Source organism: Bubalus bubalis, chromosome 1, assembly GCF_019923935.1.
Source record: "Bubalus bubalis isolate 160015118507 breed Murrah chromosome 1, NDDB_SH_1, whole genome shotgun sequence".
Taxonomy (NCBI): domain Eukaryota; kingdom Metazoa; phylum Chordata; class Mammalia; order Artiodactyla; family Bovidae; genus Bubalus; species Bubalus bubalis.
Genome location: NC_059157.1, coordinates 68,309,823 through 68,454,001, shown reverse-complemented (window position 1 = coordinate 68,454,001; position 144,179 = coordinate 68,309,823). Strand labels below are relative to the sequence as shown.

At 37.0% G+C, this 144,179-nt stretch overlaps 1 long non-coding RNA gene across 1 annotated transcript; it reads right to left on the bottom strand.

Annotated features, from left to right (window-relative positions):
• Positions 1-33,809: 33,809 nt before the first annotated feature.
• On the bottom strand, positions 33,810-90,390 carry LOC123332864. Its single transcript, XR_006549993.2, has 3 exons — positions 90,177-90,390; positions 62,332-62,453; positions 33,810-34,129 (listed from the first exon to the last, which is right to left on the bottom strand). It is a non-coding gene; the product is annotated as an uncharacterized LOC123332864 (long non-coding RNA).
• Positions 90,391-144,179: the final 53,789 nt, after the last annotated feature.

Sequence of the window (144,179 nt, the reverse complement as noted above, 5' to 3'; positions counted from 1 at the left end):
TTGCTGCCTTAGTTCCACAGACTAATTTGCCAGAAACTCCTTCATATACTGAAAGTGAGACTCTTATAGTTAAGAGTGAGGGCTTTCAAGAAAATCACATGGAGTGGTTCCAAAAGGAGGGACTCCTCTTTCTGCCTGGGAACCTCCAATGGAAGCTGGTTAACTCCTTACATGCCACCACTCATTTAGGAGAAAAGGCCCTCCAAAGGTTACTAAAAAGGTCCTTCAGAGGAACAGACTTCCAAACGACTATAAGGCAAGTGGTCTCCTTTTGTCCCACTTGCCAATTAAACAACCCCCAAGGAGCTTGAAGACCCCAGCTGACCTAGCCCATCCAACGACTTGGGACCTACCCAGGAGAGGACTGGCAGATGGACTTCACCCAGATGCCAGTTTCTCAAGTGTATAAATACTTATTAGTCATGATAGATATATTCACAGGATGGACTGAAGGCTTTCACACCCGGACTGAGTAGGCTGAGGAGGTGGTAAAAAAAAAAAATAAAAAAAACACTGCTCCATCAAATCATTCCAAGATTTGGTCTGTTCAGGTCATTATAAAGCGATAATGGGATATCATTTACTTCTAAGGTCACCCAAGGGGTCTCTAAAGCATTGGGCATTACTTATTATCTGCATTGTGCCTGGAGGCCTCAGTCTTCAGGAAAAGTAGAAAGAGCCAACCAATTCTTAAAACCGGTGATAAAAAAGTTAACCCAGGAGACCTCCCTGGGTTGGAAGGAGGCTTTACCAATAGCTCTCCTCTGCAACCGTATTGCCCTTAAGGAACAGGTTGGTCTTAGCCCTCATGAGATGCTATATGGGAAACCTTTTGCTTATGTCAATGATCTCTTCCTAGATCCAGAGGCTCAGACCCTCCAGTCTTATACCATGGCCATTGGACAAGTCCAACAGGATATACACTTGCTGGGTGTCACCCAGGACCCAAAAGATTCTAAAGAGTCACCAGTGTATGCTCCAGGAACTCAAGTCCTAATTAAAGTCTGGAAAGATGGTCCCCAAAGGCTCAACTCCAGCCCACATGGAAGGGCCCCTACCCTGTAATACTTTCTACCCCCACAGCAGTAAAAGTACCAGGACATGACTTCTGGATTCACTACTCATGAGTCAAGTCATGGAAGAAAAGAGAAGAAGCACTCAATACATCTGTGAACCCCTGGGCAATCTCAGATACCTATTCAGAACTACAAATGAGTGCCATTCTAATGAACACCCCCAAAATTAAGTTTCTGGGAATAAGATTTCTCAGGATAGCTCTAAAGAGCCAACACAGCTTGGCAGGGGTTGTACTCCAAAATAGACAGGATATAGATCTCCTGATCCCTGAAAAAGGGGAGACTTGAGCCATCTTGAATGAGATGTGTTGTTTATGGGTAAATACCTCTAGCTACTGTGTTGATCACAATAAACTGTGGAAAATTCTGAAAGAGATGGGAATACCAGACCACCTGACCTACCTCTTGAGAAACCTGTATGCAGATCAGGAAGCAACAGTTAGAACTGGACATGGAACAACAGACTGGTTCTAAATAGGGAAAGGAGTACGACAAGGCTGCATATTGTCACCCTGCTTATTTAACTTATATGCAGAGTACATCATGAGAAACGCTGGGCTGGAGGAAGCACAAGCTGGAATCAAGATTGCTGGGAGAAGTATCAATAACCTCAGATATGCAGATGACACCACCCTTATGGCAGAAAGTGAAGAAGAACTAAAGAGCCTCTTGATGAAAGTGAAAGAGGAGAGTGAAAAAGTTAGCTTAAAGCTCAGCATTCAGAAAACTAAGATCATGGCATCTGATCCCATCACTTCATGGCAAATAGACGGGGAAACAGTGGAAACAATGGCTGACTTTATTTTTTGGGGTTCCAAAATCACTGCAGATGGTGACTTCAGCCATGAAATTAAAAGACACTTACTCCTTGGAAGGAAAGTTATGACCAACCTAGATAGCATATTCAAAAGCAGAGACATTACTTTGTCAACAAAGGTCCATCTAGTCAAAGCTATGGATTTTCCAGTGGTCATGTATGGATGTGAGATTTGGACAATAAAGAAAGCTGAGCACTGAAGAATTGATGCTTTTGAACTGTGGTGTTGGAGAAGATTCTAGAAAGTCCCTTGGACTGCAAGGAGATCCAACCAGTCCATTCTAAAGGAGATCGTCCTGGGTGTTCATTGGAAGGACTGATATTGAAGCTGAAACTCCAATATTTTGGCCACCTCATGCGAAGAGCTGACTCATTTGAAAAGACTCTGATGCTGGGAAAGATTGAGGGCAGGAGAAGAAGGGGACAATGGAGGATGAGATGGCTGGATGGCATCAATGACTCGATGGACATGGGTTTGGGTAGATTCCGGGAGATGGTGATGGACAGGGAGGCCTGGCCTGCTGCAGTTCATGGGGTTGCAAAGAGTCAGACATGACTGAGCAACTGAAGTGAACAGAACTGACCCTCTAGCTAAGTTAAAGAAAGTCTCACATTCCTCAAGAAAAACATCCTAGATCCTACAGGACCTCAAAGAATGAGCTGGAGAATTCTTGGGGTTGCTACAATCTCTCTTTGGGGGATCCTGCTCCTGGCGAGGGGGAATTTGGAGTTGCCTAATGCTCCTACTAATTCCTGTTATCACCATATTGATGCCGTTTATGATTGCTCCATGTATTATCAATTGTCTAACTCTTTTTGTCTTTGTGCAGGTCAATAAGCTACAAGATGCAGTGCCAGTTCAACAAGGATATGTAAAACTACAGCCGACCACAGAAAATCTCACTCACCCTTAGATGAACACCGCTATAAGGACTCTGAGGCTTGTGACTAGCAAGAGGGGGATGTCCAATTCCCCTCGCTGTCCCAGTTCAGCAAGAAGTAGCCAGAGAGCCCTCGACACCCCTATTCCCAAAGAATTGGGCCTTCCATCTCTTCAGGGGAGAATGTTATGTAGCTAGAATAGGAAAAAGGAGTCCAAAATGTCGGTGGCTAAAAGACAAAGAAGGGACAAAGCCCACGAAAATAGAACAAAGGAAGCTTGAGGACCGAGGTGAGGACCTCAGATGAAACAAACACCCCTCCTAGCTAGCCCAATTTACATAGGGCAGGCTCAGCATGGAGGATACAAATGGATAAAAGGAGGAAGCCTAGAAAGATTGCGGCTTCCCTTCTCTTTGTGTCTTTTGGGTCAGCCCACTCTCACGCCTTGAGAATGTATTTTCCTTAAAACTGAGCTCTAACACAGGGCTCTAACACTGGTCTGTCATCGCTTCAAATTTTTGTTGCAACAAGACAGAACCAAGGAAATTACAAACTCCCCTGACAATCTGAATCAGAGAAAAACCTACAATGTATCTAACAATGGCAAATGGAGAAGTTGAGGTTAAAAGAGAACAAGTTACCTGCCTTTGTTGCAAATTAAAACCTTAGAGTCAAATTTTGTCTTTTTTCACTCCAGGGCTTTGCCCTCTATCTTACACTAATGTGTCTGATGATCTCATCTCAGAAGCAGAACATACTAAAGGATAAGGCTGTGTCTTTATCTTTTTATCCCCAAAAGGTAATTTACTGCTGAATTTAGTTTGTCGCTGCCAGACTGAAATCTGAACTGAATGAAAGATACTATATATACTGTTTGTGCATTCTTCTAAGGGAGCTGTGTTTTTTGACTTAGTTTCTTTAGTCACTGAGAACATTATTCTAACTGGCATTAACTTTAGAAACTATGAACCCTCCCAAGTGACCAATAAGTGTAAAAGCATTAAGTACCACCTGCTCAAGTCATTTATCTATTATATTGAGTATATTGATTGCTAATACCCTGAATTTCCTAAGTCTCATGCCATTTGAATTGAAAAGATCATAAGTAATTTCATCAATTCATGAGAATCTAACTAAAGGTAGGAGAAAGTTCTGTACACAGGTTACCCAGATTATAGTTATCAAGAATCAGACAGCTAAATTTTAACATTTCTGATCTACATAAAATTTATGAAATTAGATATCTCTTCCTACCTTTACTATGCATGCTACTATATTAATATTTTCTACAGTGGCCAATACTTCCTAAGGAGTTATGTACATATTAATCTCCTGACAAATATTTGCTATAATTCTTCCTATTTCATATTATTTATGTTTTATACCTTGTTTCCAAATGTATTTTTTGAATTTTTGAAATCCACTGTCATAAAACAATATGTTTGTTCTTATCGTAAACACAAATTATATCAACATCACTCATGTAGGTTTTAATTTCTCTCCTTAGAAAGTTGTCATTTGCCAACTTTAATAGTTGAGGTTTTAATAGAATCCTACTAACAAATCCCGCGGACGGAGGAGCCTGGTAGGCTGCAGTCCATGGGGTCGCTAAGAGTCAGACACAACTGAGCGACTTCACTTTCACTTTTCACTTTCATGCATTGGAGAAGGAAATGGCAACCCACTCCAGTGTTTTTGCCTGGAGAATCCCAGGGACAGGGGAGCCTGGTGGGCTGCCGTCTATGGGGTCGCACAGAGTCGGACATGACTGAAGCTACTCAGCAGCAGCAGCAGCAACTATTTCAAAGCTACATTTTTTTTTTTAATGTACACATCCACCCATACAGTTGAGCCAGCCATACAGTTGAAGCATAAGAGGTCCAAAATATGGCTTTTATAAGCAATATATATTTCTGTGCAGATGCTCTGCAAAGCAAAGATGATTTTTAAGAGAGAGAAAATATTCAATTATTTTTTACATTTAATTATGCTATATTTGAAATGTCATATTTGGAGAGTAACATTAGGTACTCTAGTGCACTTGGACGACCCAGAGGGATGGTATGGGGAGGGAGGAGGGAGGAGGGTTCAGGGTGGGGAACGCATGTATACCTGTGGCGGATTCATTTTGATATTTGGCAAAACTAATACAATTATGTAAAGTTTAAAAATAAAATAAAATTAAAAAAATAATAAAATATTACATGTAAAAAAATAAAATAAAATATTAATGTTCATTTTTATGTGCATGAAGCACCCACAATTTCCTCCATCCATACAAGCTAGAAAAAATTAAATGCACTTGACCACTGAATAACATGGGCTTAAACTGAGAAGGTCCATTTATATGCAGAATTTTTTCCATAAATGTTCAGTAGGTCTTCTGTATCTGCAGGCTTTGCATTCATGAATTCAAATAACTGGGGACTGAATTTCAACCGGCGTAGGTTGAATCTGTGGATGCAGTGGCTTCCCAGGTGGTACCAATGGCAAAGAACCTACCTGCCAATGCGGGAGACACAGGAGACACAGGTTTGATCCCTTGGTGTGGAAGATCCTTTGGAGTAGGAAATGACACCCCACTCAAGAATCTATGCCTGAAAAATTCCATGAGCAGAGGAGCCTGGAAGGCTATAGTCCATGGGGCCGCAAGTTCAGACACGACTGAGCAACTGAGCACATGGATGCAAAACCTGTGGCTACAGACAGTGGACAGTTCTATACCAAGTCACATAAGGGAATTTAGCATCCATAGATTTTGGTATCTGAGGAGGCTCCTATAACCAATCCCCCATGTATACAAGGGATAGCTGTACTAAATTCTATTAGCCATTATAAAGATGACACAAGTTTAAAGATGTGTGAAATAAATACAGATTGTAAAAGGAGAATAAGTATCAAAAGAATAAGAAAATCTGGGTTGCAGAACAAGTAATAAAACAGTCACTCTTCACAAGGAGATAAAGATAGAAATACATTATCTCTGCTCAGACTAGGATGCACACTAGGAATAAAAAGGAAATCTGATGCAAAGTTCAAAGTTTCAAACAGAGGTAAAGGAGGTACTTATGTTACTAATTCAAAAAGACACATGAGGATGGAAGTGCTTCAGTTTTATCAATTTGAAACACGGGTGAAAGTGAGTGGTGAGAGACAGGAAGTAGGGACTACGTGAAGGATACAAGCATAATGATTTGGGCCTGGTGTGATCAGGACCCTGGTGAAGGTCTAGGCACTTAGATGAAAAAAGGCAATATATTTGGAAGTTTTTTTTTTATGTGTGTGTGTCAGTTCAATTCAGTCGCTCAGTCGTGTCCGATTCTTTGTGACCCCATGAACTGCAGCACACCAGGCCTCGCTGTCCATCATCAACTCCTGGAGTTCACTCAAACTCACGTTCATTGAGTTGGTGATGCCATCCAGCCATCTCATCCTTTGTCATGCCCTTCTCCTCCTGCTCCCAACCCCTCCCAGCATCAGAGTCTTTTCCAATGAGTCAACTCTTCACATAAGGTGACCAAAGTACTGGAGTTTCAGCTTTAGCATCATTCCTTCCAAAGAACACCCAGGACTGATCTCCTTTAGAATGGACTGGTTGGATCTCCTTGCAGTCCAAGGGACTCTCAAGAGTCTTCTCCAACACCACAGTTCAAAAGCAGCAGTTCTTCAGTGCTTAACTTTCTTTATGGTTCAACTCTCACATCCATACATGACCACTGGAAAAACCATAGTCTTGACTAGACGGACCTTTGTTGGCAAGGTAATGTCTCTGCGTTTTAGTATATTTAAAGATATCATTATATACTGAAGAAGCTCTGAGGTTATCAAAATAGAGGCATCAAAAATTGATCTATGATAGATAAATTCATAAATGAAACAGATTGTCCAGCATTGCTGATTTTACATTTGATATGCTCAAATACTACAACATTTATTAAGAATGTTTTGGAAAAAAAAAAAACTCATGCAATGGAAGTATTAACAAGGATTGTTAATGTAAGGCAACTTAAAATTGCCCATAATGAGAATTTTCTGGTCCAAGATGGTGTAGAAAGACTGAACTCTCCTCTTCCTACAGACACTTCCGTGCAAAGCTATTCCTCCTAAAGAAGAAATGAGATCTGATTGAAGAGCTTATGGACAACAGAAGATGGATGGACCACATAAAGACAGGTTGGAAAGGCAAAAATATAGTATTTTGGGGAAATTTTCCCCAGTACAGTGACCTGTGTTAGGGAGGGATATCTTGAGGAATGCTGTGCAGACTTACTGCCCAGAAAGTGAAAGTCGTTCAGTTGTGTCCGACTCTTTGCGATCCAATGGACTATACAGTCCATGGAACTCTCCAGGCCAGGATACTGAAGTGGGTAGCTATTCCTTTCTCCAGGGGATCTTCCTGACCCAGGGATCAAACCTGGGTCTCCTGCATTGCAGGCAGATTCTTTACCATCTGAGCCAGCAGGGAAATTTATAAAAACAAACACAGAATGTCAAACAGAACGAAGAGACAGTAATATCTTCCAAATGGAAGAAGATTAAACCCCAGGGGGAAAAAATGAATGAAATAAGTAATTTACCTGATAAAAAGAGTTCAAAATAACGATCATAAAAATGTTCACCAAACTTGGGAGAAGAATGGAGGAACATAGAACTTCAACTAAAAGTATGAGAAAGAACCATTTAGAGCTGAAGAATATAGTAACTTTAGTGGAAAATACACTAGTGGGAATCAGCAGCAGATTAGAATAGATTAGCAATCTGGAAGACAGAATAGTACATATCATCTAATTAGAATAGAAAAAAAAAAAACTAAGAATAAAAATTACACCATCATCTCATTAGATGCAGATAGATCACTTGACAAAATACAATGACCATTTATGAAAAAAAGTCTCAATAAAGCTTGTATAGCAGGAATATACTTCAATGCAATAAAGACTGTATAGGACAAACTCACAGCTACCGTGATACTCAGTAGTGAAAACCAGGACAAGGAACAAAGTGTAGATGTTCATACTTACCATGTTAATTGAATACAGTCCTATCTGCAGCAATCAGACAAGAAAAGGAAATAAAAGGCATTTAAAATGAAAGGAAGAAGTACAACTATCATTATTTATAATGAGGTGACACTATATATAGAAAACCCAAATGAGGCCATCAAAAAACCATTTAAATGAATAACTGACTTCAATAAAGTCACAGGAAATAACTGATATAGAGATTAATGCATTTCCATACACTAAAGACAAACTATCAGAGAAATTAAGAAAACAATCCCATTAACAGTTGTATCAAAATGAATAAGTTACATAAGAGTATATTTAACCAAAGAAGTGAACGAACTATACTCTGAAAGCTTTAAGATAGTGATGAAAGAAATTGGAAATGACACAAATAAATTAATAGATATATTTTGATCATGGATTGGAAGAACTAACATTGTTAAAATATCCATACATTGTTGATTACAAAGTAATCTACAGATTCAAAGAAATCCCTATCAAAATTTCAGTGCTTTTTTTCCCCCACAGAACTAGAACGAATAATCTTAAAATTTGTATGGAATAACAGAAGACCCTGAATGACTAAAGACAATCTTAAAAAAAGAAAAACAAAGCTAGGGATGCCACACTCCCTGATTTCAAAATATACTACTAAGGTATAGTAATCAGAACAGTAATGTACTGGCATAACAAAAGAATAGAGCGCCCAGAAATGAACCCACCCTCATATGATCAAATAATCTATGACACAGGAGACAGGAATATGCAATGGGGAAAAGACAGCTTCTTCAATAAGTAGTGCCGGGAAAACTGGGCAGCTACATGCAAAAGAATGAGACTAGACCACTTTCTCTTACCATATACAAAAGCAAACTCAAAATGTATTGAAAATTACCTGAAACTATAAATTTCTTTGAAGAAAACATAAGCAGTAAACTTTTTGACACTGGTATTAACAACACTTTTTTGGGGTATGTATTCTCAGGCAAAGACAACAAAAGCAAAAATAAGCAAGACTACATCAAATTTTGCCCAAGGTAAGAGAAACCCAAGTAAGACAGTAGGTGTTGCAAGAGGGCATCAGAGGGCAAACACACTGAAACCATACTCACAGAAAACTAGTCAATCTAATCACACTAGGACCACAGCCTTGTCTAACTCAATGAAACTAAGCCATGCCCGTGGGGCAACCCAAGATGGGTGGGTCATGGTGGAGAGATCTGACAGAATGTGGTCCACTGGAGAAGGGAATGGCAAACCACTTCAATATTCTTGCCTTGAGAACCCCATGAACAGTATGAAAAGGCAAAATGATAGGATACTGAAAGAGGAACTCCCCAGGTCAGTAGGTGCCCAATACCCAGCTGTGGATGTGACTGGTGATAGAAGCAAGGTCCGATGCTATAAAGAGCAATATTGCATAGGAACCTGGAATGTCAGGTCCATGAATCAAGGCAAATTGGAAGTGGTCTAACAAGAGATGGCAAGAGTGAATGTCGACATTCTAGGAATCAGCAAACTGAAATGGACTGGAATGGGTGAATTCAACTCACATGACCCTTATATCTACTACTGCAGGCAGGAATCACTCAGAAGAAATGGAGTAGCCATCATGGTCAACAAAAGAATCCAAAATGCAAGTACTTGGATGTAATCTCAAAAACGACAGAATGATCTCTGTTCGTTTCCAAGGCAAACCATTCAATTTCACAGTAATCCAAGTCTATGCCCCAACCAGTAATGCTGAAGAAGCTGAAGTTGAATGGTTCTATGAAGATCTACAACACCTTTTAGAACTAACACCCAAACAAGATGTCCTTTTCATTATAGGGGACTGGAATGCAAAAGTAGGAAGTCAAGAAACACCTGGAGTAACAGGCAAATTTGGCCTTGGAATACAGAATGAAGCAGGGCAAACACTAATAGAGTTTTGCCAAGAAAATGCACTGGTCATAACAAACACCTTCTTCCAACAACACAAGAGAAGACACTATACATGGACATCACCAGATGGTCAACACCGAAATCAGATTGATTATATTCTTTGTAGCCAAAGATGGAGAAGCTCTATACAGTCAGCAAAAACAAGACCAGGAGCTGACTGTGGCTCAGACCATGAACTCCTTATTGCCAAATTCAGACTTAAATTGAAGAAAGTAGGGAAAACCACTAGACCATTCAGGTATGACCTAAATCAAATCCCTTATGATTATACAGTGGAAGTGAGAAAAAGATTTAAGGGCCTAGATCTGATAGAGTGCCTGATGAACTATGGAATGAGGTTCGTGACACTGTACAGGAGATAGGGATCAAGACCATCCCCATGGAAAAGAAATGCAAAAAAGCAAAATGGCTGTCTGGGGAGGCCTTACAAATAGCTGTGAAAAGAAGAGAAGCGAAAAGCAAAGGAGAAAAGGAAAGATATAAACATCTGAATGCAGAGTTCCAAAGAATAGCAAGAAGAGGTAAGAAAGCCTTCTTCAGCGATCAATGCAAAGAAATAGAGGAAAACAACAGAATGAGAAAGACTAGAGATCTCTTCAAGAAAATCAGAGATACCAAAGGAACATTTCATGCAAAGACGGGCTCGATAAAGGACAGAAATGGTATGGACCTAACAGAAGCAGAAGATATTAAGAAGAGATGGCAAGAATACAAAGAAGAACTGTACAAAAAAGATCTTCACAACCCAGATAATCACGATGGTGTGATCACTGACCTAGAGCCAGACATCCTGGAATGTGAAGTCAAGTGGGCCTTAGAAAGCATCACTACGAACAAAGCTAGTGGAGGTGATGGAATTCCAGTTGAGCTATTCCAAACCCTGAAAGATGATGCTGTGAAAGTGCTGCACTCAATATGCCAGCAAATTTGGAAAACTCAGCAGTGGCCACAGGACTGGAAAAGGTCAGTTTTCATTCCAATCCCAAAGAAAGGCAGTGCCAAAGAATGCTCAAACTACTGCACAATTGCACTCATCTCACATGCTAGTAAAGTAATGCTCAAAATTCTCCAAGCCAGGCTTCAGCAATATGTGAACTGTGAACTTCCTGATGTTCAAGCTGGTTTTAGAAAAGGCAGAGGAACCAGAGATCAAATTGCCAACATCCGCTGGATCATTGAAAAAGCAAGAGAGTTCCAGAAAAACATCTATTTCTGCCTTATTGACTATGCCAAAGCCTTTGACTGTGTGGATCACAATAAACTGTGGAAAATTCTGAAAGAGATGGGAATACCAGACCACCTGACCTACCTCTTGAGAAACCTATATGCAGGTCAGGAAGCAACAGTTAGAACTGGACATGGAACAACAGACTGGTTCCAAATAGGAAAAGGAGTACGTCAAGGCTGTATATTGTCACCCTTGCTTATTTAACTTATATGCAGAGTACATCATGAGAAATGCTGGACTGGAAGAAACACAAGCTGGAATCAAGCTTGCCGGGAGAAATATCAATAACCTCAGATATGCAGATGACACCACCCTTATGGCAGAAAGTGAAGAGGAACTAAAAAGCCTCTTGATGAAAGTGAAAGTGGAGAGTGAAAAATTTGGCTTAAAGCTCAACATTCAGAAAATGAAGATCATGGCATCTGGTCCCATCACTTCATGGGAAACAGATGGGGAAACAGTCTAAACAGTATCAGACTTTATTTTTCTGGGCTCCAAAATCACTGCAGATGGTGATTGCAGCCATGAAATTAAAAGACGCTTACTCCTTGGAAGGAAAGTTATGACCAACCTAGATAGCATATTCAAATGCAGAGACATTACTTTGCCAACAAAGATTCATCTAGTTAAGGCTATAGTTTTTCCTGTGGTCATGTATGGATTTTTAGAGTTGGACTGTGAAGAAGGCTGAGCACTGAAGAATTGATGCTTTTGAACTGTGGTGTTGGAGAAGACTCTTGAGAGTCCCTTGGACTGCAAGGAGATCCAACCAGTCCATTCTGAAGGAGATCAGCCCTGGGATTTCTTTGGAAGGAATGATGCTAAAGCTGAAGCTCCAGTACTTTGGCCACCTCATGCAAAGAATTGACTCATTGGAAAAGACTCTGATGCTGGGAGGGATTGGGGGCAAGAGGAGAAGGGGACAGCAGAGGATGAGATGGCTGGATGGCATCACTGACTCGATGGACGTGAGTCTGAGTGAACTCCGGGAGTTGGTGATGGACAGGGAGGCCTGGTGTGCTGTGATTCATGGACTTGCAAAGAGTCGGACACAACTGAGCAACTGATCTGATCTGATCTCATCTGACATCAAATTTAAATAGCTTTTGCACAATGAAAGAAATCATCAACAAAACTAAAGGCAACCTACTGAATGGGAAAATATACATATAAATGGTATGTCCAATAAGGGGCATAATATCCAAAATATACAAAGAACACATAGAACTCAATATCATAAAAACAAAGAATCCAGTTTAAAATGGGCAGAGGATATGAACAGACATTTTCCAAAGAAGACATACAGGTGATCAACATGCAATGATAAGATGCTCAACTAATAACACTAGTCATAAGGGAAAAGCTAATAAGTATAAGACATAATGCCACCATGAGATTTAACATCATACATTTAAGAATGGTGATGATCAAATTGGCAACAAATAAAAAGTCTTGTAGAGGATGTGGAGAAAATGGAACCTCCATACACTGTTGTTAGGAATATATTCTGGTATAGCCGCTATGAAAAACAGTATGGAGTTCCCTTGGAAAATTAAAACCTGAACTCATATGCTACATAAATCCCAATTCTGTGCATTTATCCAAAGAATATGAAAACACCACATCAAAAAATATATGCACCCCAATGTTCAGTGCAAAATCATTTACAATAGCCAAGATATGGAAGCACCCTAAGTGTCCATCAAAAAATGAATGGATAAAGAGTAAGTGGCGTATGTATACAATGGAACATTACCCAGCCATAAAAATGTAAAATCTTGCCATTTGTAACAATATTGATGGACCTAGAGGGTATTATGCTAAATGAAATAAATCAGATAAATAAAATATCTTGATTTCACTTATATACGGAACCTAAAGAACAAATGAAGAAATGTAACAAAACACACAAATTCATAGATACAGAGAAATTGGCAAGGATCATATAGCATGTAGAGTAATGAGGGAACATACATTGCAGAATATAATATCCTGTACTTTAGGAGGAAAAATAAAGTATTAAAACATGGTGTACAGTGCATAATGTTAGACAATCGGTCAAGTTGTAGTCAAATGAGTGTGTGTGTGTGTGTGTGTGTGTGCAAGCACAGTTGTGTCCAACTCGTTGCGACCCCATGGACTGTAGCCTGCCAGAATGCTATGTCCGTGGAATTTCCCAGGCAAGAATACTAGAGCAGGTTGTCATTTCCCACTCCAGGGGATCTTCCCAACCCAGGGATCAAACCCGCGCCTTTGGTGTCTCCTGCATTCACAGGCATATTCTTTAACACTGAGCCACTGTACAGAAGGGCTTCCCTGGTAGCTCAACTGGTAAAGAATCTGCTTGCAATACAGGAGACCCCAGTTCAGTTCTTGGGTCAGCAAGACCCCCAGGAGAAGGGATAGGCTACCCGCTCCAGTATTCTTGCCTGGAGAATCCCAATGGGGAGAAGAGCTTGGCAGACTACAGTGCATGGTGTTGTAAAGAGTTGGACAGGACTGCGCGGCCAAGTACAGCACAGCACCATACAGAAAGTGCTAAATCAGTAGATTTATGAAGATATGTCTTAGTTCCTAAAGTTTATTAAAAAGTTAAAACTTCAGAGTGGTGATATTCTTGAAATTACAAGAATGAAATAAAGAAAAGTCAAAAGTGGAGCTTGAATTGAATAAACAGAACAAAAGGTCCAGCTCAGGAAAAATAAATAAATAAAACTACTCTGATGACAATCCAGATTTATTTTGGTGTGGATGCTTTGTATTAATTGAGTTAACTTCATGAGCAGTCATAAAGGGTCTCAGTCTTAGAAGGGTCATGGATTTGGTGAAATTTTCTGGTGTTGCTGTCTAGATAGTCTTACTATCTTAACACAAAGGGCTCCATATTGCCATCAAAACCATTATGATGAGAAAAGCGGCCTTAAAGTAAATAGTAATAGTAAACAAAGCAACACATGTACTATCAAATTTTACTTTGGTGGATGACTTGAGTTTGAGAGCAATTTGAAAAGTGAGGAAATAAAAGGGATTCACTGATAAATCAATGGACCAGATGGAGGTGTGTGTTCCTGGACATGATAACTGCTTATCAGTTCTCATTGCCACAAAGTAGATTATTTTAAGAGTGCAATAAGCCAAGAGTGGAAGAATCTGTTTCCAGATACATCCTGCCTATCACCATTACTTAATGACAGAACCTCCCACAGGAAGTACAGTAATAGTGTTAACAAGCAGAGGAGAACTCTGACCTAGAATTCTGAAAGTTTGAAGAGACTTAGCTAAGGGACTAGTGATATGAATTCATTAACTGCCATCATGAATCTTTTATAACCATAATGACAAAAGATGAAAGATTAAGAAAAAGATATATGTATTTTTTAATTTAGTTTAAAGCATAAATAAAACTCTTACCTTCAACCCCCTATAGTGATGTACTGTTTCTCAAATTCAAAAGAATATAATTACTTATTTCCATTTTAGCAACAGACCACAGAAAAGCTCATCTATTTTATAATATCTTATGAGAAAATAAAACACTATTCAGCTACATAATCCCAGATAAAATTAAATTAAGCATTAACACACCTTATCTCCATTCAGTTTGAAGTTAAAAAAGAAAACATCTTTAGAAGACATTTCTTTTTTTTTTTTTTTTTCGTATTCAAGTATATATATATATTTTTTTTGAAAACATTTTTTTTTATTTTATTTTATTTTTAAACTTTACATAACTGTATTAGTTTTGCCAAATATCAAAATGAATCCGCCACAGGCATACATGTGTTCCCCATCCTGAACCCTCCTCCCTCCTCCCTCCCCATTCCATCCCTCTGGGTCGTCCCAGTGCACCAGCCCCATGGAGTATTATTCAGCCATTAAAAAGAATACATTTGAATCAGTTCTAAGGAGGTGGATGAAACTGGAGCCTATTATACAGAGTGAAGTAAGCCAGAAAGAAAAACATGATACTGGATGCTTAGAAGACATTTCTTTGTAAACTATTTCATAAGGTTTTAGTTACTCCCAATGTTTCCCCATGTTATTCCAGAGCCAGAGCCGAACAAATCCATGGACAAAAACAAAAGATATGTGACCCAGAACAAACCCTTTAGCCTTCAAATTCTAACTACTATAATCCTGTTATCTCTAAACAGATTTTCAGGAACTTGAATGACAGAGAGAGACCTAAGTATTAGAAACATACTTTGTAAGTTTAATTTTTTAATGGATTTAACAATAATTTTTTAGAAAAAAAAATGTAGAAACCCTGTAGTGATGAACTTTTGATAAAATTCTTTTATCCTGAGAAATCAGTTATTTATTTCAAAAAAAAAAAAAAAAAAAAAGACATACCAGCTAAGCAATCAACCTGTGATCAGTGTCATCATGGCAGAAATACTATCAAATTAAATCAACTCTTCAAACGAAAAATTTTCACCAATATCAGCATGCGTGTTCAACATTCTTAGCACACCCTTCTACAACTTCTCATATAGTAATTCAATTCTTCACTCACAGTGCCTATGATATCTCTATGCATTTTTCAGTTTGCCTTCAAATTTCATTTTGATATTGACATTATGCACAATGTTAACATAGCTTTAGCAAAGCTTAAATGGGAGCAGAGAAGTTTAAAAAACAAATCTTCCCCTGAAATATTCAGACTTACCTTCAACCTGATCTTTGAAAACCAGTGAACCCTGGAGAGATTGTTTGATACCGATTTGGGGAAGGCTACAGATTATAAAGTAGTTTAATGTTGAAAGGGAGCTATAGCTGGGGTAGGAAATGGCAACCTACTCCAGTATTCTTACCTGGAAAATTCCATGAACAGAGGAGCCTGGTGGGCTACAGTCCACAGAGTTACTAAGAGTTGGACACAACTGAGTGACTGAACCTTCATGCACATGGGAGCTATAAGACTACTAGTTTTTATAAACTGTATGTGAGAAGCAAAGTCACTTTATTGAAATAACCAGTTTCTAGAAATTTCCATCATATGTAGGGGCCCCTTAGTTATATAATGCAATAATTCATGAAAAAATAAAGAGGAGCAAAAGAGCTTCACTAAAGTTAACAAATATATTAGTATGCAATGAAATGTCAGCCTGGGCTACAATACAAAACCAAGAAAAATCAGCCTTATACATTCAATTTATAAAAATATCCAACATGAGAATTCTAAATTGTATTAGAAGTAATTTTTATAATCTTATAAGTTAAAAATATACCTGGAATAACAAAATTAAATGTCAACAGATTTTAAAAGATATATATCATATAAAATATCTTATCTGACCACAACAGGATAATGTTAGAAATCAGTAACACAAGGAAAACTGGAAAATTCACAAATTTGTGGAAATTAAACAACACACACTTACACAACTAATGTCTCAAGGAAGAAATCGTAAGGAATTTAGAAACTACTTAGAGACCAATGGTGGGTTGGGAAAATCTCTTGGAGAAGGAGAATAGCATCCCACTCCAGTATTCTTGGCCTGGAGAATTGCATGGACAGAGAAGCCAGGCGGGCTACAGTCCATGGGATCACAAAGAGTCAGACACAACTGAGCAACTGACATTTAAAACTTAAGGAATAAGCTAAACCCAAAGCTAGTAGAAAGGAGGAAATAATGAAGATCAGAGCAGAGGCAAAAGAGGGAATAGAAAAACAATAGAGGCAATCAATAAAACCAAAAGTGAGTTCTTCAAAAAGATCAACCAAACTGGCAAAACTTTAGCTAAGAAAAAACAGATAGAAGTTTCAAACTACTGAAATCAGAAATGAGAATGGGGACATTGTTGTCCAAACTTCAGAAATAAAAATAATTATGAGAGAGGACAATGAATAACTATATGCCAATATATTAGGTAACCTAGGCAAATGGACAAATTCCTAGAAAATGGACAAAATCTGCTAAGACTTATGACTAGTAACTAGATTAAATCTAGTTAAATAAGCAAAATTCTCCCAACAACAAAAAGCCTTGGATTTGATGGTTTCACTGTTACATTTTACCAAACTTTTAAGGAACTAATAACTTTTCCAAAATAAAAATTGGAGAGGCTAGAACATTTTCTAACTCATTCTGTGAGGCTAGCATTATTAGGATATAAAAGCCAAATGCGCTGCACAAAAACTACAGACCAATATCCCTTATGAACACTAATGGAAATATCCTCAACAAAATATCAGTAAAATAAATTTACCAGCATATTAAAATAACCAAGTGGAATTTATTCCTAAAGTATAAGATGGTTCAACATACCAAAATTGTTCATTGTGCTAAAACACATTAATAGAATGAAAAAAATCATCTGAATAGATGCATAAATTACAGTAGTCAAAAGTCAGTACCCTTTAGTAATAAAAATCACACATGCTAAGAAATAGAAATAGCTAACAGAAAACAACTAATACCTAATAGAAACTAACTGCCTCAAAATAATAAAAGTGACACATGAAAAATCCACAGCAAATGTTATGCTCAACAGAGAATGACTAAAAGCTTTTCCTTCAAGGCCAGGAATAAGACAAAGATACCAGCTTCTACCATTTCTATTCAAAGAAGCTGAACAGTCAGAGGAATCAGACAAGTTGCTCTCATTGTTTAGTTCCTAAGTTGTGTCTGACTCTTTAGGACCACATGGACTGTAGCCTACAAGGCTCCTCTGTCTATGGGATTTCCCAGGCAAGAATCCTGGAGTGGGTTGCCATTTCCATCTCCAGGGGATATTCCAAATCCAAGGATGAAACCCATGTCTCCTGCATTGGCAGGTGGATTCTTTACCATTGAGCTACCAGGAAAGCTTGAATTAGGCAAGAAGAAAAGGAAGTAAAATATATCCAAATCAGAAAGGAAGATGGAAAATTATCCCTTTAGCAGATTATGTGATATGGCCCTAAATCCTAAAGATCTATGAGAAAATAATGTTGTAACTAACAAACTGATTCAGCAAAATCAATATACAAAAATCTGTTACATTTGTATACATTAACAATGAACAGTCTAAATAAGTAATTATAAAAACAATTTCATCTTGAATATCATCAAAAAGAATGAAATACTTAGGAAATTAACCAAGGAGTTGAAATACTTGTACAATGAAAACTACAAAACATTAAAGAAATTAAACAATTTTAAATAATTTAAAGATATAAATAGAAATAAATTAAAAACAAATAAACAGAAAGACATTCCATGTTCAGTGTAAACACTACCAAAAGCAATATACAAATTCAATTCAATCTCTATTAAAATTTCAATGAAACATTTTGCAAAAATAGAGATTCATCCTAAAATTCATATGGAGCTTCTAAAGAACTACTAATAAACAAAATAATCTTGACAAAGAACAAAACCAATTGACTTACACTTCCTGAGTTCAAAATTTACCACAAAGCTCCAGCGTGGTACTGGCTAAAAACAGATGTATCAACCAACAGAACAGAAACAAGAGCCCCAAAATAAGCTCTCTCATAGGCAAATGATTTTTCACAAGAAGACTAAGATCATTCAACAGAGAAAGGACAGTCTTTTCAACAAGTAGTGTTGGAAAAACTGGGTATCCACATGAAAAGGAATAAAGTTAAACCCTTAACTAACACCATATACAAAAATTAACTCAAAATGAATCAAAGACATAAAACTAGAGTGAAAGAGAAATCAACTCAGTAATTGGTTTAATAACTCCTTTCAAACAGTGAGCTTCTAAACAGTGCATGTATGATTGTTCAATAAAGCAATATGTTCTGATTTGATCCATACACCTTGGAAGAATACATTGTGTCTATTCAATATTATAAAATTTTTGCAGGATCCTTTTCCAAAATGTGAGACTGCTATAATTTCAGCTTGTAGTGGTGTGTTAACTTAGTGTTTCAGCCATTTCCATAGAAAACATTTATATACTCCACTACTAGAAAAATTTAAAAATTACCAAAAATTAACATCTTTCAAAGAATTCATCAGACTGACCATATCAATGATCAAAGGATTAGGCAGAGTCATTGTGTCTAATCAATGCATTAGTGCCAAAAATAAGACACATGACACTAACTATAGAGTAATTGATCATAATTAAACATTTGTGTTTTCTGGTCTTCCGGCAAGTAATTTATAATGGTTTTTAGGTTATGCTGTTGCAACTTTCTCAGTGTGCATAAAGAACAGCAGTAGACTGCTTAATGAATGATTTATCAGACTCTGAGATGCCTACCCTGTGATGATTATAATTTTTTTAATTGATTTCAAAATTTAGTTGGGAAATCCAGGGTGTGCATTAGCGAGATTGCACTAATGGGCAAGAAAGCAGTTCATGTTGAATTGTTATACCTGGTTTTTCTTGGAACCAGCACAATGAACATGATTCATGTTTTGGAGGATATGAGGTCACAGACAAGATACTGTGAATTCAGTGCTAATTCCTCTAGGACCTTTAATTGTACAGTTAATCTTCATCAGTATCTTTACCCTAAAGATAACCATACACTTGCACAAGTTTATCAAAACTTACTTCAAAGCGAAAGAATATTTTTATCTATTTTTGGGATGCTTTTACACATTTCGTGATGCCAGTCTATAATGTAGAGTTTCCTTTCAGAAAATGTGTTTTAATACACTGCCAACTAGTAAAAATTACCATCTGGTCATGTTAAAAGCAGTTCTTCCCTCTTTTTCATTTCATTTTCCCCCCAATCCACTCAGAATCAGATTCTTCACAAAGCTTTGACTCAAGGTCAGAGTGAAGTAAAATAGTGCACTCTTTTCCCTAGTAAAAAGAGCTGAGTCGTGTATACTCTACACTACTGTACACTTAAGCTTTCTTGTTAAATTAAAAATTGGAATCTAAAACATCTAGGGCAAACCTCTTCCTGATTACTGATGACAAAATGATTTTGTTTGACTCGACTGCATTTCTATTGCATTAGAAATGCACTGCATATAACCTCCCTCACATCATAAGTGCTAGTCGAATATCTGATTTTAAGCTGGAAAACACTTCAATCAAATTGCAGCTAAAATTAAACTAAGTCTATCATTTCCAGAGTAACCACTGAGTAGTGCTTATGAAGGTCACAAGACCTGCTTTTCTCTCTAATCTTAAATGCTGAGGACTTAACATAGGTACATTAAGATGCTCTTACACTGATTGGATTTGCTGGCAAGGCTGAAGGTGACTAGGAGGCGACTCCATAGTCAAGTGTCAAAAGTGTGATCCAACTTTCATATTCATCCTAGAAAAAAGCCAACGATAGCAGAGATTTTTTACGCAAAACACAAGATGTGGTTGAAATTATAAAGGTAAGAGAGCAAAATCCTAGAACTAGTGTTTAGAGCTGAAAGACTTGGATTTTAAGATTTAAAAAACAAACATTTCATATACTAGTTTGTTGCAATATATGCTTAATATTAATGTAAACATTAATAATTTAATAATAAAAATAAAGTATTGATACAAAGTGTTATCTCATAGCCTCTCATCCATAGTAGGCATTCAATACCTACAATCTAATGAATTATGTTTGTGAGTAATAATGAGAAAGAATAACACTTGTTTAACACATAACTTGGAACTGACTTTGTCTCTTAAGATTTATATGAGTCATATTTCAATCTTTACAACAACCCTATGATGTAGATAGATAGATATTCCCTTTTACAAATGAGGAAATTGAGAAACAGAAAAGATAATCAATTTTTTCCAAGTTGATTCCTTTCCTAGGTTCTTCACCACAAGAGGAGATGTTGTTGACGAACATGTGGGCCCTTGCCTTCAAGGATCTTACATTCTTTGGAGAATAAAATTACATCGCAAGAGCTACAATCTTTTCAATAATTTCTGACATTCAAATGGAAAGGTTTAGCTAATATTTGAACTAGTTTAATGTTATTATATCAAAAGTATTAACCATCATGTTTCTACTGCTGCTGCTGCTGCTAAGTTGCTTCAGTCGTGTCCGACTCTGTACGACCGCATAGACGGCAGCCCACCAGGCTCCCCCGTCCCTGGGATTCTCCAGGCAAGAACACTGGAGTGGGTTGCCATTTCCTTCTCCAATACTTTACATGGTGAATGCAGTTGTAAAATTTCTACACAAAATGAAAACATGAATTTTAATTTACTTTCAAGTTACAATATAGGCTTATAATTTTCTATCTCATTATAGTATTTGTCCCTATACTTTATAGCCTATTTTCTTAAGATAATGGAGAAAAGTGGGAGAGAAACAATTACTGGTGAGAAATAAAAGAAAGCCAATGAAGATATCTATACTATTCTGGAACTTTTTCTTTTCTTAAAGTGACTTAAAATGTACATGTTCATCACAATCCAATTTGGATTTTAGTGACTAACGATGCTTTGAGTCTTACATTTTATCATAAACATGTTACATATAATTCATACCAGTAGTCAGGTGCCGTCCAGCTTTGTATACCTTTGAATAGAGAAATTCACCATATTTCATGTGAAATAAGCTGTGTCTTCTTCCATATCCAAGGGTACTTATGCTTGGAAGATGTTCAAAAATAATATAAGGAGATCTGAGACAAAACTTTTCTCATCCATTTTTATTCATTGCACCACAGTGCTTACAAGTTCAAAAGTAAGTGTGAAGATGCATACTGACCAGGAAAAATTGTAAAGACATATATATTTAGGTTCTATTGAAAATCAAATTCAAAAATTCTCATGGACACTCTTAAAGATAGTTAATGGAATAAATAACATTTGGTTGATTTTGACAACCAAAAATATTTAAGTATTTTCTTTTTTTAAGAGGTGACATTCTTATGAAAGCAGAAGGAAGAGGGGAAGATTATGTTCCACATACTCCTAAAGTTCATCTACTTCAGGATTCTGAGATCTCATTTCCTAAGAGAGATGTAAGCACTTTATCAAAATTTAAGTCCATAATGACAATGGCCTTTGCCCTGTGTAATCTGGAAATTTGAAAAGAGAAGATTTCAATTTATGTGATCTTTCCTCTGGCCAATGATAATGTAGAACTATTTTAAGGGTTAGACAAGCTCATAAAACTTTAAACCTTTGTAACTTTAAAATTTTTACTAATAAGATTATTCAATATTTATAGCTTTCTCTTAATGTTTCTATGAATATGTTTAGGAAATAGAATATCTTGAAAAATCACGTGACAAACAACACTATGCACCTCAAGACAGGATTAAATGACCCACATTGCAAATTCTGGATTAAAGGATATCAACATCAATCTGTACAAAACTTCTACTTTTGAAGCAATTAAGAATTTAACAGAAAAAAAGTATAACTTTCAATACTTAAGAAGTAAAATGTGTGTGTTATGGCTCTTGATTTGATTTTTAGGACATCAGGGCTCATAAGATGAAATGAACATGTAAGTTGATGGGAAGAAAGAAACCCAGGAAGCACTCGCTTTATTTTGGACATCCAATAGGCAAGGCATTTTCACACATATTCTGTCCTCAGTCTTCATTAATAACTCTAAAAGCTATATACCATAAGAGAATTTTAACATGCTCTCATTAGAGTATGTAGGACCCTGTCCTCAGAATTATTTACCATTTGCAGTCACTTAACTGAATAATATTCAGTTATAAATTTCATCATCTATAGGACACCTATCTCAAGTTCCACCTTAGATCCTGTTCCTTTCTCCCTACATATTCAAAGAAATTGTCTTAGCATTTCTCCTGTCTTTCTAGTAGATAAGATAATTAGCATATAACTAAATATACAAGGTCATTATATATGATAATATGTTATATACCATTTATATATACAAACTTTCCCACTTTCTTAAAAAGGTTTCAATCTCCCTTTTATTCCTTACTAGTTACTATCCCACATCTCTCCTCTCCTAATGACATTTCTTGAAAATTTTCACTCTATTCACACCTCTGTTTTCTTTGCCATGGTTCTCTTGAACCTATCTTTCTAGGCTGATTTAATTTCCCTAATTTCATTGAAACTTCTTTTATCAATGTCATCAATGATAAGTGCACTGCTAAATCCAGTGTCACTTTCAAGTCCTCACATTACTGGATTTATCTTCAACAAATGATCTGAATTCAGTTGATCACTTTCTCCTCGAAATTATCTGAATATCACCTACTTGTTTCTTCTTAGTCTCAGCTTCATGTTTTCTCCTATAACCCTCAGCTAAAACTGTTGCTGATTTTGTGTACAGTCTTACCAACTGTTTTTATGTGTAAGATATCATTTTTTTTTTCAGAAATTGGAATATATATCACATACTGTTGTATTTCTTGCTTTTCTTTTATAATTTCTTGACAGTATAATCATCTTTCAACAATATTGATCTTAAGACTGCATCTCTAAACTGATAAATTCAATGAGAAAATGTTAAAGTAACCCCAATGATTTACTCAGAGCTTTCGGAATCTTTGTGGCTGTGTACATGAATGTTTCATTGCTAGTAAAACTGTAACAAGAAGGAAATGGTGGAAATAATCTATAACAGGAAAAATATATAATGTGATCCATCTTATTCAATTCTTACCTTTTTCAGATCTTTGAAAACAGCCCATACTACATGCTACAGTGTATATATCAACATGACAACTTCATTATTTCAAATGTCTTTATTGTGAATATTTATTGATTCTGCTTAAACTGCACCTAGCATATTTCTATTGGAGAAGGAAATGGCAACCCACTCCAGTGTTCTTGCCTAGAGAACCCCAGGGATGGGAGAGTCTGGTGGGCTGCCACTATGGGGTCGCACAGAATCGGACATGACTGAAGCGACAGCAAAAGCAGCAGCAGCAGCAGCAGCATATTTCTACTCAGATATTCAGATACATCTATTTCCTTAAATTTTAAGTTATCTTAAAATGTATCTAAGTGGTATAAAATATAGCTTATAGAGAGACTTGCTAGTGGTGCAAAAATATTTTTATGCATTTTCAAAAGGGAGGAATTTCTATTCTGTCTTATGAAAATTTTGCTTCTCCATCTTATCAACTGAAAACCAACTACACATATGCACCTCAACACTTTTATATGCAATGGCTTACCCTTTCATTAATGTTCTTTAAGGGTAATTTGAAAGGGATAGTTAGGGAGTTTGGGATGGACCTGTACACACTGCTATATTTAAAATGGATAGCCAACAAGGGCCTACTATATAGCACATGTAGCTCTGCTCGATGTTATATAGCAGTCTGGATGGGAGGGGTGTTTAGAGGAGAATGGATATAATATGACTGAGTCCCTTTGCTGTTCACCTGAAATTATCACGAAATTGTTAATCAGCTATAACCCATATACAAAATTAATTTTTTAAATAAAAAATAAGGGTAATTTGAGATCAACAATTCTAAAAAGCACAAAATATGAATATACATACACATATACATATACATTTTCTTCTTCAAATTCATTGCTTAGCTACCTATTTAGTGTGTGTTTGGACCTATCTTCTAATTTGTGATCTGGCTACTTCAGAACCTAAATTTCTATTATACTGCCAGACATTATTGCAAGACAGAGTGAGGTCAGGCAAGAGTTAGTTTCATTAATTTTTGATTTGTTGTTTATTACCATATTTTTTGACATGGTTGCTGCTGATCGTATCATATAATTCTAGGCACAAAAGTAATTAGCAATTATTTAATAGTACATGCAAGAGTTATTTAATGCAATGTTCTATAAAGAAATCAGGAATAATTGAAAACACATAAACTAAACTATAGGAGGAGAACTCTTACCAATAGGTAAAGGTAAAGTAACTTTAGAGACAACCAACTAAAATCATGCCATATAGCTAATACATCCTCAACCACCCCAGTCTACAGTATGAAGTACCCATTCCACAGATGTGTGGCTAAGACTTTTCATGCAAGTCATATATGAAATTTCTGCCTCTGCTGTTCCTCCTGAGTCCATTGTTTCTTTTTTTTTTTTTTCAGGTGCATGCTAAGATTTATTTATTTTTTTTAATTTTTTATTATTATTTTTTTAACTTAAAAATATTGTATTGGTTTTGCCATACATCAACATGCATCCGCCACGGGTGTACACGTGTTCCCCATCCTGAGCCCCCCTCCCACCTCCCTCCCCATACCATCCCTCTGGGTCATCCCAGTGCACCAGCCCCAAGCTACCTGTATCCTGCATCAAACCTGGACTGGCGATTTGTTTCATATATGATATACATGTTTTAATGCCATTCTCCCAAATCATCCCCCACCTCCCTCTCCCACAGAGTCCAAAAGACTGTTCTATACATCTGTGTCTCTTTTGCTGTCTTGCATACAGGGTTGTCATTTCTAATTCCTCTCATATATTGTGTAGTCTATGTCTTACAATGTTCTCCATCACAATGGGAAGTTCCTTGGATGTGAGATTTTTACTGTGAATTAAAATCCTCATTACTTTTCATAATAAAAATTGATTTAAAATTTTTTATTGATGTGTAATATATTTTCAGAAAAATTAACATGTAAGTGTATAGCTCACCGGTCTCCACAAACAGAACACACTCAGACATCCAAAGCCAGGTCAAGAAATGAAATATTATCAGTGACCTAGAAACTCCCTTTTTGCCACTTTCAGTCAGAAAAGAACTCACACTTTTCTACTTTATACAAATGAAATTATGCAGGATGTGTGTTTTTTACATTAATATCCAACTTCTCTGACTCCACTTTCTACCTGTGAGAGTCATTCATATTGCTGCCTATGGTTGTAGCCCATTCTTATTGCTCTGAAGTATTACATTGCCTGAATGTGCAATGATAAATGTATATATCCCACTTTTGCTGGGCATTTGAGTGGCTTCCAACATGTTGCTATTAGAACACTGCTGACACAAACATTCTAATACATTTTTATTTTGAAAACATGTAGACATTTCTTTGGGGTTACTAGATCATAACACATGAAACATGTAAGTTTTAAGTATCAAGTGGTTCTTTTTTTATCATTTAACTTTTACAGTTTGTGTTTCTCATCTCCCCATCTGTACAGATCTTGAGATAGTCCCCATGTCTCCACTGAAAACTCACATACAACAGCTATAAATCCCCATTACTTTGACAGTGGTGCTTCTATATGATATACTCTCAGAGTTACTATTCAGTACTGATTTTCAAAGTAGCATTTAGTGTTTTATGGCCCCAAGCTTTTTAGGTGGTCTTTAGCACAGCCTCCAGCTGGTGCCCAACAACAAAAAAGCCTCCTTGTTATATAAAAGTCAGATCAATTCTACTTCCTGTCTTATATTATTAATTGCCTTTTCTAATTATAGTCAGAGAGAATTTCACTGCTTAGCTAGTTTGTGCTAATCAATTGTTAACCACAGATTCACCAACAATCTCAGTGTAATCTTTACACAGGAACCTTTTACAGTCATGTTAGCCTCCCCTCTTTATTGAGACTACATCAGAGAGGATGAGTAATTTTCTAAGCCACGTTATTTTTATAGCTGTTGATGTTAAGGGGCATATTGACAAAATTAAATGTTAGTAAGTAGCAGCAGATGAATAATGTGAAAAGTCTGATAGACGGAGAAGTGCATTTAAAAATAATTTAAATAGGGACTTGTGAAATTTCTTAGTAGTTATAAATAAGGGGTAGATAAAATTTCTCTTCAAATATGTAAACATCTTAATCATTTACATGTGCTATTTATTTTTATATAAATAATCTGAAAAGGTATTTGATCCTAGGAAATTAGGGAAAGGTCAACAAACTGTTAAGTTGGTACAAATGTTTTTAATTAAATTTGTATCTGAGCAAATCTTATTTACCTAATTTACCAATATTCATTTATCATACCCAATTAGAAAACAAAACAATCTATGACAGTGATGGTCTGAATGTATCTCCTAAAACTCATATGCTGATGTCCTAACCCCAATGGTGATGGTATTACCAGGTGTGGCCTTCAGGAGGTACTTAACTCATAAGGATGGAGCCCACCTGAAGGTGATTAGTGGAGAAAGCAATGGCAACCCACTCCAGTACCCTTGCCTAGAAAATCTCATGGATGGAGGAGCCTGGTAGGCTGCAGTCCATGGGGTCGTAAAGAGTTGGATACGACTGAGCGACTTCACTTTCACTTTTCACTTTCATGTTTTGGAGAAGGCAATGGCAACCCATTCCAGTACTCTTGCCTGGAGAATCCCAGGGACTGCGGAGCCTGGTGGGCTGCCATCTATGGGGTCACACAGAGTCGGACACAACTGAAGCGACTTAGCAGCAGCAGCAGTGTCCTTATAAAGGCTCAAGAGAACTCCATAGTCCCTCCTGCCACGTGACAGAAGTATGTGATCCAAAAGAGGATCCTCATTTAACCATGCCAGATCCAGGATCTTGAACTTCTAGGCTCTAGAACTGTGAGCAATAAATGCCTTTTCTTTATAAGCTACCCAGCCTGTGATATTCTGTTAGAGCAACATGAACAGACTAAGATACACAGTTCTTCTGAAGAAGGAAATGGCAACCTACTCTTTTTCCAAATGTAAAAGATACATTAAGACTTAAACAATGTTTTCAGCTACTGTAAAAAAGACTATCATTTCACTTGTTATTCTTTATTCAGATTATAAGGATATAATCAAGAAATATGCTAAGGCACCACAAAAATAAACAGAGCTATTACTGATTTATCAGATAGTCCATCTGTATAAACATATATCTGTGTATATGTATGAAATCAACAAATTCTTTCCTTATGCTATTGAAAAAATATTATGTGAATTAAGACTAAAAAGTTACTGAAAATAAATATACCTATAATATATTAGTTTCTCAAAAATTAGTTCTTATTTATACTACAGAACTACAAAACATACTAATGTTTGCAAGAAGTCATTTGTGAAATTAAACTCAAGGCATTGAAAATATTACAAATATTTATATAACAAACAATACAATGATTGTAACTACAGTAAAGTTTAAGACATCATTTTGCCAAATTACATATGAATTAGTTAATGGGATTACTGGGCAAGCCATAGATTGAAAATTGAATTGTCTGTTGTAATCAACAGTATTTTGACTTTTAGAAAGTTATTTTATTAATGGATTTAACCCTCAGTAATACGTCCACATTGGGCTTCCCTGGTGGCTCAGGGGTAAAAAAAAAAAAAAAAATCTGCCTGCCAATGCAGAAGACACAGGTTCAATATCTGGAGAATCGGGAAGATCTGGAGAAGGGAATGGCAACCCTCTCCAGTATTACCGCCTGGGAAATCCCATGGACAAAGGAGTCTGGCGGGCTACTGTCCATGGGGTAGCAAAGAGTCAGACACGACTTAGTGACTAAACAACAACACTTCCATGTTAGTTACCTCAAAGTATAGCTACTCTCAATTCCTCATGTGCACTTACCATTCAAAATACTGGGAATACAATTTTCCCTCTTATTATGCTGATAATAATTGCAACAGTAAACATGATTTCCCTTCCTAGCTGCTTGTTTCTGAACTAAAAATTATTTTTCTGGACCTATTCTCTCTTTCTCCCATACACCTTAACATATGTTTTTGTCTACTACATTCTTCATTTACTGAGTGCACTCACTTCTCTCCTGTGTTTAAACATCTTCATACACTCCTTTCATCTCTACATTTTATGATCACCAATTACTTTATATTTTACAATAATAATGACCTCACCATGGCTAACCCTGATGGCCTTTGAATTTTAGCAGACTATGAGCTCTCTGCAGTATTTGATATTCTCCATCAAACACTGCTCTTTCCCCATATTTTCTCCTTTAAAAAAATGTCCCCTCTCTTCCACACATACCATATTACCACTATTTTTGTCCTCATCCTCCTAATGACACGTCAGCCCATTCCTGCCACCTCAATTGGTTTCTCTTTCACCACTTCTTTCTCTAAACCTGAGCCCTTTCGTTTCATCTTCTGCTTTTAGGTTTCCTCTTTTCCTCTACCTCCGAGAGTTTGAGTATTACTTCTATGTGGTGACTCAGATACCACTCTTATCTAGAACTTCACATCAGCATTTCCATCTGTGGCATAGCTACTTTCATCATATCCTGCTGTCATCTCAGACTAATCTAAAATTGAACTTAACATCCTCTCTAATTGTTCTCTTCTCTTACTCTCCTGATTCTCAGAATTTCCACTATGTTCCCAGACAACATTTTGACTGCTCTTTTTCCTATACATTTATATTCAGGTAATACATTCTATCAGCTACCTTGTTGTTATTAACAAGATCTCACAACTCTTTTATTCTTTTCATACCAGTCCTCCCTTTTTCGTTCCTAGACTCCCAGGTCTTCTGTAATCTAATCACGCTTTCCTGTTGCTCTTTAGAAAGAAACTCTTGCCTTATTAATATTTCTCCAAGTCACATTTTCTCTTTCACTGACTACAGATTCCCTAACCTTGATCACCAAATTCCTTGGTAGTCTGGGCAAGATCAACAGCAATTAGAACTGGCAAACACAGACAAGTCTGCCATTATAAGTGGCCACAACTCTACACACTGCTGCGTGAACAACTCCTTAAATGTTCATACTTTGCCTGGGCCGTATCTCAGCAATTAAATACCTGTGCTCCCCATCTTGCTGCAAACTGTCACAGGGCCCAAGATATATCATCCAAGAAATGCCCCTGAACTTGACTTCATAAAACATCCCCTAGTCATAATGGAATGCAAATTCACCTTCCTCTCAACTACTCTAACTCACTGAACTGGACAGCAATATTTTTTTTTTTTTTAATAGGTGCAGCTTTATGTTGTTACTAAATGCTGGTCACAGAACACTAACTAATCTGCATGGTATTGCTTTATCGTTTTCTTATTAGAGAATTTGCCTTTGCAGTGTCAACATTTTCAGGCTGAAATATTTTCATCCTTATGTAACCTTAACAGAATTTTTATATTAATATGAAAGTAAAAAATTTTATTAGATACAATATTTATTAATTATAATACTTATCACCTTTATATTCTCTGCAAATAGTTTAACTCATTTTGTTTCTCATTTAAGGTAAACACTTTTATTACCACTTACTAGAAAGGTTCTAAGATGTTCAAATATTAAAGTTCATGCAATTAGAAAGGGATGGGGACAGAATTTATACCATGTAGTCAGCCTCTAGAGACTACCTTGTTAAATGCTAGAATATGGTACACTCAAATAACAGTATTATTTTTAAATGATATACAATTTTAATTTATATAACATACAAAATATATAAAATTACTGTGTATGTGTGCTAACTTGCTGCAGTCAGGTACAACTCTTTGCAGCTCTATGGACTGTAGCCTGCCAGGCTCCTCTTTCTATGGAATTCTCTGGGAGAGAATACTGCAGAGGGTTGCCATACCCTCCTCCAAGGAATCATCCTGACCCAGGTTTCGAATCCATGTCTCAGGCCTCTGTCATTAGCAGGCAGGTTGTTTCCCACTAGTGCCACCTGGGAAACCCATACAAAAGTACTACTATTATATAGTTGCCTCTAAACCTATCAACGGAGAAGGCAATGGCATCCCACTCCAGTACTCTTGCCTGGAAAATCCCATGGACAGAGGAGCCTGGAAGGCTGCAGTCCATGGGGTTGCTAAGAGTCGGACACGACTGAGCGACTTCACTTTCATGCATTGGAGAAGGACATGGCAACCCACTCCAGTGTTCTTGCCTGGAGAATCCCAGGGACGGGGGAGCCTGGTGGGCTGCCGTCTATTGGGTCGCACAGAGTCGGACACGACTGAAGCGATTTAACAGCAGCAGCAGCAAACCTACCAAATGTGAGTTAATCAGCTTTATGCATCTTTTGCTAAATTAAATTTTAGTCTTGTTTCTATTATTGTATTTATTTTAACAAAGTTGACAGTTCATTCTGTGTACAGTCTTGCATCTTGCTTTTTGATCATATAGTTTTATAACTACATACTATCATGTGGTGTCATGCAGATTTAAAATGATTTTTCTTGATATCTGGAAATGTAGGTGTGCTCAACGATATAGCACATGGAAAGTATCTGGAATAATCCCTGACACATAGGTTTTCTCATATCAATATTTTATGTTTTTTTTTTTTTTTTTTTTTTTTTTTAACGTGGAGTTGTGTCTTCTAGCCAGAAGAATTGAAAATAGATTACCCCATGGGTCGTGTATACAAAGCTGTATCATCTCATTTGCCATCATTTCATATGTCACTGGATTTTAAGTAGGATGAACAAAGCTAGTACTACAGGAGCCCCATTTAATGGGCTACCATAGTTAGTACCAGACAGACTTGCAAGGCTTGGGTTGTTTGTCTACTCAGTGATTTTCTAACTAAAATGTGCAATGGAGTTACCATGAGGACTTGTTACAAAAGGGACTGCTGGGATCCACGTGCTGAGTTTCTGATTCAGTAGATCTGGGGAGGGGTCCACAAATTTTTGTCTCAGTGTTACACAGATGCTTTGGGCCCAGACATCGCACTTTGAATGCCACTGATCTACAAATTTTAATTTCAGACAAATGATGACAGGTACTAAATGTAACTAAAATGCAAGTTTCTGTCTAGCTAATCCCTAACATAATCAAATGGAGTTTCACTTTTCTGTAATTTGCTTGGAAGAGAATAATCATTTGTAAAAATTAATAAACAGAAACCTCAATGAACTAGATCAGAAGAGGGAGGTCTCATGCCTTTTGAAGACAGAAGAGCCTAACAGGAAGAAGAAAGACTCCTCTTACTTCCAGTCAAGGGTTCAACCATGGATAAGCTCTTTGTTTACCCTGTCTCTCCCAGCTTCCTTCTCCCCTCTATGAAAGTGTTCCAATCCCCTGGCTGTGATGGGACCTGCATGTGGGTCACCAAGGTAGCAGTCACTGTGTTCCAAATCTCTGCTGATCCCAAATAAACCTATCTGTGCTGGAGAAATGCCTGGCAGTCTGTTTCAAGTCAACCAAATTGAACTGGTCACAAAAATACAACTTGTTTTCCTCTCAAAAGGCCTTTCATTTATGGCATTTTTTTTTTTTCTTTACTTTTCCTTCAACATGGTGTCTAGTGTTCCTGCTCTACCAACATTCCCTTGCTGTTTCCTCCACTGAAACACAGTCCTGGTCAACATTTAAAACATTTTCAGAACTTCTCATTCATCCTAGAATATTTTAACTTTGTACTCCCATAATAACCTGGTATAGGGCTTCCCAGGTGGCTCAGTGGTAAAGAATCTTCCTGCCAAGGAGGAGACACAGGAGACGTGGGTTTGATCCCTGGGTCAGGAAGACTCCCTAGAGAAGGAAATGACAACCCTCTCCAGTATTCTTGTCTGGGAAATCCTGTGGACAGAGAAGCCTGGCAGTCCATGGAGTCACAAAACGGTATGACACAACTTTGCAACTAAATAGCATCAGCAAACAGTCTGGTGGTCTCCTTTTGTAGTACTTAGCACATTTTGCTTTTTATTGATCTTTTCTATGCATATTTCATAACTGTCTTTCAAATGCCTAAGTGTATCTTAATAATTTTTGCTGCTAAAGTATTTTACTCAAAGTAGCCTTTTGATAAGCATTTATTCAATAAGCATTTATTGGACCCACAGGGGACTCAGAAAAAAAAAAAACAAAAACAAACATATAGCTGACTTAGCATCATATTCCATTTCTATGAGTAAGGTGAATCATCTAACACTGGGCCATAAATATCATTTTTCTATGGCTCGAACAGTTTTGCTTTTCCTTTTATTTGCCTTGTTTTCATAACATAGCAAAAGAAAAATGAGAGAAATATTTATTTCAACATGCTATTTTCTATAATGTACTCTGAACCAGTGGGATTTTTCAATTATACAGTTTTTTTCTATGTGATAGAAGAAGTTGAAGGATTTCTAACCTTATATAGTAACTCCTTTTGTGAATGCCTGTGTTTTATCACTTGGTCATGTCTGACTCTTTGAGACCCCATGGACCCCACCAGGCTCCTCTGTCCTTGGGATTTTGCAGTCAAGAATACCAGAGTGGGTTGCCATCCCCTCCTCCAGGGTATCTTCCCAACCCAGGGATCAAACCCAGGTCTCCCAAATGCAGGCAGATTCTTTACTATCTGATCCGCTAGGGAAGCTCCTTGTGAATGCATAAACTATAAAATTCAATAATCTAAAAGTATACAAGAAGAAGTAATACATTAGTATCTAGATGCTGTATTTCCCCCGATGTAGCCATATTGCCTAAAATATTACAAAATTGGACAACATAGGTTTATGGAATTAATTGGAATATTTATTTAAAATCAGAGAGCTAATTTTTAAATGAATTTTTGATAATCTAACTAAATAATTATATGCTACCTTGAAAATTCAAATTTACGCAACTTCCTCACAAAAATTGTGGACAGAGTAGGATGGGTTTAGTTACTCATTCTTTACAATTGAAGCAAAGGAGAAAATGGGAGGCTAACTGCTTGTCTAAGGTTTGCCATTAGCAACTAAACTAGGATTTGGGCCTAAGTTGTTTCTGTTACTCTTCTGCTTCAAGTGCTTCTTTTGTTCCAGTTTGTGATGGCTGTTCTCATACCAATGTCACTAAAAAGCAGTACTTTATCATTTTATGACGGTGGTCAAAGGTCTCCGACTGAGATGACAGCTCATTAACATATGTTGATGTACAAAATATATTACGACTCGATAATTTGTTTTCTTTTTTTCTAATTGAGTTTCATGATCTCCCCAGGATATTCTTATAAGCTCTGTTCCTCTAAACACCCCAATCTAAGGATGTACATTTTACTTAGTTATTTAGTGGTCAAAGTCACATCTAATTCTTTGTGTTTTAAGCATTAGAAACATAGGGATTCTTTGATCAAAAGAAAGGTTTTAATCTCAAGCAGACATTTGAAATATTCTCCATTTAAAAGTCAATTTATTGTCAAAGTTGCTTGAAGAATAAATTAAAGGATTAAAAATGTTTCGGCCAAGAATTTTACATTTGCATGAAGTGTACAAAAATAAATTATTTATTGAGGTTAATTTCATATGCATAAGAATAGCTGTAATTTCTAAAAAAAATATTTGCTGAAAACATGCTACAAGAAGTAAGACAGGCTTTAGATCTTTAAATGCTATATGAATGATGAAAAGTAAAAGCATTCTTCAGATTCATATATTATTAGACATGTTTTCTTCCAGAACTGGCATTCCAGATGAAGAGAATGTGTGCTTTAACCTTGGGAATAAATAATGCATTTACTTATTTGATTAAAGTTTGCACAGTGAATTTAATAAAGACTTTATACTATCTTCTAATGTATCATAAACTCAATTTTCTTACTTACAAACAGCTTTAAGACAGAATTTAGAAGAAATATCCTTTAGAAAATTGTCTTTCCTTCCCCCACAAACAATTCAAATAAACCACATATATTCTTTGGAATGCTTCATTTATATAGGCACGACACTCTCTTGGCGTGTCTTCCACATCACTGAGAGAAAGAAAAACCTTATCATGGAAATGCTGGGTATCCATACCTGACATAACAGCAACAATAAACATGAGTTGTAGGTTTTCACTGAATTCAACAAAAGGTTCTCAGTATTTATTATATGTCAAAAATATTCCTTCACTTCAATAATAGCTTGTAGAGCAAGTGAGATTTTATTCTCATTTTGCAAACTATATATTCTATGGGATGCACCTTTTAAAGTTGGAATTTTGAATGAGAAATAAAACAAAAACCCCTTAGAGAAGGCAATTTAACCACATCTATGAGGCCTTTTAGGCTTTCCTGAGGAAGGAACATTTGCACTTATCTAGACTTGAAGAATGAGTAGGAGTTATTATGTAAAAAGAAAAAAAAAAATGGAGTGAAGAATAGGGAACAGTCCCAGTGAAGAAGAAGCTATGACGGTCTATCTCTGATAGGAGATGATCAACACAGTTATAGATTTGAAATTATTCTTGACTATGTGGGAAGCAGAGCTCATGGTAATATAGATTTCTTAGGTGTGAATAAATTACACCCTAATGAAGATGCAGGATTTTAGGGCAGCAAGAGAAAGAGGATCAGCATGGAAAAGGGACTGAGAAAGCATGTCCTGCAGTGAAAACTGAAGCTAGGAGACTGAGTGTCAGGAGATAGAAGAAGAATATTTCTAGATGATGGGTGGGGTCAAAATAGGCCAAAACAGCAAGAGTGCAAGTAAAATATAGACTGATAAATGTCATCCCTTAACTATTCTGACACCACTAAAGACCTGAGGGCAGCTTTTATGGGGTGCTTTAAAGATCTGGGGGTCAAGAAGAGAGGATCAGATGAGCTACTTCAACAGTTGGTAAGAAAGGAAAAGTTAAGGCAGGAGAAAACTGGGTCCCCAACACAGGAAGAACTGAAAGTTCTTATATAACTGAGATGGATTCATCTCCCTTATATAACTGAGATGGATTCACATCCCTTCATTTACTCACTATTAGTCCTTCAGAAAGTTACTTTCTCTAAGCCTCAGTCTCTTAAGTTCTATGTTGATAATAGATGTAACTTCAAAGTTATTATGAAGATTTATAAGACAATGTAAGGAAGATAACTGTACATTTCATTAACAGAGAAAGTATTAAATGCATTAAGAAATACTGGTTGCTACAATGATTAATGTATTATTATCAACTTCTATTATTAAGAAGGGGGGAGAAAGAGGTGTGCTATTGCTTTGTTACTTTTTAATAGAAAGATTTTAGAATTGCTTCAATACTATGGGAGTGAGAATAAATGGGGATAAGGAGGAGATAATCTAATAAATGCTGACTAATCTGTGAAGTCTGTGGGCACATTAATAACATCCAGAGTATTGACAGTCAAATCATCAAACTACTTGGCTTAAATACATTATTGCTTCAAAACATATTGATTCCAGTGTCTATTTTAGTAATAGACTGCCTCTCTGATTGTCTATGTGTGTGTCACTCTGGTCACCAAAGTTAAAGAAAAAAACAAAAAACACCACTGCATATCTTACGTACATAGAAATATCATGTGAAACTTATATTTTAAGTTATTTGTTCAAGATTCTATCTCTTGGTTTCTAAAAACTTTTTAAATCGTTCAACGCATCATTCTGAGTATTTTCTGTATGCCAGGTACACTGCAAGGTACTCAAAATACTTCAAGTCAACATTACTTCAATGTGATTATGAGATGCTTAATACTGTTTCCATTAATAACTACCTCCAATCACTATCAGGAATGGCACCTTACTTAAGTAATTTCTTAAAATCATTTTCATCCTGTTAACTCTAAGGATTCATTTAGGGAGCCTAAAAATAAGCTTGTTTTTAATGGATGGTGACTAAGATAATAGAAAATACAAGGTTATTTCATGTACCAGAGCTATATTATTCTGTTTGTGCACCTTTTTGCCTGTAAAACAAGTTATTAGAACAAATAAGTTTGTCACAGGCGTAGTAAGGAACACACAATACACAATAAACTTTTAATTATTGTAGTTACTATAGTACACATTTTTGGACTAATATATATACAGTAAGTCCAGAGACACCTAGAATTATTTGGAAAGATGGGTCACTGAGCCCCAGTTATTGAAAAAAAAATGACTTATGCACATCTAGTTGGTAAGATATGTGAACTGAATTCACTTTCATACACAGAAAAACTCAGCAAGTAACTGAGATTTTTCTCAATATTGGCATATAGACAAGTCTAAAAAAGTCCTGGGATAAGATCTATCTCAAGCTGGCAGTATATACTGGCATGTGCCTCATCCTGCTGACAGTCATTTCATTTTGAGATTTTCACAAAAAAAAAAAAAAAGAGAGAGAGAGGAAAAAAAAGGATAGTTAAACAGGTTCCAAGTTTAAATAATTATATTGTTATCTTTCTTCAAAGAACAGCTAGCAAATTAATTTGAAGTAAAAATTCTACTTATGATTTCTACCCTCTTTCTTCCACCTACTCAAATTGCAAAAACTAGAGCATATAAATGAATAAATACACATATACATACCCAATAGAAATAAGAGATATAGCCTATGCACCAAGACCTGATGACCATAAGCAGTATGTGGATAAAAAAGTTATCTGTAGAGACATGAGGTCAATTTAAATACATATTACTAAGTCACTTCAGTCATATCCGACTCTGCGATCCTATGGACTGTAGCCCACCTGGCTTCTCTGTCCATGAGATTCTCCAGACAAGAATACTGAAGTGGGTTGCCATGATAACATCTAACTCAAAAAGCTCAAGGAGCGAAGGGAATAAAAGCTACTAGATAGGAAAACAACAATTCTCTATTTTTCTTCAGGAGAAAATGTAGTGAAAAACTTTAAAAACAAAGCTACTTTTATTGTTTGGAGGCATAGAAAAGGATTAGGAAATAGGCATTAATGTTTGTTTGTTATGTGTCGGGGACTGTGCTTTGCACTTTACATAAGTTATTTCATTTAAACAGTACTTTGAGGTTAGTGTTCCTATGATTTATGGTTTTCTCTTATACTTGAAAACCAAGGTTCTGAGACTCACTTATGCCATACTGGTTAGTAGTTCAGACATGATTCAAATCTAGACTTGTCGACCATACATCCATGTACCATCCATTCCACGATCACTGATTTCCAACTCCAGATAAATCTACACCAGAAAAACTATGAAGACTGTATGGAAGTCCAGAAAAAATAAGCCAGAATTAAATTAAAAGAAAATTGCTCATCTAAAAAAAATCTACCTTCACAACTTGCAATTTATCTTTATTTTGATTGCTATTGTGACTATTTTATGAGGAACCATGCACAAACAGGTATGCATTCATATTCTTTTTGCATGTACAACAGTAAAAATATATTCCTTAGGCAGAGTGCTAATGAGAAGCTATCTCACCTTCCTGAAATTATGATTCCACCCAGGCAATTTTAGGCATGGTCTCTCTGTCTTAATAGGATTAGTTAATTACCCATTCATGGAATGAATGGTTTGACTGATTCTTAAGATGAACTAATTAAACTCCTGTCTCTATAATAGCCAACTTAATATGAACATATCTGTGACCTCTTGGAGAAATAATTAAGATTTTTCAATTTAAAGAGCAACAAAATGTGAGGATATAACTATTGTACTAATGTCATTATCCTACTGGATTTCAAGAAAAAAATTACTTTCTTACCTCTATGTCAAAAGATACAGCATTAAAGTCTTTTTCAAAGCACCACTTAGTTGTATGAAATAAGATATTCTAATGGATTTATTTCATTTCTTGTTACTTCATTTTTCATAAGAAAAGTACAGGAATAGATATGTGTTCTAAGAATTCCAAGCCTTTTCTACTTAGTTAAATTTTAAATCTTTTAAAGTATTGGCCTTAGTTACCTTTTCTCATTGATAAAATGGAAAACTTCTAGGAGATATTTCCATATAGTTGAAAATATTTATGTCTCATTAAGATACATACTGCTGCTGCTGCTAAGTCGCTTCAGTCGTGTCCAACTCTGTGAGACCCCATAGATGGCAGCCCACCAGGCTCCTCTGTCCCTGGGATACTCGAGGCAAGAACACTGAAGTGGGTTGCCATTTCTTTCTCCAATGCATGCACGCATGCTAAGTCGCTTCAGTTGTGTCCGACTCTGTGACCCCATAGCTGGCCGCCCACCAGGCTCCCCTGTCCCTGAGATTCTTAGGCAAGAATACTGGAGTGGGTTGCCATTTCCTTCTCCAAATATACATACTACATTAACAGAAATAAACAAGGAAAAAAACCTGCTACATAAAATTCATTAAAGAATGATTTGTTTAGTTTGCTGCTGCTGCTGCTGCTAAGTCACTTCAGTCGTGTCCGACTCTGTGAGACCCAATGGACGGCAGCCCATCAGGCTCCCCCGTCCCTGAGATTCTCCAGGCAAGAACACTGGAATGGGTTGCCATTTCCTTCTCCAATGCATGAAAGTGAAAAGTGAAAGTGAAGTCGCTCAGTCGTGTCCAACTCTTCGAGACCCCATGGACTGCAGCCTACCAGGCTCCTCTGTCCATGGGATTTTCCAGGCAAGAGTACTGGAGTGGGGTGCCATTGCCTTCTCCGTTGTTTAGTTTGGAATGATCCAAAGACTCACAATGAAGCTGGGCACTCATAATTATACCAATCACATGGGCAAAAGATCCCTGTGCAGGCTGTATATCTGCATTATTAATATCCAATATATGCCTCCCATTTAACTTTTGCATAAATGGTAACTATAGAACAAGCTCAGCACATTCATTGCTTAAGAGACAATAATCACTGAAATACAAAGTAGCCACTGCATGTAAACGGATAACCTACATGGCTTGTATCCACCACACAAAGAGTTTAAAAGGTGTGGGTTCTTGAGCGGGAGTGAAAATCTATGTGTTGTAGAAAGGTATGAACTTGACACTTTGGAATTTGAATTATAAAATATATTTCACACTGGACTAGAGTTTGGATGGAAATTTCAATTGCTTAAGATAGGCAAAGAATAAAGATTGCTGAGTAGGTAACTGTAGATGAAAAATAAGTTAGCAATTAGATAGAAGTATGAATTTCTTATAGCCTCCATTATACTGGAAATAATTAGCCACATGATTTTATGATTGAACAATGTATGCATAAAAAGGAAACAAAAATTCAAGTTTGAGATTATATGCATAATACAATAACATTTAACCAAATGCAACAAACGGTGATTTGAAGGAATACCATCATCAGAATGAACAACTGAATCAAAAAATAACAAAATGTATTCCAATATCTACATGAAGAATGAGGTAAGTAAAGCTATGTTTGTAAAGGAATGATGCAAAGGTTTTATTTTCAAAATATAACAGTTTCTTTCCTTTTCCTTCCAATTAATTCATTAGACTGTGCTGAATTTCTCAAAAATATCCCCTGACTTGTGGAGTCGGTGGCCCTGAGTAGTGGATCACAGAGATGACTCTGTTGAGGTTTTCAAAGAGAACCTGAAATGCAAGAAACCATCATAGTTTCCTCTATTTATGGTTCAGCTACATCTCTTACACTATATTAAATGCTACTTCTGTTTCCAACATACTTTTAATCTGATATACAGGTGAGATTTTTTTTCTAAAATTGCCTTCTCTAAACCAGGTGAATCATTTTCTTTGAGCCACCAGAGTAACTTGGGAAATAGCTCTGTACCATAGATCAGTATTACGGGCTGAACTATCTACGCTCAAAATTCATATGTGCAAGTAAATCTATTTGGAGAAAAAGTCTTTAAGAGATGACTAAATTAAATTAGAGCATTGGGTGCATTTTAATCCAATTTAACTGACATCCCTGTAAGAAGAGGAAATTTGGACTCATGGGGATATGAAGAGTTTACGTGCACAAAGTGAGAGACACAGGAGGACAAAGCAGTGAGAAAGCGCCATCTATAAGCCAGGAACATTGTGGCCTCAGAGGAGATCAGTCCTTGCAGCACCTTGATCTTGGATTTCAACTAGGAGAAAATAAATTTCTCTTGCTTAAGCCCCCTGATCTATGGTATTAAGCCCCCTGATCCACGGCATTTTGTAATGGCAGTCCTAGCAAACTAATATCAGGGTAACTTTTGTGGACTAAAGAACTTAATGGATCTCCCAACTATGCTAGCATCATTTTCAGTTGTCTGCTTTATTAGTTTTAATTTATCTTTCTTTATTAACTATTATAATAAATTTTTCAAGAGTTTCAGAAATTAAAACAAAGAAATTCAAAAAACTGTCAGTCACATTTTTTCTAATTTTTCCATTTTTCATACAGAATTATGTGATATCAGCTCACCCCTTGGAAACATAAAACCCTATCACTTTGACCTCATCTCCCACTCTCTCGCTCTCATATTCCAGATCTTAATTCTTTGACCCCCAAAGTCCCTGACATATTTCATCTCCCCTATAAATTTTTCTCAGGGTGTTACATTTTCCTTCATAAAATCATCTCCCATTTATAATTATACAGTTTAGATATTTTTGTTTTATAGTCTGTTCCTGTCACTAAGTATAAGTTCCTCAAATGCAGGTATCAGATCAGACTTAGCATTGCATATCCCCTACTTATGAGAGTGTTGGTCTGTAGTAACAATGATAAATATTTGCTGAATAAATGTTGTTCAATAGGTATTTCTGTGATTACTGAAAGTGTGAATAGGACTCCAGGCAAAAACATAGCAGTTAATCACATTGTATGAAAATCACACTACAAATATAAGGTTGTAGCAATGAAGTACTAAAATTGGGTTATGCCTAATTTCAAAATTAAACAAGGTCTACATTTAGTGATTGGAGAAGGCAATGGCACCCCACTCCAGTACTCTTGCCTGGAAAATCCCATGGACGGAGGAGCCTGGTAGGCTGCAGTCCATGGGGTCTCTAAGAGTCGGACAGGACTGAGCAACTTCACTTTCACTTTTCACTTTCATGCATTGGAGAAGGAAATGGCAACCCACTCCAGTGTTCTTGCTTGGAGAATCCCAGGGACGGGGGAGCCTCGTGGGCTGCCGTCCATTGGGTCACACAGAGTCGGACAAGACTGAAACGACTTAGCAGGAGCAGCAGCAGCGAACTAAACAAATCATTCTTTAATGAATTTTATGTAGCAGGTTTTCTTCCTTGCTTATTTCTGTTAATGTAGTATGTATATTTGGAGAAGGAAATGGCAACCCAATCCAGTGTTCTTGCCTGGAGAATCCCAGGGACGGAGGAGCCTGGTGGGCTGCCATCTATGGGGTCGCACAGAGTCGGACACGGCTGAAGCGACTTAGCAGCAGCAACATTCAGTGATACAGTGTCACCTTTCCTCGTCTCAGTTGCTCTCTATCAGGATGACATATGCAAGCCATTGATGCAATGATTTTTATTTTTGTCTTGAACATTACATGTAAAGTAAAATTCTTACATTTCTAATAAGAAATTCTCTCTTAAATGATTATAAATTTGAAGGTGAACTAATCTTTCATGTAAGTAAGAGATTAACAAGCAGGGATTTTCTTTGAGCAGCATATAAATTTAAGAAAGTTGTAACTAGCAGTTTGGTAAGAAACATAAAATACAGTATTAAGTCCAGTGCAAATTTAGCTTTAGAGATGAAATATGGGAAGTTAAAGGCAGGGAGGAAGACAAAGATCAAATGCAATCATTTATCTCAAATTAATCTTCAAGGATGAAATAAAAATCCCTTTTACCAGTGTTTTTCCAAATTGACTCTACTTTCAGGAACACATCAATAAAATAACCAGAATCATCACACTGCACTAATTTATGCACACAGTCTGATGATGGTTTTGTTTTGCATATGAGACTGCATAACCTTCCTCAGATGCTATTTTAAAAAGTGAGAAATTTCATATAACTTATAAGAGTGGATATCCCATGTCCTGACAAACCCTATTTTTAAGTGTCAACAGAAATACTGACTGAAATAACAATTCTATTGGGAAAGACTTTAATTAGATTATAGACAGGAATCAAAGAGATACTGCTTTAGAAGTCAGAAGGTTGTCTTTCTGCACATTAAGCAGCTTGACTTTGCAAAATAAACACCACTCAATGGCATTGACTTTAACACGGACACTAAAGTAAAAAAAACAAAAAAACAAAAAAACTTTCTACTTAAGAGTTTATGCAGGAAATTATGTGGGTAGTTCCAACAGACATTCCTACAAAATGGCCTGTGCATATTTTATTAAATTACTTAATTATAAATTAAGGAAAATAATCACCAAAACAAACTAATTATGTTTTAGGCTTTGTTTTCCTTCTTAAAATGAATATTATAAACTGATCGGGTTATTAGAACAGGAATTTCAATAACAGGAACAAAGAAGTTAAATAAAAAACTTTAAAACTATAATTAACTGTAATTTTACTTAAATATGTACCATTTAAAAATATTCTGGTAGAAGTATAACTTCTCTTTCAAATTTGGTATGACATAATTCATATATTTATATGTAGATATTAATATCAGTTAAGATAATCAACTCCATCATAAATTCTTTACAGTAAATGAAAAATCAATTTCATAGTGTTATTAAGATGTAACCTGCATAATATCCTCCATGATGGCCTAAAATAACATTAAGGCCATAATAGCAACTAGAGTTATAACTGTAAAGAAAAAAAACCCTATTTTCTCAGAAAGACTCAATATGTATTGTCTAGTCTGTTTTTTCCTTACTTCTGGGCCAACGTTAGTGTGTGTCACTGGTGATAACTAATAGACGTGTCATTCAATATGAATTCAAACAATGAATATTAATTGAGTGACTGCTATGTGCAGTCATTGTTCAATAAGCAAATAAATCAAGAATACTTGCCCACTTGAATCTTATATTTTTGTTTTATATTCAAGTTAAGTGAATATAAACTTATATTCACTTAAGTTTATATAAGTGAATAAACTTATATAAGTTGTGCCTGACTCTTTGCAATCCCATTGACTGCAGCACATCAGGCTTCCCTGTCCATTACCAACTCCCAGAGCCTGCTCAAACTCATGTCCATGGAATGGGTAATGCCATCCAACCATCTCATCCTCTGTCATCCCCTTCTCCTCCTGCCTTCAATCTTTCCCAGCATCAGGGTCTTTTCCAAAGAGTTAGTTCTTCGCATCAGGTGGCCAAAGTATTGGAACTTCAACATCAGTCCTTCCAATGAATATTCGGGACTGATTTCCTTTAGGACTGGTTTGATCTCCTTGCAGTCCAAGGGACTCTCAAGAGTCTTCTCCAACACCACAGTTCAAAAGCATCAATTCTTCAGCACTCAGCTTTCTTTATGGTCCAAATCTCACATCCATACATGACTACTGGAAAAACCATAGCTTTGACTAGACAGATCTTTGTTGGCAAAGTAATGTCTCTGCTTTTTAACATGCTGTCTAGGTTGGTCACAGTTTTTCTTCCAAGAAGCAAGCATCTTTTAATTTCATGGCTTCAGTCACCATCTGCAGTGCTTTTGGAGCCCAAGAAAAAAAAAGTCTGTCACTGTTTCCATTGTTTCCCCATCTATTTGCCATGAAGTGATGGAGCTGAATGGAGAACAAATAAAGAACAGAATTCCAGCAGCAGTCCATGGGGTCGCAGAGTCAGACACAATTTAGCAACTGAACAACAACAAAAATATTAACTGTATAGTCTACTAAGATGATTTCTAATGATAGATATTTTTACATTCATTTCAGTGATCTAATATCTTTATGATATTTCAAAGAAAATGCTAATGGATTTTCACATCCCCAAATTAAAATGTTAAGCGCAAAGTAATTATGGTTGACATAAAAATTACTCACAGGAAACTAAAATGAGTCATTTTAAATGGCTTTCCAGTGCCATTAGGGCAGTCTGTTTCCAAACGCACACAAAAAGCCTAACAATACAGGCAGCAGATCTCATGAGCTTTGTTAAGGTAAAAGGCATCACAGAAAATCCCGTAAGTTATGTGTCACTCCAGAAATATAAAATGTAGTAGAATGGACACCATATAATTTTCCTCTGATCACAATGATTTAGTTCCAAGAGATGGAAATCCCATCTCTGTGAAATCAGGCAGCTCTTAATGATCAAATTTACCTTGGTAACAAGTGCTAGCTTTTGCTCCAGCTAAATAAGGTGTCTTGGGATAATGCTGTCACCTGAAGGAAGGTAAACACAATATAGTTAACTCCTGAGTAGTCAAAACACTAACACTGACTGAGTTCATACTGCATAGTAGGCAACTTGTTAAGCACGGGTATATAGGCTACAGCGTGAAGGATTCTAGTTTAGCAACACTCAGCCATCGCTATAGTCCTTGATTTAGACAAACCACTGTGGAAAGCTCTTCTTACAGACTAATCTTTCCTAAGACAGTCATTTGAGATCATGGCCTAACTTATAGATGATAAAAAGCTGTTTTTAACAGTTATAAAAGGGCACAGTGAGGGCGTGTGGCAAGGGCAGGAGACTAAGATTGTCGAGGTGACATTCTGTGCTCTAAACTTCAATTATCGCTTCCCACACAGAGAACCTACTCTGAGTCAGATTTGGATTGCCAGCAAACAGTGGTCTCATAAACCCAAAATGTTAACAATAAAGAAGTTTATAGAGCACACTTTGAGTGAAAACAGCATATTTACAAGCATTATCTTTTACGACCTATACAACCACACTATAAGATCATTCCCATCTTCTAAAAAAGTAGGAAATGGAAGTCTGGAATGGAGTTACAGCTACTTTAAATTGCTCTCAGACCCATGCATACAAAATGGTTTTCTTGTAAAGAAATTTATATTATACTCAGAATCTTATTGTAAAATGAATTCTGTAATTCAATTAAATAGTCATCTTAAAAACAGGAACATAAGTGGAAATTCCTCACTGGCACTCATGCAAATCAACAAAATAACCATGTTAAAGCTACATCTAATCTCTTGCTGTATACATTGCATGTTGGCTACAGCCACTGCTAAGTTATACATTTACAATGACAAACCATGAAATTGATTTGTTTCCATTTGTACCAGCAAAAAACTAAATAGGGAGAGTGCAAAAGGGTGAATTTATTTTATTTCCACAGTGCTTCCTTCTGCTGCCATCATGCAGTAGCATTCCTTTTTCTAATTTGGAGTGTTCCATGATCTTAATTTTCTAACTTCTAATCACCTTGCTTGAAAAACAACAAAATAAAATGGATCACATATACTTAAAAAAAAATTCACTTATATCATGATTAAATTTTGTTTTTATTTATACTACCACCTAGAACACCTGGTTTTCTGCTAAGTTTTCTCACAGAACATTAGCTCTGCATTATTCTTCATAATGTTTGCAAAATACTAGGCAAAAAACATTAAATATGGTCTTTTTATAGTTTTTCTCAGAGCTTTACTATCCACAGCATATGATGAAATTCAAAGCAAACTTAAAGTACACAATTTCCCCTAAATTTATATAGTTTGCTTAGGAAACTGTGTTTGGGCTGAGGAGAGAGGACATACATTAGCTTCAGTTTGGGAACTTCTCTGCTAAGGCAAGTTTGAGGAGAAAGTGGTGGAGAACCACACCATGCAGCATTTCCCTTGGCCTTAGTATCTCAAATGAGGGTAAATTGTGAATCCAGTTTAGTCCTCTAAGTGGGAGGAATTGAAAGGATGGGTGATTTATGGTTAAAGAAGAGACACGCTGCCTGCTCAGTCTTGTGTCTCTGCTCTGTATCCTAGAAAATGAAGATACAAGCACTGTCTTATCCATATCAGGGATACAGTACAGATCTAGCTTCAAGACTGTATCAAGCAGTGTTGCCAAAATCTTGGCTCCCTGTCTAATAATGACAAAAATATTGGAGACAGAGTTTTGAGGAAATAGAAAAGGAGTAGCTTTATTATTTTGGCCAGGCAAAACAGAAACACATCAGGCTAGTTCCTCAAGAACTGTGACTCCCTTTCTAGGGAATAGGGAGAGGTTTTACATACTCTTGAAGGTTTTGCATTTTTTTTCTTTTTCAAAGTTTCAAAATGACCACAGCTGGCATCAGACAACTTCTCTATGTCTTGTGCCTCTGAAGTTGTCAGCCCATGACCTTTTTTCTGAAATGTAGAATGTTACAAGAGAGTGTAGGGAAAGTATGCCAGGTGTAGAGTATAATCTACATGGAGTCAGAGAGTAATTAGCTTTGTGAAGGACAAGTCCAAATACAAATGTTTGTTAGTAGTAACAGCTAGAGAATAACCAAGATTATTTAACTCTTGTAGGCCTGTTTGGATGGTATGTGCCAAAGGCTGTTCACTCATTTCTGTTTTTGCTGCAACAGAAGCCCTGAGAGTGGCAGGGCTGGGAGGCCTGAGCAGCAGAAAACTTATATGCCTCAAATGGAAAGGCTGCAGAAGGAAGTTCAGACATGGGAGATCCACTTACCACCTTTCCCCTCTACCTAGAAGGTACATGGCACATGCTTTCCTCCTGACATGCTTCTTTTATGCTAACTACATGGACAGAGAGGGTATGAAGTACGTGGGGGAGACAAGTGTATCACAAAGTACTTGAGATTAACAAGTCCATGTCAGCAATACCAGAAACCATACTAGAGAAACAGCAATGGAGAAACAAAAATAATAAAAGATACACTTTGCTGAACAAAATATACTACAAAAAAGATTTCTCATCTTTGGTTAATTACATTTTTGTTTAATGACAGTACTGTAAATCAGACTCAAGGTAATTTGCTAACTTTTACAAGGCATTTCATTGCAAAAATAATGACTACATGCCTTGCTTATACTGTTCAGTAATCTGTTCTTGAATTGAAAATAAAAAACAAATAGAATCAGAATCTGAGTCATTTTTGTTTGTTCTTGTTTTTTTATTTTTTAATCTTGTTTAGATGTGAGAGCTTTTAGACTCTATGACTGTTTCAAGGACTCCTGTGTAGTGTTTGCATATTAAGTTATCTGAAATGGTAGAAAGCTTTCTACATTTCTAGGCTTAGAATCTTTCAAAGAAGTAATTGACATTACACTTGGAGTAAAAAAAAAAAAAGTTCTGCAGAAGAATGATGGAGCACAGAGGATTTTTAGAGCAGTGAAACAATTACTCGGTACAAAACGATAATGGTGAGTGCATTTGCATACATTTCTCAAATCTATAGAAAGTAAAACACAAATGGTGATCCCTAATGTAAACTATGGACTGTGGTTACTAATAGTGTATCAATACGGGTCACTTGCAATAAAAATCTCACGCTAATGCAACAACAACGCAGTAAAAATAGGAGAAACTGGGCTGGGAGTACAGGGTAAATGGGAACTCTGTACTTCTCATTCAGTGCTTTTCTGTCAACCTGAAACTGCTTAAGAAATAGTCTATGAAACAAGTAGAGCAGATTTTTCCACCTAGTCGTACAAAATCTGACACAAGTTTGGAAAGTGCCTGACGAGTGTACTTACACTGCTTTTCTAGATTCTTTTTCATTCAACAATATAAATTCATTCTTTATGTTGCAAAAGCATATCTCCAGAGAAATTTAGTTCAATAATCATAGTAAAAACATTTTCACCTCCAGCGTCAGAATCTGCTCTTGAGACCCAAATAGCTCATGGTATAGTTGACTTAAACACGTTTGATACAAAGAGAGACACACCAGGGACACATTAACTTCACTTTCTCCACCAAACCCCACGTTATGATAGTCCCGTGAGGCATTGCGATTTTGGTTTAAGACCTGTTTCTGGGACACGATGGACTTAATGTATCAGATCTTTAAGTATAAGATATTAAAGTCTACCCTTTAATATGCTGTCATCTGCAGTTATCAAAAGATCGATTCTGTTTTTTTTAATAATATCTTGCACTTCAACTTAATATGAATATTATCTAACGTTCTTATTTCACTTTGCTTGAAAAAACACAATGCTCAGATTTCACCATTATATTTACTAAAAAAAAGTAGCAGCAAAATGTACATAAAGCACAGTAGATGTAAAATTGTTTAGGAAAAAAGATTGGGAACTTCTCATTGCATGAAGGTTCAAACTGAAAAGGCAGTTGGTGCACCATGCATGAGTAGATGCACTAAAAACTCAAGAAAAGTCCTTTAAAGAAGTAGCTTTCATGTATTTGTAGTCTAAGTACGAATGCACAGTGTGTAACTTTTTTCAAAGCAGAGCATTTGCTGCCATGGCATTTCTACTGCTGCTGCTGCTGCTGCTAAGTCGCTTCAGTCGTGTCCGACTCTGTGCGACCCCATAGATAACAGCCCATCAGGCTCCCCCGTCCTTGGGATTCTCCAGGCAAGAACACTGGAGTGGGTTGCCATTTCCTTTCTACTGCACTGAAGCTCAAAGCTCATCTAGGCTAATTTGTCTCCTCTAGAAGCACCACTGACTGTAAACGTACTACATTTAAAAAGAAAATAGCACTCTGAAGATGTAAAGGGATCTACAAACTATGGGCCCACAGACCACAATAAACAATGGTCCATGCTTTACTTTTTATGCTGAGAGCTAAGAACGGTTTTAAATTTTACAAAGTTGTGAGAATGAAGAAGAGGAAGATAAGGAAAGAGAGAAAGACTAAATATGGTCAGAAAGCCTAAAATATTATTAATTGTCTAGTCCTTTACAGAAAGAATGTGCCAATCCTAATAAAAACATGTCTTACCAGAGAAGGACTACTCATTTCCAATCATTTCAAAATTAAAAGACATACGTACATTTTCCTCTATTCTGTATGATGTGTCTCCTAATAAGATTTCCCTGAAATATGTTCTTAGTCTACCCACAAAACACACTGGACTAAAACTATATCATAAATAGAATTTAGTTTATATGTATATCTATCTTTCACTTATAATTAAGATATAATCTCATACATGTAATACTACTTTTTTTTTTTCAGCACAGTGAACATGTTCTCTCATGATACGTGCTCTAAATGTACAAACTATATGTTAACATGTGGGTATGTGGGGCGTGTGGAAAGAAAAAGAAAGGGATTGGACAGCCTGCAAGAGAAATCTGACCTCTAATTTTTTTTTTAATGAGTTTACTGTTTTGTTTTTTATTTGGCCTTTCTTTGTACAAAGGGAATTATCAATTTTAGGATGAAAGTTTAAATTTGGGGGACAACTCTAATTCAGTGCCACTATGATTTAGAGACTGTACATTAATTTTGTCCATTTTTTTGTGATGTAGCTACTGGCACTGAATTCTAGCTGACACTTAATGTAACTTTAGCATTAAAATTCTTTCTCAAGGACAAGCCATTTGTTAATAAATGATTTAGCATACAAAAATGATTAATCATAAGAACTAATGCAGTATGCATAAAGTTCAGATTACAAACAAATTAGAGTTAAACACAACTGTAATTTATAATAAGTTCAAATAGCTTTCAGAAGAGTCATCTCTGGAGTATGAACAACAAGAATTTATTTTTCTGCTAATTTGCCGCAGCAACGTTTCCTAGCCCAGTGAATGAGTGTTCATATAATACTCTATGTATTCAACATTGACATACAAAGTTGACTGAGAAACCAGCTTTATTCAGAAAGGGACTATTTTCCAAAACACAAAAATTAAATGTTTCTGAATATTTTTAAGATGATGTAAGGCTAAAGGGGAAAAAAGTACAAACTTTCCACTAGCCCATACTTAGTGAATATTTCAAACTATGTCAAAGCAAAAGTTAGCAGACATCATGTCCTTGAAGCTTTATATTAGGTGATGTGTTAAAGCAGTATTCTTAAAGAGATCTCTGAGGAGTTATGGGTAAAAGGTACTATGGAATGCTTCTGAGATAAATTCTCAAGCACATCAGAAAGAATATCTATTTATTTGCAAGGAAAGTAAAAATTATTAGAAACTAATAGAACTTCCAAAATGGAAGAATCCTCAGAGTTAAAGCATACCAAAGAAAGATATCTAAGAAATGGATGTTGGGGGCGGGGGTGGTGGTGGTGTGCAGAGATAGTGAATGGCAGATAAATATATTAAGAAATAAAAGGAGAAGGGGATGACAGAGGATGAGATGGCTGGATGGCATCATTGACTCGATGGACGTGAGTTTGAGTGAAGTCCGGGAGTTGGTGATGGACAGGGAGGCCTGGCGTGCTGCGATTCATGGGTCACAAAGAGTCGGACGCGACTGTGACTGAACTGAACTGAACTGAACTGAATGCCCTAGGCTGTTCTTGAATAGTAAATCTGGGAGGAACTTGAGCTGGAAGGTGAATAAATCATGTACTCATTATGACCCCCCCCCCCAAAAAAAGAAAGAAAAGCATTCAAAGATAGCATGTAATTATTTCAACAAAAATAAGTAAATATGCTCAAACTGAAAAATATGATTTGAAACCAGTTCAGTAGTCAAGTAGAAACATAAACAGGTAACACTCGGCTTTTGCTTTTGATAAGTGGTCTTTTAGATACAAAAATACAAAAATGTTATCTTTGTATAAGAATTATACATTTATCATTCTAATCTTCATGGTGCATTATTCCAAAATAAACATTAATCACTTTGAAAACAACAATAAAGGCTATAAATACTATACGGAAAGAAATATCTTTATAGACGTTGACTAGACTTTAACCTTTTGAATTCCCAGGTGGTGCTAGTGGTAAAAAACCCAGTTACCAATGCAGGTCCAATCCCCGGGTTAGAAAGATCCCCTGGAGAAGGGCATGGCAACCCACTCCAGTATCCTTGCCTGGAGAGTCCCATGGACAGAGGAACTTGATGGGCTACGGTCCATGGGGTCACAAAGAGTCGGTCGTGACTGAAGCAACTTAACACACAGACATTAATGTTTACTGTAAGGTTTAGATTTGAACGTGTTTGTGGGCTGCTAAAATCTGTTTCCATAACATAATTCACTCGTGTGAATTAGTGGTGTCCAACTCAGTCAGTTGCTTAGTCATGTCCATCTCTTTGCAACCCATGGACTCTAGTCTGCCAAGCTCCTCTGTCCATGGAATCTTCCAGGCAAGAATACTTTAGTGGGTTGCCATTTCCTCCTCAGGGGATCTTCCCAACCCAGGGATTGAACCTATATCCCCTGTGTCTCTTGCACTGGAGGTGGATTCTTCACCACTGAGCCATTGGGAAGCCCACATAACTCACTTGCTAAGCAGCATAATGGAAAAAAGGATATTCAAATTAGATGCTATGGTATAGAAGCATCTTCTATTCAAAAGAGAAGAATTTGCTTAATCAGTTGAGTATAAGTAGGATTACATCTCAGAGGAATAGTATGATTTCAGGACTCATGGAGAGGTTATCGTCGAGTGAGGGCGGTATGGACATTACCATGCAACGTGATGATTCTGTTATGAGACTAGTGCATCATCTTAGCACTACAGGGCAGATTTGAGCAGGGAGAGCTATACTCCATGAGAGGAACCATGGAAACTGCAGATGGAAGGACATATTTGAGCTGCACTAAATTTAAGCATTTGCATGGGGCTACGGCAAAACTTCCTGTATGTGCAAAAATAACGAAGGTGTAAAAAATATAAAGTGTCAGGAAGTATTTCAGTATCAATAGAGCCATGATTGGCAGTCTCTTCACTAAGAGAGTTTAGAAAAAATTCTGGCCCTGCTATATACTTATTATATCACAATCTCTAGGGGTTAGATTTACAAATCTAAGTTTCAAAAACAACAACAGCAACCTGAAAGCTCCTTATTTTGACCATATCTGTATCTTAATACAGTGAGAAGACTGACAAAATTTCACTAAACATAATAACTAGGCCCTTATCCCATTCACCCTTAACTGTGCCATATGGATTTTGTACCAAACCTCCCCTCGCTGAGGTTACCTGGGGTTTTTACTAATACCAATGGGCAATTTTAATTCCTCATCCATATTGACTTCCTTCCATTCTGGCTTCACATGCCATCAGAGTGACCATCTCCCATCAGATACGATTAGAGTTCCTCCCCTTCAGAGTGTTTTAATGACTTCCTCTTTCTCTAAAGATCACTCTAAAAAGCTTCAAGTATTTTGCTACCCTCCTCCTTCAATCTCCAGCCAGATCTAATGTCATCCTCCCATGTGCTTTCTTTGTTCAAACTACATTAGCCTTCTCTCTTCTTCAAATGCTCACTTCCTGCCTAGGCTCCTTGTAAGAGAGAAAGAATAGTCTGATGGTGACATCTTTTTACTCCCCAAGTTTCAGTAATCATGTTGATAATTAAAGCATTGTTTTAAAGTTTTAATGTCTATTATTACTTCAGTCGTGTCCGACTCGGTGCGACCCCATAGACGGCAGCCCACCAGGCTCCCCCGTCCCTGGGATTCTCCAGGCAAGAACACTGGAGTGGGGTGCCATTTCCTTCTCCAATGTCTATTACTACTAGGCTTTAATTCTCTACCTTGTACACTACAGTGGACATAATTTTAATTTACATGATTATGCTGCCATCTTCTTTGTCAGAAGAAAGAAGTAAACTATAAACCTCTTATAGTTTCATCTAAACCAAGGGTAAGCAAAATTTTTGGTGAAGAGCCAGAGAGTAAATATTGTGAGCTTCATGGCCCAAGGCAAATTTGAGCAATTGTCCTTGTCAAGAGACAGATACTTTGAATATTTTACATTTTATACTTAAAATGTAAAGAATATACTTCTAGCTCATGGGTCACATAAAATCAGGCAGTAGAACATATCTAACCTGATGGGCTATAGCTCACCAATGCCTGACCTAGACACAGTATTTAAATATGATATATAGCCTACAATTTTAAAAGCTACACCTCTAGCTAAGTCAGCTTCTTGATGCCTACTTCATATTTCCACTTGAATTCTAACAGGTATCCCAACAGGAAAAAATAAGTTAAATCAATCAACTCAGGTACTTACCTATATCTCTGCCACTTGAGATCTATCCCATGCCATCAAACTTCCCCAATCCAATAAAATATGATAACCCCATGCCCCTAAATCCAAAATCCAATGCTTGATCAATAAATCCCATCAGCTCTACCTTCAAAGCAATTTCCAGTCTCAACAAACCTTGTCCAACTTTATTGCTACAATCATAATCCCAACCACAAGCTTTCACCTGGACAGGTATAATAGTAAGCTAAAGGACCCCTCTTCAACCACTGTTTTATCCCTCCCCAATAATACATCCTCCATGTAGATATAAGGAACTGGGCAAGAATAAATCTAACCATATCACATCTATATATTAAACCTTTCAATAGATTTGTTTGGCATCTGAACATTGCCTACAAGATCCTAATTTTTCTGGTCTTTTGCAAGGTCCTATCTTCACATGTCTCCTGTGCCCTTTCTTTATTCCAGCCAAACTAGCCTTCTCAAGAAAATAGCAAGCTAATTTTTATTTCAGAATCTTTTTGTATGTTATTATTTTTGCTTAGAACACCCTGTATCTTTGAAGGACCTGCCTCGTTCTCTTCATTCCAATCTAAACTGAAACACCATGTCTTCAGAGAGAGAATTTCTTGACCTCTGTATAGCTAGCTATAGTGAATGGATATGAAGAGTTTACTACTAGGAAGAAGATTAGGTGTGATAATTTTTTTTTCCTCCCTCTCTGTACTTATCTTCTTATCCCTCCTCTGGCTTTCTACTCAATTATAAAATGCATATAATTTCATGTCCTTTGAATTTCTTCTTTCTAAATTGAGAGATTAATTTCCTCAAAAACCTTTATTTGAGAGGAAAAGAGGCATAAGGTAAGACAAAATAGAGTAAATGTTTGCTTGGTATAGGGAGTCACCTTTATATGGAAGGATAATTCCACCAGGAAACAAAAACAAAAACACTGCTGGCAATTCCGAGTTCCCAGATTTGAAGCCAGTGAATTTTCCCATGTTCAAGCACCCTTGACCATAGAGATGAAGGGTGTACACTTAAGGCTATTAACTCATTATGACTGTCGACAACTGAATATGGTGTTGATGGATGTGATAGTGATTCAAAAGAAGTTCTATCAACATTTCCCAACAGAACAAATGCCTTCTCTAATTAGCAAATTCAATAAAACACCTAAAGCTGATGAAGAATTTGTTATACATTATGTTCCATTTGCACTGGCTTACCATGTTAGAAAGCTGTCAAATTAATTTAAAAAGAGATATTCAGTAATAGAAAAGAAATCATTTAAAATAAAATTTAACATTACATTGACATACTAGTTTGTAGTTGACTGCAAGAGCAGTAAAGAGATGTCACTGACTCCTAAGTAGTGACCATTGTGTAATTTGAAAACTCTAAGTGAATTACCAAAAGAGATCTCAACGTCCTTTTATAGTTTCCACTTCACTCCAACAAAAGTCAAACTCATTGCCACTGCAAGTAAGACTCACTAGTGTCTGTCCCTTCCTCGGATCAGTTCAGTCGCTCAGTCATGTTCAACTCTTGGCAACCCCATGGACTGCAGCACACCAGGCTTCCCTTCTGCCATTTATTACCTCTTCTCCTAATTCCTCACCACATGCATTTTGCTCCAGCCACATATTTTTGTTGTTGTTGTTGTTCTTACATAACAACATAACATGACCCTTGTACCCTTGCAAGGAATGTTCTTGCCCCAAATCTGTGTGCTCAGTCTCTCTCTGCCTTGCACTTTCAACTGCTATTTTCTCTGTGAGGTAATTTCTAACTACCCAATAAAAATAGCCTCTCAGAATTATCTGGTCTCCATCACAGCAATATTTTTTACCATCTAACTACCCATACTTCACATATTTACATGGCTCATTGTCTGTCATCTGTCTCCCCACATTAGAATTCAAGTTTCATGATGACAGGGCTTTTTGTCAGTTTTCTAAGCTGTTCAAAGTAAATATAAAGCTTTGTTGAGTAGAAGAATATGCACTCTGAGATATCAAGGAGCTTATACATAAATAAGGAAAGATGCAAATTAACAAGTATAGTGTATATTGAGAAATACTGATCTGCTTGTATATGGGGAGCTTGGTAAATTGCAGGAAGCTATGTCAAAATAATTGAAGAAGGCAATGGCACCCCACTCCAGGACTCTTGCCTGGAGAATCCCAGGGATGGGGGAGCCTGGTGAGCTGCCATCTATGGGGTCGCATAGAGTTGAACACAACTGAAGTGACTTAGCAGCATGTCAAAATAATAATGTAGAATCTGGGAAGAGGCAGAGGAGGTGACATCTGAGTTAAGGGATATAAGGAAGAAAGACATAAGGAAAAAAGAAAGAAAGCAAGATCTTACAAACGAGCATCAGAAATGACCACAGGAAAAATAAGTAAAAGAAATATCATCATATAGAAAAGTGTAAGATATATTGCATCCCAATTATTATGTTATATACATTAACTATAAAAACCAAACACAGTTTATACTTTGATAAAGCTAAATTGATAAACAGGTCACACTGTGACATGACCAGATATAGATCTGCATTTCTAAATTTTCAGAAAAAGCCTTTTGCCAAGACACATGATGATTTAGGGAGGCAAACTCACTAATGGATGAGGCACATAACCCATAAAGTTATACCGAGCTTGTGATCACTGTGTCCAGCCTTCATCATGGAAAGGTGCCAGATTAATTTTAAGTCTCTTGAAATCTAAGTTGGCAACTTTGAAGTTCATGTGTAATTCATGAGTTTTTTAAAGGACACCTCATAAGTGACAGAGAACTGATTCTTTACACTGAGGTAGGTATGATATTATAGGTTGAAGAGGTAGAAAAAAAACAAAAAAAAATTAGAATTAGCAGTACTTTCTGCCGAAGATTGACATACCCAGTCTCGCATACAAAGCTATTTTGAATCTCTTGACTTCAATATCTAGGTTCTTTAGTTTGTTTATCCTTAATCAGTACATAAAGAATTTAAGTTGCTTTTAAAGCACAGTCTTAACACTTCATACCACAAGTTGTCTATGAGGATGACTACAAAATAAAGTGGACTAAGGTAAGTGCCTGCTTGGAGAAAGCCACTTTCCTCTGTCTTCTTCCAATTTAATTCCATTTTTTTGTGGCAAAAGTTCTACTAAAAACTTCATATGCAAATTAGCTTAAGAATTTACATCATATTTTACTATTAATAGCATATGTTAGAATTACATATTTCTAGCTTACATATTTCTCACACCTGCTCCTATCACTTCTCCCTTTTTTCCTGTTTATACCACTTACTTCTACTCTATCTCTTTAGCTATTTATGGGCTCTTTATTCCCAGTCTAAATTCTTTTTTCTCTCCATGGATGTGTCTGGAGAAAGCTAAAGCTAACATATCACATAGAAGATAATGTCTTGTAAACATCTATTCTTCAAGTCAAATTCCATAACAAATTTCAAATGCAACAAAAAGTCAAATGAAATTTAAATTCTAAACCAGGTGCCCACTGTCTTTAAATGTGTAAAAATAGAACATTAAAGTTCCCCAATAAAAAATGCTAAAGGCTCATGGAAAAAATGTTTAAAATAATTTCTCCCTAAATAAATTTATTGTTTTAGAGTTGAAGGGAACCATCATAAAATGAGATTTACCTTGAATATTAAAATAATTAATGAGAATTAAAATATACTTTATTATGTTACACGGTAAAATACTTTTTAAAACACTGGGAACAAATGCCATCTGAATGTTGGGTAATGTTTTATAATTTCAGTAAAAAGAAGGGCATCAATTAGCATGTTCTTCCCCCATAAAAATGGAATATTTTACAGCTAGCCTTTTTTGCCCCCATGACAATGACATTTATGATCAAAAGAAGGTAAAGAACACTAAAAAAAAAAATGTACTGGTAGGATTATTGGTAGGATTTTAAATGTTGTTGAGGTGGGCATTTACAGGTTTTTTAATATTAGGATATATGCATTTATATTTTAAGTTTAAAACAAAACTAAAGTGGATATACATAAGTCTGCATTCATTCATTCATTAGGAGTCACTCAGTCGTGTCTGACTCTTTGCAACCCCATGGACTATACAGTCCATGGAATTCTCCAGGCAAGAATACTGAAGTGGGTAGCCTTTCCCTTCTCCAGGGGATCTTCCCAACCCAGGGACTGAACCCAGGTCTCCTGCATTACAGGAGGATTCTTTACCAGTTGAGCCAGAAGGGAAGCCCTAAGTCTGCATTGGACTAAATTAAATTCTGACATATGTATTTTTGTATGTATATACACATACACACACCTTAACTAGAACAATGGGAAATTCTTTACATTTGATAAAATAAGACTTCAATTCCACCACTACTTAGCTTAAACTAACTGTGGTGCTGGAAAAGACTCTTGAGAGTCCCTTGGACAGCAAGGAGAGCAAACCAGTCAATTAAAAAGGAAATCAACCCTGAATATTCATTGGAAGGGCAGATGCTAAAGCTCCAAAACTTTGGCCACATGAAGCTAAGAGCTGAATCATTGGAAAAGATTCTGATGGTGTAAAGACTGAGGGTAGGAGACTAGGGTGAAAGAGGATGAGGTGGTTGGATGGCATCACTGACTCTGTGGCCATGAGTTTAAGCAAGTTCTGGGACATAGTGAAGGACAGGGAAACCTGGAGTACCGAAGTACATCAGGTCACAAGGAGTAGAACACAACTGAGCAACTGAATAACAATTTAAGGTCAGATTTCCTGAGATACACAAATAAACATCTTGTAATGTTCACTGCCAAATGTCTGAGCTTACCTCTCTTAAACAACATCCAATTATAAGATGTAGATATTTTACCCACATAACCCTGAGGAATATAAATCTCAGTGGCATTAAGCTCCTTCAAGGTAATTATTCATCACCAGTAGAGATTCTAAGATATTATTAAAACTTACGGATAACATCTCTGAGATATTCTGATTAAAAGCTATACTTATAAACTTCAACTCAAAGTTGGATATTACCTTCATTTACTGATAAAATTACATAATCACTGAAATTTATTGAATGAAAGAGAAAATGAGAGAAACAAAATAACCTTTGCACACACTGGGAAAAGATTTCAAGGGAAAAAGAGAAAGATACAAATATAGAGAGACTCTTTAGCTCTCTATCCATCCATCCTCACAAAGTTTACTCTGATCATTCTAGAGAAAAATATGAATGTGTGATGAATGCAAAACACAAGTGATTAGCTTTGTATACATATGATGATTCAAAAATAATATACTTTAACAACTTGTAAAATAGGACAGCCAGATAATTTTTCCAAAATTGTGCCTCTTAACTAAAATATTTCATGATGAAGATCATAAAAACTAAAGATTATAAATGTTAAATATTTTCAGGTTTTATTTTTCAAGTGCTCAGTATATGACACAAAGTCTGGTCATGAAAATGGAAGATAAAATAAATTGATTTGTCTTCAAAAGTAATATTGTTATATGAATGATCTCCGCTTACATCCTCAAAATTTCAGACTCTCTTGTATCTAGCTTTAGGGTGACTACTCGGAATTTTAACATGTATATTTTAATGGAAATCAAACTGATTAAAATTCTAGGTGCACTCATGATCATATATTAAATATTATTACTGTATTTAAACCCTATTTTAGCTACAAAAATAAGAAAAGTAGTGCTAAATCTAAAACTCTTACAAACTTGTTTTTAGAGACAGACTGACATGTTTATTCTTCTATCATTCTTAAAATGTACCAGAAAAATAGCATGCCTTTATTATGTACCTGAATAAACAGAACTCCTTTACTTAAGCCATTAAGAGAGAAATACATTTTTATTACTTACCTAGCAATATTTTAAATGGCTTATTTGTTAAAAGTCAAAAAAATTTTTTTAATTTTTAACAAGCATTCATATTGCCAAACTGCCTCACATTGCCTTTAAGCTCACTGGCATCTCAGTGACTATTTAAATAAATTACATATAAGTTACACTTTTACCTTTATACACACCTCATTATTATTTGAGCATATTTTGGGGGAAAGAAAGAAAATGTGATTTTGAGTTTGGAAAAAAATGTCTCAGTTCTGAATACAATAACTGTTGCCTACACGCCCTAAAATTCTCTTCCCAGTCAAAATTCCCACAATTTTACCTGTTGTGTTTTGGAAGTACACCTATACATATCAAGTATTAGTTTAGTTTTATTTTGATTATCCGCAAAGTCAATGTGTAATTTAGTGTTTGGAAATATATATGTATACAAACATCTTATAATAGTTCCTTTAAAGCCAAAAAATCTGAATGTTTATGCTACTTGCTTTTATTTGCATAGCAGACATATTTTCTTTAAAAATGATGTATATTCTACCTTAACTTAAGGATTGACTTAATTCTCACTTCTTATGCAGCCTGTAATGTACTACTGCTTAAGCAGCATAGAAATGGGCAGAGTTTAAGTCCGAGAGTGTCAGTCTAAGGATCAGCATCCACTATTCCCTAAGTAAAGTGTCATGGAAAGATGTCAATTGGATGCTTTTCTTGATAGATTAAAAGAAACTGACCAGGGACACCCACCTGATTCCCACCCACTCTCTCCGTTCTCTGCTTCTTATTTGACCTTGATGCCCTGAAGGGGATCATTAGCCAACATTCTTATTTAGAATTCAGAATGCATTTTCTATAACATCCATTATAAGTGGTGGTTGCATACAGTTGAATTAATATTATGATGTTTCATATACATTCTAGAGTAAGTGGATTTTTGTCTTCTGTCCTCAAATTTAATTACCATTCCTAGCATGTTTTTTTGGGGAAAGAATATCCAGGTTTTCCAATGACTTACAAATGATTAGAATAAAATCTACTAATAATATGGAGCCCTTGTATAAAAAATACAATTTAGCTTACTTATTATCCCTAAGAAATTTAAATTTACATGAAAATAACTGTATTAATTTTACATGCACATTTGTTACAAAAATCATACTTCATTGACACTTAACCATAATTCCGGACTTTGGGGGTCCCAATAATTAAAGTTTAAGAGTGAGCTGTAACCTTAACACAGATTTGTAATGTATTATTTTCATATCAAGAGTGAAGTACTATGAGATTTTTTATTTAAAAAGATAACTAGATCAAAATTCCAGTTTTAAAACTTTTATTTTAAAATCCTGCTTATTTATATGTACCAAAGTGAAAAAAAATTAATATTTGATGAGGCTTACTGATCTAAAGTATAATATGCTGCTTGGGTTGTACCTGAAATTAAAATTTGCTTATCATGCTTGAGAAACCTGCTTCATTCATTCAAGCCACTGTAAAGGAAGCAAAATTCCCTTAACCATAATATTAAAGCATTCCATTATGTTTTCTATTAAGCTGCTTTGTCCTTTGAATCCTTGCTTGTTTTGATTTATACTTTTAAAAGAAATTAAATTACTTAACTTGCATTAACCATTAGATGCTTCAATATAGCTGAGCGTGATATTGATTTGGGTGCATGTTTTTTACAAATGATGGTCACTATCAAAGGAAAGAATATCCAGGCAATCCATATTGAAGAAAGAATAAAAGAGTGTCGATAAATAAGAGAGATGATACGTATTATTTCTCAAATATTTGAAATATCCGATAAGCTATTAACCAGTGAGGATAAGCCATAATCCCTGGAAATAATGGCCACAGAAAGGTTTGGCAATCTCTTGTAATACTGAATGTACTGTTGGATCACCACTGCAGAGAGACAGTTGTCCCGCTACATTTTAGTGATCTGACACATTGCCAGAGAAATAAACAACTCTCCCAGCCAACAGAAATGCTGCCTACAGATTCTTGTTTTAAACCTTTGATTAAAAAAAAAAAATGTGTGTTAAGTATGATTTTCTTACACTATTTTTATCAAAAAAGAAAAGCAAAATAAGATTGTAATTAGATGTTAATATAAACACTTAATGAGATAAAAGAAAAAACAAAGTCTATTTCACTATTAAAATTTATATATACCTAATTGTATATGACACAAACTTTATTTTTGAAAAACATCTTCCTATTTTATTTCAAAAATTAATGAAATTATATATTATAAGAAAACAATGCTATTTTTGAACAATCTTTTCAGAATAGTTAATACTCTTACTTGAATATGCACAATATGTTATGGATATTTTGGAAACCACAGGACTAACAGAGGTCAACACCACTATGAACCACTATAAAGTTTCAGTTTTATCTAGAGCAACACCCTCATGCATTTCCTGCTCACACATTTCAAGGCTTAACAAATGCAGAAGAATTGACAAAATGGAATCTCCTCCAAGACAAAACGGATTCTCCTCCAAGACAAAACAAAATTCATAGGGGTCACTCCTTTTATTATATAAAAAATTCAATTGCTATGTGTATCTGAGTAGGCAACACACCTCTAAAAATAACGCCTATCACAAAACACATTTCATAGACACCAGCTTTGGCATAAACCACTCCATGGAACTATTCATAAAACTGGTATATCAAAAAACCATATTACAAAATCTATGGTGTTTTTCAACTCTGCAAAGGATATGTCAGGACACAAAAGACCTGAAGCTCCTCTCTACCATTAATCTCTTCCATATACACTTGGCAAGGCAATGAGGAATGCCAAATTTTCTACTTAATTTCTAAAGAACATCATTCTCTTTAAAGACTAGATTCTTGAAATTTTAAACAATTAAAGCATAAAAGTCACTCAAGGAAAGAAATCCAAAAGCTTCACATCAAAACTATAATACCTTTAACTAATAGATTCTTGTGGAGTCAAATAAACACGCACAAATATAGCTATATATATATATATATAGCATCTATTGTAACACAGCCAGTCTTGAAGCAATGACTTCAAATTTGATAACACCAACTCACACCAAATTCTAGTTCAATTTAACTGCTTTCAGAACCATTATAATCCACTTGGACAAAAAAAAAAATTGGGGACAGATTACAAGAAGTCACTTAAAACATCAACCCAAGGTCCATGTAATCTCAATGTGAAACTCACATCCAGTGCTCAGAATATGAAAACATGCTCACACCTACCTTGGCCTTGTCCATTCCCCTGCTGACTCCAAAAGATCACAGTCATTATCAGCAGTCCTGGAGTCCATGTCCACATTCTTCTAGTGACACTTCCCTGTCTTCTGGCCATTGCATTTTAAATTCTGCATATTGAGAGGCATGGGTAATGAAAAGTATAATAAATTGCAGCCTTAGAGAAATGTATTATCATTCTCATTCCATATCTAATATTCACTGTGCATTTACAAATCATCCTGCTTACAAGGAGATAATTTGAAAATCATGCTTCTATTTTGTGTTCTCACTATAATGATTAATATGAAAGTTCATTCATCTTGAACCTCATATTCTCAACACTCACTTGAAAATTTTTCACTATCAGTTTGCAAAACAGGCCATTAAACCTATGAATGCTTAAAAAGGACTTCCAAAATAACTACTTGAGTACAGTCAAGCAAAAAATTATACTTGGACACTATTTATAAGTAGTTATTTAAGTAAATTGATGCATTATAACACTGTACCATTTCTATGAACATATACAAATATGACTTTTCAATGCATTTACATAAACATTGCATATATCATATCTCTGAAGTTCAGAGTAAAATGATACTCTAGTTAGTCATCAACTTTAATGGCATAAAGAGATTCATCATGTACACAAAACTAATACTGCATGCTTACAATTGAGAGTAAAATTAATTGTGGAAACCACAAAACATTTTCAATTCCAGTTCCGGATATACACACCATTGAAAGTCATACACATATACATATAATGATAAAACACACTGGAATGTTCATTTTGACACTGTTTTTAGTACTAAAAATGCTTCAATACTCAAAGGGATATTATATGTTTGTAGCTGAATCATATACAGCAGCTAAGAAGAATTGAGTTGTCACTCTTACCAAGATGGATCAATGTCAAAAATAAAAATTTAAACAAAAATAGCAAGCTGCGAATTGATAGGTTCGATAATGTATCTTTTATATATAAACATATATAAATATAATTTTAATGATTGTACATGTTTACATGGTTACATAATAAGCCATAAGGATGATCAACACCTTCTAAAATTAAGAAATTTCAATTTTAAAAGTTATACAGTCTTCAAGAAGAATCTTAAGAGAAGACTACCATTAAGTTCCAGTGTTTCCACAGTTAACACAATATGAAGTTAAGTGAACTTAATGATTTCCTGAATAAACTCTATATTCAAAATGCTACATAATCATAATTCTAATAAACTTGGAAGGGAATCTAGACATGAGGAGCTTTTTCTTCTTCCTTTTTTATACATTAAGAAAAAGGATTTAATTCCTCACTTTGCATTACTTTATTTTAAACTCATAGTGTCAAAGCTAGAGGGAAATTTAGACCCAACTAATCCATCCTCATTTGAAACAAACAAACAGGCCAAGAAGGTTGGGATGACATTTCCAAATCCACGTGTAACAAGAGACTGATGATGGCGATAATAGTCTCAGTACTAAAAAATATTTTTTTTGCTGTCTCTAAAGTTAAAAAATAAAATAAAATTTAAAAAAAGATAAAGCAATTCAAAAAAATATTTTTGTTGTTGTTTTTGTTTTCTTTTTTTAATTTAAATTTATTTATTTTAATTAGAGGCTAATTACTTTACAATATTGTATTGGTTTTGCCATACATCAACACGGATCCGCCACGGGTATACACGTGTTCCCAATCCTTAACCCCCCTCCCACCTCCCTCCCCATACCATACCTCTGGATCATCCCAGTGCACCAGCCCCAAGCATCCTTATCATGCATCGAACCTGGACTGGCAATCCGTTTCTTACATGAAATTATATATTTTTTGAAAATTTGTTTTCCCAGATTTTATTACTACTTTAATTGCCTTGCAACCTTAGTCCCTTTTCATTCTCGAATAAATTCTATGAAATAATAAATATTTCAATTGTCGTTTCATAGCTGAGAAAACAAAAGTTTAGAGAAAAGCTACACAATTCCCAAGTCATGTGATTAGTAGCTATTGTGACTTAAGCCACAACAGGATGACTTCCGAACCTATGCTCTCAACTAGTGATCACTATGCAGGAATTTACTTCTAGATCTCCCAACTAGGATCCAATAATGATTCCAAAGAGGATGCTGAGAAGAAGAAAAGGAAATAGCTTACAAATATAACCTTGTGTACTTATCCCAAATATACACCTTCAAATTGGAAATCATTGAAACACAAGACAATTGAGCTATCACAGTTAAAGAAAAAAGCATCAGTCCTTTCCAGAGCAATGTGGGGTGCCCAGAGCAAATCTCAACACCTTCCCAATACACCTTAGCATTACTAGTAATTTTACACTGAAGAACGAGATGAATAATATTACAAAAGAGCAGTGGTGATGCCTGATTATTTGTTTAGGAGGCAAGGGTCAGAGTAAGAGGTTTATCAAAAACCAATCTTAATGATATCCATCTAGAATGCATCTCTCTCTATACACACACACACACACACACACACACACACACACACATGTGCACATGTACAAACACACAAAGACTTATAACCATCATTTGATAGTTCTTTGTCCACTTCTAATATCCTGTAATAATTTTTATCTGATAGCAATAATGTCAAAATTCACAATTAAATCATCATTTATTCTACACAGAATTGAAGCAGCATGTGAAAAATCTTAAAATACTCCTCACGAAGGATTGGCATATAAAATACCAGTTCCATTATATATTTTAGTAAAATTTTCAAGAACAGATGGCTTTCAAATTGTTATTATAATCAAAAGAAAATGTAACCTTCCTCTCCAATTTGATGTTTATAGAAAACTAATATATCATAAATGCCAAGTTTCTATGATAGATTATCTATATGCTGTTCTTGTTCTATAAATATGAAAAATCATAACTTTCTAAGAAACTTTTATATTAATTAACAACTGTGCTCACATAGGATCAAACCAATCCATCTTTTTAATTCTTTTCAGAGAAAAACAAAGTAACTAGAAAAGAGGTATGCTTGATAAGCCAGAAAATAAAGCTGTCATATACCATAAAACATACAATGGACTTCTCAATCTGTTTTGGAACATCTTTTCATGCCTGTGAATAATTAACTGAAAAATAGCTACTTTATTTTATGAACATTCCCTTGTAACTGTTACTCTTTAAGGATGTGAATAAGTCTGAAAACATGAACAGTTGTATCCATTATGCTTTTATGGCCATTAAATAAATGTGGGATTCAGTGAGCAGAAAAGCAGAGCTTAGGACTTCAGGTCGGTAATGACTATATAAATACACCTTCACTCAGTAGTTCTCATCTTGCTCTATTAACGAGGAAAGTCACCAAAAGAAAAAAAAAATAGATCTTAAGAATGTATAGTGTATTATATCTTGTCATACATAATAGCAAAATTACTGGGTTGGCCACAAAGTTCCATAAGACGTTATGGAAAAACCCACATGAACTTTGTGGCTAACCCAACAGTTTGGATATGCACGGATTTGTAGCAAACAGCATTAGGAGACAGTGGCATGGAGTGCTATAGCTCCTCAGACTCTCTCCAGATTGTGCTGTGTCCGATGGAGCACACACTCATATCACCTGGTTTGAGGCTTGCTTTCAGATCTAGAGGTGCTCACTAGAAAGGAGGGACTTGAGTTAATAATACTGTTCAGCTGTAGAGCACCTAACATCAATGCAAGTGGAAGTGTCTAGGCATTAGGGCCACTTTTGTTACCACTTTGGTTTATATCTGCATCTAACTACTAAATATTATTATTATATGTATGCCCTCTCCAGTCATTCTACTTCTCATGTGGATCTTTTTGATATTTTCTTCTTCCCAAGCCAGCAGACCCAACCAACCAGTCTTGGTTTTATGCATACGTGTCTATTTCTGTAACCAGACAGGTAATGCCTTCAGATTCACTGCTTCATTATGATATATAGAGTGGTTCTAGTCAGCTTCTAGAATAATTTTTCACCAACTCCCTTAAAGAAAATTCTTTATGGAAAAAGAGGTTTCCTTGCAAGCCCCCCTCCTGGCAATAGATTTTTTTTTGAATTTTTTTTAAATTTATTTATTTTAATTGGAGGCTAATTACTTTACAATTTTGTATTGGTTTTCTGTATTGAAGTGATTCAATGAGCACTGAGATGAGCCAATGAGCCTACAGGCTGATTCTTTTTTGCTCAACTTCTCTATTAGAAAGCAACCTCTCTGGTCACCCTTTTAAAACTAAAGCCCAAAGAATCAAATGGGATCAGGAAGTGACCATGGCTCATAGGTCATCAGTTCTCAGCATATTATTGGAACACAATCTAAGCCAGAAAAACAGCAGAGCCCATTACAGATCTCGAGTTCCAGTTATTAACATTGATTTTTTTCAATGGGAAATTTTCATTAGAAGCCAGCACATGACTTACATTCAGTAATAACTTAGAGTAAGACATATATTGAAGCCTCACTTTGACATTGTCCTTGGTCTAAATGCCATGGAGTCATTTTTTAAAAGGGGTCTTTTTGACCTTAGTAAATTCTCAAAGGTAGAAGTTATCTCTGTCCAAACTATACCTAGCATTTAATAGTGGCAAAGTCTTCTATAAGCCCAATAAGTAGTACAATTTATATAAATTATATATATACAGATACAGTCCATGGATACATTTATATTTACTTTGTTTTCCAATAGGATAAAACTTGGGAGCTGAAAATGTTACTCTAGGTCACCATGCTTTAGAATAAAGAGTGCAGACAACGAAAAGACACTGGGTTCCTGACCCCCTTTAATATTTTTGACAAATTAATTAATCTCTTTAAGATTCAGTCTCCATGATATGTGACAAATAAAAATATCTCTAAAATTCCTGGATCTAGCTAATCCAGTCAACAAATATGTATCAGATATTATACAAGTTACTGAGCTACAATAGTAAACAAGAAAGCCAGGGTCTCTGGGCTTTTAAGGCTTGAATTCTAGAGAGGAAGTCAGGGGCAGAAATCAAATTAAGCAAAAAGAAAAATCATTGCCAGATATGCTAATGCTAAGTCACTTCAGTCGTGTCCGACTCTGTGCGACCCCATAGACGGCAGCCCACCAGGCTCCCCCTTCCCTGGGATTCTCCAGGCAAGAACACTGGAGTGGGCTGCCATTTCCTTCTCCAATGCATGAAAGTGAAAAGTGAAAGTGAAGTTGCTCCGTCGTGTCGGACTCTTAGCGACCCCATGGATTGCAGCCTACCAGGCTCCTCCATCCATGGGATTTTCCAAGCAAGAGTACTGCAGTGGGGTGCCATTGCCTTCTCCGTTGCCAGATATAGTCACATGAAAAATCGAAGAACTGAAAAGCCCACAAGGGTGTTGGGGGAACATCAGATAGTTTATTTTAAACACTTCTTTCAGGTAACAATATTTAAGCTTAGACACGAAAATAAGAGCTAGCTTTGCATACAGTGGGAAAGTCTTTCAGGAAGAAAATAAAACAGAATATCTAAATACCCTGATATGAGGAGGATCTTGATATGTAGAAGGAATGGAGTATATGAATCTTTTTTGATTGGAGTGAAGCCCAAAGAAAGATTGATGAGATATAACTAAAAGATATGATGTGAGATTAGAAAGGCTTTATTTTTAATCGCAGAGAATGTAGGCTTTAGTACAAATACACTGAAAATGTAGGGAGAGGTATGAACCGATAGACATTTTAAGAGATCACTCTGGTTTCTAAGTAGTACAGGGAGTTAATGTGAAATTAAGTAGACTAATGGTGAGGCTAGGATAATGGAGTAGGTAAGAAAAGATCTGGGTTTCTTCAGTGGCTCAGCAGTAAAGAATCTGCCTGCAATGCAGGAGACACACGCTTGATGCCTGGTCAGGAAGATCCCCTGGAGAAGGAAATGGCAATCCTCCAGTAGTCTTGCCTGGGAAATTCCATGGACAGAGGTGCCTGATGGGCTACAGTCCATGGGGTCACAAAGAGTCAGAAACAACTTAGTTACTAAACAACAACAACAAAAATATCTGCATCTGGCTAGACTGGAAACAAATAAAGTAGAAAAATTCTAGATATATTTGGAACCAAGATATTTTTAATGAATGTTGGATTGAGTATCATAGGAATAAAGGAGGAGGACACAAATGTGACCCATAAGCTCATGGCTTAATTATTTGAATGGTTGGTGGTGACATTTCCTAGGACATGTTTCTCTTGAATTATTCATGTGCAATTGTCAAGAGAGGCACATCCTCTCAGAGGAAAGGTCTGGGCCAGACTCAACAACCAGAAATCACTAGCTCTTTAGTATAGAAGTGGTGTGTAGTGCTTAGGGAGGTTGTGTATGGAGAGAACAGAGTGATGAGGATGGAGCGGATTCATGTTGATATATGGCAAAACCAATACAATATTGTAAAGTTAAAAAATAAAATAAATAAAAGGAAAAATAAAAATAAACCAGGGGAAAAAAAAAAAGGTTACATGGAGGGATAGAAACAAAAAATACTAGCCTGTCCTATTAATAGTGGGGAAGTTGAGTTCATGATATTTGCAAGAGCATATTGAAAAGCAGAGACATTACTTTGCCAACAAAGGTCCATATAGTCAAGGCTATGGTTTTTCCTGTGGTCATATATGGATGTGAGAGTTGGACTGTGAAGAAGGCTGAGCGCTGAAGAATTGATGCTTTTGAACTGTGGTGTTGGAGAAGACTTTTGAGAGTCCCTTGGACTGCAAGGAGATCCAACCAGTCCATTCTGTAGGAGATCAGCCCTGGGATTCTTTGGAGGGAAGGATGCTGAAGCTGAAACTCCAGTACTTTGGCCACCTCATGCGAAGAGTTGACTCATTGGAAAAGACTCTGATGCTGGGAGGGATTGGGGGCAGGAGGAGAAGGGGACGACAGAGGATGAGATGGCTAGATGGCATCACTGACTCGATGGATGTGATTCTGAGTGAACTCCGGGAGTTGGTGATAGACAGGGAGGCCTGGCATGCTGCGATTCATGGGGTCGCAAAGAGTCGGATAGGACTGAGCAACTGAACTGAACTGAACTGATGAACTATAATGTCTAAAATTTTTTTCCCACAGTCTTCTTCCTCCAAATATTTTATTATTTTTTCTTTTACTTTTATTTTTATTATTTTTAATATAAATCAATTTAATTGGAGGCTAATTACTTTACAATATTGTATTTTTAAATGTGGCAATTGAAGACAGAGGAGTAGTGACAGATTAGGAGGGAATGGTAAAAGCTGTGGCCTAGGGTGAGTGTCAGTGCAGATAAAGAATTGTAGGAATGATGATAACTGAACAAATGAGTCAGAAGCAGAATGATGTCCAGAAGGTGGGCTACCTGCCATCAAGATCTTGGGGGTACATTTACTGTTATAGGAATGATCTCAGATTTGATCATGAGAGGGGTAACTGAAATGGAAATTTAAAAAAGCAATGAAGATAAGGACATCAAGAAACAGAGAAAATGGAGGATTTCAATGGTCCTTCCTTGCAGATGTTGAAGTCACTAAAAATGACAAGATGATTTGGCTGAAGAAGATTTCAGTGAGGACCTAACGCCTTACATAAATGACAAGAGTGACCAAGAGGTCTGCTGATGTCAACGATACAAAAAGAGCATGACTTCTATTTCTGAAGCTTTTGCATTTCAAAGGAAAAGTGTGATTTGCAAGAGGTAGATAAAATAGAAATCTGCAAGTCATATTAGGGAGCAAGAATAACTTCTGGTTGAAAGGTATGTGGAGATGAGAAAAGGCTGAGTCTCAACATATGGAGACTACAGAAAAGTCTTCCCTTGTGTCAATTTTAAGAAAATTAAAAAGGCAGTGTAGAACTTAACAGTCATTTTTTCAGTTTTCAGTAGCTTAGTAAATACATACAATGTAAAATTTAGATTGAACACAAAGGTATAGCAAAACCAGTGGCACAGAAACTTTTTCAAAATCTCCCAAACCAGATAACTCATTGTTCTTCTCAATTTCTTCTTGTACTACAAAATTTACTTCGTCTTATTCAGTGAATAGCACTAGTCCAGTGAAATGCACATACACATACACATTCAAGTGTGCGTACAAGTCTTACCCATTTGTAGATCATTTTTGAAGCTATATTCAAAGTAAAGAAATCATTCCATAACCTGCAAGCATTGAGATTTTTGAAAAATTGGCACATATCTTTTATAAAAGAAGTTAGACTAAGTAGAGGGCAAAGATAAAGAGTTCAACTTTGGAGGCAGATTCAGCTGAGTCATACTTGAACCATTGGTGTGGCATCAAAAAGTAACCCAGGGCTGGCAGAGTCTTTTAAAGGTAGTGGAAGCCACCTTTCTGTGAAGCTCAATTCTAGATTTCCTGGCCAAGCCATAGCATCTGGATGAGAGTTCGCTGACTCAAATAAAATTTTGTGAAGATGAAGTAGATACTTGTCAAAATAAGAGATCTATTTAGGGAGACACAGGCAGGCATAATTTTTGTACTATTGGATAGGTATATACTTAAATAGCTTGCTGTTTTTTCCTAGAAAGAGCTAACTTAAAAAGAAAAACACACAGAAAAGCTATGACATATATGGCATATATATTTACACATTTTCTATATCATGAACATATAATCATATGATATATATATCATATATAACACACACATATACGTATGTCTATATGCACGTATGTGTGTGTGTGTGTTGGAATTGCTATAGATCTTCGGCCATTCCACTATCTTAACGACAAACTCCAAACAAGACAAATACATAGTATTTTACTTCAGGGCAAGTTACAATGAGTGGAAAAATTAGGATATGTAAAATCAATGTAGTATGCCCCTTGCTTTCCATAATTTAGACTTTCTAGGGTCTAAAAGTCTTAAGTATTTGATTTCTCAAGTTATATGTAGCCATCATGGCATTTGAGAAACTCCACAAAACATTTTGTTCATGTGGATTTGAAAAAGGAAAGAGAACAATTCTTTGTTTTGCTTTGTATTCTACGTGAAACACATATTTTGTTCTTCATGCTAGTGTTAGCTTGTAATTATCCACAACTGTTTGAGGAAGAGGCAGTTTGATGAACAATAGTATTAAAGTTAAGAAATCTGGTATGCTGAGTTATTAATTATGTAAATGACCTTGCAGTAGTTACTTCAGTTCAGTTCAGTTCAGTCACTCAGTCCTGTCCGACTCTTTGAGACCCCATGAATTGCAGCATGCCAGGCCTCCCTGTCCATCACCAACTCCCAGAGTTCACCCAAACTATGTGGATGGGAGAGTTGGACTGTGAAGAAAGCTGAGCGCTGAAGAAATTGATGCTTTTGAAGTGTGGTGTAGGAGAAGACTCTTGAGAGTCCCTTGGACTGCAAGGAGATCCAACCAGTCCATTCTAAAGGAGATCAGTCCTGGGTGTTCTTTGGAAGGAATGATGCTAAAGCTGAAACTCCAGTACTTTGGCCACCTCATGCGAAGAGTTGACTCATTGGAAAAGACTCTGATGCTGGGAGGGATTGGGGGCAGGAGGAGAAGGGGACGACAGAAGATGAGATGGCTGGATGGCATCACCAACTTGATGGATGTGTAATAGTTACTTAACCTAACATTAAATCTCTTTAGTGGTAAATCGAAGGAGATGAATTTACCCCACAGGTTACATTTATGTTGATTTTAATAGATTTATCCTACTAAACAATAAATTTAACAGCATAGAACTTTGTGTAAACTTCAGTATTTCACAAGATTCCTATTTTCTTTTTAAATCTCAAGAAACACAGAGAAATAAAAATGGGTACCCTTCTAATGCAGGAGGAAATATGTGAACTAATAAAGTTATTTATAATTCACTAAATTATAACTTATTATAATTTATAATTAATTATAATTTGTAAATTAAAATTAGTTAATTAATTAACACATCAAAACCAAGATGTTCATAAAGTTATAATCTGATTAGAAGGTCTTGATATGGAATGAGGAAGGAGGATGATCCTCTTTTCATTCTTATCTTCCAGCTGCTGCAATGCCTTAAAGTTTTATTTACACTCACAAATAGAATCTTGTTTTTGAAACTTAACTATAAATGAGAAATCAGGACTATTTCTCAATAAAAGTGCTAGAGAATAATAAATGCATTTCTGGTCAAGGCACTAGGATTCTGGAAACAATAATTTTCCTAGTGAGGCACAGGAATTGTTATTAGAAAAAACTTAGTGTATAATATTTGCCAAGTTCAATTCAGCTTCATTTTAAGGGCATTCTACTATTAGGGCCAAGTATAATGACTCAAATTAATGAACTTAAAAATTGTTTTACAATGTTTCATGGAGACCTTTCAAGTCATACTCTGAGATTTATCACTGAAATTGTTATTGAATTCAATTTACTGCCAAGATTTAATTAGACTAATCGACTACCTTAAACTGTGGAACACACCATTTCTTACAAACACCTTGAAAACTTTTAAATGCCTCAAACCTAGAAGATGAGCTTTTCATAATTATTAGAGAAAATGAATTTTATTTAACATTTAGAGAAAATTTTAACAAAGAAGACTTCGGAACTTAAGGAACACTTTTCAAAAAACTTTTCAGAGGGAATGAAATTACTGAAAAATAATTTCAGTTTATGAACTTGACAGAATTATCAAGAAAATAAAAAGTCATTATAAAACTTTATGGAAATTAATTTTTGTCATAAAGTTGTATGAATAATTTCAACCATATGCCTTGCCTATTATAGGGATATTATAAGAATTTTATTTCTTAGCTGTCACATCCTCTATTCTCTGGATGAACTCTCCACAGATTTAATGATCAACATATATCAGATTTGTTTTCTAGTTTCCTGTGAGCAGTTTACAAAATATTTTTTAAATCAAGCCCAAATGTACATTATATTTGAAAGTTTTCATCAAAAGGAACATTCTTTGAGTTGTAAGAAAATATGATTTATTTAGTAATCAATTATCCAGTTAGAGATCTTGAGTGAGTTCAATCTTTCATATCCTTTAATCCTGCTGCTCTCTAGAACTGTCAGGTATCAACAGTTTTCAACGTTGCCCCTCACTAGAAGCTTCTCTATCTCTATTGTCATATTTTTCATGTCTCCACCACTAGACTATGTCTGTATTATTTAACATGCTGCTGCTAAGTCACTTCAGTCATGTCCGACTCTGTGCGACCCCATAGACGGCAGCCCCACCAGGCTTCCCCGTCCCTGGGATTCTCCAGGCAAGAACACTGGAGTGGGTTGCCATTTCCTTCTCCAATGCATGAAAGTGAAAAGTGAAAGTGAAATCGCTCAGTCGTGTCCGACTCTTAGCGACCCCATGGACTGCGGCCCACCAGGCTCCTCCATCCATGGGATTTTCCAGGCAAGAGTACTGGAATGGGGTGCCATTGCCAGAAACCACTCATTCTAGTAATAAATTCACCAACCATGTAATGCCCCATAAATAAATGGTTGGTGAATTTATTACTAGAATGAGTGATTTCTAGTAATAGAAAGTGGATTACCAATGGCTATTGCCTTATATCCTGATCTTCAATTCAAATAACTCAAGTCTCTTCCACAACCCTAACCCTCTTTGTGAGTACTGGTCCAATGGTCCTGACTCATGGCACTATTAAATTAAAATGATTAATATAGTTCCAGAAAGATTATGGTTCTTCCACTACAACATTTGATGCACCATCTAAGCATTATGTAATTGGAGAACACTTTATATTGGTCTTCAGATGACACCCCCTTTTGGACTCACATAGTGTTTACATATATTATCTTTCATAAATAGGATAGTTCATCTCTAACATTCTCATTATTCTGGTATAAAGGATTTTCTCAAGAAAATTAATTCCCAGATATTTCTTGGAATGTCTAACTCAATTCAGTACACCATTTTGAGCCAAAAAAAAAAAAAAGAAATAAATAAAAAATAAGAAAAGTGTGATTCCTAGTTCCTTATTCCTGCTGTAACCAAAAACTCGGTGGCTTAAAATGACAACACAAATTTATTTTCTTAAAGTTCTGGTGGTCTGAAGTCCAAAATGGGTCTCACTGGGCTAAAATTAAATCATTCTCAGGACTGTGATTTTGGCTGTTGTTGCTTTTTTCTGGAGTTATTCTAAAGGTCAGTTCATTTCTTGGATCCCAACTCCAGCCTCTGTATACGAAATGTATTGATCATTCCAACCTCTGCTTCAGATATTCCATCTCTTTCTCTCAGTCTTCATCTCATAGGACCCCTTGTTCTTACATTAGCTCACACAGATAATTCAGGATAATCTCTCCCATTTTAAAGTCAGACCATTAAATCTCTGTATCATGTGGCTGAATCCCTTCACTGTTCACCTGAAACTATCACAACACTGTTAATCAGCTATACTCCAATACAAAATAAAAAGCTTAAAATAAAAAAAATTTTTTAAAATTCCATGAATTCCATCTTCATTCCATTTCCATTAACTCCTCCTTGCCATGTAACAAGCATTGCAGGCAGATTCTTTACCTGCTGAGCCACTGGGAAAGCCCAATATATTTACAGGTTCTAGATATTGGAAGGCTATTATTCTACTAAGCATGCTAAGAAATAAGGGAAAGAAATATAAAATTAAGAGTAATGTACTATGAATTCTGGCAATAAAATATATATTTTATAAAGATCTATACACAAGCTATTTTTAAATGTTTTATCTAGTAGATAATTGATTAAATTTGGTATATCGGAGAAGGCAATGGCACCCCATTGCAGTATTCTTGCCTGGAAAATCCATGGATGGAGGAGCCTGGTAGGCTGTAGTCCATGGGGTCGCTAAGAGTCGGACACAACTGAGCGACTTCACTTTCACTTTTCACTTTCATGCATTGGAGAAGGAAATGGCAACCCACTCCAGAGTTCTTGCCTGGAGAATTCCAGGGACAGGGGAGCCTGGTGGGCTGCCGTCTGTGGGGTCGCACAGAGTCGGACACGATTGAAGCGACTTAGCAGCAGCAGAATAAAACCTAGCTGATAAATGTCTGTGTAGTCAAAGCTATGGTTCTTCCAGTAGTCATGTATGATGTGAGAATTGGACAATAAAGAAGACTGAGTGCCTAAGAATTAGTGCTTTCAAACTATGGTGCTTGAGAAGACTCTTGAGAGTCCCTTGGACAGCAAGGAGATCAAACCACTCAATCCTAAAGGGAATCAACCCTGAATATTCATTGGAATGACCCATGCTGAGGCTGAAGCTCCAGTACTTTGGCCACCTGATGGAAAGAGCTGACTCACTGGTAAAGACCCTGATGTTGGGAAAGACTGAAGGCAGGAGGAGAAGTGGGCAACAGAGGATGAGATGGTTGTATGGCATCTTTGGCTCAAAGGGCATGAGTTTGACGAAACTCAGGAGATAGTGAAGGACAGAGAAATCTGCTGTGCTGCAGTCCATGGGGTCGCAAAGGGGCAGACATGACTTAGTGACTGAACAACAACAAGAAAAAAAATTAATGTCCTTGATATTAACTCATCACACACAGTAGATGGTCTGTTTTAAATGAAAAGGAATATTCAAGGCTCCCTGGACAATAGAAATGAACTACAGTTACTACGTCTCAAGAGGCCTGATTTCCATAGGTTAGACCTCTGACAGTATGCACACATGCCAAATTCCTTCCCGTCCAGACTGTTTCCCCAAGCTTAGCCACTGCCTTCCCTCTCATCACTGTTTGCATTCTGTCTTTTTCAGGTTTAGCTTCATTAGTTTCTTTTCCCCAGCCTCTCCTTATTTTTCGCCTCTGAACTTGATTTTATTTCTTCTGTATTCCACATGTTCACACCCTTGATTTTACTTTGCTTTACAACATTCTCTAGTTTTATACATACCATTTCCTCCACACAGAAGCTGCTTTCTCTGAAGGACTTACCACCCTTAGTACACAGTGTTAATATCACCAAATCAGGCTCTGTCAGCAGCCCAGAATTTAGTATTTTCCAATTGCTAGTCTAAATTAAATTTCATAATTAAGTAGAGCCCCCATTTGAGGGAATAGTAGGATTTCTGCCCCTAAAAGTCTGTAATGTGCAGAAACACATTTGGAAACTAATTGACTTTTATGTACTGAAGCCAGATGCATTTCATGCCTATGTGTGCTTAGGGAAGCAAGTTCATCTCATATATCACAATAAGCATCTGTTCAACTACATCCCACTGCCGGATACTCATCACGCTTAGGCAACAAAATACTTAAGGAAATAAAAGCTCTTTCCAATAAAAAGGTACATCAAAAAGCTTTGTTTAAAAAGAAATCTTCCTTTATCAGTTAAGCCCTGAGTAGGAACTATTAAACACAATAACAAATTATTATTGAAATACAATTTCTGATAAGGAATTTTAGTTCTTATTCTCTATAAAACTTAAAGAAAATGATATGTGAGCTTTCAACAGCAAAAGGTGTATTCTGAGGTTCTAATATACCTTTGAAAATATAGAAGTTTAAAAGAATAGAAAATAAACTACATGATATGAACCTACAAATAGTTTCACAGATACGTATATGTATAACATGAATAAATTCAAACTACAATTTTGTTAAAATATTACATATATTTCTATATAAGTCTTTGTACTTTTTTTTACATTTTGTTTATGAACAACAGAGATTCTGATACATTTAGTGTTCCTTCAAACAAGGTTCTTGCTGCTTACTGCCAATACACCTTGCCTTGTTTTCTATTGCACTACTAATCTTTTGTATTGATTTCTTGAAACTATTTATATGCCAAATAAGTCAAATAAATTACAAATACTTTTTACTGATTTGATATTTGCTTTTTATAGCTACTCACAGTGTCTTTGGAGAAGGCAATGGCAACCCACTCCACTACTCTTGCCTGGAGAATCCCATGGACAGAGGAGCCTGGTGGGCTACAGTCCATGGGGTCTCAGAGAGTCAGACACGACTAAGTGACTTCACTTTCACTTTTCACTTTCATGCACTGGAGCAGGAAATGGTAACCCACTCCAGTATTATTCCCTGGTGAATCCCATGGATGAAGGAGCCTGGTGGGCTGCCGTCTATGGGGTCGCACAGAGTTGGACATGACTGACGTGACTTAGCAGCAGAAGCATTTTGAAATATACAAATTTTCTATTTTGAAGTCCAACCCATCTGGCTGTTTCTGTCTTTGATCAGGGCTATACTTAGGAAACTAAAATTCCCCTTAATATTAGGAATGATATTTGCTTCCAGGGTTTTTTAATTTATATTTTGAGGAGTTTGATACTTACTCTGGAACTAATTTTCGTGAGCAGTGCATTATAAGTTTTTGCCACAAAAAATACATACAGCTAATTACTTCAACATCATTTCATAATTTTTTAATAATTCTCCCACAGATATAATACACTTTTATCATATATCAGATTTTAAGTTTATCGAGTTAAGTTCAAGCATAACAGACCTAGTTCTCTGCCATTATTCCCCCAAGGATGGATGGAGGAATTGCTAGTTTAAGTGGGTGAATAACATAACATGGTTTAAATAACATCTAAACTGCACACAAACATTAATTTCTGGTTCTGAACTGTGTTGAGCTTGCCAAATCTTTTGTCCTGCACATTTGCTTTCAAGGGTAGAGACTTAATTTTTAATGGCTGTATTTTCACTATTTAAAATTGTGTTCAGAGAAGGCAATGGCACCCCACTCCAGTACTCTTGCCTGGAAAATCCCATGGACGGAGGAGCCTGGTGGGCTGCAGTCCATGGGGTCGCTAAGAGTCAGACACGACTGAGCGACTTCACTTTCACTTTCATGCACTGGAGAAGGAAATGGCAACCCACTCCAGTGTTCTTGCCTGGAGAACCCCAGGGACAGGGGGAGCCTGGTGGGCTGCCATCTCTGGGGTCGCACAGAGTCGGACACGACTGAAGTGACTTAGCAGCAGCAGCAAAAATGTGTTGGGTACTGAATAGGTGCTCAAAAAATGTGGTTAGTGGAGATCTGATTTTTCATGGCACTGGTGCTACCACACAGTTAATCATTTTAACTGGCTTTTCTCCGTCAAGGATGAAACATTCACACAGATTTACACATGCACACTTCCTAGCGGCATGCTGCCACCAAAACATCCAAAAGGATGACATGATATGTGAGCCCTAGAGGTCTGATCACAAAGAAAACCATAAATTTGAGGCAGAAAGAGGCAAAATATGAAAGATCAAACTACCAAATAACATTTCTCTTTACTTCTTTAGTTCATTACTAAAAAATGAGAAAAGTAGTAGAAATAAAAATGAAAGCTTTCGATATATGTATATACCACATGTACTCATTTTTACGATGAAGACATATATATAGATGAGTATGATTATATATGTTAAATTATACACCACTTTTTTGTATTTATAATTTACACATATATGTATATGCATATTAAAAATGATTTGCATAATAATTTCATTTCTATTAATTTTATCAGCTAAAAATAAAAATTTTTTAACTCAATTATTCATTTGCAAGTGTTTCTAACCATTATTTACTATTTTTTGCCCACTTTTTTGGCTCCTTATATTGCCATTGTGTGACTATTTTGCCATAATTTACATATACTTGAAATAGTCACCTTAAATTCACCCTTTGGCTAAGATATCTAAAATTGACTTTGTGTGCAAACACATACTCAACAAGAAAGGTCAATTGTAGAAATACATATACATACAACTAAAATTAAACAAAAAGTCTGAGTAAAATTACCTGTATTCTTTTTCTGTCAATAAAATTGATACAGTAGATTTATTGGTAGTAAATGTTTACTTTCTGCTTGTTTCCATCTAAACTTCCACACTGGTATAATACATTGATAATCTGATACTTCACCACCATAAATATAGAATGACCCCCAAAATAAAAAATAAATAAATCAGTGAGTTATAAATTAAAGTTGTCAGTACGGTACAGCAAGGTGAAAAAGGATGAAAACTTAAATTTTCAAGGCCAGTGAATAACAATACTGATAGTATATTCCAGGCATCAATCACCATTACCACAGAGCTTTGATACCTATACTGCCAAATATTTCACAGACAGCCTTAATGGTGATTAATAGATGTGCCATAGTACTGAAACTGAAAGGAGGCTCTGTAAACAAGTGATATTCAAAAGCAATTTAAAAACTTATTCTTTCTACATCTGGAAATACTGCTTATCAATATTCCCTAAGCAAATCTTGATTGATTTACCTAATATTTAGCCAACGCAGTTTTACTGAACAATTTTCAGATCTTCCAAATGTAGCATGTGAATCAGTGTGTGCTTATGAGAGATCCGCAACAAATCTGACTGTGAGCATTTTCAAGCAATGGTAGCAAAAGTACATTGCAATGTTATCTCGCCCAAAATCCTCAGCAGCAGCACCACTCATTCTTCCCTTCAGAGACTTGATGTATAATCTCAGTCAAGCTCTGCACACATACCTTCAGCAAATACCCTTCAGCCTCGTCGTCCTATGAGAATGCAGTATAAGAGCCCCTGTATGTAGGAGTTTTAGGGCCACCACTGAAAAGTCCACACTTGTTGCAGGTATTGAAAGGCCTCGCTTTACAAATTCAGAACTCAAAATACTGAAAACAAATGAATCCAATGTTCAAAAGTTGTTTTATAGAACACTGTAAACTCTCTGAAATAAGTTACTCTTTGATTACATGACTCTTCATTCCAGCCTATCTGATCATGTTTTCTCATTTTTTCCCCCTCATAGCCAAAACTAAAAACAGATTCATGGCTAAATTTCACTAATTGATTATTTCACAATATCTTCTCTCAGGATTTCTGATACCCCTGCTATCTTGGTTCTATAAAACTCAAACATTTGAATGAGTTAGTCTTTGTTTGAAAAGCACTGACTCTATTCTTGGAAAAGACATCATTTCTTCTAGAAGCTTTGCAATAGCAAATATCCATTAGGTCTGGTAATCAAACTAAAGAGAAAATTCATCATATTATTTTAATATCAATTAATACTATCATCATTTGCTATCCTCAAATCTAATGCTTTGGATAATAAATTTTCTACCCAGTGACAATTGGCTGTACGAGCATCAAAAGGAAGACAAGCAGCAGTCTATACCCACACCAAGATACGTCCACACACACTTGCTGCCACAGCCAAAGTAATGCCATATGTCCTAAGTGAAGTGGGTGGACAAAGTAACAGTTGGCCTGCTAAAGAGGGCCATATGTACAAGGAGCCTATCGTGCCATCATCTCTACTATGGCTGCTGAAAACTGAGTTTAAGTTCTTGCTCAGATGAATACATGGCTGGAGAAGATGCTTCTTCAATAGTAGAAAAAGATTATCGTACAACTACTATATCTCTGGGCGTAGAAACTAAAAATATGCCTGTGCCTTACTCTTCTTCTTAAGGCTTAAACATTAGCAGAGTTCCTTAGTTTAATCTCAACTTCCCTCAATAATGGATTTACATTTCCATTCTAAGGGTAGATGGGCAGCCCCTTATCAAAAATGACCATTCATGATCAACCTTGTGTAATTCCATGTTACATAAACTTGTTTTATTTTTACTTGGGTCTCTATAAAACTGTATTGCTTGGTATTAAAATTATTAAAGACAACGAGAAAAGCTTAAAAACTTTAGTGTATTTGAGGATGTCTTGGTGATTCATTGGTTAAGAATCCATCTACCAATGCAGAGGACACAGGTTCAACCCCTGGTCTGGGAAGATTCCACATGCTGTGGAGTAACCAGGCCAGTGTGCCACAAATATTGAAGCCCACACACCCTAGAGCCCATGCTCCACAACAAAAGAAGCCACCACAAGGAGAAACCCATGCACTGCAACCAGAGACTAGCCCCCACTCACCTCAAGTAGAGAAAGCCCGTGCAGAGCAATGGGCAAAATGCAGCCAAAAATAAATAAATTAATTAAATTTAAATAAAAAAAAGATTTAAAAAAGTATTGGAACTAGAGTTTCTGGAATGCAAGGACAGAGAGCAATAAGGCAACAGTACATTCCACCTATATTACCTTTTACAAGGTAAAAGATCACCATGGATTTTGGATGATTATAATAGCTAGTTTTGTATCTCAACAAGGGTTTTCTTTGGGATTTCCACAACTGCAAAGACCATTTAGCTATTATACTGATAATACAATTTATAGTTTTAAGGTCATTCTTAATACTGTGATCAGATAAGATAATTTACTTCTTGCTTAATGGCTTCTTTTTGACAAATGAGGGAGCTTTTAGGAAGGACTATGCTCCCTGAACAACAACCAGTAAAGCATGTCACATCCATTTACACATAATTTTAAGAAAAATGAAGGACAAACTTGTGAGGCAGCAGGAATTCATTTGCATTAAATTAATTTAAACAGGGCATTTCAAGTTCCCTTTGGCAACAATGGAATAGGGGGAAAAATGAATCCATCTCATGCAGTAATCCTCTTTCAAGTTATAGAAATATTTGAAAGCTGACATGACCATCATTAAATTTCTCTGAGAAGTCTACAATTAGTGTATATAGCTCACGAGACAAAATATTCACAATGGAAATTTATGAACAGCACCAATTTTTATGAAACCACTGTCTGACATCCCTGAAAATTACATCCCAAAAAGTTTTAAAAGAGAAGCAAGCTTTCAGTGGTTTCTTTTCTGGATCTGGCTTTGTAAACAAGAGGTAAACTTCCTAAGAAAGGACCATCATAGACTCTGCCCTATGTAATTTAAACCTAATTAATCCAGATGTTGTCCTTGATAGATTATGGATTTAATTAATAGTTTTAAACCTAGAAGTACAAATTACTAGAAGTTAGTAATTCCACGTATATTTTACTAATACTAGATCTAATAAATTAAAGGGTGTTTAATTGATTATCATCTTTGTTAGGAAGATTCTGTATCAATATCTCCTAACAGATCTTTTAAAAAATCTCAAATGCACATTGCTCTTCCCATGCGGGAAGCAAGCACATTATTTTCAGGGTCTTCTGCTTGGGTGCTCAGTCATTACAATCGTGTCCGACTCTTTGTGACCCCAGTGGACTGTAGCCCGCCAGGCTCCTCTGTCCCTGAAATTCTCCAGGCAAGAAGATTGGAATGGGTTCCCATGCCCTCCTCCAGGGGGTCTTCCCAATTCAGGGATTGAACCCATGTCTCCTGCATTGCAGGCAGATTCTTTACCGCTGAGCCACAAGGGAAGCCCTTTGGGGTCTCAGGGCACAAAAATGTCATTACCATTTGTGGTCGACTGAATAAGAGACCCCGAGATGTCCTTCTCCAAATCCCCAGGCCCTAAGAATGTATTATTTTACATAATCAAAGAGAATTTGTAGATTTGAGTTAAGGATATTGAGAAGAGAAAATGCCCTGCATCATCAGGTGAACACAACATAATCACAAAAGTTCTTGCAAATGCGATGGAGAGAATTCAGAGCTGAGAGGAAGATGAACTGTAGAGGCAGAAACAAATATAGGGAAAATGTACTTTGAAAATGGAGGAAGGGGTCATAAACCAATGAATTCACTGGAATGAATGCCACTGGAAGCAGAAAAAGGCAAGAAAAGTAAATCTCCCTTCAGAGCCTCCAGAAGGAGCAAGCCCTGAGAACATCTTAACTTTAGCCCAGGGAAACTGATTTTGGATTCCGACCTCCCAACTCTAAGACAATAAATTTGTGTTGCTTTAAGTCATTATATTTGTGGTAATTTCTTAGATCAGCAGAAGGAAACTAACACACCAGTATGATAAGCAAATGAAAGAAAATGAAAGAATGATGAAATGGAGAGATCCTAGAAAAAAATGGGGTACTAAACTCAATAATAGGATTTATCTTGGCAACTTATTATATATTACTTGTCTATATGTTGAGCCACATTACTAACATCATCATGACCATCTAATCAATATTAATACACTAGTGTGTCTAATTTAGAGATGAATTTTTTTCCATTTCGGCCTTTCTATAATTCCATGCAGATAGGCCTTGAGCAACACTCTATCTGATGACGCTAATAACAAGAATCTTCCTATTTAGCAGACAAGGAACATCTGAAAGTAAATTCTATGAGGCCAAACTAGGGACGATATCTAGAAAATTCAAACATTTTTCAAGAACACTACCTAGGAGTAAGTTTGCGATACTCTTTGCCAACAAAATCAAAGTTAATTTGAAAGGTTTTAGAAACAATATTAAAAATATTGTATCCATTTCTCCCCTTATTAAAAATAAATAATTACCCAAGTCTCCATTATATTTATGCTTATTGGATGAAGTCCAGACATGAACTATGCTACCACAAATAGAAAACCATTTAAATGGAAAAATCTCACTTATTGCTGACAGAATGACAGTACAAAACTGTCAAGGGTGCGAAGAATAAATGCTGTGTGGAATAAATATTTCCCTCTTCTTATCAAAATTGGTCCTGAGACCTAGCATGCTTCTCTTCAAAAGTTTAATCAAAGTAAAAATTATAAAAATGCCTTATTCTACATGTCTAGAGCTTAATGATTACATAACATCAGAAGAAAGGAAGGGGATGGGAATATCATGTGCAAGATGGACACGAAAGTTTAAAAGAAAAATATAAAACTGTAAAAGAATATGTAGAAATATATCAACAGCAATATGTGAGAGGGCAGGAAAATACTTATTGAACATCTACCTGGTGCTAAGTCTCTGACATAAATGATTTTATTCAATCTCTTTAATATACCAATGAAAACTCTACAAAACAGGCATTTCATTCAGTTTATAGATAAAGAAATCAGAATACAGAAAGGAAACTTGATCAGTGTCACACACAGTAAAAGTTAGAAGTATGGTAGGTATCATGACATTAATCGGAGAAGGCAATGGCATCCCACTCCAGTACTCTTGCCTGGAAAATCCCATGGACGGAGGAGCCTGGAAGGCTGCAGTCCATGGGGTCACTGAGGGTCGGACACGACTGAGCGACTTCACTTTCACTTTTCACTTTCATGCATTGGAGAAGGAAATGGCAACCCACTCCAGTGTTCTTGCCTGGAGAATCCCAGGGATGGGGGAGCCTGGTGGGCTGCTGTCTATGGGGTCACACAGAGTCGGACACGACTAAAGTGACTTAGCAGCAGCAGCATGACATTAATAAAAGTAGCAGCCTCAATTTTAAGTGGTCCTGAAACTTCACTAAGAAGTAAAACATGGACAAAAATCCTGTAAGTTAGGTACTGGTAATGTCCCATTTTAAACAAGCAGCAACGGGAGGGAAGAGAGACTACATTACTTTCAAGCTCACAGAGCTGGCAAGAGATGATTTCAAATCCAGGTGTGTAAGATATTTTATTACTCCAGTATCCTTACACATTATTTTCAGGATTAGCTGAGCTAATTCTTGCTAAGCTTGAGTGTTTGAAACTTCATAAGTGTGCAGAGTACATCATGAGAAAATGCTGGGCTGGAAGAAGCACAAGCTGGAATCAAGAATGCCAGGAGAAATATCAATAACCTCAGATATGCAGATGATACCACCCTTGTGGCAGAAAGTGAAGAGGAACTAAAAAGCCTCTTGATGAAAGTGAAAGAGTAGAGTGAAAAAGTTGGCTTAAAGCTCAACATTCAGAAAACGAAGATCATGGCATCTGGTCCCATCACTTCATGGGAAATAGATGGGGAAACAGTGGAAACAGTGTCAGACTTTATTTTTTTGGGCTCCAAAATCAATGCAGATGGTGATTTCAGCCATGAAATTAAAAGACACTCCTTGGAAGGAAAGTTATGACCAACCTAGATAGCATATTCGAAAGCGAGACATTACTTTGCCAACAAAGGTCCATCTAGTCAAGGCTATGGTTTTTCGAGTGGTCATGTATGGATGTGAGAGTTTGACTGTGAAGAAAGCTGAGTGCTGAAGAATTGAAGCTTTTCAACTGTGGTGCTGGAGAAGACTCTTGAGAGTCCCTTGGACTGCAAGGAGATCCAACCAGTCCATGCTAAAAGATATCAGTCCAGGGTGTTCTTTGGAAGGACTGATGCTAAAGATGGAATTCCAATACTTTGGCCACCTCATGCAAACAGTTGACTCATTGGAAAAGAGTCTGATGCTGGGAGGGATTGGGGGCAGGAGGAGAAGGGGACAACAGAGGATGAGATAGCTGGATGGCATCACCCACTAGATGGACATGAGTTTGAGTAAACTCCAGGAGTTGGTAATGCACAGGGAGGCCTGGCATGCTTAAGTTCATTAGGTCACAAAGAGCCAGACATGACTGAGTGACTGAACTGAACTGAAGTGTGCTATAATTTATCCTTATTATTATTTAGTATGAGAACTACTAAATTAAACATATGAATCCCTTTTGATGGCAATTTTTTTTGGAGCTCAAGTAATACATAGCACATCACACTTAACTGAGTTTAGTTTGGAATTTAAAAAAAGGAAACTTCACTCAGTAAAAAATAATTGGCTTGTCCATTCCTATACCTACAATACAGTTCATTAAATATATATTTGCATAAAACAGCATAATTTTCTATAATTCTTCATATGCTTAAATAATACATTTAAAGACTTGGTTCAACAAATTAGAATAATCCATGAATTACACACAACAAAATTTTTGTTCAGTGACTTCTGCTTTTTCTTTCCTATAATGTTACCCATTTTAAGAATTAAAAATGTGTGTTAAATTCATTATTCTAAGACCAATCTCTCTACCATCTCTTACCAAGTCGTATATAAAAGATGTTTGTCCAAATTTACCTTGACATGTGAAATGATTGCATGAAAACTGTGGTTGCTAACTATGTCCGCTGATCATCTGTCTCCATATTTTTCTGCCTTAAACCTCCCAAAATACTCATCCAATCAATGTCATCACAAAGGGGGATCAGAGATGAAGATCATAATATATATACACTAAAATTTAAATTTCAACCATCTCCATAGTATCTCATGCCCCCTGAACTATTCATATTAAAATGAGCAACTAAGTGAACATTGGAGAAGAAAATGGCAACCCAGTCCAGTATTCTTGGCTGGGAACTCTCATGGACAGAGGGGTCTGGTGGGCTACAGTCCATGGGGTTGCAAAAGAATCAGACATGACTTAGCAAATAAACAACCAAACAGGTGAACGAGGCCCTTTTAGGAAAGCAAAGTCCAAAAGGCAATTCACACTGTTACTTAGTGTTATCCAATTTCTTGACCAAATGAGCATTACATATGTGAAATAAGCACTCACTTTCATAAATGCATGTTCATTATACTCTGATAGCAGAATTTGTGTCTAGTCTACACACACCTTCTCAGCACTCACTATTCTCATGCACATGGCTCAAACAATATCAGGGAGACAGCCTGTGCTTAAGGTTTTTCAGAAATTCTACAGCATTAATGTCTCCCATGAACGTGGGCAAACTCTGGGAGATAGTAAGGGACAGGAAGGCCTGGCATACTGCAGACCATGGGGTCACAAAGAGTCAGACGTGACTTAGCAACTGAACAACAATGTTCCTCAACACTATTTCAAGATCAGCTCTTAATGATGATTTATTGAAAAAACTGCCCCATTCCCTTGCCCTGTATATAGTCTGTACTGGCTCCCATTGTTTCCCAACAGAATTGAGTCCTATTATTCATCTTATTTCCAACTTCCTATATCGTTCAGAAATGACTAGAAATTGACTAGATATTCTACTAAAATGTGTATACAAATCTCTCTTGATCAAAAATGTTTGTAGATAACTATTTCTGAATAAGTATGTTCACTTGTACAATGCTCCTAATTTTTTCCTGAGGAATAAAGTTGTGTGTGTGTGTGTGTGTGTGTGTGTATCCTCTTATTCTATCACCATCCTTCCTTGCTCAGCTGTCTATCTGAAATTATTGCAAAGGAAGAGAAATAAGGCTTTGGTCAATACTCTCAAGAGGACCTCTTCTCTCAGAAAAGTTAAAATGAAGAGAAGCCTCATACATACCCTGCTTGGGCTGCTCTATGGGTTCTGAGAGAAGAGGACATCTTGAGGTTAAAAAAAAAGAAGAAGAAGAAGAAAAATCATTTAAGCTATCCTTTTAGTGCCAGGACCTAAAGGGAATTGATCAGATGGTCAAGAGCCATAGAATTTATTATCCAGATACATTCAAGAACATCTGAGCAATGAGTGTACTGGAATTCTGCAATCAGATATAAAGTTGTGTACCACATCTTTAGTTCCCAAATTCAGTTATGACTGTTATATGTGTGAAATGGAAAAACAGTTTCAAAGTATATGAGATTTCAAGAAATTTCCTGTAAAGTATTTACTGTTCCTGCTCACTTTCTTCTCATATTCCTTAACTGTCTGCTGAGTTTGCCTATACACACAAACACAACTCCTCCTCAGGGCAAAAAAACAACCCTTTTTGAAACTCAAATGGGCTCTTTAAGGGCAAATGTAGAGCAGATTTTTATCACTGAAGAATGAAAAGAAAAAAGCTGAATCAAGATTATAGGTTTTTTCACTCCCACAAGTTATAATGAGCTTACTTTGAACCACATCATATCAGACACCAAAGCTCTCATGACATATATTGCATGGAAAACTTTTTATGAATGTGGCCACATATTAAAATATATAGCCATTCAGTTCCTAACCCTCCTCTTCTCATACATCCTACACTAGATATACAATATCTCCCAGTGTGCTCAAGGTATCTTAAAGACTGTTCAATATCAAGTCTGGCAGTTTACTCTGAAAGAAAGTTGTAGCTATAGATTCAAAGTGAGAACTTTGCCGTTTTAAGATGCATTTAAATGTAGACAGTCTTCTATCTTGCTTATAAGACATAAACTCTTCCCCAGAATATTCTTAGTATAATACTGAGTTGGCCTTTCAATCCACTCTATTAAGGAGGACACAAAGTCAGCTGTTAGGAGTTTTCATAATTGCTTGAAGGTGAGACTATGAGCACAATTCTGTATGATTAAAGCATCTTTTACATAAAAAGTGAAACCAGTCTTAATAAGAAGTAACAAGATATATTTTAAGATATTTTTACATAAGTAGTATTCATGTATCACTACTGCAATAGTCTCAACTAAAAGCAGCTGTACATTTTTTTTCAAGAACTGAATTTTTAGTTGAATAGCTGAAGCTTAAATTCATGGTTTACAACATTATTATGTTATAGTAATATAGAATAGTTCTATTGTATTCTATATACAATATAGAAATTGTAGAAATTTGGGAAAATCAATCCCACTATATCATGGTTTCTTTACCTGAAAAAATGGAACAAACATTACTGTTCTATCTAAACTCTAGATGTTATTAGAAATGGAATACATATGAAAGAACCTGGCTTACAGTGGCAGACATCAAAAAGAATATGTTAAATCCAGGCTGATGTTAAGTTAAAAGAAGAGCAAAGTAAAATACTATACTTTAATTACTAAAACTTGAGATGTATATGTCTCAATGTGAAAAACCAGTAAGTTCTCATTTAAGTATAAAATGACACTGGCCTTTTTAGAAAATTGAGTAAATACTGGAAGATATTTAAATTTCATCCCCAAACTTCAATTCTAATATTTATTTGCTAAATTTATAATTTGTATAATTCACTACTATCTAAATGCACAGTAGCCAACATGACTAGTTGTATGCAAACCAACTCTACTAAAAAGTATCCAGCAAGGCCCATGGAGGAAGTAATGAATCCAAAAACAGAAATAGCTACCCCAGCCACCCAAAAGCAAAATGTTTAGAACACTCTTGTGGCCATAGCAATTATGATTATGCTCCTAGTAAGAATGGAGTAGGAACTGGCAACCCACTCCAGTATCCTTGCCTGGGAAATCCCAATGGACAGAGGAGCCTGGAGGGCTACAGCCCATAAAGTCGCAAAGAGTCAAACATGACTGAGCATGTATCTAGTTATAAAGTAACTCCTACACCAAATAAACTTATAATACATTTTAGGAGATTTGCTGCTCACACAAATACACACACAAATTACATATATTTTTGTTAAAGTGAAGCAAAAAAATTAAGTGAGTTCTGTGGGAAATTTTACTAACTTTGTTCCCACAATTTCTTCATCACTCGCTTTCACCAAAGCTCCTCCTTGAAAACAAACTTGCTCTCCTCTCAATGTGAACTCATCACTTTCCCATGCATTTGCAGAATGAGAAACATATTACCTGTTCAGTCAGACACTTAAAAGTTGTGATCTTAAAGAAATCCAAAATGTGAATAATTTACAAACAAAGGATGAAGAAGAGATGAATGAATCACCATGGCTATTAAGCTAAATTACCATCAGACTTCAGAGCTCCTCTAGATAGCCTGAAGTTTCTAGCCTTTTAAGAAGCTTAGGGAGGATACGGAGCAAAAGAACCTCCAGTTATTCAGAGGGCTACCCTCTGGTAGATCAGGGGAAAATAAATCCCACTTTCCACTTAGACGGCAAGGTTGCCCTGTCCCGTTGTGTACCCAGACCCCCTAAATCCACACCTTCCAAATCCTTTGACTTGGCTTGGCGAACAGATCTTGAGCCAAAAACGAGGAGGGATAGAAGGACAAAATGGGCTGCCAGCAAAACAAATGCCTGTTGAGAAGGCTTACATATAACGTGTGCATTTGGGGACATTTTTAAAGCCCACTCACTTCAGTTGAATTCTTCTAAAACACCCCATCCTTGCCGGGAGGGTCACAACCCCCCACCCCATCCCACCCCTCTGCATTGCCCATCCTCAACCTGTGCGGCCAACGCTAAGACCAGTCTGTCCGTGACTTTGTGAAATACTGCAAAGCCCCCAGCGCTTGAGAAGCGGCTAAGCCTAGACAATTCGAAACCTCTATCTCAGACCTTTCAGTAGATCTGCCTGCTTAACTCACCTGGAGTCAGGTCTAGACGGCAGCCTCCGCCCAGCGGGACTGGGAAACAACCCGGGGGAGCTCAGCAGCGTCTGCCTGAGTGAGGAAGGCAGTGGAGCTAAGCGTCTACCCCCGACCTGCTGCTCAGGCTGCTCCCGGTTTTCTTCCACTCCCCACTCTGGAGCAGCCGTCCCTCCTCTCCTCTCTGCTCTCCTCCCCCGTCTGCCGCTACTGCACTCCGTCTTCCTGGCGGTGGCGCAGAGCAGAGTCCCGCCGCCTCCCTCCTCCAGACACGCGAGCTGTCCGTGGTGCTAAACAGGAGGTTCCCCGCTCCTCCCTGGCAGACGGTGTGAGGTTAAGTCCCTCCTGCCTGACCCTGGAGTCCTAGGAGCCACAGAGATGTCTTCTGTGGCCACCAGAGAAATGGGCTCGAGGAAGAGACCAGCTGTACCCTCTGGCATCTAACCTTCCCTTGTCGGTTTAAATGATCAATAGCCTCAGAATTCTTCCTAAACATATCCAGTAATTCACATGTGCCAAAAAGCAAATGAGTGGTTTGAGGACATATGTGCATTAATATTATTCTCTGTTCAGAGATGGTAAGCATGCCTAGATTCTGGGACTAAAAAGTCCAAAGAGTGGTTATTTTCACACAGGTGGGGTGTGATCAGGGGTTTCTAACCCAAACCAGCAATCTACTAGTCATGACAATTCAAGATTCCTACAAAGGCAACTAACAATTATTAAATATTGGCTTCTTTATTTAATAACCTTATTTCCATACAAGTTAATCTTTGCCACAATTCTGTGAAGCACTATACACAACTCTATTTTGTATTTTAAGAGTTAAGAGATTGAGTAATTTATCTGCTCAAGGAAGGTCACAGAGACACGGAGAATTCCCTGATGGTCCAGTGGTTAGGACCCAGGCTCCAGTTTAATCCACAAGTTGTGAGGCATGGCCAAAAAAGAAAAAGTCACAGAGATTCTCAGTTTCTGAGCCTAAAATAAAAACTGAAATTTTATTTCCCACAATTCATACCCTGTGTACAAGGTCTTGCAGCATCTTAGATGATATTGTGTAATTGAACCAATAAAGATAATAGAACTATTAATATCAACAAATACACACCAGGAATCTGATGATTTCCAGAATCATGGTGAGATTTGTGGGTAGTCAAGTACTCCAAGTAACAACAGTTTAGATGCATGCTAATCATGATGATTACTTATAAAAGGACACAGTCAGAATTAGGAAAGGGAAATGATATTCAATATCACTAGAATCAATTTTCAGTCACATGTGAGTTGAACTTCGCATTCAGAAAAAAAAGGTCAGATTATTTGCTCTTCCAAGAAGCCTAAAATGGGTATTGCCTTTTTACAATAAAAAGCCTAGTAAAACAGTCCATGGAGTCAGACCCAACTGAGCAATTGAGCACACACACACAAACCAATAACATACTTGTTTCCGATTAAAAGTATGCAATTATTCATTAATATTAAATTTTTAAAAAGCAGAAATCATTCAACTAATCTTATATGAAAAATTCACTATCTATTCAGGCTTCCAGAATATTAAATAGCATTGAAAACTAAATTTACTTCGATATTCAGGTGGTGCAGTAACAAAGAATCCACCTGCCAATCAGGAGATGCAAGACATTCAGGTTCAAACCCTGGGTCAGGAAGACAATCTGGAGAAGGAAATGGCAATTTGCTCCAGTATTATTGCCTGGAAAATTACATGGACAGAGAAGCCTGGCGGGCTAGAGTCCATGGGGTCACAAAGAGTTGGATACGTCTGAGCATACACACATACACACACATCAAATATATAATAATATATATTATTGGTAGAAAAAATATTAAGTAAATTAAGGAGAATCAGATTTTCTGTAACTAAATCCAACCTAATTATTCATTCTGTGTTCCATTGTAGAAATTATTCAGGGTGGTCTTTATTTCTCTTTATTTTCAAGACAATTCAGAAATAAAGGGAGATGTAATTGGTTCACATGAGGTGAGAAATTTTAAAGCATGTACATCAATGCCAATCAGTAATCAACTAATTAAGAATAAATTATGCTTATAAATAATCACAAAAGACTGATCAAGGTATGACTATCTGTATTCCATTTTATTCATATTAATATTACTTCTAATTAAAACACAGAGATCAAATTGCCAACATCCACTGGATTATCGAAAAAGCAAGAGAGTTCCAGAAAAATATATATTTGTGCTTTATTAACTATGCCAAAGCCTTTGATTGTGTGGATCATAATAAACTGTGGAAAATTCTGAAAGAGATGGGAATAACAGACCACCTGACCTGCCTCTTGAGAAACCTGTATGCAAGTAAGGAAGGAACAGTTAGAACTGGACATGGAACAACAGACTGGTTCCAAATAGGAAAAGGAGTATTTCAAGGCTGTATATTGTCACCCTGCTTATTTAACTTATATGCAGAGTACATCATGAGAAACACTGGGCTGGAGGAAGCACAAGCTGGAACCAAGATTGCCAGGAGAAATATCAATAACTTCAGATATGCAGACGACATCACCCTTATGGCAGAAAGTGAAGAAGAACTAAAAAGCCCCTTGATGAAAGTGAAAGAGGAGAGTGAAAAAGTTGGCTTAAAGCTCAGCGTTCAGAAAACTAAGACCATGGCATACAGTCCCATCACTTCATGGAAAATTCATGGGGAAACAGTGGAAACAGTGGCTGACTTTATTTGGGGGGGCTCCAAAATCACTGCAGATTGTGACTACAGCCATGAAATGAAAAGATGCTTACTACTTAGAAGGAAAGTTACGACCAACCTAGACAGTATATTAAAAAGCAGAGACATTGCTTTGCCAACAAAGGTTCATCTAGTCAAAGCTATGGTTTTTCCTGTAGTCATGTATGGATGTGAGAGTTGGACTATAAAGAAAGCTGAGCACTGAAGAATTGATGCTTTTGAACTGTGGTGTTGGAGAAGACTCTTGAGAGTCCCTTGGACTGCAAGGAGATCCAACCAGTCCATTCTAGAGGAGATCGTCCTGGGTGTTCATTGGAAGGACTGATATTGAAGCTGAAACTCCAATATTTTGGCCACCTCATGCAAAGAGCTGACTCATTGGAAAATACCCTGATGCTGTGAAAGACTGAAGGCAGGAGGAGAAGGGGATGCCAGAGGATGAGATGGTTGGATGACATCACCAACTCAATGGAGATGAGTTTGAGTAAACTCCGGGAGTTGGTGATGAACAGGGAGGCCTGGTGTGCTGCAGTCCATGGGGTCACAAACAGTCGGACACAACTGAGTGACTGAACTAAACTGAACTGAATTAAAACAAAAAGATAATATGTGCACTTATATTTTTCTCCTATTTGTTTTGGCATAATAATGTCATAACTATCCTTCAATACTCAGTGCACATGTACCCATAAATCTTTCTGATTTGTTTATCCAATATAAATATTTCCCTCCTTTGAATGTTAACAACACTCTATTTCTTCTTTGCAATGCTTATTCTCAACTTTTTATAGTTTATTCTACATATAAACTATCAACCAGCATTGTATAAATAAGAGAACTTTTAATAAAATGGTTTGAATAGACATAAGATTTAGGTTAAATATTCATATACACACAAAAGCCTATTCTTCCTCAAAATCTTATGTGCATATATTTAATGTTCAAGTAGACAAAAACTTCTGAAGGAGAGGGATTCTGTCCACAAATTTTATGTTTTCCACATAGTATCAATCTAAAATCCTGGACCAGAGCTGAAAGCAAAGCATTTAATCATTCTTTAATTTATTAAAAAAAATATGTACCTATGCTAATGTTGTCTAAACCCTGTGTAAGATGTGGGGAGTTCAAACTTGATATGGTCTTTGATCTCATGGAATTTACAGTATAGTAATGAAAAGTAATGAACAAATAATAATAAATTTATACATTCTTGCTGAATAAATGAAAAGTCTATCTGAACTTGTTGTTGGCTAAGGCCATGCATGAAAGTAAAAGAGCTGCCTGCCTCACAACACTAAAATCAACTCCCAAGAGGGACGCTCTGTTGAAAGAGTACATCTCATTATGGAAATAATGAGAAAAATTAGTTAAGTGTGCAAATGACAGCACACACGCATCTCTGTGTTTCCTGACCTTTTGCTTGCTCAAAGGAAAAGACCACAAACCTTTCAACACTGCGGGCGGTATTAATCTTAGCATAGAGTACAATTTTTTTTCACATACCTTTTTCACATGCTTCATTTTGTTTTTCTCTAAAATGGTTTAACTTCGAGCTGAATCTAGTGGATTTTCTAGTGAAAATATTTTGACACTGAACAAATGTCTATGAGCCATATTCCCATGTTTTAGCTCATTTCTCTGATGCTTCTCTGCTTATGATGATAAAATTCCTTTTCTGCTTTTATTGGTAACCATCACATAGTAACACATTCATGCACTTTGGACTGGATAAGAGCTTGTGAGCCTTTACTTCTAAATCAGAAAAAGGACATCAGAGGGAACTAGGGGAAAGATGTTTGGAAGAATATCCAAGGGATTATCACATCATCTAAGACCAGAGTATTTTGTTGGCGGTAGTGTTTTGTTTTGTTTTATTGGGGTACATAATAGTTTCAGGTATACAATAATTCAATATTTATACTTATTGAATATATATATTTATATATATGTAAATGATCACAAAAATCTAGTTCACTTCCACCACCATACACATTATTTTCTTGCAGTGAAGAACTTTTAACATTTACTCTTAGCAGCTTTTCAACTATACAATACAGTATTACAAACTATGGGGCTTCCCTGGTAGCTCAGTGGTAAAGGACACACCTGCCAATGCAGGAGACACAGGTTCGATCCCTGGGTTGGGAAGATCCCCTGAAGAAGGAAATGGCAACCCACCCAGTAATCTTGCCCGGGAAATCCCATGCTCAGAGCAGCCTGGCAGTCTATAGTCCATGGAAATGAACACGACTGAATAAACAACAATAATTATAAACCATAGTCACCATGCTGTGCATTATATCTTTATGGCTTATTTATCTTATAACTGAAAGTTTGTAAATTTTGCCTCCCTTACCCATTTTGCTTTTTGATCTTATTGAAATTTTAAAGCAGGGATTGGCAGCCAGGACCTAGTATGGCTGAGGAATCTCAAACCTGTTATTTAATTTCACACTTCGTTATTCATGACCAAAATTGTCTCCTAAAATGGCTTTAATTTTGAAAATAACTTTTCATTTGTGTATAGGTGTTCATGAAGTGGAGTTAAGGAAGGGAGTGTAAACTAGTGAGTAGTTGGGAGAAAGAAATGTTTCACAAAAATAAAAAATGTTCTAAAAGATGTAAAGACTATCTGTTCTGAATGAATTTTTAAAAGCTCATAAGTCTATACATTGTCTATAGGCTTAAAGCACAACATAAAAATAAGGATAGCAAAAATAAGGATAAGCAAATCAAGGGTCTCTACTAGATATGATTCTTAGAGTTTTCCATACCTCTTTATTTTCAATAAAAGTGACATGCATTTGCATCTCAGAAGATAACATGCATTTTTGACAGGAGAAAGAGGAATATACTTCAGTACTATGAAAGTGAGCTATTAGAACATACCTTAGTTAACCATCTGCTTCACTTATAGGGTAAAATTTTCATCACTGGAGTCATGCCTTTGAATATACTAAAATCAAATTTATTTGGCAGTAGAATAGATACATCTTTAGGCTATTAAATAATTTGCTAAAACTTAGCATCCATTTATATACTTATCCATTTACTTTATATGACAAATATGTTTGAGGTCTGCTATGCACAAGTAAATGTGGAATCATCTATTAAAAAAAGTTACTTGAAGAAATAAGAGGTAAGCTTTTGTGGGGAGGATGAATAGGGGAGAGCAAAGCAGGAGGGAACTTCTCAGAGAAGAGGCCAGGAGTATTACCATTTGAGAAGGGGTAAACAAGTCTGGGGAGAAGGCAATGGCACCCCACTCCAGTACTATCGCCTGGAAAATCCCATGGATGGAGGAGCCTGGAAGGCTGCAGTCCATGGGGTCACGAAGAGTCGGACATGACTGAGTGACTTCACTTTCACTTTTCACTTTCATGCATTGGAGAAGGAAATGGCAACCCACTCCAGTGTTCTTGCCTGGAGAATCCCAGGGACGGGAGAGCCTGGTGGGCTGCCATATATGGGGTTGCACAGAGTCACACATGACCGAAGTGACTTAGCAGCAGCAGCAGCAGCAAACAAGTCTGGTGAGGGCTGAATTTTAGAAACCTGAGCTAATTTAATGACTGATTCTCCCTTTCCTCATCTGTGAAATGAGGAAGACAATGATGATTCTGTTATAGCTCATTGTGAGGATTAATTCATCTCTACAAAAACGCCACACAGAATAGTTTGATACATAGTATACATTAAGTATTTGCTATTATATGAAAAAAACTGAGAACTTCCAGAAATAGTAAAACACAAAACTTAAAGGCAAGATTCAGTTTGACAATGGTGAGGGCTGCCTGGAAAAGACAGTCAAATTAATATTACAGGCAGATATTGTTTTAGGATCATTCCCCCCTACCCTGACCTTTTCCAGCAGTTTGCTTTGGTGTTTTATTGTGCTTTTCAATCTCTGTCTAGAATTATGGTTATTTATGTAAAATCTTCTATATTCCTATAAAAATAAGCTTGTAATGGGGTTCTTAAGGAGCTGTGTCAAAGCCCTCTTTCTATCACCTACAGCAAGTAACCCAGAGGTAGTAATCTAATGTTTACTGAATGAATAAAGAGATTATTTGAATTTTTTATTTGTTGATTTTTTAGTCTGAATTATACCATTAACTGGGCTTCACTGGTGGCTCAGACGGAAAAGAATCTGCCTGAAATGTGGGAGACCTGGCTTCAGTCCCTGGGTTGAGAAGATACTCTTGAAAAGGGAAGGCAACTCACTCCAGTATTCTTGCCTGGAGAATTCCCTGGACAGTGTAGCCTGGCGGGCTACAGTCCATGGGGTCACAAAGAGTCAGACATTACTGAGCAACTAACATTTTCACATACCGTTAAGGTGAGAGATAAATGCTAAATGGTGAAGATATATGGATTGGTATTTATATCCATGGTGGTTTAGTTGCTAAGTCGTGTCTGACTCATGTGACGCCATGGTCCGTAGCCCGCCAGGCTACTCTGTCCATGGGGATTCTCCAGGCAAGAATACTGGAGTGGGTTGCCATTTCGTTCTCCAGGGGATCTTCCTGACCCAGGGATTGAACCCAGGTCTCCTGCACTGCAGGCAGATTCTTTACCAACTAAGCTATGAAGGAATTCCCTATTTGTAATCCATAATTCTGTTTTATGTGAGAAATTAACATGATTGTGACCTATATATGGAGATTTGTTACTGCACAAAGTGTGGTCTGTCTGTGGACCAACAATTTCAGCAACCCCTGGAGCTTCTTAGAAACAATACCTACTGAACTAAGATTTGCATTTTTGATGAGACCCAAATGATTCATATACACATTTAAACTTCAGAAGCACTGTTTTACAATTCCCTTCATTTTCAAATAGCATTGTCAAGGAAATAATATACCATAATTATGAAAATAATAATGATAATATTAACAGCATAAGTAACGTTTAGTAATCTTATAAATCTTAACAATCTTCTTCCAGACACTAAATGCAGTTTTTTATGTAATACTTGCTATAATTCTAAGAAGTTGCCGTTAATAACACTCACTAGACTGAGATTCACAAATTTTAAGTAACTTCCCCAAGGTCACAGAGCTAGTAAATCATGCAAGGTTTTGAAAACTCAAGCTATGTCACTCCAAAACCAAAGCTCTGTTTACCTCAGAGTTAATACATTTGCTTCCTCCTTCCATTTCCTGACTGCGGTTTCCCTTCTATTCATTAATTTTATTTATACATGACTGACTTTTTAAGCCTTTCCAATAATTTTTCAAACACAGTTTATAATAGATTAATAAGGGAAATACCAAATACCATCCCTGAGAAACTGTAAGGAAGTAGCTCTAAAAATATTCAGGTACTAAAAGGAATCAGTGTAGGATTTTTTTTTTTCAGTACTTTTTCTCATAGTGTCCAGTTTAAAAGCAAGATAGTTTTTCCAAGTAGAATTTCCAACTTACATTTCTTAAATGGAGTAAGATGATTACAGTGACCAAAAAAAAAAAAAAAAAATCCATAAACAACCAAAAAGCTAAGAATGAGAATTGCTATATAAGAAAAAAATGAGCATGAATATGCCATATGAATGACATCTATAAGAATCATGGGAATCCTATTTGGTGTTTAGAGTTTAGTTCTATCCTGCAGTGTGATCACAAAGAAGTGTCTGTACAACTTACGGTGCACTACAGGACAATAAGTCACTTCATTAGGCTTGGAGAAATGTAAAGATTTACAGTCTAGGAAAATCAACCAGATATTCTCACTTGTTTCTTAGAGACTGTACCTCCCCCAATATGCCTCATTTCCTACAGGCAGGTGCACACAAAAAGCACTGACTTTAAACCCAGCAATGAGTGGGACTTCTGTGTAGTCAGACATTTGAAAGGGCAGATGGACTTCCAAGCAGTTAGAGTTGTGACCTTGGTCTCTTTGTTGGAGAGAAGTATACCCCAGCCACTCTGTATTTTTCCCAAAGCCCCCTAGTATTGCTTTTCTTTTATTGCTGGCTCGTATCATATGACCTCCTTACCCATTCTATGAGTTAATTTCTGAGGAAACTGCATAAAACCCCTAAAAGAGACTGAGAAAAACACAGAATATTAAAGCGGCATAAGTCCATGTAGCTTGTTAATATTTTAGTGTAAAATTCAACATGCAAATAAAGATACTGTCATTTACCACCCAGAAGAGACCTTTTGGAATCTTAAAAGTCAAAGGCATTAAAAGACCTAACAGCTGGGACTTGTAAAAACTTTCTTATTAGAGCTGAAGGAGATGAGGTCAGGGCACACTAAGAAATCGCCTGAGGTCACATAGCTAGCTAGAGTGCAGAGGATTTTTTTGTTTTCTCTCTACAACGTGTATTATTTTTTAAAAATCATCTCAATAATCTCAATATATTTCTAGTCCATAGTGGGGCTACAATCTCTAATTCAGAAGCCTAATTTTCTCTATGAATCTCTTTATACCTCCAGCTTATGAATACCTTTAGGAGTAGTACACGAAATAATGAGCAGCACCTGGATGAACTTTATGAGTTACACTTGGCAAAATTAAAGCAGTGATTCAGAAACCTCAGAAACTAACAAACACCATATAAGGTCAAATTATATTTAAACTTCCATGTGACGTAAACAACCTAGTCTCATTTGTATAGCAGTACTTTTGAAAAAAGAATGTCTGAATACATAAAATGTAAATACATAAAGAGGAATGAAAAGTAGAGATAACCAGGTGGAAAAACAGCACAGTGTCATCCTCAGATGATGATAAAAGGATTCTTACCCTGATTAAATAGGAGAGCTTGATCATGGGCAGTGTCCTTAACAAGCTACACTGATAATGGTATATTTTAAAAAGGCTTTTAGAGGAGATGGAAATGTTGTATTATGTATTCAGTAAAGTGCTATGGTTGTGTTTCTTAACTATCAGCTATTTTCAAAATTCCCATAATCTTTCTCTAGATGACAAAGTTACATAAATATGGAGGAAGAGGATCAGCCTTACAAAGGTGATAATAGAATTCTGTTTTCAAGTGTGAGATATTTCTAAGCTCACATTTGCTAATCATGTTGATGTGTTTTTAACTTCTTTTTCACTACCCCTGTCAAAGGGGCTAAAGCAATCCTTCATAAGAAGATGGCAGTTTTTTCTTGCAGGCAAAGATTTTTTCACATAATACTCTAACATTTCCAGTTTCTTTTTGCATGAAAAATATTTTTATCATATGTAGGGGCTTCCCTGGTGGCTCAGACAGTAAAGAATCTGCCTGCAATGCAGGAGACTGGAGTTTGATCCCTGGATTGGGAAGCTTCCCTGGAGAAGGGAATGGCAACCCACTCCAGTATTCTTGCCTAGAGAATTCCATGGACAGAGAAGTCTGGGGAGCTACAGCCCATGGGGTCACAAAGAGTCAGGCATAACAGTGACCAACGCTTTCACTTTCTCATACAATTACTGGCACTCTGGTTGCATATATAATTCAGTTCAGTTCAGTGGCTCAGTCATGTCTGACTCTTTGCAACCCTATTGACTGCAGCACGCCAGGCTTCCCTGTCCATCACCAACTCCCAGAGCTTGCTCAAACTCATATCCATTGAGTCAGTGATGCCACCCAACAATTTCATCCTCTGTCATCCTCTTCTCCTCCTGCCTTCAATCTTGCCCAGCAACAGGGTCTTTTCTAATGAGTCAGTTTTTTTACATCAGGTGGCCAAAGGATTGGAGCTTCAACATCAGTCCTTCCAATGAATATTCAGGACTTATTTCCTTTATGATTGACTGGTTTGATTTCCTTGCAGTCCAAGGGACTCTCCAATACCACAGTTCAAAAGCATAAATTCTTCGATGCTCAGCTTTCTTTATGGTCCAGCTCTCACTCTGTGGTACAACTCATACATGACTACTGGAAACACCATAGCTTTGACTATATGGGTGTTTGTCAGCAAAGTAATGTCTCTGTTTTTTAATATGCTGTCTAGGTTCGTCATAGCTTTTATTCCAAGGAGCAAGCATCTTTTAATTTTATGGCTGAAGTCACCATCTACAGTGATTTTGGAGTCCAAGAAAATAAAGTCTGTAACTGTTTCCATTGTTTCTGTATGTATTTGCCATGAAGTGATGGGACTGGATGCCATGATCTTAGTATTTTGAATGTTGAGTTTTAAGCCAGCTTAAAATTCAGCATACATAATTAAATGGACTTTATTTCAAATGACATCTATTTGTAAATAGTGTAAACTTTTGAACTTCCAATTATTATTTTCAGCATCAAAATTTTTTTTCTGTATATTCAGCATTTGGAATACATAGCCTTCATAAAAATTTAGTAGCTAAACTTATAATTTTTGAATTGGTTTTACATGAAGTTATGGAAAGTAAGCAAAGTTAAAAATGGAAGCAAATATCTACAAGTGTATGATCAATAAAGTAAATAAAACATCTAAAAAATTTGAAACTATTTAAATAAATAATGTGTTACCTGGTAAGGAAAACATCCCTTTGGCTTTCTAGATGATTTTGACAGGTTCACAAGTTTATAGTTTCCGAGCTTCAGTCTGCTCATCTCTTTAATGCAACAATTGGACTGGGTACTACTTTATGTTCTATTCAACTCTGTAAAACTATCAAACAAAATTGCAATTGCACTCTCTTCTCCACCTTGTTCCATACAAGTGTCCCTGTTTCTGCAGTCCTTGTGCCCTTCCCATGAGCATAGACTCTAACTTTTCCAGAGAGTCCTGCTGTCATGGAGTCATCTTATGAATGGTCCTCCCATGTACCTAGTTTCTCAACCCCAAACACAAATACTCACTTTTAATCCTTTCCTTTACCACCTTCCTACCTGTATACAATCTGTAGTCCTTACCATTTCAAACCTGTAACTAGTCAATGAAACCTGTAACCTCTCATGAATGCATTCAGCTTTAAGTCTACATTAACCACTAGTCCAAACCACTGTCAACTCCTTAGTTCAACTTAACAGTGGGTCCCCAACACATCTGCTTATTTCCACTCCCCTCCCTCATCTACTATCTATATGACAAAGAGAGAAATCATTTTTTTTAAGTAACTACATCATATAACTGCCCTTGTTAAATCTTTCAGAAGCTTCCTAATGCTTGTGGGAAAAAAAAAAAATCACACTCCACAACACAGCCCCTAATCCTGTCTACAACCTCATGGCATGCATCCTTCCCTTGTTTATTATGCTCCAGCCATACTGAGCTTCAGTTACCAATACACAGGTATTCTCCTGTCTCAGAGCTGTGGCAGGTGATTTTCCCATTTCCTAGAATTCCCTTGTCATCTTTTTGTCTTTCAGTCTGTGGCTTACATGTCATTTTCTCTAAATGGCCTTTCTGGATCCTACTTTATCTTGCTGCATTTTCACTCTCCTTTTTCATCTCTATTACATGTCCCTTCATAGTAGTATTTTGATATGTAAATGTCTTATGTATTTATGTGAATGCTGATCTCATTTAAGAGAGTCTTTTAAATGATATTTCCATATGTCAGGGCTCTACTCCTTGGTCATCAACACTTAATCAACAGCAGTTGGCACAGGATCTGCACACAAATGTTTATTGACTAGGTAATGAGCTTCACAAAGATAAAATCAAGTAAACCATGGGGAACTGTAGACCTATTCTTTTGTACTCATATGCTGAAGCTAAAAATAAGATTCAGGCTATGTGAGAAAAATATACCCAACTGTATTAGTATCAGAAATATTTTTTTCAGTATTATTTCAGCTTTGGTTTATACAGGAAACTGAAATGAAGACTAAGGTCTGGAAGATTATTAGGAAGTGTCCTTAAGATTAAAACCTATAACCTAAATGTCCATCAACAGAGGAACAGATAAAGAAGATGTGGTACATATATACAATGGAATATTACTCAGTCATAAAAAGAAACAAAATATGGGACATTTGCAGAGACATGGATGGACTGAGAGAGTATCAAAGAGAGTGAAGTGAGTCAGAAAGAGAAAAACAAATATCATATATTAATGCATATATATATGGAATCTAGAAAAATAGCATAGATAATCTTCTGTGCAAAGCAGAAACAGGAATACAGATATAGAGAACAAATAGATGGATACCAAGGAGAAAGTGGGGTGGGAGGAACTGGGATGGACACACATACACTATTGACACTGTGGATAAAACAAATAGCTAATGAGAACATACTGTCGAGCACAGGGAATCTGCTTAATGCACTGCGGTGACCTGAACGGGACAGGGGTACAAAAGGGAGGCAATACTTGTATATATAAGGCTGACTCATTTTGCTGTACAGTAGAAACTAACAACATTGTAAAGCTACTATACTCCAATAAAAAAAATAATTAAAAAAAAATTTAAAGATAAAAACCTGTAGAAGGGAAAAGCAGCAAGCAATACTGGAGAGACAGAGAAATGAAGAGTGATGCAATCTCAACTCAGCCCTCATTCAAACTTGCAGGGAGTTCTAGAGCTGACATGAATCTTCAAAGGTGCCTGACTTGGGTTTAGAAGCATGGGCCTTTATACCCCGTACATAAATCAGTTGTAGGTGAAGGCTGCCCTAAGAAGGGACAGGATCATGGGTGAGTAGTGGCTATTAGCAGCCAAGGAAATTCTAAAAGGTTCTTTATCTACAACACGCCAGGCAAGGGGGGAAATGAATCCTTCATTTATAAAGGGCATCAAATGCAAAATATCAGAATCCGGTATAATCATACTATATTTCACATATTTGAGCCATAAATAAACAGAATAGGTGCTTCCTTTTGCCTACCAGCCGTATTACCTCACAAATACAGCATCTGAAGGAAACACAGTGGTGAATAAAATTCTGGGTGATGGCAGGAAGACTTTATTTCCAGAATGGACATTAAATATTCAGATAATAAGCGTAATGCATAGCTAAATCTCTGGACTATTTGCCCATCTAAAATTTCCACAAACTCAGACAAGTTGTGTAAAGTCCCTTGAAGTTCTAGTTTTCTAAAAGTACAGTTACAGACACATTTTTATTTGCCATAAACTTAGTCAAATTGTTACTGCTCCTTCAAAATATTTTATTGTTTGTAGCTACCCATCAACTGGAGAAGGCAATGGCACCTCACTCCAGTACTCTTGCCTGGAAAATCCCATGAACGGAGGAGCCTGGTAGGCTGCAGTCCATGGGGTCGCTAAGAGTCGGGCACGACTGAGCGACTTCACTCTCACTTTTCACTTTCATGCATTGGAGAAGGAAATGGCAACCCACTCCAGTGTTCTCGCCTGGAGAATCCCATGGACGGAGGAGCCTGGTGGGCTGCCGTCTCTGGGGTCGCAGAGTCGGACACGACTGAAGCGACTTAGCAGCAGCAACCCATCAACTACTAAAGGGAGAAAATACAACTCTTAATAATGGTGGTATTTCTTATAGAGCATCTTTCTCTGAGTCATACCAAAAAGAACCAAAATAGTTACCAAATCAAGAAAAAAGAAAACCTTATTTAAACTTCCCAAATTGTGAGAAAACACAATCAACTTGGACAAACCTAAGAGGCAAAGCTGAATGCTGGAAATATTGCTAGTGTCCTCATTCTCTCTAGACACTTTTAAAAGATTCTTTATTTAATCTTGACATTTAATAAATTTACTAAAATTTTTCATAGAAGCTGTTTCCTGGGTTTTGTCTCAAATTCCTCAATGCCAGAAGGCAAACGAAAAGATGTCTACACAGTTTTACTGTGAGAACAAAAAATTCTATGCTCAGGGTGGTTGCCATTTATATATTTTCAGATGATGGGAAAACATTGCTTAATAAAAATAAAAATTTTTTCACATGACCTTCTCCTTTAAAAGCTTACTTAAAGATAAGAACTAGACCAAAATAAGTAATTCACAAACAAAGGTGTTAGGGTACAAGTATTGACATTAATACTGTATTAATAAATAGAATTGTCTTTTTGTAAAAAGACTACATTTAGGAGGAATAAAACAGGATGTAATTTAATACAGTCAAAAATCTATGATCAATTGTTCAATATATACTTACCACTAAAGAAGAGGCAAAAAATAGATGAATAAGTATTCTTACTTTTATAAAATGTTGTATCTTCTTCTGCTGAAACTTGAAACATATGTTTAAATATATAATTTACAAGTGGAAACAATCTAAGATTTTTTAACTAATATCTTTTCAAATTACTGGGAAATGTCAAATAATATGGCATAGCAACGGAATGATATGGCTTAAATGGAATCAAAACAGAAAAAAAAAGCATTAAAAATAAAAAGTGAACTCATATGCCAGAAGTTTGACAGAACTACCCATCGTAACAAAAATGGGGGGTAAATTACTCAGGGAAAAACAGACCAAGAATATAGGTTATAAAAACACATAAAGACAAACAATAACTATGTCCTGTGAACAATAAGTGTACCAAAGCAAAAAAATAAGATGATGGACAAAGATATACATAATCTGGAAAATACACAAAAGGAAGCAAAGACTGAAACAATAGTTTCAAAAAATTAATAATATTGAAAGATAAAATCCATAATAAACATAAAACAATAACCTTTATGTTCCAAGTAAGGCAGTGTTGGCATGCATAAAACGAAAGAAATCTAGAAAGAAGAAGAAGTAAACAGGACAGTATAAACTTAACTCTCTAACAGATTAAGTAGAAAAATCAGATAGAAATAATCCCTGAATAAAGGCATCACTAGTTAATATTGTAGAAATGGAGTAGCCCTCATAGTCAATAAGAGTCCAAAATGCAGTACTTTGGTGCATTCTCAAGAACAACAGAATGATCTCTATTCCCAAGGAAAACCATTCAACATCACAGTAATACAAGTCTATGCCCCAACTACTAATGCTGAAGAAACTAAAATTGAATGGTTCTATGAAGACCTACAAGACATTTTAGAATTAACACCCAGAAAGATGTCATTTTCATCATAGGGGACTGGAATGCAAAAGTAGGAAGTCAAGAGATACCTGGAGTAAAAAGCAATCTTAGCCTTGAAGTACAAAATGAAGCAGGTCAAAGGCTAACAAAGTTTTGCCCAGAGTACACACTGGTCATAGCAAACACCTTCTTCCAACCACACAAGAGACTATGGTACACATGGACATCAGCAGATGGTCAATACCAAAATCAGACATTATATTCCTTGCAGCTAAAGATGGAGAAGCTCTATATAATCAGCAAAAACAAGACCAGGAGCTGACTGTGGCTTAGATTCAAAATTCAAAATGCAAAATTAGTCTTGCAAAATTCAGACTTAAATTGAAGAAAGTAGGGAAAACCACTAGGCCATTCAGTTATGGACTAAATCAAATCCCTCATGATTATACAGTTCAGGTGACAAATAGATTCAAGGGATTAGATCTGGTAGACAGAATGCCTGAAGAACTATGGATGGAGGTTCATAACACTGTGCAGGAGGCAGTGACGAAAACCATCGCCAAGAAAAAGAACAGTCTTTTGGACTCTGTGGGAGAGGGAGAGGGTGGGATGATTATACATGCACTGAAACATGTATAATATCATATATGAAACAAGTCGCCAGTCCAGTTCGATGCACGATACTGGATGCTTGGGGCTGGTGCACTGGGATGACCCAGAGGGATGGTATGGGGAGAGAGGATGGAGGAGGGTTCAGGATGGGGAACACATGTATACCTGTGGAGGATTCATTTCGATATTTGGCAAAACCAATACAATATTGTAAAGTTTAAAAATAAAATAAATTTAAAAAAGAATTAAAAAAAAGTACCAAAAAAAAAAAAAAAAAAGAAATGGAGGAAGGCAAAGTCATTGTCTGATGAGGCTTTACAAATAGCTGAGAAGTGAAGTGAAAGGCAAAGAAGAAAGGAAAAGGAAACATATATCCAACTGAATACAGAGCTCCAAGAATAGCAAGAAGAGATAAGAAAGGCTTCTTAAGTGAACAAAGCAAAAACAACATAATAGGAAAGACTAAAGATGTCTTTAAGAAAATCAGACATATCAAGGGACATTTCATCCAATGATAGGGATGATAAAAGACAGAAACAGTAAAGACCTAACAGAAGCAGAAAGGATTAAGAAGTGGCAAGAATACACAGAAGAACTATTAAAAAAAAAAGTCTTAATGACACAGACAACCATGATGATGTGGTCACTCACCTAGAGCCAGACATTTTGGAGTGTAAAGTTAAGTGGGCCTTAGGAAGCATTACTACAAAGCTAGTGAAGGTGATGAATTCCAGCTGAGCTAGTTCAATTCCTAAAAGATGATGCTGTTAAAGTGCTGCACTCAATATGCCAGCAAATTTGGAAAACAGCAAAGGTCACAGGACTGGAAAAGGTCAGTTTTCATTCCAAGTCCAAAGAAAGGTAGTGTCCAAAAATGTCCAAACCAACATAAAGTTCATTCTCATTTCACAAGCTAGCAAAGTAATGCTCAAAATCCTTTAAAATAGGCTTCAACAGTATGTGAAATGAGAACTTCCAGATGTACAAGCTATATTTAGAAAAGGCAGAGGAACCAGAGATCAAATTGCCAACATATGTTGGATCATAGAAAAAGTAAGGGAATTCCAGAAAAACATCTACTTCTGCTTCATTGACTACATTAGAGCCGTTGAATGTGCAGATCACAACAAACTGTGGAAAATTCTTAAAGAAATGGGAATACCAGATCATCTTACCTGTCTTATAAGAAACCTGTATCAGGAAGCAACAGTTAGAACCAGACATGGAAAAATGGACTGGTTCAAAATTGAGAAAGGAATTAAAGGTTGTTCATCAATGAGTTCATTATTGTCACCCTGCTTATTTAGCATCTATGCAGAGTACATCATGCGAAATGCCAGGCTGGATGAATCACAAGTTGGAATCAAGATTCCTAGGAAAAATATCAACAACCTCAGATATGCAGGTGATAGCACTCTAATGGCAGAAAGCAAAGAGGAACTAAACAGCTTCTTGATGAGAGTAAAACAGGAGAGTGAAAAAGTTGGCTTAAAACTCAATATTCAAAAAACTAAGATCACAGCATCCAGTCCCATAACTTCATGGAAAACAGATGGGGAAAAGTGGAAACAGTTACAGATTTTATCTTCTTGGGCTCCACAATCACTGTGCATGGTAACTGCAACCATGAAATTAAATGATACTTTCTCCTTTGAAGGAAAGCCATGACAAACCTAGAAAGCATATTAAAAGGCAGAGACATTATTTTGCTGACAAAGGTCCATCTAGTCAAAGCTATGGTTTTTCCAGTAGTCATGTATGGATGTGAGAGTTGGACCCTAAAGAAGCCTGAGTGCCAAAGAATTGATGTTTTTGGACTGTGGTTCTGGAGAAGACTCCTGAGAGTCCCTTGGACTGCAAGGAAATCAAGGCAATCCTAAAGGAAATCAGTCCTGAATATTCATTGGAAGGACTGATACTGAAGCTCTAATACTTTGGCCACCTTATATGAAGAACTGACTCATTGGAAACAACCCTGATATTGGGAAAGATTGAGGGCAGGAGGAAAAGGGGACAACAGAGGATGAAATGGTTGTATAGCATCAACCATCAATAAACATGAGTTTGAGCAAAGTTGGGGAGATTGTGAAGGATACGGAAGCAGGGCATGCTGCAGTCCATGGGGTGGCAAAGAGCTGGACACAACTTAGTGCTGAACAGCAACAAATCAACATTAAACTCTACAGAGGACCTATATTTTCTTTCCACATACTGACTGATAACATAATTATGAAAATTACACTTATTTTGGGCCACAAAGGAGAAACTTCAACAAGTACACTGAATAAGCAAGCATATATTTAGAACATGTAGCACTCTAGTGTGGTCCTTAAGTGCTCACAAATTTACCTAGAAGGAAAGAGCCTCCTGGGGCTAAGACCTTTTATGCCTTTGAGGGTTACAGTTATAATGTAGCTGATGACATAGGCTATGATGCCTGACCAAGACCAAATGGAAGGAAAGGCACCCAGGAGTCCTAGAGAACTCACTGTAACAGGAAAACAATAGTTTAGTAACAGCTTCTCTGCCCCAAAAACTGGATGGAGAGAAAATTCTTTGATATACGCAGAACAACTGACATCACAGTCTCTTCCAGTTCAATCATCCTATTGGCAGGGTTGTGTGTCTGGAAAATGGGTGCCAAGTGAATTCAAAGAGTATAACTAAATTACTTAGCACTGAGAGCTCGTCTGTGGCATGGAGACCCCTTAATTAAACATAACACTGGAGGAAGGAATATGTCTCCTCTTCCAGAAACCACTGGACCAAGGTATAAACACGAAGCAACAGTCTGTACAGTTACAAAGCACAGTCGATATGTGTGACCGAGATGTGCCCATCTCTTCTGACTAAAACAGTTTTCTCAGGAGGCAACAATAAGCCTTTTATATGGCTGCTATACCAAGTTCTAAAAATTATGAGTGACTCACTTTTATGGGGAAAAAGTATTTTAAAACCATGCTTATTACTAGGAAAATTGAATCTCATTTTTCAAAATTATACAGCACAACAGAAAATCATTAGTAATCTGTCTTTTATATTTTGTGAAAAGACATTGGAAGAAACTAAGGAAAACAGTCTTTATTGGAACTGAGCAGAAAAATGAATTCTAATGTCTTTAGACGTTAATCAAGTGTAAATTGGGAGAGCTCAAAATGTTACTGATACTTCTTTAGTTAAATCACAGTGACTCTGAATATTTACTTCTAATGGAGGAAAGCCAGTACATGAATATAAAAGGAGTTTATGAAACAAATGTCACTTTAATTTGTTTCTAGAATATCTTGATGTGACCTTCTGGTGGTTGACTCATCATTCTTATTTTGTTTTATTCATGCTAAAATTAAGATAAGTTTCATTTTAAAGGGCAGAAAACATTGGTTTTGGAGAAACTACTCATGTATGAGGGTAGCAAGGAGAAGCCAGTGAGGGATTAAGAAGGAGTATATCAAACAGGCCTTTAACATTTATTTTCAACATTGAAAGACAAAAGTGTTGATAAGACTGACTCACTTTTTAAAAATCATGTTTCATTTAAAACCATCTCCTCAACTAATTTATCATGACCCTTAAACTTTGATCCCAGGTAAATTATCCAGCTCTCTCCTTGGGGCTCTCATTATTATAAATTCTATAGACATCTTACATAGTACTTGGAATAGCATGTATGTTTTTTTTCTCCCAACATACACATGTATCCATAAACTATATTATAAACCCCTTAAAAATAATGTCGCATTCATCTTTCCATCTACAATGCTTATATAAAAATATGGAGAGAACAAATGCATAAATACTTTACCTAACTTCCTGGATTCCTCTTTCTTCCATTAAAAATATGCACAGATTGTGTATACCTGCAATAACTTAAAATTCTGCAGTTCAGAATTTTATAACTTGATGTATTGCTACATGGATCAGTTTTGAACCTCACATGAGTATCTCTTCATCATCAAGACAGTAACCAGAATTTATAATTTTGTCAATGACAGTGGTTCCCTGCCTAAAATGTAGTATTGAAATTTATGAATCACAAGTGGAACCTGGAGAAGAAACAACTATTTAAAATCCATATATTAGTATAATTTCAATTTTGCAAGAGGTAGATCCAAAATCAACGTAAATAATTGTGTTCCTTTATTATCTAAAAAGCCTATCATTCTATCCTTTCTTTATATACAAGTGAAACAAATGTGACTCATTACTTTGCAAGAAACTAGAATATTCTGCTTACAAACTTGAGTCAGAAAATCTAGCAATTAAAAGAAATTGCTATGCAACTGTTTTAACTGAGCTTTGGTTTTGATGATACTGCAGCTTCATTGGGGGAAATGTTTGTTTCCCATATGGGATCAGACATGGTAAACTATGGAGTATGGATCAGTTCAGTTCAGTCATTCAGTCGTGTCCAACTCTTTGCCACCCAAGGTACTGCAGCACGCCAGGCTTCCCTGTCCATCACCAACTCCCAGAGCTTGCTCAAACTCATGTCCATTGAGTCAGTGATGCCATCCAACCATCTCATCTTCTGTCATCCCCTTCTCCTCCTGCCCTCAATCTTTCCCAGCATGAGTGTCTTTTCCAGAGTTAGTTCTTCACATCAGGTGGCCAAATTACTGGAGTTTCAGCTTCAGTATCAGTCCTTCCAATGACTATTCAGGACTGATTTCCTTCGGGATTGACTGGTTTGATCTCCTTTGCAGTCCAACGGACTCTCAAGTGTTTTCTCCAACACCACAATTCAAAAACATCAATTCTTCAGTGCTCAGCTTTCTTTATAGTCCAACTCTCACATCCATACATGATGACTGGAAAAACCATACTTTGACTGGACAGACATTTGTTGGCAAAGTAATGTCTCTACTTTTTAATATGCTGTCTAGGTTGGTCATAGCTTTTCTTCCAAGAAGCAAGCATCTTTTAATTTCATGGTTGCTCTCACCACCTGCAGTGATTTTGTTTCCCCATCTATTTGCCATGAAGTGATGGGACTACTGGAGAAGGCACTGGCAACCCACTCCAGTACTCTTGCCTGTAAACTTCCATGGATGGAGCAGCCTGGTAGGCTGCAGTCCATGGGATCGCTAAGAGTCGGACACGACTGAGCGACTTCACTTTCACTTTTCACTTTCCTGCGTTGGAGAAGGAAATGGCAACCCACTCCAGTGTTCTTGCCTGGAGAATCCCAGGGACGGGGGAACCTGGTGGGCTGCCATCTATGGGGTCGCACAGAGTCAGACATGACTGACGTGACTTAGCAGCAGATGGGACTCGATGACATGATCTTCATTTTTTGAATGTTGAGTTTTAAGCCAACTTTTTCACTCTCCTCTTTCACTGTCATCAAGAGGCTCTTTAGTTCTTCTTCACTTTCTGCCATAACTGTGGCATCATCTGCATATCTGAGGTTATTGATATTTCTCCCAGCAATCTTGATTCCAGCTTCTGCTTCATCCAACCTGGCATTTCACATGATGTACTCTGCATGTAATTAATATAAGCAGGGTAACAATATACAGCCTTGACATACTCCTTTCCCAATTTGGAACCAGTCTGTTGTTCCATGCCTGATTCTAACTGTTGCTTCTTGAACTGCATACAGATTTCTCAGGAGGCAGGTCAGGTGATCTGGTATTCCCATCTCTTTAAGAATTTTCCACAGTTTGTTGTGATCCACACAGTCAAAGGCTTTGGTGTAATCAACAAAGCAGGACTAGATGCTTTTCTGGTATCTCGCTTTTTCAATGATCCAGTGGATGTTGGCAATTTTATCTTTGGTTCCTTTGCCTTTTCTAAATCCAGCTTGAACATCTGGAAGTTCACGTTTCATGTACTGTTGAAGCCTGGCTTGGAGACTTTTGAACATTACTTTGCTAGCGTGTGAGATGAGTTTAATTGTTTGATAGTCTGATCGTTCTCTGGCATTGACTGTCTTTGGGATTGAAATGAAAACTGACCTTTTCCAGTCCTCTGGCCACTGCTGAGTTTTCCAAATTTGCTGGCATATTAAGTGCAGCACTTTAACAGCATCACTTTTAGGATTTGAAATAGCTCAACTGAAATTCCATCACCTCCGCTAGCTTTGTTCACAGGGATGCTTCCTAACGCCCACTTGACTTTGCATTCCAGGATGTATGGCTCTAAGTAAGTGATCACACCATTGTGGTTATCTCAGTCATTAAGATCTTTTTTGTATAGTTTTTGTGTATTCTTGCCACCTCTACTTAATATCTTCTGCTTCTGTTAGGTCCATACAATGGAGAAACTCTATATGGTCAGTAAAAACAAGACCAGGAGCTGACTGTGGCTCAGATCATGAATTCCTTATTGCAAAATTCAGACTTAAATTGAAGAAAGTAGGGAAAACCACTCGACCATTCAGGTATGACCTAAATCAAATCCCTTATGATTATACAGTGGAAGTGACAAATAGATTCAAGGGATTAGATCTGATAGACAGAGTGCCTGAAGAACTATGGATGGAGGTCCACGACATTGTACAGGAGGCAGGGATCAAGACCATCTCCAAGTAAAAGAAATACAAAAAGGTAAAATGGTTTTCTGAGGAGGTCTTACAAATAGCTGAGAAAAGAAGCAAAAGGCAAAGGAGAAAAGGAAAGATATACCCATTTGAATGCAGAGTTCCAAACAATAGCAAGGAGAGATAAGAAAGCCTTCTTCCATGATCAGTGCAAAGAAATAGAGGAAAATAATAGAATGGGAAAGACTACAGATATCTTTAAGAAAATTAGAGATACCAAGGGAACACTTCATGCAAAGATGGGCACAATAAAGGATAGAAATGCTATGGGAGTATGGATGTTAGCTCTTTTCTTTCAGATACAGGCAGAGTCACCTGCAGGAGATAAGAAACCAAGATAAAGGGGGCTACAGGAAAGACATGTAACTGATCTTCATTCTCAGATAGAGACTGTAAGAAAACAAAACCTACTCTGGCAAAATTCAGCGAGGCTTGGACTGCTGATGCCCTAAATATTTTCACTGGATATGTATGACTTCAAGGGTTTGCTCTTCTGCCTATTGGAATACGTGCTGCTGCTGCTGCTGCTGCTAAGTCGCTTCAGTCGTGTCCGACTTTGTGCAACCCCATAGACGGCGGCCCACCAGGCTCCCCCATCCCTGGGATTCTCCAGGCAAGAACACTGGAGTGGGTTGCCATTTCCTTCTCCAATGCGTGAAAGTGAAAGTGAAGTCGCTCAGTCGTGTCCAACTCTTAGCGACCCCATGGACTGCAGCCTACCAGGCTCCTCCGTCCATGGGATTTTCCAGGCAAGAGTACTGAAGTGGGGTGCCATTGCCTTCTCCGGGAATACCTACTACAGTGAGTGAAATACGTTGGTGATACAGTAGAGTAAGACTTCTCTTCAAGGCCATTCCTACTTTCTTCTTTAAGTCATCTTAAGAAAAAATAGATCCTCAGGTATGGTGAGGTGAGAATAGGGGAAGACTTAGACTGGAGGAAGAATAGATTTTCAATCTCATTTGGATTCAAGCATTCCTAAGCCCACTGGTTGGTGGAGTTAACCTGCACCCTGCCAGATTGAGCAGTTTAATTAAGAACAGAGGTTTCTTGTTAAGCAATCTCTGATCTCACTTAACACCTAAAGTCCTCCTGTTAAAATGTTATTCTCACAACCTCCCTCCTAACCTTTGTTCACAATTCAGTTTGAATGTTTAACATCTGGGTCCTCAGTTGTGACTGTAACCAACATGACGACAGGAATTTTTTCCTGCTTTGGATATCATTACATACATAGTGATGGTTATTTAGTGGCCTCTTGATAAATATTTGGAAATTACTTGAAGATGCATTGCTACATAGTCACATCACAGAAAACAATGATTTTGCACACACTTTTCAGAGTAAAAATAAAACACTTAATTGCCACAGTTACCTAATTAATGTGCTAATCATTTTAATTTGTTTGATGAACTATATCTTCAGGTATAATCGGGTTGGCTAGAAAGTTCTTTGGGGTTTTTAAACATTTTATAGAAAAACATGAATGGACGCTTTGACCAACCCAACACTTGTAATTAGTGAAAGGTGTTTAGAAAACTTCATTTTCCAGTAAAAGAATTTCATCTTTCAAGATCTTCCCTCTACAGACCAAATGTTTACTTTTAAAAATAATTGTTTTACCTATATATTTATAGAAGAGCTTCCCCTATAAGATCTCACAATGTTGAGATAAAATCAATATGAGTTTTGGCCATGATGAATCTTAGAAGAATGGGTCAGCTTTCCATCCATTAACTGCTTAACCTTACTAGTCGCTATGACTTCCTGAAGCTACTTTTCACCTAAAAGCATCATTAACCTAATAATTTAACAATGATAATATAAATTGTATCAAACCAGTTAAACTGGATTATACTCTTATTTATCTGACTTTTAGTATCCCAGAGAGAAATATCAACATAAAAAGGCTTCAGTCAACATATTACTACTGTTTCCTTAAGGATGGCAGTATTTTAATGCCAATGTTAACAATAAACATCACCTTACTGCATTTAGCTTCCAAAATTTAAAGATTTTCCCAGTATCTTGCCTTTAAAAAAAAAATTATAGTAGTTTTGTGAGATCTCTAAGAGACCTATTCTTGCTGTGCAGTTATTTCAAGTTCATTTTGTGGAAATGACTTGTGAATCCTTATTTGTTCTGTATCTCCATTCTATGTTTTCCAGTTGAAGGCATTATCAAATAATATTAATCAAGCAGCCTCTAAACTAAGATACTTTAATCATGTGAAGTAATGAAAGGAATAAATACCTTCCCCTCTTATCTTATGATAAATAAGATAAGAGCAGAAAACAAGCAAACATTGAGAAAGTCAATTCCTATGTAGGTTAATTCTGGGGTTCCCGAGGAGTATAGAGGGTTCTGAAGTTCCCAAGCAGGAGAAAAGGATAAACTTCTTTTCTACAATGCTTTGTTTTAGTCAATATAACAATGCATGTTTTTCCTTAACAAGAAGACTTTCTGACTTATCTTGTTACCTTAAAACAAGATTATGTCTTGTATTATGTTTCATGTACCAGATTAGGTCTGGTAAGATCTTTCTATTGTTAGTTTTAAACTTGTTAATTTAAGATGTATGCTGTGGGAGTGGGTCTGGTAAAAGTATATAAGGCCTTGCTAAGACTAGTGAGTTGGGTGCTCTCTGTACCCCTTCTGATGTCTATGTCTCTGTCCCTTTTCACACTTTAATAAAACTTCTGCCACACAAGAGCCCTGAGTGGTCAAGCCTGGTCTCTGGTCCCAAAGCTAAATCAATCTCCTAGAAAGATTCTCAAGGAATTCTGCCCCTGAATTAATTCAAGTTGGTTAATTTATTCATTCACTAATTCATCATTTCAGGCATGTTGCAAGCAACTACTGAGAGTCAGATATTGGACTAATTGAAATATTAACTCAGAAACTTCCACTCCCTACAGAATATGTTATGCAAAAGCTTTTTTGACTGAAATGATGGAATGTTCATTTCAATCATGTTTGACAATGCCTAAGATATTAAGCTTGAGAAACATTAAAATAACAATTAAAAGGGATAGCTCCTTTTCTAGTTTTTATTAACATGATGGGAAAAAAAAATGGCCTTCAGACATGGGCAATCCTGATTTTCCATTTTCCATCCCATCACTTAAAAGTAGAGCCATCTAAGTTACTTAAGTTCTCTGAACTCCAGGTTTTCATGTATAAGCAGATTAAAACTACTTGTCTTAGTTTGTGGTCAAGATTAAATGAACTATACATAAAAGTTTAAATGCAGTAATTGAATATATGGAATTATGTCAATAATTCATTCATTTGTTTCTGGTTATCGATTGTTGCATAAAACCCTAATCCTAGTGGTATAAAAGAGCAAGCATGTTATGATGTTCATGCTTCTATGGGGAAGAAGGGTGACCCAGATATAGAGAAGGCAGCTTATCTCTACCCACTAAGTCTGAAGCCTGAGCTGGGAAGACTCAAGTAGCTGGAATCATCTGGAGACTTGTTCATTCCTTGTCTGGCACTCAAGTTGGATTCGCAGGAAGACTGGAACTATCACTGGGCACACTTGCATGTGTCCTCTTTGTGGGGCTTAAGCTCCCACAGCACAACATCTGTGTCCCCAAAGGGTACCCTCAAGACAAACCAGTGTAAGAGCAAACATTCCAGGAGAACCAGGTGGAGGCTTCGTAGCCTTTTATGACCCAGTCGAAGAAGACATATGCTGTCTCTTCCTTCTGTGAGTACACAAGTCTGCCAAGATTTCCATAAACAGGAAAGTAAATACCACTTATCAAAGGAAAAGTTTCAAAGAACTTGCAGAAGTTAATTTATGCCATAGTTCCCATTCTCTGCTGTAGACTGAACAAACTGATTACCCTCAACACTTTCTAGAATCATTGCTCAAAAGTATTCTGCAACTGGTGAGGGTGTCTTAGTCACTCCGATTAGAAGTTTAGCCAAGTTAGTCCTAGAAAATCTGATTTCTGATTTTGAGTCTGTTCGAAGTGAATTCAAGCTGCTTTACAATGTGGCTTGCTTTTACTCTTATTCTTAAAATGTTTTCATTATTTTTAGTTAAGACTTTTTTATTTGTAACTTTGGGCAGTGAAAATTATGTCTAAGTCACATTAAATAGGGTCTTCCTTAACATTCACCATGTGGACTTTTATAATAGGATCTTGTAATAAATTAAGTACTGCACTCAATTTCACTTCTGGTTTCCTTAGGGTCTACTATGCTAGAATGCCAAATATTATGCTAAAACATGGAATAAATTTCCAAATTTTAACAATTCACTTAGCACAATAAAATTAGGCATTCCATATAACACATGTCAATATTTTTTTTATTTCTTAGAGAAAATATGAAGTTTTCATTTCTTAAAATAGTTACTAAAAATATAGTTGCATAAAGTCCTCACAGTATCTTTTTTTTATAAATGTAATTTGGAATTGCTGATACAAGTCTCATTACCTTTTAAGCATTTTCACTTTTCTTTTATGGCAAACTGAAGGTCTCTTCTGAAATCACACTTGGTGTGATGGGAGGATTTGACTAGCTCCATCTTATCCTCCAGTGATAGGAAGAGGCTCCAAGGCTGAGCATATGGTGGAAGTGTGGCCAACTAGTGAAGAGTGCTCTTGGATGCCTAGGACCATTTTAGATTTGGAACATAAAGCTGTTACCACATGATACAAAGTAGTAGCTAAATAATTCCTTTCTTCTCATGATTTGACTCTTGCTCACTTTTTTAAACCTCTATTTTGCACCATTTAGATTTGTTTTGATTATATCTGAAACTGGGGTGAAACAGCTGTCTTCTTTCCCAAGGACTGTGGTTTTCTGACAATCTATTACTGTAAACAGCATGAGAGCTCCCTGGAGACCTGGGCTCGATCCCTGGGCTGGGAAGATCTCCTGGAGAAGGGAAGAGCTACCCACTCCAGTATTCTTACCTGGATGATTTCAGGGACAAAGGAGCCTGGCAGGCTACATTCCATGGGGTTGCAAAGAGTTGGACACAACTGAGCGACTAAAACATAAACAGCACGAGACTGATGAATTTTCTGACCTGACATAACTAATCAGGGCTTTCCTCTCATCATTAGCTTCTAAGACCACTGCTACTTATTTGGATCCATTAGAATGTCATATTAACACATTGTAATGTCCTGCAGTTAATCACTTTGATGTAGAACTTTGCTGTTGAAGGTGAGTGGGGGAGAAAGGCAGGAGTGTTGAAGGTGACTAGACCTTAATGCACTACTCTAGATATTACAGCCACAAAATAAGTTTTCTTAAATTATTCATTTATTCTGACTCAACCTGCTGCTTGAAAATGGCATCTAATCTGGTGCTTTGTTCCCTGTGTGTTCTCAGACAGAGAATGCAGGAATTGCTTCCATTCAGATTCTGTTTCTTTTTACTATTAACACTTCTGCTCTTGCTTATTTGAAAAGCATGGTTTATAGCTCATGTGACAATTGAGAACGTAGGTGTCTTTTTCTAAAGGCTAAAACACTAACAGAAGATTTTTAAATAAGCCTTACAATTTCAATTACATGAAATGGGGTTTGATTCTAAGCTCGATTTTGCCCCTCCAAACCTCTTGCTGGTAATAAACACCAGAAGAGAACACAGCTTTCCCCGTCAACAGAAAATTGGATTAAACATTTACTGAATATGGCCCCGCCCATCAGAACAAGACCCAATTTCCCCCTCAGTCAGTCTCTCCCATCAGGAAGCTGCCATAAGATTCCTATCCTTCTCCATCAGAGGGCAGACAGAATGAAAACCACAATCACAGAAAACTAACCAATTTCATCACATGGACTACAGCCTTCTCTAACTCAATGAAACTATGAGCCATGTAGGCTCATCTGAGCTGTAGGGCCACCCGAGATGGGTGGGTCATGGTGGAGAGTTCTGACAAAATGTAGTCCACTAGAGAAGGGAATGGCAAATCACTTCAGTATTCCTGCTTTGAGAACCCTATGAACAGTATGAAAAGGCAAAAAGATAGGACACTGAAAGATGAATCCCCCAGGCTGATAGGTTCCCAATATGCTACTGGAGATAAGTGCAGATATAACTCCAGGAAGAATGAAGAGATGGAGCCAAAGCAAAAACAACACCCAGTTGTGGATGTGACTCGTGATGGAGGTAAAGTCCAATGATGTAAAGAGCATATTGCATAGGAACCTGGAATGTTTGGTCCATAAATCACAGCAAATTGGAAATGGTCAAACAGGAGATGGCAAGACTGAACATCCACATTTAGGAATCAGAGAACTAAAATGGACTGGAATAGGTGTATTTAACTCAGATGACCATTATGTATACTACTGTGGGCAAGAATCCTTAGAAGAAGTGGAGTAGCCATCATAGTCCACAGAAGAGTCGAAAATGCAGTACTTGGATTCAGTCTCAAAAACAACAGAATGATCTCTGTTCATTTCCAAGGCAAACCATTAAATATCACAGTAAACCAAGTCTATGTCCCAACCAGTAATGCTGAACAAGCTGAAGTTGAACAGTTCTATGAAGACCTACAAGACCTTCTAGAACTAACAGCCAAAAAAGATGTCCTTTTCATTATAGGGGACTGGAATGCAAAACAGGAGGTCAAGAGATACCTGGAATAACAGGCAAATTTGGCCTTGAGTACAAAATGAAGCAGGGCAAACACTAACTGAGTCTTGCCAAAAGAACACACTGGTCACAGCAAACACCCTCTTCCAACAACACACAAGAAGACTCTACACATGAACATCACCAGATGGTCAATACCAAAGTCAGATTCATTATATTATTTCCAGCCAAAGATGGAGAGCTCTATACAGTCAGCAAAAACAAGACCAGGAGCTGACTGTGGCTCAGATCATGAAGTGCTTATGGCCAAATTCAGACTGAAATTGAAGAAAGTAGGGAAAACCACTAGACCATTCAGGTATGACCTAAATCAAATCCCTTACAATTATATAGTGGAAGTGACAAATGGATTCAAGGGATTTGATCTCACAGAGTGCCTGAAGTACTATGGATGGAAGTTGATGACACTGTACGGGAGGCAGGGATCAAGACCATCCACAATAAAAAGAAATGCAAAAAGGCAAAGTGGTTGTCTGAGGAGGCCTTACAAATAACTGAAAAAAGAAGAGAAGCGAAAGGCAAGGGAGAAAAGGAAAGATGAACCCATTTGAATACAGAGTTTCAAAGAATAGCAAGGAGAGATAAGAAAGCCTTCTTCAGTAGTCAATGCAAAGAAATAAAGGAAAACAATAGAATGGGAAAGACTAGAGATCTCTTCAAGAAAATTAGCAATACCAAGGGAACATTTCATGCAAAAATAGGCACAATAAATGACAGAAACAGTATGACCCTAACAGAAGCAGAAGATATTAAGAAGAGGTGGCAAGAATACACACAAGAACTATGCAAAAAAGATCTTCAAGACCCAGATGAAAATGATGGTGTGATCACCCACCTAGAGCCAAACATCCTGGAATGTGAAGTCAAGTGGGCCTTAGAAAGTATCACTACAAACAAAGCTAGTGGAGGGATGGAATTCCAGTTGAGCTATTGCAAATCCTAAAAGATGATACTGTGAAAGTGCTGCACTCAATACGCCAGTGAATTTGGAAAACTCAGAAGTGGCCACATGACTGGAAAATGTCAGTTTTCATTCCAATCCCAAAGAAAAGCAATGCCAAAGAATACTCAAACTACCACACAATTGCACTAATTTCACACACTAGCAAAGTAATGCTCAAAATTCTCCAAGCCAGGCTTCAAGAGTATGTGAACCATGAACTTCCAGATGTTCAAGCTGGATTTAGAAAAGGCAGAGGAACCAGATATCAAATTGCCAACATCTGCTGGATCATGGAAAAGGCAAGAAAGTTCCAGAAAAACATCTATTCTGCTTTATTGACTATACCTGTTTCTTTGACTGTGTGGATCACAACAAACTGTGGAATATTTTCAAGAGATGGTAATTCCACACCACCTGACCTGCCTCTTGAGAAATCTGGATGCAGGTTAGGAAGCAACAGTTAGAACTGAAAAATGGACTGTTTTCCAAATAGGGAAAGGAGTAAATCAAGGCTGTATATAGTCACCCTGCTTATTTAACTTATATGCAGATTACACTATGAGAAATGCTGGGCTGGAGGAAGCACAAGCTGGAATCAAGATTGCCAGGAGAAATATCAATAACTTCAGACATGCAGATGACACACCCTTATGGCAGAAAGCGAAGAACTAAAGAGCCTCTTGATGAAAGTCAAAGAAGAAAGTAAAAAAGTTGGCTTAAAGCTCAACATTCAGAAAACTAAGATCATGACATCTGGTCCCATCACTTCATGGCAAATAGATGGGAAAACTGGAAACAGTGACAGACTGTTTTTTTTTTTTTGTTTTTGGTGGAGGGTACTCTGAAATCACTGCCCATGGTGACTACAGCCATGAAATTAAAAGACGCTTGCTCCTTGGAAGAAAAGGTATGACCAACCTAGACAGCATATTGAAAAGCAGAGAAATTACTTTGCCAACAAAGGTCTGTCTAGTCAAAGCTATGGTTTTTCCAGTAGTCATATGTGGATGAGAAAGTTGGACCAAAAAGAAAGCTGAGTGCTGAAGAATTGATGCTTTTGAACTGTGGTGTTGGCGATAACTCTTCAGATTCCCTTGCACTGCAAGGAAATTCAACCAGTCCATCCTAAAGGAAATCAGTCCTGAATATTCATTGGAAGGACTGATGTTGAAGCTGAAACTCCAATACTTTGGCCACCTAATGCAATGAACTGACTCATTGGAAAAGACCCTGATCCTGGGAAAGGTTGAAGGCGGGAGGAGAAAGGAATGACAGAGGATCAGATTGTTGGATGGCATCACTGACTCAATGGACATGAGTTAAGAAAACTCTGGGAGTTGGTGATGGACAGGGATGCCTGGCGTGCTGCAGTCCATTGGGTTACAAAGAGTTGGACACGACTGAGCAAGTGAACTGAACTGATCTAGTTAGTCATGTTGTTGTTGTTGTTTAGTCGCTAGATTGTCTCTGACTCTTGTGACCCCATGGACTGTAACCGGCTAGTCTCCTCTGTCCATGGGATTTCTCAGGCAAGAATACTGGAATGGGTTGCCCCTTCTTTCTCCAGGAGATCTTCCTGACTGAGGGATTGAACCTATATCTCCTGCATTGGCAGGTGGATGCTTTATTACTGAGTTACCTGGAAGTCAATCTACTCATGATAAATCTAAAACTGAAGACAGATGAATATTGTGTAAATCTCAGGTAAATTTTAAGTTTTTTTTAAGACCAGGGTGAGACAATATCAGATCTGAAACTTAGGAAGATTATTTTAGAAGCATTGCATTGTAGGCACTGATGGGAGTTTGGGATGTAGGGATGGGAGCGAATTAAGAGTTTTCTGGAGTAGTCCCGGATTGAAGTGAAGGTGTTAGTCACTCAGTCGTGTCTGACTCTTGTGATCCCATGGACTGTGGCCTGCCAGTCTCCTCTGTCCATGGGATTCTCCAAGCAAAAATGATGGAATGGGTTGCCATTCCCTTCTCCAGGGGATCTTCCAGACCCAGAGATTGAATCTGGGTCTCCTGCATTGCAAGTGGACTCCTTACCATCTGAGCCACCAACTTAGTCCTGGAATGGAGTAATATAAATTACAACCAGGTGTATTGAAGTAGAAATAAAAGGTGGAAATAAAGGCTGTTAATGTCATTGGTAGGATTTGGGGACCAGTTATAGAAGGTAACTCTAAAATATCTGGTGTAAAGGGACCTAGAGTTTGCCAAAAATCAAGTGGCATAAGTGAAATGGAAAGAGATGAAATTTGGACTTTTAAGATTTGAAATACTGTGTTTTCTAGCTGACCAATTCAGCTGAAAATAAAAGACATTTGGTACCATGGGAAAATATTTGTAACTCTCAAAATACATAGTTTGGAAAGAGATCTGAAAATACTGATGTTGCACAAAACATGCAACTGGATGGGGTTATCCTGAGAAATGGAGAGAAAGGGAGAGGAGAAACACATTCAGACAGAGGAAGTAAGACAACACGGTGGACCTCCTCAGGGGCCCAGTGCTTAAGAATCCATCTTCCAATGCAGGGGATGTGGGTTTGACTTCTGGTCAGAGAACTAAGATACCACATGCTGCAGAAACAGCTAAGCCCACGTACAGCAAGTACTGAGCCCCTGTACTCCAGAGCCCAAATGCCACAACTAGAGGATCTGTGTGCCACAATGCAACATCCCTCATGATGCAGTGAAGATCAAAGACCCTACAAGCTGCAACTAAGACCCAATGCAGCCCCCCAGAAAAGACAACATGAGTCCAAGCGCGAGGACCACAGTACCAGAAGGGACTGGTAACTTGTTTCTGTGATCAGCAGATTTGCCTTTATGCCTGTAAGAGGAAGCCACTGATGAATTTTTAAACACATCCCTTTCAGAGGGTAAACAGATTAAAAGGAATTGGCACCCCACTCCAGTACTCTTGCCTGGGGAATCCCATGGATGGAGGAGCCTGGTGGGCTACAGTCCATGGGGTAGCTAAGAGTTGGACACGACTGAGCAACTTCACTTTCACTTTTCACTTTCATGGGAGAAGGAAATGGCAATCCACTGCAGTGTTCTTTCCAGGAGAATCCCAGGGACAGGGAAGCCTGGTGGGCTGCCATCTATGGGGTCGCACAGAGTCGGACACGACTGAAGCGATTTAGCAGAAATAGTGAGGGACGGGGAGGCCTGATGTGCGGCAGTCCATGGAGTCACAAAGAGTTGGACACAACTGGGTGACTCAACAACAACAAGAAAGGATACATGCAGAGCTAAGAGACCATGATAAGAATGCTGCTGGGATCCTAAGTGTAAGTTTAAGGAGAAACAGGCAAGATACCCATGTTGCAGAAAAAAAAGATTATTGCCAGAAAAAGAGAAATATTACATAAATATATTTAAGGTATTCTTTTCAAGGAGACTTCTGGAAATCATTAACTACCCAAAGTTTTCAAAATTACTTCATAAATTCACAAGGCAAACAACCACACATAATGTACTAACATAAGTAGCTGTACTTAAAAAGTTTACAATTATGATGTATGAAATGTACATAAAGTGATGCCACACAAATATATTTATTTCTAGTATAAGGAGTAAAATGTATAATGAGACTTTCCTAGGAGGTAGTGTTTTCAAAATGCATATAAACAACTTTGTTTAAAGCTATGAATGAATTCATGGCTATTACTTTGACAGAAACATTTAAATAATATGTTAGTATATGTATAATATTTAAGTCTAGGAAGTTAGCTACATTATCTCATCTTAATTTGCCAAAGGAGACATCATTTTAGTTCATTTCAGTTGCTCATTCCTTTCTGGCTCTTTGCAACCCCATGGACTGCAGCACACTAGGCTTCCGTGTCCATCACCAACTCACAGAGCTTACCCAAACTTATGTCCATTGAGTCGGTGATGCCATCCAACCATCTCATTCTCTGTCATCCCCTTCTCCTCCTGCCCTCAATCTTTCCCAGCATCAGGGTCTCTTCAAATGAGTCAGCTCTTTGCATCAGGTGGCCAAAGTTTTGGAGTTTCAGCTTCAACATCAGTCCTTCCAATGAATATTCAGGACTGATTTCCTTTAGGATGGACTGGTTGGATCTCCTTGCAGTATAAGGGACGCTCAAGAGTCTTCTCCACCAACACAGTTCAAAAGCATCAGCTCTTCAACACTCAGCTTTCTTTATAGTCCAACTCTCATATCCATACATGACTACTGGAAAAACGATAGCTTTGACTATATGGACCTTTGTTGGCAAATAATGTTTCTGCTTTTTAATATGCTATCTAGGTTACTCATAGCTTTTCTTCCAAGGAGAAAGCATCTATTAATAACGTGGCTGCACTCACTATCTGCAGTGATTTTGGAGTCCAAAAAAATAAAGTCTCTTACTGTTTCCATTGTTTCCCCATAATTTGCCATGAAGTGATGGGACCAGATGCCATGATCTTAGTTTCCTGAATGTTGAGCTTTAAGCCAACTTTTTAACCCTCTTCTTTGACTTTCATCAAGAGGCTCTTTAATTCTTCTCTTCCTACCATAACAGTGGTGTCATCTGCATATCTGAGATTATTGATTTCTCCCGGCAAGCTTGATTGCAGCTTGTGCTTCATCCAGCCCAGTATTTCTCATGATTTACTCTGCATATAAGTTAAGTAAGCAGGGTGACCATATACAGTCTTGATGTACTCCTTTCCCTATCTGGAACCATGTTGTTCCATGGCCAGTTTTAACTGTTGCTTCCTGACCTGCATACATATTTCTCAAGAGACAGGTCATATGGTATGGGATTCCCAGCTCTTGAAGAATATTCCACAGTTTGTTGTGATCCACACAGTCAAAGGCTTTGGCATAGTCAATAAAGCAGAAGTACATGTTTTTCTGGAACTCTCTTGCTTTTTCGATAATCTAACGGATGTTGGCAATTTGATCTCTGGTTCCTCTGCCTTTTCTAAATCCAGCTTGAACATCTGGAAGTTCACAGTTTATGTACTGTTGGAGCCTGACTTGGAGAATTTTGAGCATTACTTTACTAGTGTGTGAGAAGAGTGAAATTGTGCATTATTTGAGCATTCTTGGTATTGCCTTTCTTTCGGATTGGAATGAAAACTGACCTTATCCAGTCTGGTGGCCACTGCTGAGTTTTCAAAATTCTCTGGCATATTGAGTGTGGCACTTTCACAGCATCATCTTTTAGGATTTGAAATAGCTTAGCTGGAATTCCATCACCTCCACTAGCTTTGTTCGTGGTGATTCTTCCTAAGGCCCACTTGACTTCACATTCCAGGATGTCTGGCTCTAGGTGAGTGATCACATGATTGTGGTTATCCAGGTCATGAAGATCTTTTTTGTATAGTTCTATGTATTCTTGCCACCTCTTCTTAATATCTTCTGCTTCTGTTAGGTCCATATGACTTCTGTCCTTTATTGTGCCCATCTTTGCATGAAATGTTCCCTTGGTATCTCTAATTTTCTTAAAGAGATCTCTAGTCTTTCCCATTCTATTGTTTTCCTCTATTTCTTTGCATTGATCACTGAGGAGGGCTTTCTTATCTCTCCTTGCTATTCTTTGGAACTCTGCATTCAAATAGGTATATCTTTCCTTTTCTCCTTTGCCTTTTGCTTCTCTTCTCTTCTTTTCTCAGCTATTTGTAAGGCCTCCTCAGACAACCATTTTGCCTTTTTGCATTTCTTTTTCTTGGGGATGATCTTGATCCCTGCCTTCCGTATAAGGTCATGAACCTCTGTCTATAGTTCTTCAGGCATTCTGTCTGTGAGATGGAATCCCTTGAATCCATTTGTCACTTCCACTGTATAATTGTAAGAGATTTGATTTAGGTCATACCTGAACGGTCGAGTGGTTTTCCTATTTAAGTCTGAATTTGGCCATAAGCACTTCATGATCTGAGCCACAGTCAGCTCCCAGTCTTGTTTTTGCCAACTGCAGCAAAAACAAACAAACTCTATGCATAGAGTTTCTCCATCTTTGGCTACAAATTATATAATCAGTCTGATTTTGGCATTGACCATCTGGTGATGATCATGTGTAGAGTCTTCTCGTGTGTTGTTGGAAGAGGGTGTTTGCTGTGACCAGTGTGTTCTCCTAGCAAAACTGTGTTAGCATTTGCCCTGCTTCATTTTGAACTCTAAGACCAAATTTTCCTGTTACTCCAGGTGTTTCTTGACTTTCTGCTTTTGCATTCCGGTCCCCTACAATGAAAAGGACATCTTTTTTGGCTGTTAGTTTTAGAAGGCCTTGTATGTCTTCACAGAAGTGTTCAACTTCAGCTTCTTCAGCATTACTGGTCAGGGCATAGACTTGGATTACCTTGATATTGAATGGTTTGCCTTGGAAATGAACAGAGATAATTCTGATGTTTCTGAGATTGTATCTAGGTACTGCATTTTGGAGTCTTCTGTTGACTATGATGGCTACTCCATTTCTTCTAAGGGATTCTTGCCCACAGTAGTAGATATAATGGTCATCTGAGTTAAATTCACCTATTCCCTTTCATTTTAGTTCACTGAATCCTAAAGTGTCAACATTCACTCTTTCCATCTCCTGTTTGACCACTTCTAATTTGCCATGATTCATGGACCTAACATTCCAAGTTCCGATGCAGTATTGCTCTTTACAGCATTGGACTTTACTTCCATCACCAGTCACATCCACAACTGGGTGCTGTTTTTGCTTTGGCTCCATCTCTTTATTCTTTCTGGAGTTATTCTCCACTGATCTCCACTAGTATATTGGGCACCTACTGACCTGGTGAGTTCATCTTCCGGTGTCTCATCTTTTTGACTTTTCATACTGTTTATGGGGTTCTCAAGGCAAGAATACTGAAGTGGTTTTCCATTCCCTTCTCCAGTGGACTACGTTTTGTCAGAACTCTCCACCATAACCCATCCGTCTTGGGTGGCCCTATATGGCATGGCTCATAGTTTTATTGAGTTAGACAAGGCTGTGGTCCATATGATCAGATTGGTTAGTTTTCTGTGATTGTGGTTTTCACTCTGTCTGCCCTCTGATGGAGAAGGATAAGGGGCTTATGGCAGCTTCCTGATGAGAGAGACTGACTGAGGGGGAAATTGGGTCTTGTTCGGATGGGCAGGGCCATGCTCAGTAAATCTTTAATTCAATTTTCTGTTGATGGGCAGCACTGTTTTCCCTCCCTGTTTTTTGACCTGAGGCCAAACTATGGTGAAGGTAATGCAGATTATAGTGACCTCCTTCAAAAGGTCCAGTGCAGGCACTTCTGCACTCAGTGCCCCTAAAGCACTGCAACAGACCACCACAGACCCACACCTCCACAGGGGGCTCCTGAACACTCACTGGCAAGTCTGGATCAGTCTCTTGTGGGGTCACTGCTCCTTTCTCCTGGGTCCTGGTGCACACAAGGTTTTGTTTGTGCCCTCCAATAGTCTGTTTCTGCAGTCCTGTGTAAGTTCTGGTGGCTCTCTGGTGGGGTTAATGGCAACCTCTTCCAAGAGGACCAAGCTTAAATTCATGAAAAAAAAAAAAAAAGTAATACATACCATTCTATGTGGGTTCATGTTCAGTCGCTTCAGTCTTTTCTGACTCTTTGTGACCCTATGGACTATAGCTCACCAGGCTCCTCTGTCCATGGGATTCTCCTGGCAAGAATACTGGAGTGGGTATTATGCCCTCCTCTAGGGGATCTTCCCAACCCAGGGATCGAACCTTCATCTCCTGGGTCTCCTGCATTGGAAGGCAGGTTCTTTATCACTAATGCCATCTGGAAAGCCCTAACATTCTACATTTCTTGCTGTATATCAGACACTGGTTGAAATATTTCACATATATTAACTTCTTCAACAGAATGAAGAGCATAATCTGTTTCAACATCAGCTGAGTTTTCACAACCAAGCAGCTGATATAGAAATAACTGGCTACAGACAGAACTACTGAGTTTACTCAGAAGTAAATGTTTGCCAGCTATTGGTGTGGTGAAAACACAGCCGTGATATGATGCTTTTATAAAGGAATGAAATGGACTTGCATTTGAAAATATATTAAATATGAAGACATGTTTAACATTCATTGAATTTTCCACTGGCATTATAATTTTTCAAGAATCTGATCATGATGCTATACATGCTGCTTTTTATAAGCTCTCTTCTTGCTATATCATCTTGTTAACAGAAGGAGTGTGGGTGAATCTATCTCCTGCTACCCCATCAATTGAGAAAGATATATCTGGCAACCTATCACAAATAAGAACCATAACAGAAATAAACTTGATTTTCATAGTGAAGTCATTAACAGGTAAGGAATATATGAGTAAATTCCAGTGTCTGTCATAAATAATGACAAAATTTTTGAAATATGACAAAAAAAAAAATTTGAAAATGACAAAAACTTTGAAATAACTACCACTAGAAAATACAGTTAACTTACGACTGGGATTCTCTAGTCATAATAGTTAAGTTTATGATAATTATTTTTAAGTAGCATAACTTGATAAACCAATTATATATATATATAAAAATCAAATAAAATATGCATTTAAGATAAATACAATATGATCAGATTTCTATACATAAGCTTAATTTCATATCTAGTCCATTTGTAAATGTAAATAAGGATGCAGTTTTACTGAGCAGCTAAAGTGGTCATGTCATCATGTCAAAAGTTAATTCCATCAATTGATTTATGATAATGTTGAAGATAAAGCTACCACTGTATGTACATATTTCCCATTATTTATCTCAACTTCAAAGTAAACAGTCTTTACTTTTAATCATAAAATCAACATTATTATAGCATTTTTCATCTAGAAAGCACAAGCTATGAAAACATAAATCAATTTATTTGAAATCTTTTAGTATGTTAAATTTAATGTAGAGCATATTAGAGATTAAATATCTCATCACACACTAAGCATAAAGACATATTATAATAGAACATAAACTATTTAATTCCCAGACCTAAGAATAGTTATAAATAGTGTACTAGTGGACTTGTACTATCTGCTCAATCCTTGGCATCACAGACCAGCTTTAGTTGCTGAGTAAGAGCTGGCTAAGACACAGGCATCAATCAATTCTCCTTAACAGCAACCATTATACATTTCAGGTCTTAATCTAAACCATCTATAAACATGTTTGCTAATGAAACTTTTTAAAAAAGCCAAACAGTGTGCTGCTCAAGTTCATTTACTAGGTCATTAAGAGCTGTGTAATATATACTTGGCTAAGCACATGTATGCAGGAATCAGATGACTAGAGTTTGAATTTGGCCCCACTGCCTATATAAATTACTTAGTCTCTCTATTCTTCTACCTTTCCATCTAAAAAATGAGCATGATTCCAGAACTTACTGCTCTGAAATATTGAGATATTACTTAGAATTAAAATTTAATCATTTTTAAGTACTAAGTTTCTTATTAACAGAATTCAGATTAAAATGGTATCTCAACTCTGAATGGTGATAGATTCCCTCAGAATAATTCATTCTAATAAAAAACCATTCAGGTAAAATGGGGCCAGAGTTGGAAAAAATATACAGGTTGAGTAGAATCAATAGCTGATTAACTAAAATTCTTACTAGTCAAAGACGTTTAATGAAGACATTTCTCAAACATCATTTCCATCTTCAAGCCAAATTTTAAGACACATTCTTCTCTATTTGTCCTTCTGATCTCCCTTTCTTTCCTCAAACACATAGACAGTCTTCACCACATGACTGTGTCCTGATCTTGGCAAACATTTCATAACTCAAGTTTTCATCTAATAATATAGAATAAATTTTAAAATTTTGCACAAATTTTAACTTACAGTTGAAGATGAGCTATTAATAGTAACATTCAGTTGTTATTTGCCTTTACCTGATTTTTCACTTCTCAAGTGACAGACTAGAGTTAATCAAGGTCTAAGAAACTCACAAGCAAAAAATGTGTATGCAAATTTGGGGAAATATCTTAATGGCAAAATTACTGATCACTATGGGGAAGTATAAGAACCATAATGCGTGAACATTCTACTCTTTTCTGAATTATAACTATTTCACTTTGGACAACATACTTTGCCTTGGCCAACGTAATGTCAAAGGACAGGAATTTCCATCTTCATTTCTAAATATTCCATCTATTAATCCTTCTAAAAGGAAAAAATAAAAACTTCATGGGATCCTAGTGTTGATTTTAAGTTATCCTTTTAGCTGTCTAAACGTAAAACTCTATCAAACTGCTCACAATTATATCTCTTAGAGAATTATGAAAAAATTCAATAACTATATATATAATAAATTAAAATAGCATACATTTAATATGATGAATAATGTGCTGAAAGTAATTTGATAATATGTGACTCGGTAATAAACAAATATTCCATAGAACAGGAAAGACTAGAGATCTCTTCAAGAAAATTAGAGATACCAAGGGAACATTTCATGCAAATTCAGTTCAGTTTAGTCACTCAGTCGTGTCCAACTCTTTACGACCCCATGAATCACAGCATGCCAGGCTTCCCTGTCCATCACCAACTCCCAGAGTTCACCCAAACTCATATCCATCTGATGCCATCCAACATCTCATCCTCTGTCGTCCCCTTCTTCTCCTGCCCCCAATCCCTCCAAGCATCACAGTCTTTTGGAGTGTCAGCTTTAGCATCATTCCAAAGCCTTATTTCTCTTTCATTGAACAAAGCCTTATTTTTCTTCCTTTGCAATAATTTCAGATAGACAGCTGAGCAAGGAAGGATGGTGATAGAATAAGAGGATATATATATATATATATATATATATATATATGATTTTATTCCTCCGGAAAAAACTAGAAGCATTATACAAGTGAACATACTTATTCAGAAATAGTTATCTACAAACATTTTTGATCAAGAGAGATTTGTATACACATTTTAGTAGAATATCTAGTCAATTTCTAGTCATTTCTGAACGATATAGGGAGTTGGAAATAAGATGAATAATAGGACTCAATTCTGTTGGGGAACTATGGGAGCCAGTACAGACTATATACAGGGCAGTTTTTTCAAAAAAATAATTACTGATTAAGAGCTGATCTAGAAAGAGTGTTGAAGAACATTGTTGTTCAGTTGCTAAGTCACGTCTGACTCTTTGTGACCCCATGGTCTGCAGTATGCCAGGCCTTCCTGTCCCTCACTATCTCCCAGAGTTGCCCACGTTCATGGGAGACATTAATGCTGTAGAATTTCTGAAAAACCTTAAGCACAGGCTGTCTCCCTGATATTGTTTGAGCCATGTGCATGAGAATAGTGAGTGCTGAGAAGGTGTGTGTAGAATAGCCACAAATTCTGCTATCAGAGTATAATGAATATGCATTTATGAAAGTGAGTGCTTATTTCACATATGTAATGCTTATTTGGTCAAGAAATTGGATAACACTATGTAACAGTGTGAATTGCCTTTTGGACTTTGCTTTCCTAAAAGGGCCACGTTCACCTGTTTTGTTGTTTATTTGCTAAGTCATGTCTGATTCTTTTGCGACCCCATGGACGGTAGCCCACCAGACTCCTCTGTCCATGAGAGTTCCCAGCCAAGAATACTGGACTGGGTTGCCATTTTCTTCTCCAATGTTCACTTAGTTGCTCATTTTAATATGAATAGTTCAGGGGGCATGAGATACTATGGAGATGGTTGAAATTTAAATTTTAGTGTATATATATTATGATCTTCATCTCTGATCCCCCTTTGTGATGACATTGATTGGATGAGTATTTTGGGAGGTTTAAGACAGAAAAATATGGAGACAGATGATCAGTGGACATAGTTAGCAACCACAGTTTTCATGCAATCATTTCACATGTCAAGGTAAATTTGGACAAACATCTTTTATATACGACTTGGTAAGAGATGGTAGAGAGACTAGTCTTAGAATAATGAATTTAACACACATTTTTAATTCTTAAAATGGGTAACATTATAGGAAAGAAAAAGCAGAAGTCACTGAACAAAAATTTTGTTGTGTGTAATTCATGGATTATTCTAATTTGTTGAACCAAGTCTTTAAATGTATTATTTAAGCATATGAAGAATTATAGAAAATTATGCAGTTTTATGCAAATATATACTAATGAACGGTACTGTAGGTATAGGAATGGACAAGCCAATTATTTTTTACTGAGTGAAGAATTTCCTTTTTTTAAATTCCAAACTAAACTGTCAGTTTAGTGTGATGTGCTATGTATTACTTGAGCTCCAAAAAATTTGCCATCAAAAGGGATGCATATGTTTAATTTAGTAATTCTCATACTAAATAATAATAAGGATAAACTATAGCACAATTCAGTTCAGTTCAGTTGCTCAGTCATGTCTGCCTCGTTGGGACCCCATGAACTGCAGCATGCCAGGCCTCCCTGTGCATTACCAACTCCCGGAGTTTACTCAAACTCACGTCCATCAAGTCGGTGATGCCATCCAGTCATCTCATCCTCTGTCATCCCCTTCTCCTCCTGCCCCCAATCCCTCCCAGCATCAGAGTCTTTTCCAATGAGTCAACTCTTCACATGAGGTGGCCAAAGTACTGGAGCTTCAGCTTTAGCATCAGTCCTTCCAAAGAACACCCAGGACTGATCTCTTTTAGAATGGACTGGTTGGATCTCCTTGCAGTCCAAGGGACTCTCAAGAGTCTTCTCCAACACCACAGTTCAAAAGCATCAATGCTTTGGCACTCAACTTTCTTCACAGTCCAACTCTCACATCCATACATGACCACTGAAGAAACCATAGCCTTGACTAGATGGACTTTTGTTGGCAAAGTAATGCCTCTGCTTTTGAATATGCTATCTAGGTTAGTCATAACTTTCCTTCCAAGGGAAAAAGTCTTTTAATTTCATGGCTGCAATCACCATCTGCAGTGATTTTGGAGCCCAAAAAATAAAGTCTGACACTGTTTCCACTGTTTCCCCATCTATTTGCCATAAAGTGATGGGACCAGATGCCATGATCTTCGTTTTCTGAATGTTGAGCTTTAAGTCAACTTTTTCACTCTCCTCTTTCACTTTCATCAAGAGACTCTTTAGTTCTTCTTCACTTTCTGCCATAAGGGTGGTGTCATCTGCATGTCTGAGGTTATTGATATTTCTCCTGGCAATCTTGATTCCAGCTTGTGCTTCATCAAGCCCAGCATTTCTCATGATGCCCTCTGCATATAAGTTAAATAAGCAGGGTGACAATATACAGCCTTGATGTACTCCTTTTCCTATTTGGAACCAGTCTGTTGTTCCATGTCCAGTTCTAACTGTTGCTTCCTGAGCTGCATATAGGTTTCTCAAGAGGTAGATCAGGTGTTCTGGTATTCCCATCTCTTTCAGAATTTTCCACAGTTTATTGTCATCCACACATTCAAAGGCTTTGGCATAGTCAATAAAGCAGAAATAGATGTTTTTTCTGGAACTCTCTTGCTTTTTCACGCAAAATGAGCTCAATAAAGGACAGAAATGGTATGGACCTAACAGAAGCAGAAGATATTAAGAAGAGGTGGCAAGAATATGCAGAAGAACAATGCAGAAAAGATCTTCACAACCCAGACAATCATGATGGTGTGATCACTCACCTAGAACCAGACATCCTGGAATGTGAAGTCAAGTGGGCCTTAGGAAGTATGACTACAAACAAAGTTAGTGGAGGTGATGGAACTCCAGTTGAACTATTTCAAATCCTAAAAGATGATGCTGTGAAAGTGTTGCACTCTATATGCCAGCAAATTTGGAAACCTTAGCAGCGGCCACAGGACTGGAAAAGGTCAGTTTTCATTCCAATCCCAAAGAAAGGCAATGTGAAAGAATGCTCAAACTACTGCACAATTGCACTCATCTCACATGCTAGTAAAGTAATGCTCAAAATTCTCCAACCCAGGTTTCAGCAATGCGTGAACTGTGAATTTCCAGATGTTCAAGCTGGTTTTAGAAAAGACAGAGGAACCAGAAATCAAATTGCCAACATTCCCTGGATCATCGAAAAAGCAAGTGAGTTCCAGAAAAACATCTATTTCTGCTTTATTGACTATGCCAAAGCCTTTGACTGTGTGGATCACAATAAACTGTGGAAAATTCTGAAAGAGATGGGAATACCAGACCACCTGACATGCCTCTTGGGAAATCTATATGCAGGTAGGAAGCAAAAGTTAGAACTGGACATGGAACAACAGACTGGTTCCAAATAGGAAAAGGAGTGAGTGACTGAACTGAACTGAATAAACAGATATAGCTATGTATATATATAATACTTAAAATTTTAAAAGTGAAACACATTGTTTAGAATTTTAAACTAGAAATCAATAAAGTCAGTTTGTATAAAGTTATTATTAAATGGTCTATTAATGGTATAGAATCAAAGCAAGAGCTTACCAATTTAGCTCCATGATAATGTGTACTATCTGGCTATATTAGGTAGCATGCTATGGGGAAAAAAAAAAAAAAGAGCTATTAAGTTAGACAGACCTGAATTTGAACTTGACCTATGTCATCTACTGATATCATCTGAGGAATACTGAATATCTCTAAATTTATTTCCCCATCTATAAGTAAGAATTGCTACCTTGAAAAACCTTGAGGCTTATGAAATTTAACTAATGCATGTAAAACTTCAACATGATCCTGGTATTTACTAGCTACCCAGTAACTATTAGTCACAACCAATTTATTTTCTTTTAAATTAAAAATTATTAAAATGTTTAAAATATGCACCACTGGTTTAAAATATGCACCACTGTACAATTACATTTACATAAAATATTTACATTTAATAATTTTGTTTCACCACTTTCCTCTATTTATAGAATAAGGAAAGATAGCTTTTAGAAAGTATATTAATATAAGTAGCTTCTCTGGATGAATCTTTATGAAATAAATAATAGTATTTATATCTTACATAACTTTAAAAAATATCCACAATCTGACTTTCATTGTTTCAAATAAGCTATTTCATAAATCCACAGTGATTTATTTCTCATGGCACAAACTTTATAATGAAAATACCTTACTCCTGATATTTTTAAAAACACTTTTAGCTCTAAAACTGTGGTCATTGATGAATAATAACTAAAAACTATTGGGTGAGTGCAATAAAGCAAAAAGCATTAGATTGTATAGTCAGTTTCATATGAATCAGAGCTTTATCCAGGTTTCAAGGAAACAATAATCATGGGACAAAGACAAAACAAAGAATCCCAAGACCATCAAAATAACTATCCAGGTCTTATCATATCAGGATGCACCAGATCAAAATATGTGATTTTCAGGACATATGTACAGCCATACCAATTACACAGGAACCATTTTTATACATAATTTCACCATTTTGTATTCAAATAATCCTGCCCAATAAATCCAGAGATTCCATTTTATTTTGCTATTGGCAATTCTAACAATTAAGCAATTCTTGCCAAAAGTATTCTTAAGAAAAGAACTCCCACTAGAGAATGCAATCAGTTTGCTAGTTTATCTATCAGTAACATGTTTACAAGTATGTTTGATTGGGTCACTTTCTTTTCCTGTGAACAAATTCCAAGAAGGGAAAAGAATGTAATTCATGCCTGCTGCTTAACTATTTATTTCCTCATTGGATAGTAAGATAATAACAAAAATTAGCACATAGCAGCCCTTTAAATGAATGAAAAGCCAAGAGTGAACCACATATAGAGACATTCTACCAATGAAGTGGTAGATGAATTGTGATCACCAGAATGGTGTAAAGTTAGGGCCGACACTCGGGGATGGGTGACATAGAAGAGATCAAGACATAGCTGGAGAAAAGGCAAGTATGCAAGCAGGAATGGAGGTTATACCAGAAAGGGAAGATAAGAGGAAGTATATAAAATAAGGCAAAAAATCAGGAAAACTAGAAGGATCCTGGCAGGAGAAAGAAAAACCAAGGATCTAAGGAAGTCAAGGGTAGATCAAGGTAGAGCTCAGAAACCATTCAAGCCACCTGGGCATCAGTGGTACGGAAAGCAGCAACCTGCTGCTCTTCATTCTGCTAGAGCAGGAGCCCCTAGCAAACCGATGTGAGAAGACATGCCATCACATCAGCCTTAAAAGGAAACTTGTACACATAGGAACTATGCTTTCATACTAAGCCTTTTCAACCATACACCTGGAATGGAACCCACACCCCCTGGATTAGAAGCACAAAATCTTAACCACTGGACCGCCAGGGAAGTCCCCATATTTCCTGTTCTTATAGGGTTGTTGTTGTTTAGTCTCTAAGAGGTGTCCAACCCTTTCGGGACCCCACAGACTATAGCTTGCCAGGCTGCTCTGTCCATGGGATTTCCCAGGCAAGAATACTGGAGTGGGTTGCCATTTCCTTCTCCAGGGGATCTTTCCAACCTCAGACTGAACCTGTGTTTCCTGCAGTAGCAGGCAAATTCTTTACTGCTGAGACACCAGGGAGGGAGGCCCATGCCACACAATCCACAATCAATAAAAGTGAGTTTGGGGAGCCCAAAACTAGAATTTTCCTTGATTGCTCCGGCTTTGTTCCTGTTGCCTATCTTATGTCTGTGTTTAACTGTATATCCTGTTTCATGGTAAGATTTAATCTTACTCATAGCACTTTGCTGCTGCTGTTGCTGCTAAGTCGCTTCAGTCGTGTCTGACTCTGTTGCAACCCCAGAGATGGCAGCCCACCAGGCTCCCCCATCCCTGGGACTCTCCAGGCAAGAACACTGGAGTGGGTTGCCGTTTCCTTCTCCAGTGCATAAAAGTGAAAAGTGAAAGTGAAGTTGCTGAGTCGTGTCCGACTCCTAGCGACCCCATGGACTGCAGCCTACCAGGCTCCTCCGTCCATGGGATTTTCCAGGCAAGAGTACTGGAGTGGGGTGCCATTGCCTTCTCTGATAGCACTTTGCTAATCATTCAATATTGATGATAATTTCAACTTCTCTAGTCTTCCATGTATAGAAGTTGACACACAGAAGGTCTGAGTCACACTAGGAATCTGTCCCACCCTACATGACCCCATGAACATGGACTCCAATCTATATTCAATGGATAGAATCTCCTCCCACAGAAATGAGAGTTTCCCAGTTGCCCTTGAGGGAAAATCTGACTTTGTCCTAGTCTCCCTAGGTAGGCTTTGACAAATCTAATAAAATCATAGCCATATAGTCTTTATGAGCCCATTCAGAAAACATACCTTCACAGAGAGTCAACTAAACACCAAGTTCTAGGCTACAGCTTTTATGTACATTATATAGCAACCCATTTTCTTTTTTCTTTTATTTTAAGGAAATAATTTTGTGATATTTCCCTAGCCTATAAAATTTCTAAGACATCTGCAATTCTGTGTGAATTTTTGATACTGTGGGGAGCCAGGACACAACGCTAATTGAATAGATTCCTCAGAGACCTACAAGCTGTCAACTGTATAAAGATTTCTTTTTGTAATGCAACATTTCAGTTCACTGCACACAACATCAAAACCCAAAGATCAGAGAGAATGCAAAATATATTTTAACTGATAGTTAAGAAAAAATATATTCAACCTCTGAAAGTGTTTGAAGAAAAGGAAATTATTCAAAATGTTTTTTTATACTCAAACAGTATAGTCCTTGTGGTTAAATATAATTTAAAATAGTGACCTGAGAATTATCATTAACTCTGATGAATATTTTTCCTTTCACTATTATTACACAAAGAAAGCCTAAAAATATATAAAGTCACCTATCTACAAAAGCATAAAAGAATTGATAGTGTGAACCCAAGGGACTACCTGGAAGAAAATCAGGAACATTCAACACATTTGCATGCATTTGACTAGGGAAGCAGGCCAATTATACAGTTCCCGAAAGGTAGCTCAGTGACAGAAAATTACTTCAAATAGCTTTTTAGTCTATTTGATTGATTATGTATGACCCAGTGATAGTAGTTTGAATTTTATTAATAGTCAAAATCAAAAAGTTTTTTTTTTAAGGGAAACTCTAAGGTATTCTATTCAAATGAGTAAGTATACAGAGATCTGTATATGCAATTACATCAGGCTGAAAATTCACTTTTGATCAATCACGAAAAATTTGCTTTATATTTCCATACATTTATTTTAATTTGAGGAACTGAATGACCTTGTGTCAACCTGGAGGAAAGACCAGGTAAATAACATCATTATTTTACATTGAAACTCAAAGGAACTTGCATGCAGAATGGCTTAACAAAGATAGACTCCTGTGCAAAGAAAATCTAATTCCTTTGATTATTTTAAGTTATAGACTTAGAAGAAAACTCTCTAGAGTTCCTGGATAGTTTTATGCCATTTCCAGCTTTCATTATCTCTCTGCTCTGAAAACTGATTTTGAGCACCAAGATTCTACTTTAGGATTTCATCTGCCAAAGGAACTATCATGACTCTTTACTTCACAGGGAAGGGATGGGCTTCCCACTCCAGTATTCTTGGGCTTCCTTTGTGATTCAGCTGGTAAAGAATCTGCCTGCAATGCAGGAGACCTGGGTTTGATCCCTGGATTGAGAAGATCCCCTGGAGTAGGAAAAGACTACCCACTCCAGTATTCTGGCCTGGAGAATTTCACAGACTGTATAAGTCCATGGGGTTGCAAAGAGTCTGACACGACTGAGCAACTTTACTTTACCTCACAGGACCCAACCTCAGCACCATTCTAGCCCTATCTTGATTCAACTTCTATGCTTTGTCTTCATTGAAGTTTAAGGAAATAACAACCATTTAAAAAAATAAAAAACAGTAGACCAAAAATGGAGTCACTTATGCTAACATTTGTAAGAAATTAGATCTTTGGATTGAGACTTGTGAGTTTGATTCCAGGGACCTACTGATTGTGGAGGCTTTCTCTCTCTTGAAAGAAAGCACTAATGCATATATATGGAATTTAGAAAGATGGTAACAATAACCCTGTGTACGAGACAGCAAAAGAGACACTGATGTACAGAACAGTCTTATGGACTCTGTGAAAGAGGGAGAGGGTGGGAAGATTTGGGAGAATGGCATTGAAACATGTAAAATATCATGTATGAAACGAGTTGCCAGTCCAGGTTCGATGCACAATACAGGATGCTTGGGGCTGGTGCACTGGGATGACCCAGAGGGATGGAATGGGGAGGGAGGAGGGAGGAGGGTTCGGGATGGGGAACACATGTATACCTGTGGCGGATTCATTTTGATATTTGGCAAAACTGATACAATTATGTAAAGTTTAAAAATAAAATTAAAAAAAAAAAAAAAAGAAAGAAAGCTAACATGTTAGTCACTCAGGTGTGTCTTATTCTTTGCAACCCCAATGGACTGTAACCCACCAGGCTTCTTTACCCATGAAATTCTCCAGGCAAGAATACTGGAGTAGGTAGCCACTCCCTTTCTCCAGGAGATCTTCCTGACCCAGGGATCAAACCCAGGTCTCCCATATTGCAGCTCAGCCACCAGGGCAGCCCTCTCTTGGGGACAACTATGGCCTTCCTGTTCATTTCATGTTCTGGAAATGGGGCTTGGCAACCATCAGGTTGGGGTGGCCCAGGAATATGACCGCCACTCTTGATCGCTATAGCAATTTGCCTTGAATACTGGTCAGGATATGAGAGAGAGCATACTGTCATCACAATAGGCCGGATAAAAGACATTTTGGTAAATACTGTTGCTAAAAGGAATATTTTAATTTTGTCTGTAAGGCAAAGTAAAAAAGTAGACTATAGAGAAAGGGTTTCAAGTACATATTGGTTTTACCTACTATGATCTCTAATTTGTGTGTCAATTTGATGGGGCTATGGGGTTGCCCAGATTATGTGTGCTGTGTGTGTCTGTGAGAGTGTTTCTGCATGAGAGTACCATTTGCATCTGTGGACTAAGTGCACTGCCCTCCCCGTTGTGGGTGGGCATCATCTAATCCATTGAAGGACTAAGTAGAAGAAAAGGCAGAGGAAGGAAGGATTCACTCCCTTTCTGCCTGTCTGACTGGGCTGGAACACCACTGTTCTCATTCTTTTCCTGCCCTTGGGTGGGGATTTATACTATCAGCTTGCCTGATTCTAAGGTCCTGAGACTCCAGACAGTACATACTCCACTTTCACTTTTCCTGAATCTTCAGCTTGCAGGTAACACATGGTGGGACTTCTCACCTTCATGATCAAGGGAGCCAAGTCTTCATAATAAACTCTTAACATGTTTTATATATTTTATTGGTTCTGTTTCTCTGGAGAACCCAGACTAATGCACCTGCCTTATTGAGAACATATGTCTTAAATCCTTGTGCTTATTCCTTTTTCAGCTTGGAGAGAGGTTTCTAGTAACATCTCAGGATGTCACTTTGCTTTCAACTTTTCTTATTCATTATTGTTATCAATAGAATATAAAGCTATGGACAGCAAACATACGTCGATTATTTAATCCAAGATTCAAAAATAATATGCCTAAGTATATAAAACTAAATTTAGTAGCAACAACCATTCTATATTTAGGTTTAACAAACGTAAGTATTAAAGATACCCAAACTTGAAACACATATCACTGTATTGTATAGGTTTTGGTTCTTTTTTTTTTTTTTTTTAGGTTTTGGTTCTTTTGTCTTGCTCTCCCTCTATATAGTTAGTATAAGGTTTTTATATTTTTCTCAGTATATCTAGCAGCTATAATAAAAATTATTGCCTAGAATTTGTTCAACTATAAATGTTGGATGGATTAATGCATTCATGAATAGATTAATATAGAATGTCAAAGTATTTTATTTTGCAAAGACCACAGTAAATTAGTTCACTATAAGCTAAATTTCTACTAATATACTTAGTATTAAAAGATGAAATTTTAGTGAGAAAAATAGAAGTATTTTAAAAGAGTGATTAAAAAGTTAATACATAGTCAGACCCCAAGCCAAATATTATGACTGGTTTCTGGCCCTTTATCAAGGCATATGCTAACACAATACAGAGAGTGAATATACTTCAAAATATTATGAGTGCTTTGAAATTCATAAAAGGTGTACATAACTTTAAGGTATTCCACATTTAATTCAGAGTGAAAAATAAGAAATTGGTCTACACATATGTAAAGGCAATTGGTCTTGGCATATTTCAACCACAAAGCTTTAGAATGTTGTAGATCCAAAAGTCAATTAATCTCAAAATATTGAAGTCAATTCATAAATAATATTAGTAGCAATTATATCCACTATTTCAACAAAGTTGCATAATTTTAATAGAATTCAAACAGACTACCTTTCACTAATGTCATAGAGGAGATCTGTTTTCTACAAAATTACTTTTAGGGCCTTCCAACTAAAGGAGATCAGTCCTGGGTGTTCACTGGAAGAACTGATGCTAAAGCTGAAACTCCAGTACTTTGGCCACCTCATGTGAAGAGTTGCCTCCTTGGAAAAGACTCTGATGCTGGGAGGGATTGGGGGAATAAGAAGGGGATGACAGAGGATGAGATGGCTGGATGGCATCACCGACTCGATGGATGTGAGTCTTAGTGAACTCCGGGAGTTGGTGATGGACAGGGAGGCCTGGAGTGCTGCGATTCATGGGGTCGCAAATAGTCGGACACAACTGAGCGACTGAACTGAACTGAATTCCATATTGAAGGTTGTGTTATTTCATGATCTCAATAAGTATTAACATATAGAATCCTAATTAATTCATTCTACAGCCTATGTTAACTTTGGTACTTAAACGTTGTGAGATGAAGACAGCAGATTATTTGCTGTACTTCCCAGATGGCGCTAGTAGTAAAGAATCTGACTGCCAACACAGGAGATGTAAGAAACATGAGTTCGATCCCTGGGTTGGGAAGATCCCCTGGAGAAGGGAATGGCAACCCATTCCATTATTCTTGCCTGGAGGAGCCCATGGACAGAAGAGCCCCTTGGGCTATAGTGCATAGGGTCGCAAAGAGACACGACTGAAGTGATTTAGCACACATGCACACATGTGTGTAAGAGAAGAGGACATGGTTAAACAGCTTTGAGGAAGAGTTTTTAATATTAGAAAAAGGTATGGATAAGAAGTATCATGAACCTACAAATAATGATGCAAGGTCAGAGATATGGGACCTTACACAGAGATGTGAACAAGTTAATAAGTTGGGGAATGCAATAATTTTAAGTGGTAAATGGTAAGATGGTAAAACTATTCTACCATGGATGTGCAGGACTAACCAGAAGGAAGAATAAAAGCAGAAAATCAAGCAATATCCCACTACTTTTTAAAGATTTTTTTTATGTGGACCATTTTTAAAGCATTTACTAAATTTGTTTCAATATTGCTTCTGTGTTATGTTGTTGTTTTTTTAATTGGAGGATAATTGCTTTACAATGTTGTGTTGCTTTCTGCCATACAACAACACAAATTAATCATAACTATATATATATATATAGGAGAAGGCGATGGCACCCCACTCCAGTACTCTTGCCTGGAAAATCCCATGGACAGAAGAGACTGGGAGGCTGCAGTCCATGGGGTTGCTAGGAGTCAGACATGAGTGAGCGACTTCACTTTCACTTTTCACTTTCATGCATTGGAGAAGGAAATGGCAACCCACTCCAGTGTTCTTGCCTGGAGAATCCCAGGGATGGGGGAGCCTGATGGGCTGCCGTCTATGGGGTCACACAGAGTCGGACATGACTGAAGTGACTTAGCAGCATATTTTATTTATATATATATATATATATATATATATATATATCCCTCTCTCTAGTGCCTCCCTCCCACCCCACCCCCATGCCACCCCTCTAGGTCATCAAAGAGCACCAGGCTGGGCTCCCTATGTTATATAGCAGCTTTCCATTAATTATCTATTTGACACATGGTACTTTACAAAGTTGCAACCCCATGAACTGCAGTTTTTATAATATCATTTGAGATTCAATCTCACATTGTATCTCAGCTAGTTTGCACTTCCTTCCCCACATGGGTTGTAGATCTCAATGTAATACTGCAGTATACTATTATCCCAGTGCCATGTTCAAAATTTTCAGTCACAAAACAGTGGCTTCCCTGGTGGTCTAGTGGTTAAGACTTCACCATTCAATGGAAAGGGTACAGGTTCAATCCCTGGCCAGGGAGCTAAGATCCTACATGACTTGCAGCCAAAAAATGGAAACATTGGGGTAGGGATACATGTGTCTTTTTGAATTGTGTTTTTCTCAGGGTCTATGGCTAGCAGTTACTCCAAAGATCACTGCACCACTATTTACAATAGCCAGGAAATGGAAACAACCTACATATCCATCAACAGATGAATAGGTAAAGAAGTTATAGTTCATATATGTGTGTATATATATAGAGAGAGAGAAAGAGAGAGAGAGAGAGAGAGAGAATGGAATATTACTCAGTCATAAAAGGAACAAATTTGAGTCAGTTGTAGTGAGGTGGATGAAACTAGAGCCTGTTGTATAGAGTGAAGTCAGAAAGAGAAAAACAAATATATTAACTCATACATATGATATCTAGAAAAATGGTACTGATAAACCTGTCTTCAGGGAAGGAATGGGGATGCATATGTAGAGAATGGACTCGTGGACTCAGCAGGGAAATAAGAGGATGGGACAAACAGAGAAAGTAGCATTGAATCTCAAATGATATTATAAAAACTATTTCAATCATTCAGTTCAGTTCAGTTGCTCAGTCATGTCCGACTCTTTGCAACCCCATGAATCGCAGCACGCCAGGCCTCCCTGTCCATCACCAACTCCCGGAGTTCACTCAGACTCACGTTCATCGAGTCGGTGAT